This window comes from Pleurodeles waltl, chromosome 6 (assembly GCF_031143425.1).
Source record: "Pleurodeles waltl isolate 20211129_DDA chromosome 6, aPleWal1.hap1.20221129, whole genome shotgun sequence".
NCBI lineage: Eukaryota > Metazoa > Chordata > Amphibia > Caudata > Salamandridae > Pleurodeles > Pleurodeles waltl.
This window is the reverse complement of record NC_090445.1, coordinates 1,528,224,395-1,528,368,573: the sequence shown is the minus strand read 5'-3', so window position 1 is coordinate 1,528,368,573 and position 144,179 is coordinate 1,528,224,395. Positions and strand designations below refer to the sequence as shown.

The 144,179-nt window shown below is 45.4% G+C and overlaps 1 protein-coding gene across 1 annotated transcript; it reads right to left on the bottom strand.

Annotated features, from left to right (window-relative positions):
* Nucleotides 1–66,269: 66,269 nt before the first annotated feature.
* Nucleotides 66,270–123,162, bottom strand: TNFRSF4 (TNF receptor superfamily member 4). The gene is made up of 7 exons (XM_069241100.1): nt 122,890–123,162; nt 92,672–92,794; nt 83,031–83,165; nt 80,300–80,363; nt 77,861–78,117; nt 69,245–69,364; nt 66,270–67,626 (listed from the first exon to the last, which is right to left on the bottom strand). Exons 1-7 carry the CDS (start codon nt 123,041–123,043, stop codon nt 67,538–67,540), a joined length of 942 nt encoding a protein of 313 aa, XP_069097201.1. The 5' UTR covers nt 123,044–123,162; the 3' UTR covers nt 66,270–67,537.
* Nucleotides 123,163–144,179: the final 21,017 nt, after the last annotated feature.

Below are 144,179 nucleotides of genomic sequence, written 5' to 3'. Positions count from 1 at the left end.
TTCTAAAAATAGCACTCACGAGCAAAGTCCATGTTACAACAACGTTATAAACTATTACATACACACACATTTATTACAAGTAAGCTCCTAAGTACAACCACCCACCATCTAGCCTTTTCCTGGGCTTCCCATATTGAGCCTGGCAGCTCAGAAAGGACTGTAGTGATTGGAGCACAACCAATGTACATACGGCTTGTCTCAGTATAGAGTGGCGTAGTGGATGAAAAATCATAGACTGGGATACAACCCAAGTGATCACCAGTAGCTGAGTTGATTCAACATTTCCTTCCATCACCTTTTTTTGTTGTTGATTTTTTAAGAGTGCACCGGAATCGATTGCCTGATGCCCATAAGTTCCACTGTGGCTAATAGTCTAGATACACATAAATCTAAATGTGTGGCCGTTCATTTTGATTTTAATATTGTATGTAGCTGTTAGACTTCAAAAAGGAAATGAAGCAATGAACCAAAACAGTTAAGGAAAAGCCAGTGCTACTACAATAAAGCAAACTCTATTGCTGGTTCTCAACTTCTACAAGGTTCAGAGTATCATTAGATGCACAGTGTAGAAGAATGTACCGGCCAAAACATCAAAACATTGAGGCATTCATTATGAGTTTGGCGGGCGGCGCAGGCCGCCCACCAAACTCTTTGAACCGCAAAACAGACGCTTCGGTTTTCTACCTGGTGGCCCTATTATGTGTTTCCCATGGGAAACAGGCCACATCATTGAAGCCGGCTCAAAAACAAGCCATCAGCAATGTTGCGGTGCGTCAGGTGTGACAGCACCTGTCGTGCTTTTCACTGCCTGCAATTCAGACAGTGAAAAGTGCAACGGGCTGTCCATGGGGGACCCTGCACTGCCCATGCCAAGTGGGACGGTCAGACCGTGGCAGTTCTGTCCCAGTCATAATGTGGAAACCTGACCCGTTGCTTTGGCGGCAGTCTGATCGCCACCACAGGTCTTGTGGTGCCAGGACTGCCAGACTCATAAAAAGGGCCTTATTTTTTAAGAGAGTTCAAACCCATCTCATTCATAAAAAGGACCCCTGACCTTGGTTTTAGAGGCAAACAAAACAATAGGCAAACTTTGTTCTTCCAAAACGCATCTTGTGATATTCTAGACCTGCTCACAACTGTAGAAGGAGACACACAACTCTTGTACACTGGCAACTCTCTACATTTAAACCTCCTTTGGGGATTTTGTGCAAGACAGTCCCAAACCTGTTAATTTTTATAAAGCCGGTCCTCTTCCATCATCACTTCTTTCAATCTTTCCCATCGTTTCTGAAATGATGACTCAAGTCCCCTTGGATGAGCTGACCTGCATGAGAGTGAAAGGGCAGGAATATGATATATGGCACAATCCTGTCTTGGCACTGTTTCGGCAGCCTAGCACCAACGCAGGCACCCATGCTCCATGGTACAAGGGTGCCTGGGTTGCATGCAGGACTTATTTTTAGCAGGAATGGGCACCTTCCTGCACCAAAACAATCATGGGAGGCCTTTTCCCCTTTCTATTTGTGCTGCAGAACACATAGAAGGAGAAAAAAACGAGGAGAAATAAAGATATTTCTCCCTGTTGTGCCTCCCACAGGGATGCATATGGTTTTGGCGCATCCTTAGGTTTACTAGTGTTGGTAAATCTGGGGATGCATCAAATTCTATGGGTGTTGCATAGGAACACCCACCGCAATGCCCATGGAATGCCTCCCTAATGCAGAGTAAAGCAATGCAGCAATTTGTGCTGACTTGCTCAATATCTATGAAGCCGTTCAAAGCCATGCAAAGCCATGCAAAGCCATGCAAAGTGGCTTTGCATGGCCTCACAGAAATGGTTGGAATGTTTGCGCCACTGTTGCATCACTAAAAGTATTACATGAGTCAATGCATTGTTATCTCTTACCTTTAAAATCTTTGATGCCATTTCATGAAGTTCATCTCACAGCTTCTGAAAACTGAGATTCTCAATTGATAATCGGGTTGATTATGACAGGGAGATTTCCCGCCAGCTAAATGATAACGTTTGCTATAAAAGATTCAAAGAGAATCCCATGGGAGAATTGATTACATGCTTTTCCTCTAAACTTAATGACTGGAAAGGATTGGGACTTATTAGTGATCTATCATATAGGTACTTGAGAATAACTAATCCTCGTAGCCTTTTTATCTACACCTTACCCACGGTGCATGAGGGTAGTGCTTTCTCCCCTGGGAGACCTATGATTTTGGAGATAGCTAGACCTACTGAAGAGATATCTGAGTATTTATATAAGTTTTTGCAGCCGTTAGTAAATAATTTATTTGCCCTCTTACATAAATGACACCAGGGACATACTCAATAAGCTAGAGGACGTAAATTGGGAACATAACATGCTGTTTATATCCTTATATGTGGTGAGTTTATGCACCTGCATACAGCACAATTGTGGCTAAAAAGCCTCCGAATGGTTTCTCAGTTCCAGGAGTGCTAGCTATATGCAACATTCCAGGATGCTAACTGAGATGGCTGACTTCATCTCGAATAACAATTTGTTCTTGTTCAACAGGATTGCTATCAGCAATTACAAGGAACAGCAATGGGACCATATTTGCACCTTCTTCTGCAAACCTCTTTATGGGGTGGTTTGAGAGAGTGCATGTCTGGTCCTCAGAGGCAAAAGAGTGGACCCCGAATATATTTTTGGGGGGTCGCTTCATTGATGATATTTTACTGGTATGGAGAGGCTCAGTAACACTCTCGGAGGAATATTTCACACATCTGAATAACAATACACTTAGGCCCTAATTACAACCCTGGCGGTCAGTGATAAAGCGGCGGTAATACCGCCAACAGGCCGGCAGTAACCAAAATGGAATTATGACCACGGCGGAAACCGCTCAGACAGACAGCCACTTTAACCCACTAACCGCCACAGCGGTATCAACAAGCACCACTGTGGTAACCGCCAACAGGCAGGCGGAAGACAATGTACCACCCACACTATTACGACAGGCCTATCCGCCACCTTTTCCGGGGGGGTACCAACAACATCAAAAGCATGGTGGAAACACTGCACAGAAGTCAAAGGACTCACATGTGGAGACTAAGGGAACAACCACGATGCCATGGAGCCCAAGCTGCACATATTTCCGATGCTCGTCTACCTTTTGCTGCATTATGAACATCAACGCCGGCGAAGACGACCACAGTGAGTACAGCCACCTAACACACAAGGGAGGGGGGAGGAAAAAGAGTGTGACACACACACGCAACACCCCAAACCCCAATACCATACACACAACAAGATGCACAAACATTACATATTCACCCCGTACCCCTCAGGAATAATGCAAGGCTAAAATTATTTGAAGAAAGTGAGTGTAATACGATAAAATAACATGAATAAGTGCATCAAGTACAAATGTAGATACATATGTACATATGTACAAATGTACGGGCACTGCCCAGTCCTCAATGTCCGTGGGCCACAGGGCCACAACACATAGGCCAAAGCCCCACCTCACTCCTGCAACAACACGGAGAGAACACTGCAGGGGCATCAGGTCAAAAATACACAGGCTCCTCAGGGGGACAAGGAATGGGGGTGCACCTCAGCTGGAAGATGGTAGAACACCACTGGTCCTGGAGGGAGCTACATGCCCTGTGCGATGTCCTGAGGAGTGCAAGGCCACAGTCTCTCAAGTGGGTGGTTTGCCCACTGCTTGGTCCTGGGGAGTGCAAGGCCACAGTCTCTCAAGTGGGTAGTTTCCCCACTTCTTGGTCCTGGGGAGTGCAAGGTCACAGTCTCTCAAGTGAGTGGTTTGCCCACTGCTTGTTCCTGGGGAGTGCAAGGCCACAGTCTCTCTAGTGGGTGGTTTGCCCACTGCTTGGTCCTTGGGAGTGCAAGGCCACAGTCTTTCAAGTAGGTGGTTTGCCCACTGCTTGGTCCTGGGGAGTGAAAGGCCACAGTCTCGCTAGTGGGTAGTTTTTCCAATGCTTTGTCCTGAGGAGTGCAAGGCCACAGTCTCTCAAGTGGGTGGTTTGCCCACTGCTTGGTCCTCGGGAGTGCAAGGCCACAGTCTTTCAAGTAGGTGGTTTGCCCACTGCTTGGTCCTGGGGAGTGAAAGGCCACAGTCTCGCTAGTGGGTAGTTTTTCCAATGCTTTGTCCTGAGGAGTGCAAGGCCACAGTCTCTCAAGTGGATGGCTTCTCCACTGGTTCTGGAGGGGGCATTGTGCCCTGTGATGCAGATCTTGGGGAGAGCAAGGTCACAGTCTCTCACCTGGGGGCCAGGACACACAACAGCCCATGGAGGCAGGACTACACACTGTCTGCCGGCGGTGACAACAGCTCAGCGGTGGCAGTGGTGGGCTGATGGCAGTGCTGGCAGTGGTGGGGGGGAGGCTCCAGCCCATCCCCTGCAGCCTCGGACGGCTGCCCACTGGGGTTACAGCTGCTGACAGTGGTGATGGTGGTGGTGCTGGCAGTGGTGGGGGGAGGCTCCAGCCAATCCCCTGCAGCCTCAGATGGCTGCCCACTGGGGCTGCTGCTTCTTGCAGTGGTGCAAATGGTGGTGTTGGTGGTGGTGCTGGTGGCGGTGCTGCCAGTGGTGGGGGGAGGCTCCGGCCCACCATCTGCAGCCTCGGATGGCTGCCCACTGGGGCTGCTGGCAGTAGTGCTGGTGGCGGTGCTGGCAGTGGTGGGGGAGGCTCCAGCCCATCCCACGCAGCCTCAGAGGGCTGCCCACTGGGGCTGCTGCTGCTGGTGGCGGTGCTTGTGGCGGTGCTGGTGGCGGTGCTGGCGGTGGTCCTGGTGGCAGTGCTGGCAGTGGTGGGGGGAGGCTCAAGCCCTTCCCTTGCAGCCTCGGACGGCTGAACCACCATGGATGGTGGTGGGGGCTCCGAATGAGTCCCAGCGCCAGGCCTCCTGTCCTTCCTGCCTGCTGGTGCAGGCCCCTTGACCTTCCTGTCAACAGCCGGGGATTGCCCTTTCCCTCCTGCAGCTTGTGGTGCCTCCTTGCCCTTCCTAGATGCTTCTGGTGTGCCTCCTTTCCCTTCTCTGTCACAGCTGGTGGTGCCCCCTTGCCCTTCCCTGTCGCAGCTGGTGGTACCTCCTTGCCCTTCCTTGATGTACCTGGTGCAGGCACCCTTTCAGTGTTGCTGCCTGGTGACCGGGATCCTCTCCCACCTGAAGTAGCTGTCAACACTAATGTGGCCGTGGACTGGGTGGCTGAGGTTCTTGTTTGGGTTCTGACCACCCTGGCACAACGTGAAGGACGGGGGAGTAGTAGGGAAGAGGTCAAGGGTGGAGAGGAGAAGCTTCTTAGGGATATTGGGGCGGGAAGAGGGTGAAGGTTTGGGAGTGGAGGAAGAGGAAGTGAACATAGGAGGTGTCTGGCTGCTGTGTTTGGGTGCAGGTGCATGGGCTGGATGCTGTTGTGAGGTGGATGGTGTAGGAGGCTGGCCTGGCTTGTAGAGGGTAACAGAGGTACTTACACCTTGTGCCAGGTCCAGTTATCCCTTATTAGTGTAGAAGAGGTGTTTCTAGCAGCTTAAGCTGATAGAAGGTAGCTATGGCAAAGCAGCTTAGGCTGAACTAGGAGACATGTAAAGCTCCTACTATACCACTGGTGTCATATGCACAATATCATAAGAAAACACAATACACAGAATTACTAAACATAAAGGTATTTTATTTTTATGACAATATGCCATAAGTATCTCAGTGAGTACCCTCAGAATGAGGATAAGATATATACACAAGATATATGTACACAAACCAAAATTATGCAGGTTATAGCAAGAAAAGTAATGCAAGCAATGTAAAGTTACAGTAGATTGCAATAGGAGCACATAGGTATAGGGGCAACACAAACCATATACTCCAAAAGTGGAATGCGAACCACGAATGGACCCCAAACCTATGTGAGCTTGTAGAGGGTCGCTGGGACTTTAAGAAAACAGTGAGGGTTAGAAAAATAGCCCACCCGAAGACCCTGAAAGGTAGGTGTAAAGTGCACCTACTAACCCCAGAGAGCACAGAAGTCATGATAGGGGGATTCTGCAGGAAGAACAAACACCAGCAATAAAACAACAGTGGATTTCTGGACCTGAGTACCTGTAAGACAAGGGGACCAAGTCCAATAGTCCCAACAGTGTTGAGAGTGGGCATGAGCCCAGGAAATGGCAGCTGAGGGTGCAAGGAAGCTGCCACCTGTTGGAAGAAGCTTGGAGTTCTGCAAGAAAGAAGAGGACTAGGAACTTCTCCTTTTGAGGATGGATTTCCCATATTGCAATGAAGCTTGCAGAGGTGTTGCCACGCAGGAAGACCTCAAACAAGCCTTGCTAGCTGCAAGGGCTGCTGTAGAGGTTTTTGGGTGCTGCCGTGGCCCAGGAGGGACCAGGATGACGCCACTTGGAGGAGGAGACAGAGGGGGCACCCAGCAACGTAGGGAGCCCTCACAGAAGCAGGCAGCACCCGCAGAAGTACCTGAACAGATGCTTGGAAGAAGAGTGAACCGGAGTCCACACAAAGTCACAAAAGGGAGTCCCACGACGCCGGAGGACAACTCAGAAGGTTGTGCACTGCAGGAAGGAGTGTCGGGGACCCAGGCTTGGCTGTACACAAAGGAAATCCTGGAAGAGTGCACAGGAGCTGGAGCAGCTGCAAATCATGCGGTACCCAGCAATGCAGTCTAGCGTGGGGAGGCAAGGACTTACCTCCACCAAACTTGGACAGAAGAGTCACTGGACTGTGGGAGTCACTTGGACAGAGTTGCTGAGTTCCAGGGACCACGCTCATTGTGCTGAGGGGGGATCCAGAGGTCCAGTGATGCAGTCTTTTGGTGCCAGTGGTTGCAGGGGGAAGATTCCGTCGACCCACTGAAGATTTCTTCAGAGCTCCTGGTGCAGAGAGGAGGCAGGCTACCCCCAGAGCATGCACCACCTGGAAACAGTCGAGAAAGGCGGCAGGATGAAGCAATACAAGGTTGCTAGTAGTCATCTTGCTACTTTGTTGCGGTTTTGCAGGCGTCCTGAGCAGTCAGCGGTCGATCCTTTGGCAGAAGGTGAAGAGGGAGATGCAGAGGAACTCTGATGAGCTCTTGCAGTCGTTATCTGGTGAGATCCGCAAAGCAGAGACCCTTAATAGCCAGGAAAGGAGGTTTGGCTACCTAGGAAGGAGGATTGGCTACCAAGAGAGGTAAGAGCCTATCAGAAGGAGCCTCTGACATCACCTGTTGGCACTGGCCACTCAGAGCAGTCCAGTGTGCCACAGACACCTCTGTTTCCAAGATGGCAGAGGTCTGGGACACACTGGAGGAGCTCTGGGCACCTCCCCTGGGAGGTGCAGGTCAGGGGAGTGGTCACTCCCCTTTCCTTTGTCCAGTTTCGTGCCAGAGCAGGTCTGGGGGATCCCTGAACTGGTGTAGACTGGCTTATGCAGAGATGGGCACCATCTGTGCACCATCAAAACATTTCCAGAGGCTGGGCGAGGCTACTCCTCCCCAGCCCTCACACCTATTTCCAAAGGGAGAGGGTGTTACACCCTCTCTCAGAGGAAGTCCTTTGTTCTGCCTTCCTGGGCCAGGGCTGCCTGGACACCAGGAGGGCAGAAACCTGTCTGAGGGGTTGGCAGCAGCAGCAGCTGCAGTGGAGACCCAGGAAAGGCAGTTTGGCAGTACCCGGGTTCTGTGCTAGAGATCTGGGGGATCATGGAATTTTCCCCCCAATGCCAGAATGGCATTGGGGTGACAATTCCATGATCTTAGACATGTTACATGGCCATGTTCGGAGTTACCATTGTGATGCTGTACATAGCTAGTGACCTATGTACAGTGCACACGTGTAATGGTGTCCCCGCACTCACAAAGTCCGGGGAAGTTGCCCTGAATGATGTGGGGGCACCTTAGCTAGTGCCAGGGTGCCCACACACTAAGTAACTTTGCACCCAACCTTCACTAGGTGAAGGTTAGACATATAGGTGACTTATAAGTTACTTAAGTGCAGTGGTAAATGGATGTGAAATAACATGGACGTTATTCCACTCAGGCTGCACTGGCAGGCCTGTGTAAGAATTGTCAGAGCTCCCTATGGGTGACAAAATAATTGCTGCAGCCCATAGGGATCTCCTGGAACCCCAATACCCTGGGTACCTCAGTACCATATACTAGGGAATTATATGGGTGTACCACTATGCCAATGTGAATTGGTAAATGTAGTCACTAGCCTGTTAGTGACAAATTTGGAAAACAGAGAGAGCATAACCACTGAGGTTCTGGTTAGCAGAGCCTCAGTGAGACAGTTAGTCATCACACAGGGAACACATACAGGGCACATACTTATGAGCACTGGGGCCCTGCCTGGCAGGGTCCCAGTGACACATAGGGCGTGATTCTGACCGCGGCGGACGGCGGTCGCCGCCCGCCAAGCGGTTCCCGCCGAAAGACCGCGGCGGTCATTCTGGCTTTCCCACTGGGCTGGCGGGCGACCGCCGAAAGTCCGCCCGCCAGCCCAGCGGGAAACACCCTTCCCACGAGGAAGCCGGCTCAGAATGGAGCCGGCGGGGTGGGAAGGTGCGACGGGTGCAGTTGCACCCGTCGAGAATTTCAGTGTCTGCAAAGCAGACACTGAAATTCTTCGTGGGGCCCTCTTACGGGGGCCCCTGCAGTGCCCATGCCATTGGGGCCCCACGACGGGGGCCCCACGACACCCCATACCGCCATCCTGTTCCTGGCGGGTGAACCGCCAGGAACAGGATGGCGGTATGGGCTGTGAGAATCCCCATGGCGGCGCAGCAAGCTGCGCCGCCATGGCGGATTCCCATGGGCAGCGGAAAGTCGGCGGTACACCGCCGGCTTTCCGCTTCTGGCCGCGGCTGTACCGCCACGGTCAGAATGCCCGGCGGAGCACCGCAAGCCTCCGCCATGGCGGTAATTACCGCCAGGGTCAGAATGACCCCCATAGACTAAAACAACATATATACAGTGAAATATGGGGGTAACATGCCAGGCAAGATGGTACTTTCCTACAGATGGCTGTTGGGTGTCTGAGTGCTTGCGTTTGTGTACTTTGGAAGGAGGGGGCACAGACACAGCAGGAGAGGACACAAGGGTCGTGTGCATGGATGTGGGGGTGGTGACTGCCAGTGAGGGGATGTAGTGATAGGCATGATGGTGGTAGTGGATGAGGATGCAGTGTATGCAGGTGTGAGTGTAGACGCTACTGGGAGGAAGGTGGACAAGGAGGAGGAGGGGGACACAGTAGAAGAAGTGGATGTTGGTATGTCTGGATCTGGATGGTGTTTGTGTGAGTGCCTGTGGCATGATGTGTGGTGCTTGTGTTTGCCTGAACCACTCCTGTGTGTTGTCTTGTGTGCATGCTGGTCTGCCTGTGTGCTTGGGATAGGTTGGGGTTGAGGGGAATGGGATTGGGTAGAGGAAGTTGAAGGGGGGAGGCTAGAAACAGGGTCAATGGCTGCCATCAGGGAGGAGGCCAGAGCCTGGATTGATCTCTGTTGGGCCGCCATGCCAGTGTGAATGCCCTCCAGGAATGCATTTGTTTGTTGCAAATGGGCTGCCAGTCCCTGGATGGCATTCACAATGGTTGACTGCCCAACAGAGATGGATTGCAGGAGGTCTATAGCCTCCTCACTCAGGGCAGCAGGGCTAACTGGGGCAGGGCCAGAGGTGCCTGAGACGAAGGAGATACCCACCATCCTAGGTGAGCGGGCACGGGTAACACGCTGAGGGGCTGATGGGAGGGAGGTGCTGGTATGGTGGTGGTGGCTGTACCTGTAGTTGGGATGGGCACAGAGGTGTCCGCCACCACCAGGGAGCTTCCATCAGAGGAGGTACCACTGTCAGAACTGTCCCCTCCAGTCTCTGCCATAGTGCTCCCCTCGCCTTCCATCCCACTGGTGCCCTCACCATCGGTGGATTCGGCCTCCTGGGCCCTGTGGGATGCAGCTCTCCTCATCACCGGTGCATCTGCACCTCCGCCAGATGGTTCTAATGCACATAAGGACAGGGTGACAAAACAAAAAAGGGAGGGGAGAGACAAAGGATACCCTTGGTCAATGGCGGCAACAACACCACTGTTGGTATAAACGACACACACACACAGGGAACAGCCCTACGCACTAGGCAATGCACTAACAGCCACAATGCTAGTCACCAGCCCATGGACAGGGATACCTAATGGCAATTGCAGCATACCTGAGACCCACAGACCCCTGCCCAGTAGTGGATGCCTACTAGCTTGGTTGGAGGAGGTTTACATCAGACCCTACCCAACATGGGCCCCACCCTGCAATGTCTGGCCTGGCATAGGGGCACCCACAGGCCCACATCACCCACTCAGATGCCACCCCACCAGGTGCAAGTAGTATATTGGAGCACTGTACTCACCCCCTTGTGGCTGCTGTGATGCCCCCAAGCACCCATCGAGCTCCGGATAGGCCAACACCGGTATGCAGGCCATCAGGGGGGTCAGGGTTTGACGGGCACCCCTTCCTCGTTGGGAGGACATACCCAGCTAGGCCTCTGCCGTCTTCCATGCCAAGCGTCTCAGGTCCTCCCACCGTTTCTGACAGTGGGTGCTCCGCCTGCCGTAGCCCCTCAGGGTCCGCACCTCCTTGGCGATGGCACGCCATGTACCTTTTTTTTGATGGACGCTGACCTGCAGAGAAATACACATAGGAAAAGGTATCAGTCAGACCTTCCTGTTACACTCATGGCCCACCATAGCCCTCACATCCCCTTACGCACAGACACTGCCCACCACACATGCAGCACGCTGCCCAGGGCCCTTCCACCAACCCCCCCCACACGAGGCCCTCACACGCAGCACTCCATACATTCATGCCCCATGCATCGTGCTCACAGTGTACTCACCTGTTAGTCTGGAGGCCCATACAGCATTCAGTACTGGGTAGGACCCCATCCACCAGTCTCTCCAACTCTACAGCGGTGAAGGCAGGGACCCTTTTCCCAGTGACACGAACCATGGTCGGTTCCAGACACAGGTCCTCTCCTGTTGAAGGTCAGGTAGTAAGTGAGTGAACAGATAGAAAATGGTGGTCACCTCTGCGGCGGTGCGTACCGTCACTGTCGGCGTACATCGCCATTGGCCACAGTAACCCATAGGGTCCAATGGTATCCAATGAGGAGTTGCACAGCAGTTCTTGAACGCCTCCCGCAAAGGCGCACAACACCAGCAGAATTACCTCATTACAACAGGTCCCTCCATATAGGATAGGTGGACGCCTTTCGGGGGGGGGGTGGCAGGCCATGGCACCTAACTGCGTCAAAGGTACACATAGGCACCCTTTGGGCCTATCCAACAGTATGCTATTACAGTCACAACATGCAATGCAGTGTAGTGTTTGGAAATATGGAATACTGACCAGCTGCTCACTGTTTGCCCATAGATTGCAACCGCTGCGGAAGAATAGGAGATGCAGACATCCCCCCATGAACAGGCCCCTGGTGGACTTGGCAACAATGGAGAACAGGCACATTATCCTCACCTATATACTGGACAGGGCCACAATCACAGAGCTGTGCGCCCAATTGGAAACTGAGATCTGCTATCCATCAGCCAGCCAGGATCCCCCTCTTGTGCAAGTCCTATCTGTGCTCCATTTCCTGGCAACTGGCTCCTTCCAAGTGACAGTGGGCTTGGCAGCTGGAATGTCTCAGCCAATGTTCTCAATAGTGCTGACCACAGTGTTGTCTGCCCTGATTAAACACATGCACAGCTACATAGTTTTCCCCCAGGTGGAGGATTTGCCACAGTGAAAGCTGATTTCTATGCAATGGGACAAATCCCCTACATTATTGGGGCTATTGATGGTACACATTACATTTGTCCCCCCCCCGGGTAAAGGAACAGATGTTCAGAAATCGAAAGAGCTTTCACTCCATGAATGTGCAGGCAGCGTGCCTGGCGGATCAGTATATCTCCCATGTCAATGCAAAGTATCCTGGGTCTGTGCATGATGACTTTATCCTGAGGAATAGCAACATCCCATATGTGATGGCTCAACTCCAGAGGCACCGGGTGTGGCTAATAGGTGAGACCTGGTTCCCGCCCAGTAGGTGTTGGTGTATGGGTATGGTGTGGGCCCTAAGGGTTAGTGTGTGGCTAACAGTTGTCCCTCGATATTTGCAGGTGACTCTGGTTACCTCAACCTCTCATGGTTACTGACCCATATGAGGAATCCCAGGACAAGGGCAGAGGAACGTTACAATGAGGCACATGGGTGAACAACAAGAATCAAAGAAAAGACATTCGGCCTCCTGAAGGCCAGGTTTTGTTGCCTCCATCTAACAGGTGGATCCTTGTACTACTCACCCAAGAAGGTGTGCCAGATCATCGTGGCATGCTGTATGTTGCACAACCTTGCCTTACGTCACCAGGTGCCTTTTCTGCAGGAGGATGAGGCTGGAGATGGACGTGTGGCAGCAGTGGACCCTGTGGACAGTGAAGATGAGGAGGCAGAGGATGAGGATGAGGACAACAGAAGTGCAATAATATGACAATTCTTACAATGGCACACAGGTAAGACACTGTAACTTCACTTTTAATTGACAGTTTTGTGTTTGACATTGTCACTGGCAGGCTGATTTTCCCACTTCTATGGCCACTTACTGTACCCTATAGTGGGGATATTTGAGCCCCACTATAGCTCCTGTTGTGTTGACGGCAGCCAACTACAGGTCATTCTTATGTATACATTACTGTACAGTTGTACTGCAGTGTTTAAAGCTTGTAAAACAAATACATAGTTCTATCATTTGACAGACTCCATACTTGTATTTATTCAAATGGTGTTTATTTAAGTGCTAATAAGTAGAGGGGGATGTGCAATGGGCTGGGGTGATGGTGGAGAAATGTCCAGGATAGAGTCCAGGCTATGTATATCACAGGTGCATTGTCCAAGGGGGAATAGGAAGTGAAGCAACGGCAGTTCAAGGTGGACAGGGTGACAGAGTGGGACACAAGGGTGACAATCAGGAGAGTCTTATTTCCTGGCGGGGTCTAGGCAATAGGCTCTGGCTTCTACCTGGATCGCAGGGACCGTTTGCGGGGTGGTTCACCTTCTGCAGGGGCTGGGGTGCTGGTGGCCTGTTGGTCCTGTGGTGGGGCCTTCTGTCCACTAGCGGCAGCGGAGGTGGAAGGCTGTTTATCGGTTTGGCTGGCGTCAGGGGCCCACTGGTGTGCCACTGCCTCCCTCATGGTGTTGGCCATGTCTGCCAGCACCCCTGCAATGGTGACCAGGGTGGTGTTGATGTCCTTCAAGTCCTCCCTGATCCCCAGGTGCTGTCCCTCCAGCAGCCGCTGGGTCTCCCGCAACTTGTCCAGTATCTGGCCCATCGTCTCCTGGGAATGGTGGTATGCTCCCCAGATGTTGGTGAGTTCCTCCTGGAGAGTTGGTTCCCTGGGCCTGTCCTCCCCCTGTCGCACAGAAGTCCTCCCAGCTTCCCTGTTGTCCTGTGCCTCTGTCCCCAGAACCGTGTGCCCACTGCCACTGACCCCAGGTCCCTGATTGTCCTGTTCTTGTGGTGTGCCCTGGGGTCCCTGTAGTGGTGGACACGCTGCTGATTGACGTGTCCTGGGGACAGAGGTATGGGCCCGCTGGGTGGGTACTGTGCTGGTGTTTGCTGAGAGGGGATGCTCTGTGATGGTATGGGACTGTGCCTGGGTGACCGACTGTCCGGAGGTCCCTTATGGGCCAGTTTGGTCATCCAGATCTAGGTGTCCAGGGCTGGGGGGGGGGCGGATGTTGCTGACACCTTCTCTCCGGTGAAGTTGGGTGGGGGACCTGTGGGGATGTAAATGCAGTGTTATTGTTTCTGTGTGTGACATCTTGTGCATGGGTGTGTTGCCCTCTATTGTTGTTATTGCCCTGGCAGCTTTGCATTGTGTGAGTAGTTATTTGGGAGGGCTAGGTGATTCTCTCTAGTGTGCATGCTTTAGGGATGGGTTTCCATGCAGGTCTGTGATGGGGATCCGTGCATTGGTGTTACATGCAGGGTTTGGTATTGCGAGGGGTGGGTTGTGATGGTGGGGTGTGTGTGAGGTGGTGGAGTGATGGGAGTAAGGGTAAGGGTGGGGGTTTGTGATGGCATGCAGGTAGGGGGGTTGATAGTAATAGAGCTTTGACTTACCAGAGTCCAGTCCTCCTCCTACTCCTTCATGGCCCTCAGGATGCATGATTGCCAAGACTTGCTCCTCCCATGTTGTTAGTTGTGGGGGAGGAGGTGGGGGTCCACCGCCAGTCCTCTGTACAGCTATTTGGTGTCTTGCTGTTGTGGAACGCAAATTCCCCCATAGGTTGTTCCACCTCTTCCTGATGTCATCCCTTGTTCTGGGGTGCTGTCCCATGGCGTTGACCCTGTCCATGATTCTCTGCCATAGCTCCATCTTTCTAGCAATGGATGTCTGCTGCCCCTGTGATCCGGATAGCTGTGGCTCTACCTGGATGATTTCCTGCACCATGACCCTTAGCTCCTCCTCTGAGAACCTGGGTGTTCTTGTGGTGCCATGGGTGTATTGTGAGTGGTGTGAGTGAGGGTTTGTGGGGTGATGTGTTGGGCTGTGTGATGTTCTTCCTGGAGAGTTGGTTCCCTGGGCCTGTCCTCCCCCTGTCGCACAGAAGTCCTCCCAGCTTCCCTGTTGTCCTGTGCCTCTGTCCCCAGAACCGTGTGCCCACTGCCACTGACCCCAGGTCCCTGATCGTCCTGTTCTTGTGGTGTGCCCTGGGGTCCCTGTAATGGTGGACACGCTGCTGATTTACGTGTCCTGGGGACAGAGGTATGGGCCCGCTGGGTGGGTACTGTGCTGGTGTTTGCTGAGAGGGGATGCTCTGTGATGGTATGGGACTGTGCCTGGGTGACCGACTGTCCGGAGGTCCCTTATGGGCCAGGTTGGTCATCCAGATCCAGGCGTCCAGGGCTGGGGGGGGCTGGATGTTGCTTACACCTTCTCTCCGGTGACGTTGGGTGGGGGACCAGTGGGGATGTAAATGCAGTGTTATTGTTTCTGTGTGTGACATCTTGTGCATGGGTGTGTTGCCCTCTATTGTTGTTATTGCCCTGGCAGCTTTGCATTGTGCGAGTAGTTATTTTGGAGGGCTAGGTGATTCTCTCTAGTGTGCATGCTTTAGGGATGGGTTTCCATGCAGGTCTGTGATGGGGATCCGTGCATTGGTGTTACATGCAGGGTTTGGTATTGCGAGGGGTGGGTTGTGATAGTGGGGTGTGTGTGAGGTGGTGGAGTGATGGGAGTAAGTGCAAGGGTGGGGGTTCGTGATGGCATGCAGGTAGGGGGGTTGATAGTAATAGAGCTTTGACTTACCAGAGTCCAGTCCTCCTCCTACTCCTTCAAGGCCCTCAGGATGCATGATTGCCAAGACTTGCTCCTCCCATGTTGTTAGTTGTGGGGGAGGAGGTGGGGGTCCACCGCCAGTCCTCTGTACAGCTATTTGGTGTCTTGCTGTTGTGGAACGCAAATTCCCGCATAGGTTGTTCCACCTCTTCCTGATGTCATCCCTTGTTCTGGGGTGCTGTCCCATGGCGTTGACCCTGTCCATGATTCTCTGCCATAGCTCCATCTTTCTAGCAATGGATGTCTGCTGCCCCTGTGATCCGGATAGCTGTGGCTCTACCTAGATGATTTCCTGCACCATGACCCTTAGCTCCTCCTCTGAGAACCTGTGTGTTGTTGTGGTGCCATGGGTGTATTGTGAGTGGTGTGGGTGAGGGTTTGTGGGGTGTTGGGCTGTGTGATGTAATGTGCGTGAATGGTGTATAGGTGATGGTGGTGGGTCTCTGTGGTCTTCTCTGTGGTCTTGCTATCTCTCTGATGGCACTTGTTTGTAGTCGTAAAGGGTTGTGGGTAATGTGGGTGTGTGTTTTGGTGTGAGTGTGTTGGTGAGGTGTGTGTATGGGTGTCAGGTGTGTGTCATTCAAATTGTCTAATGTAGTGTTGTTTTGTATGTGTGTATTTTGAGTGCGGCTGTATGTACCGTCAATGGTTTAGGGCCATTGAATGTCCGCCACGGTGATTCGGGGGTCATAGTGCTGTGGTTGTAGTTCTGTTGGCGTAACGGTGTGGGTTTTGATACAGCTAGTTTACGGATTGCTATGTGTGTGTCATAATATGGGTGACGGTGATCCACTGCGGCAGCGGTATGTTGGCGGCAGTCAGCATGGCGGTAAGCGGTACTTAACGCCAATGTCATAATGAGGGTCTTAATGTGAAGTTCACCATAAACTTAAGTGATGAATCAATTCCGTTTTAGATGTGGAATTATTTATAAAAGGTAGCAAGATTTGTAGCAGGCAGTGACAAAAAGCATATTAAGAGCTGACAGTGCACATCCAAGCATGGCATCAGGAGCATTCCCTATGGTGAAATGATGAGGATCCGAAGAAACTGTAGAGAAAATACTGACTTTGCCAAAGGCATTCAGGGTTTGAAGAATAGATTTGAAACCAGGGGATACAATCAGTCAATTTTACATGAAGCAGAGCAAAGAATTGGGAGAGTCAGTAGGGACACCACATTACAAAAGAAACAAAGACGTCTAAGAGAAGGTAGAAGGGTGACCCTGTACAGTATACAACATAAAGACTTTCTAAAAATTCTGCAACACCACTGGGAACTACTAAGAGGGCTATCAGGTTTAACTAGTATATTGATGTAAAATCCCAGGGTAACCTATTGGAGATTCCCTACAACAGGCAATCTAGTTACTAAAAGCCATAGAGCCAAGAAAACACTCAGTGGTGATTGGCTACCACAACACCAAAGGGAAATTTCAGTTGCACATACTGCAAAGGTATGCAAATACAGCATGGACAAATTCAAGGAGTTCTCCCATAATTCCACTAGAATGTGTTAGATTAATGAATTTACAAATTGCAATACTACTCATGTAGTCTATGCCATTGTCTGCAGTTGTAATTGGTGTATGTGGGGAGTACCATCAGGAACCTAAAATTGCATATACAGTAACATCAGAGCTTTAAAAAACTGAAACATTAAAAGTTCAATTTATCAACATAGAAATGCGAAACATCCTGAAAGTTTTACGTTTTCTTTTCATGTGATACAGAAAGTGACCCTCACTGGGAAGGGGGTGACTTAGAGTTGCTTTTTAGACAGAATGAAGCTAGATGGATAGCGAAACTCAGTTGGAAGAGGTATCAGTACAGAGGAAGAGCTTCATTACTTTCTATAATGATGACAATATTATGAGCATAATGTCAATTTGTCTGCAATATTGGGCACATGCACCAAGAATAAATAGAGTAGAAAAGAATGATTGTATAATGGTGAAGTGACATATGACTGATGAACAAGGTGAAGAAGAATTGGGTGGCTCCGATTTGGGCTATATGGATATTTAATTGGCTACACTGTTGTGCCCACTTCTAGATAATCTGTGATTTCTTTTGATATTTTGCACCTGATGGACTGAAGAAGGAAATAGACACATACAGATGTCAATAGGGGTGTGTTATCTAATTCACAGACTCGCAACTATATGTAATAATCTTAGGATTTAGGTCCACATTGGGTCAGAAAATCAGTTAAATTAATTGTACCCTGAAAAAATAGTGGAACATGTAAATGGAAAAGACATTTATGTGATAAGATATTTTGAAATATATGATTAAATATTTCACCCTTGATGTCTTCAGAATTATATATATGACAGTAGTTATCGATATGGGGCTGTTAGCAATCTTTCAAGATGGCGTCCAAAATAGGACTATTGGATTTACTATTATATGAGTTTGTAACAATGTAATTGGTCGAGAGAAGTTTGAATTAATAGTTGCTATAATATCTATGGAAATTGTTTTTAATCCCCTGTGTGCACATTCATGTTAACTGGCAATATTATCTGTTAACAACATGGGACAGTTCTATGTGAAGTTTAAGATGGTAGGGCACATATGCTCAACTGATACTGGTTTTTGTGACATTACAACTGGTAGTGTTAAGTCCAAATGAATAGTTGTAGTAATAACAATTTGAATTGTTTTTACACCTCCGATATAAATAAATTGGGTTAACTAACAGAAACAGTGTAAGGCAACGCGTTATAGCCTTAGGATAGTCTAAGATGGAGCTCACAAAGCCACGATTTCTTGATGAGGCGTGGCAAGCTAAGGTAAATGCAACTGATATAGGATGACTTGTAGTATATTAAGATCAGAAACCATGGGGGAAGGCCCAAGTAACCCCACCATACCTGAGCTATCTAACAAGGCCCATATATAAATGGTATAGAGTAGGGAAAGATACACAACTATTTTACATCGCAGTGAGGACATTACTTAATCACTGGAAAAATTTTATTTTTACCAATCACATTTATGACCCAAATTGATATGTGTCTCACTCCTCCTCCTAGACAAGCCGTGCAGAAGACCACCAGCACACCACTGCGGCTGCGGAAATCCGCTACAGCTATTACGACCCACATGCCGGAACCCGCCAAAATCTAGACACCCACACAAGTCCGCCACATCAAAGGTCAGTGATAAACTGGCAATAACAAAATCTCCACCGTCACGCCAATAGGAATACGCCCACCCTATCACGACCCACAAATCCATGCAGGAGTCTTTCAACCGCGGTATTCCATTGGCAGTACACACCGCTGCGCTCAAAATACACACACATTTACAAAACACAACCACATTGGACAATTCCAAATACACACACCTGATACACATACACACACCACTCCCACACACCCAAACCAATATATAACACACACCCACATCACCCACAACCCCCTATGACAAAAAATGAGAAAGAAGCACACTGTTCAGGGGACAGAGGAACAGGAAAACGGGGGAACTGGGAGGACTGCTGTACGACAGGGGGAGGACAGGCCCAGGGAACCCACTCTCCACGCGGCCCTCTCCAACATCATGGGAGCGTACCATAATTCCCAGGAGACAATGGCAACGGTACTGGCCAAGTTTCAGGAGACCCGGCGGCTGCAGGAAGAACAGTATTTGGGGATCAGGGAGGTACTCAAGTCCATCAACACCACCCTGGTCACCATTGTATGTATGTATGTATTGAGTATTTATAAAGCGCATTCTGGCCCGAGGGCATCGAAGCACTAACTGGGGTGAGGCTGTGTTCACTAAAGGGGGGACTCCAAATCTTATCGCGGGAAGAGCCAGGTCTTAACCAGTCTCCTGAATGTCAGATAATTATGTTCTTTCCTTAGTTCCAGTGGAAGTGAGTTCCAGACTTTAGCAGCTGCAATAGTGAAAGCTCTGTCACCCCACTTCGCCTTTTTGGTACAGGGAGTTTGAATTCGATAGGCGGTGGCAGATCGCAACAACCTTTTAGGTCTGTACCATTGCAGCTTAGTGGTCAATGCCTTAGGCCCAATCCCATGGACGGCCTTGTGAGTAATGCAGAGGGCCTTGAAAGAGATCTGTTGGATCACCGGAAGCCAGTGTAAGTTTTTGAGGCACTTCTTAGCAGAGGCCACGCGAGGCAGCTTCAATAGAAGCCTAGTGGCGGTGTTCTGCATCAACTGTAGCTTATTTAGTGATTCTTTGTGAGAAACTGGGGCTGATTGCAGAGGCCCCATAACTTTTTGCCCCCATTTTCCACTTTATGCTGGTGTTTTCCTGACTCTGATGGTGCCCTGGGTACTGCTAACCAGTCCCAGGGCCTGTGCTCTGTGTAAAATGGATATGCAAATTAGGCTAATTATAATTGGCTAAGTAAACCTACCTATAAGTCCCTAGTATATGGTAGGGCATGTAGGTTTAGGGACCACAGCATAGGTGGTGCACACCTAGGTGCATTGCTGAGGTGCCCAGTGTCATTTTAAAAGCAAGCCTGCCTTGCTGGCTGCTTTTAAATTAAAGTTATATGCAAATTCGACTTTGGAATTAAAGGTACTTCCAAAGTCTTAAACTACCTTATTTTTACATATAAGTCACCCCTAAGGTGTGCCCTATGTGCCCCTAGGGCTGGGTGCCATGTAACTATAAGCAGGGACTTTATAAAAATAGATTTATAAGCCCTGGTGAGGTAAAAACAGCCAAATTCGTTTTTCCCTCATTGAAGTAAATGGCCTTCATAGGCTAGAATGGGCAGACTTTATTTAAAATTTTAAAGTCTCCTTAAATGTTACATACCAAGAATTTGGTATCAAATTGATTGTTATAATAAATCCCACAACCTCCAGTTGTTGGATTTAATATAACTAGTGCAGGTAAAAAGTTTAGACTTTACCTAAAAAGTTGCCAATTTCAGCTCTGCATTGTTTTTGCTGCTGTGCTCTGATTGGCCAGCCTGCAGCAGCTTCTGCCAGGCTACTTTAATGAGGTGTGAAGTGGCCTGACTTCACACAAAGGAATGTGCTTGGGGGAGAGAATCTCCCCTCAGCAGATGGGGAAGCAGGAAGGGGGAGGGCTGCCAAACTGGTCTTCAAAGGCAGAGAAGGACATCTGGAGCACCCAGCAACACCCCCACATCCTGCAACCCCAGACAGCTAGGTGCCCCCTTGATTAGATTAGGAGAGGGCAGGAGAGGGGTGTGTTTATGATTTTTAGCCACACCAGTGGGTGGGCTCAGCCAGATCTCTCCTCTAAAAATCAGATTCATCCATTTTGGATTTTTAGAGACTGTTGCCTTCTGGGATGGATTTTTGCCACACTTCCCAGGAAGTGGTCATCACAGGGGGACGACCCTGTCCCTGATTGGAGGACCAGGGCCCCCCTGCTTTTCACCCAGGAGCAAGGATAAAACTGGCAGACCTGCACCCACGCCTCAGATCCCCACCAAATTTCAAGAAGAAGGAACTACAAGAAGAAGAAGGACTGCCCTGCTGGACCCCTGGCCTGCACCTGGACCCTGCACTCAGAAAGACTGCACCAGCTGCACACTTGGGCTTCACCACAAGAAGGACTTTGCCTGGCTTCCACTGGTTCAAGGAGGGACTCCCTGTTTGCTACAGGTGAAAAATTGCTAACCAGAGTCCCCTGCACCAACTCCTGAAAAAGTGACCAGCTGACCACTGTCCAGTGGCCAAAAAGGAGTTTGCGCCAGGTGCATTCTGGGAGTTGAAGTCCGCACTTCCCAAGGACCATCACAGAACTTCTGGACCCTTGGGGTGAGCTGTGGACCCCAAAAGAACCTTAAAAGAACATCTGGGTGAAGCCCCAGAAGTTTGGAAAAGATTGGAGAAATTTTAGAAAAAAGCTCCATAAAGTGACCGACTCGACGCGGAAATTCTAGCCGGCTTGCCTCAACCGCGACCCGGCCTGACTTCGTGGTTCGTCCCGGTCAAGAAAAACATCCGAAAAAAAAGACTAAGTCCGAACGTAAAAAGTTGACCGGGACCTTCCAGCCATCGTATCCGAGAAGGGCTCCACGGACGTCGGATCAAGATCCAGGTTTACCCCGGTCGAAGGATTTTCATCTCGAAAAAACGACTAAGTCCGAAGGTAGAAATCACCACCGAGGAAACCGACTTCGCGTATCCGGACAAGGGCTCCAGGAGGTCGGATCCAACTGGCAGGTTCGTCCCGGTGAAGAAAAACTTCAAAATAAAGACTAAGTCAGAAGGTAACTTTTTAACCGAGGCTTCCCGCGACCTGTATCCGAGCAGGGCTCCATCGCGGTCGGCCTGAAAGTTTGACTTTGTCCCGGTCCTGGTGCAACCAGATGACCCGATTGGCGCTTTTCGTTTCTGAGCGCTAGAAAATAATAATACTTTAAAAATTCATATCTCCGGTTCCCCTGAACCGATTTTAATCGTTTTTGTGTCATTGTAAAGATAAAAATATAAGCTATTTTTATAAATTGGTTTTGGATTTTTAAACTGTTTCCTGTGTTTTATTTAATTACTGTTTTGTGATATTTGAATGCTTTACACTTTGTCTCCTAAGTTAAGCCTTGACGCTCGATGCCAAGCTACCAAGGGTAGAGCTGGGATTAATTTACTGAGACCTAACTGTACTTTTGTGGAGGTTTGTGGCTTGTTGCTAGGTGTAGGTACCTACCTGCCCTACCAATAACCCATTTTCCAACATAATTGGAAGCAGCGACGGGATCCTGTACTTGTGTTCAATATCACGTTACAGTTTTAGATAAAACAAATTAAAAATCCTTTAAATTGTCCTAGTGCAAAAATTGTTTTTAATTTTTAATTTTAATTTTTTTTAAAAATTAATTTGGATTAAGTTCAATTATTGAATTTTTGTAATTTTTCTAAATTCCTGTTACCAATTTTTGCAAAAAGTTTTTGTTGACACAAAACTAGGGAACCATGGAGCTTGATCTGGCTAGCCTACCTACACTGACAGTAGTCCAGCTTAGGGGGTTGTGTGTTGAGAGAGGGTTGCCTGCAACCACTAATCTCAGGAAGGAAATCCTAATTAAATCCCTGACAGCATGGGCTGAGGCCCAAGAGGTAGAGAGAGAGGAAGCTCCAGAGGAGGAAGAAAAAGAGGAAGATGCTAACTCTAACCACTCAGGGGAGGGAAGGCATCAGACCCCAAGTGAGGAAGAGGAGGAACGGTCCTCAGTAAATACAGTCACTAGGGGCAGACCCAAAGCTAGTGGTAGGAAGGGGGTCCTTTCAGGAGGAGAGAACCCATCCATCAGGGAGAGAGAGCTGGAAGCCCAGCTAGCCTACATAGCTTTGGAGGCAGATAAGCTTGCCCTAGAAAAAAAGAAGTGGGCAAGCAAAGAAAAAAAAGATGGAAGCAGCGATAAAGAAGCTGAGGTGTCCATGGGTGGGGGAGTTTGCCCCAGATTACCCAAGGGGGTGGTTCCTGCTTATGTAGAGGGGGATGACATAGATAAGTGGCTAGGGGCCTTTGAGAGGGCACTCCAAATGAGAAGGGTTAGGCCTCAATACTGGGGTTCCCTTTTGTGGGAGTTGGTCCCCAACTCAGGGAGGGATAGGCTTCTGACCTTAAGGGGGGAGGAGGCAGATTCATACCCTAGTATGAAGAGGTGCTTAGTCAAGAAGTTTGGTCTGACCCCAGAGCAATATAGAATGAAGTTCAGGGACACCCAGAAGGTCAGTACCCAGTCTTGGGTTGACTTTGTGGACACCTCACTAAAGGCACTAGAGGGCTGGATTATTGGCAACAAAGTAAATACTTATGAGGGGTTATACAATCTGATCATGAGAGAGCACATCTTGACCAATTGTATCCAAGAAAGGTTACGCCAGCATCTAGTGGACTCTAAGCTGACCAACCCTAGAGAGCTAGGGGAGGCAGCTGATGAGTGGTTGAGAACCAGGGTGGTTGTCAAGTCCCAGGGGGGAGACTCCAAGAAGGGGGGGACAGGTCCCCAAAAACCTAAGGAGGGAGGTGGTAAGCCCACCACAGAGACTCCCTCTGTACCCCAGAACCCTAAGAAGGAGGAGAGTAAATCCCACTCCCACTCTGACATGCAGAGACAGGGAGACCCCGGGTTAAAAAAGCTCTTGGACAGTAGGGCTTGCTTTGACTGTCAGCAGACAGGTCACTTCAGAGGAGATGCAGCCTGTCCAAAGAAGGTGGTTAGCACTGGGCTGTCCAGTGTAGCCATAGAGGAGGACTCCTCAGATGATGAAGTCCTCCTAGCATTGTGCTGGGAGACAGGACCAGATGGTAAGCTGGTGATCCCTGAGGGTGGGAGTAGGCACTTCCACCACATTCAAGTGAATGGGATCCCTACCACTGGCCTGAGAGACACCTGTGCCAGTCACACTGTAGTGAGTGACCGGTTAGTGACCCCAGACATGTATGTCCCAGGAAAGACAAAGAAAGTCAGGATAGCCACAGGGGAGGTCACCTCCAAACCTGTAGCCATAGTGCCCCTAGAGAGGGAGGGTATCCTTGACTGGATTAGGGTGGTAGTCAGTGCTGACCTTCCCCTAGATTGTATCCTGGGCAATGACCTCCCAGAGGTGAGTCTGGTCACAGATGGGGTGGTCGCCCAGGGCGCCCCCCCAACCCAAAGTCCTGGGGAGTCAGTCCCTACAGTTAGGAGACAGGGGTCCCCAAGAAAAGGAAAGAAGAAAAGGAAGGGTAGGCCACTCTTAAAGAGAGTTCCAGGGAGCCAAGGGCCCTCTGCCCCAGTAAGGGGGGAGCCCAGAGTTGGCACTGGTGAGGCCTCACCTGACCCCAAGGAAGTCCTGAGTAGTCAGGCAGCTGTCCAGATGCAAGGTGTTGCCCCTGCACTGACAGAAGGGAGAGTGGAAGGAGGGTGTCTGCCACAGGAGGTGGTAGCCCCCCACTCTAGACAGCAAGAGGGGTGCCAGGACCCCAAAGATGCCCCTAAAGCAGCTCAGCCACCTGTCAGTGGAGAGCTTAGGGTGTGGTTCTGGGTACTGACAGCTGTCAGTAGCCTCTGCTGGGTGCTAGCCTTCCTGGCAGCACTGTACTTGGCCTGGGAGGCAGACCCCAAGGCCAATAGCAAAGTAGGCCCCCTGACCCTGTTGGTCATGGTGGGGTTGCTCAAGTGTTGGGTGACCTCTTTGGGTAAGCTAGGTCTTGCCCTAGCAAAGTTTGGAGTAGGGGAGGTGGGCACCTCACTACCCAAGTTGGCAGAGAGAGAGGAGGAAGACCCCCCTAGAGGGAAGTTTCAGTTTGAGTTGGGTCCTTTTACTGTTGGGATGGCTTCACTACCCAGAGGGAGTGACCCTGACAGGGGGATGTAAGGCAGAGTAGGCCCTGCAAAGGGACAGCCAGTTTTCTTCACTGTCTTCCTCGCCTAACAAGCCAGGAAGACTCTCCCAGGGTTGGGCTGAGTCTCCTGGGCGTGTGGGCTGGGGGGGGGTTGTGTGAGAAACTGGGGCTGATTGCAGAGGCCCCATAACTTTTTGCCCCCATTTTCCACTTTATGCTGGTGTTTTCCTGACTCTGATGGTGCCCTGGGTACTGCTAACCAGTCCCAGGGCCTGTGCTCTGTGTAAAATGGATATGCAAATTAGGCTAATTATAATTGGCTAAGTAAACCTACCTATAAGTCCCTAGTATATGGTAGGGCATGTAGGTTTAGGGACCACAGCATAGGTGGTGCACACCTAGGTGCATTGCTGAGGTGCCCAGTGTCATTTTAAAAGCAAGCCTGCCTTGCTGGCTGCTTTTAAATTAAAGTTATATGCAAATTCGACTTTGGAATTAAAGGTACTTCCAAAGTCTTAAACTACCTTATTTTTACATATAAGTCACCCCTAAGGTGTGCCCTATGTGCCCCTAGGGCTGGGTGCCATGTAACTATAAGCAGGGACTTTATAAAAATAGATTTATAAGCCCTAGTGAGGTAAAAACAGCCAAATTCGTTTTTCCCTCATTGAAGTAAATGGCCTTCATAGGCTAGAATGGGCAGACTTTATTTAAAATTTTAAAGTCTCCTTAAATGTTACATACCAAGAATTTGGTATCAAATTGATTGTTATAATAAATCCCACAACCTCCAGTTGTTGGATTTAATATAACTAGTGCAGGTAAAAAGTTTAGACTTTACCTAAAAAGTTGCCAATTTCAGCTCTGCATTGTTTTTGCTGCTGTGCTCTGATTGGCCAGCCTGCAGCAGCTTCTGCCAGGCTACTTTAATGAGGTGTGAAGTGGCCTGACTTCACACAAAGGAATGTGCTTGGGGGAGAGAATCTCCCCTCAGCAGATGGGGAAGCAGGAAGGGGGAGGGCTGCCAAACTGGTCTTCAAAGGCAGAGAAGGACATCTGGAGCACCCAGCAACACCCCCACATCCTGCAACCCCAGACAGCTAGGTGCCCCCTTGATTAGATTAGGAGAGGGCAGGAGAGGGGTGTGTTTATGATTTTTAGCCACACCAGTGGGTGGGCTCAGCCAGATCTCTCCTCTAAAAATCAGATTCATCCATTTTGGATTTTTAGAGACTGTTGCCTTCTGGGATGGATTTTTGCCACACTTCCCAGGAAGTGGTCATCACAGGGGGACGACCCTGTCCCTGATTGGAGGACCAGGGCCCCCCTGCTTTTCACCCAGGAGCAAGGATAAAACTGGCAGACCTGCACCCACGCCTCAGATCCCCACCAAATTTCAAGAAGAAGGAACTACAAGAAGAAGAAGGACTGCCCTGCTGGACCCCTGGCCTGCACCTGGACCCTGCACTCAGAAAGACTGCACCAGCTGCACACTTGGGCTTCACCACAAGAAGGACTTTGCCTGGCTTCCACTGGTTCAAGGAGGGACTCCCTGTTTGCTACAGGTGAAAAATTGCTAACCAGAGTCCCCTGCACCAACTCCTGAAAAAGTGACCAGCTGACCACTGTCCAGTGGCCAAAAAGGAGTTTGCGCCAGGTGCATTCTGGGAGTTGAAGTCCGCACTTCCCAAGGACCATCACAGAACTTCTGGACCCTTGGGGTGAGCTGTGGACCCCAAAAGAACCTTAAAAGAACATCTGGGTGAAGCCCCAGAAGTTTGGAAAAGATTGGAGAAATTTTAGAAAAAAGCTCCATAAAGTGACCGACTCGACGCGGAAATTCTAGCCGGCTTGCCTCAACCGCGACCCGGCCTGACTTCGTGGTTCGTCCCGGTCAAGAAAAACATCCGAAAAAAAAGACTAAGTCCGAACGTAAAAAGTTGACCGGGACCTTCCAGCCATCGTATCCGAGAAGGGCTCCACGGACGTCGGATCAAGATCCAGGTTTACCCCGGTCGAAGGATTTTCATCTCGAAAAAACGACTAAGTCCGAAGGTAGAAATCACCACCGAGGAAACCGACTTCGCGTATCCGGACAAGGGCTCCAGGAGGTCGGATCCAACTGGCAGGTTCGTCCCGGTGAAGAAAAACTTCAAAATAAAGACTAAGTCAGAAGGTAACTTTTTAACCGAGGCTTCCCGCGACCTGTATCCGAGCAGGGCTCCATCGCGGTCGGCCTGAAAGTTTGACTTTGTCCCGGTCCTGGTGCAACCAGATGACCCGATTGGCGCTTTTCGTTTCTGAGCGCTAGAAAATAATAATACTTTAAAAATTCAAATCTCCGGTTCCCCTGAACCGATTTTAATCGTTTTTGTGTCATTTTAAAGATAAAAATATAAGCTATTTTTATAAATTGGTTTTGGATTTTTAAACTGTTTCCTGTGTTTTATTTAATTACTGTTTTGTGATATTTGAATGCTTTACACTTTGTCTCCTAAGTTAAGCCTTGACGCTCGATGCCAAGCTACCAAGGGTAGAGCTGGGATTAATTTACTGGGACCTAACTGTACTTTTGTGGAGGTTTGTGGCTTGTTGCTAGGTGTAGGTACCTACCTGCCCTACCAATAACCCATTTTCCAACATCCAGGTTGAGCAGAAGCGCATTCCCGTAGTCCAATCTGGAAATGACCAGAGCCAAAAGTAGCAGTAATTCTACAAGGTTGTGGGATAAAAGGAAAAACTTTCTTTAATTTCTTCAGAGTCCACATACAGGTTTTAATTATCTGATTAACCTGGGGTTTAAAGGACAGTTGATTGTCGAACAGTAATCCTAAATTCCTAGAGGTAGACCCTGGCACAGGGAGAGTGCCACACTCTTTGGGCCACCAAATGGAAGACCAATATTCCCTCTTGATCCCAAAGCACAGGATCTCTGTTTTTTCGCAATTCAATTTTAGCCAATTGGCCTTCATCCAGTTGTTCACCGCTATCATACAGGCGTTAAAGCGGGTCGCCACTTCCTCCATATCTTTGTTAATCGGGATGATAATCTGGGTATCATCTGCATAGGAGGTTGGGATAAAACCGAAAGAGCGGATTAGCTCTGCCAGCAGTGCCACGTACACGTTGAATAGCGTCGGGCTGAGAGATGAGCCCTGAGGGACCCCGCACGGCAGGAGGTAGGCAGGGGATCTAAAATCACCACTGCTGACTGTGGCCCATCTATCAGATAGAAAGGACTCAATCAGCTTGAGAGCTTGATCTCTAATGCCTGCCTGATGTAAACGTTCTAGCAAGATGTGCGGGGCAATGGTGTCAAATGCTGCCGACAGGTCCAATAGAAGCAAGAGGACCCCCTGACCCTCATCAACCAATCTACGTATGGTACCAGATGAGGCAAGGAGAGCTGATTCAGTACTATGGGATTTCCGAAAACCGTGTTGCGAGCTGTCTAGGCCCCCTGAGGCTAACAGGAAATCGACCAGTTCTTTATTCATATATTTTTCCAGAATTTTGGCCACATAGGGGAGCAGAGCTACTGGGCGTAGATTAGTCAGATCATCAGGTTTACCCATTTCCTTCTTTTTTAAGGGAATAATGATGGTTTCTTTCCATACCTTAGGATATAGGCCAGTCATAAGGACCTCCTGAAAAATGGGGACCGACATGAATGCCACCAACTCCGGTACTAATTGAAGGATGGCGGGGGACAAGGATCCAATGGGGAGCCACATTTGCATTCCAGAAGCAGCTTGCAAATAACCTTTTGAGATGACGTTTTAAACCTAGAAAGTAGACATGGCTTATCTGGAGCCCCATTAGGTGCCACCACAGGGAGCAATGGCATAACTGTCCAGGGGGGAGAGTTCACCTGCTCCTTGTCCGATGTGAAACTAGAGTAGATGTTTAGAATTTTACTTTCGAAGAATTTGGCTATTTTATTACAGAAATCTTGGGAGTTCTCCACTTTAGGTGTGCCTAAGGGAGTGGTGAGAACATTGATGGTTCTAAATAGCTCTCTGGAAGAGTTAGCTGCCTCCCTGATTTTAAGTGTAAAATAGGCCGATTTGGCTACCAAACAAGCTTCTTTATAAGTATTTAGGGCTAATTTAAAAATGGCTCTCTCATTGTCCCTAGGATTCAGTTTCCAGCAGCGCTCCTTCTGACGGTATTTTCTCTGTAAAATTTTGAGGTCCCGAGAGAACCATGGTTGGCTGGGTTTTTTCCCAGTGCGTGGAGCAAAGGCCCTTGCCGGCACTAATGAGTCCATTGCCAGTGCAATGCCCTGATTGAACCTGGCAAGTGGTAACAGAGTAGATGCCTTAGGATCTTTCCAACTCTGTATAAATGCTGTTTCCAAAGGTTCTGTACTTAGTAGTTTTTTCGGGGGGAATGGGTGTCGGAAGCGGCTGTCTAACCAAAAATTTGAACGTCAGGAGTCAGTGGTCAGTCCATTCTAACGGGGTTGTTGAAAGATTAAGTTCCTCCTTGGGACGGGTAAAAATCCCATCAAGGGTATGGCCTGCTCTATGAGTGGCCAACCCATCTTTTAAGACCCAGTCCAGAGCCGTCATGAGGTTAAGCAATTCAGTAACCAGCGGGTTGCTCGTATCATCAAAGTGAATATTAAAGTCTCCTAAACTGATTGCTTTAGGGGCCATGATAAGGAGTTCCAACAGGAAGGTCCACGTAGAGAGGAACTTAGGGAGGGGAGCAGGGGGGCGATAAATTAGCAAGCCTTCTGAAACCATGGAATTGCCATAGAGAAGTTTAAAGTCCATAGTTTCACAGGCCTCTGACGTGTAGCTTGCGCTACTCCAGATGCAGGTGAGATCGGACCTGCAGAAAATAGCCAGGCCTCCTCCTCTACCCGTGGTCCTGTCTACCCTATGAAAAGAGAAGCCGACGGGAGCTGCCTCAATGAAGTCAGGATCCGAGTCCGGCCTCGCCCAAGTTTCTGTTAAGAAGAGACAATCTATACTAAGGGTGGAAATGAGTTCGCAAATTTCAAATTTGTGTTTGGGGAGGGACCTGGCATTAATGAGGGCAAAGGAGCCCACAACCCTAAAGTCCCTTATGTCTCCACCAGGAGCATACTCTGAGTTGTCACCTACTTCTCCCCGGGCTCCCCGGATTCTCTGTTTTTCCACCGTAAGTGGTGTAGGCGCCGTCCATTTGCACTGTGCGCACTTCCAAGCATAGGAAATGCCAGGGATAAGTGTGTGCGTGCACCGGGGGCACGCAAAATTCTTAAGTTCAGAAAAGTTGTACCTATTCCTTCCAGAACAAGGAGTAAGTTCCTGGCCCTCCGGCCCGTTCTGGCGCGGACGGGCGCAGACGGGCTTTCCTTTGGCACGCCTGCTGCGCGCGTCCGCTGCGCGGCCGTGTTGCTGCCCTCATTTATCCCCCCTTGAATCAGAAGAAGGCAGATCATCTAGACCGTTAACCGCGGTCCCTGCCGGGGAAACAGGAAGTGGGCTCTAACAGGCCCAAACTTCCTGAAAAACGGGTCTAAAAAGCTAAAAAGGACCCCCGGCGAAATTGTGCTCTCCAACAGCCCTCAGGAGAGCGTCAGCAAGGTAAAGAGAATACCTATTAAAATATTTAGCTAAAATGTAAAGTGCACGTTAAAGTAAAAAGTATCATAAAAACCGTCCCCTCTGTATTTTAAAGGTGAGTAGAACACAGATTCAATTCAACAGTAATTACAATCGCAAAATGAAGCAAGGGGTGTTTAGGGGTGCTGAAGGACCTTGTGAACACCAGGAGGGACACTGTGGCACAACAAGGGGCCCCTGACACTTGTCTCGATGATGAACAGCCCACCACCTCCACCGGCGCTAGTGGACAGGAGGCACCACCACAGGACCACGACACCTGTACCCCACCCCCTGCAGATGGAGAACCACCCCGCAAACGGTCCCTGAGATCCAGGACAAAGACAGAGAATAATGCCAAGACCCCCGCAAAGAAATGAGACCACCCTGAATGTCATCCTTCTGTCCCACTTAGTCATCCTGTCCATCCTTAAACTGCCGTAGCTCCACTTCCCATGCCCCTTTGGACAATGCACCTGTGAGACAAATAACTGGACTCTGCCATGGACATTCCTCCACCATCACCCCTGACCATTTTCCAACCCCCTCCACTAATTTGCACTTAAATAAACACCCTTGAATCACAAAACAATCTGGAGTCAGTCTGTGCTTTCACAAATGTGATTGTGCTATAATGAAGGAAAATAGCAATGTCCATTGTATTGTCAACATACCTATGTCACACAGCTCTAGTCCATGAGGTAAAATAGCAGAGGTCACACAGTGGGACCCACATCTGTGAAATGGAAAGGTTTTTCTGTCTGTTCACTCACTTGATACCTGACCTTTGACAGGAGAGGACCTACACTGCAAGTGCTGCTGTGACCTCAGTCTGGAAGCGACAATGGCTCATGTGTCTGGGGAAAGGGCCCCTGCCTTCACTTCAGAGGAGTTGGAGAAGTTAGCGGATGGGGTCCTCCCCCAGTACATGCTACTCTACGGTCCGCCAGACAAACATGTGAGTACACTGTGAGCATGCTGTGTGGGCAATGCCTGTTTGGAGTGGTGTGGATGGAAGATACGGGGGACTGAGGACTGCATGAGCGGACGGTGAGTGTATGTGCGTCAGGGCAAGGGTGGGAACGTGGGCCCATGACTGTGACGGTCCAGATGGTTAAAGATCATCCTTTTCCCCTGTACTGTTCCTCTAGGTCAGCGCCCACCAGAAGAAGGATATTTGGCGTGCCATCGCCAAGGACGTCCTGACCCTGGGGGTCCACTACAGACGTAGCACCCACTGTCGGAAAAGATTGGAGGACATTCGCCGCTGGAGCAAGAAGACGGCGGAGGCCCAGCATGGGATGGCCTCCCAACATGGGAGGGGTGCCTGTCGCACCATGACCCCCCCTGATGTTCCGGATCCTGGCGGTGGCGTATCCGGAGTTTGATGGGCGCTTGAGGGCATCACAGCAGCCACAAGGGGGTGAGTATCGTCACATCCATCTGGCTCTGCACGCATTACAAGGTGTCTGGGTGGGAGAAGTGGGCAGTGGGTTACCCCAGGCCAGGGTGAGCTTTGTAGGCAAGGACCATTTGTGAGGCATGCTATGTGGCACCCCAACCCCACCAGTGGTAAGAGCCATCTACACCTAGTCAGGCTCCTGTGACTTCCACGTGTGCAGCAATCGGGTATAGGCCTTGTACCCCATGTCCCTGTGATTAATTAGGGAACTCTAAGTGCATGGTGTAGTGCAGAGGGCTGCTGTGTCTGTAGTGTCCGCCAATGGTAGCGGTATTGCATGCACTGAACATGTCTTTCTTCTTTCCCCCTCCCCTTTTGGTGGTCTCCCTGTTCTGGTGTGCATTAGCATCATCAAGCGGAGGAGTAGTGTCACTGGAGCAGGAGGGAGCTGCATCCCACATGGCCCTGGAGGGCGAGACAATGGAGTCTGAAGTCACCAGTGGGATGGAGTGCGAGGGGAGCTCCACGGCTGGGACAGGAGCAGAGACCAGCGACACCGACTCCTCCTCTAATGGGAGCTCCCTTGCGGTGGCGGGACCTCGTTGCCCACTGCATCTACAGGTACAGCCACCACCCCCCCTACCAGCACCGCCCTCCCAGCAGCCCCTTAGAGTGTGTCCCGTGGCCGCTCACCTGGGAGGGTGGGCATCTCCTTTGCCCCCTGGCACCTCAGGCCCTGCCCCAGTCTGCTGCCCTCAGTGAGGAGGCTATTGACCTCCTGAGATCCCTCAGTCTACCATTCTGAATGCCATCCAGGGTGTAGAGAGGCAGTTGCAACAAACAAATGCATGCCTGGAGGGCATTCATTCTGGCCAGGCAGCCCAACAGCGAGTATTTCAGGCTCTGGCCTCTGCACTGACGGCAGCCATTGTCCCTGTGTCCAGCCACCCCCCTCCAACCTCCTCCACCCAGACCCAATCCCTTGTACCTCAGCCTATCCCAAGCACACCATCAGACCAGCATGCACACACCTCAACACACAAGGGTGGCTCAGGCAAACATAAGCACCACACATCCCACAGGCACTCACACAAGCATCATACCCATGCAGACATACCAACATCCACTGACTCCACTGTGTCCCCCTCCTCCACGTCTCCCTCCTCCCTCCCTGTCTTGTCTCCACTCACACCTGCATGCACTACAACTTCAACCACTACCTCCATCACCAGCACGCCTATCACCACATACCGCTCACATGCACTACCATTCACACATCCCCTGTGTCCTCTCCAGTGTGTCAGTGAGCCCTCCTCCCAAAGTACACAAACGCAGTAACACCCACCCAACAGCCATCCACCTCACAACAGCCTCTAGCCCATGCACCTTCACCCAAAGTCAGCAAACGGTCACCTACTACAACCACTACCTCTTCCTCCACTCCCAAACCCCCTCCATCTACCCATCCCAGTGTGTCTAAAAAGCTTTTCCTATCAAATGTTGACCTCTTCCCTACACCTCCCCCCCACGTCCGTCCCCTAGGGCCCGCCTTTCCAGGTCCCAACCCAGCACCTCAGCCACCACATCACCGGGCACAGTGGTGCCAGCAATAGCGGGATTTTGGATTGCGCCAAGCAACAGGGCTGACAGTGTCCCAAGGAGCGAGAGCAAGGACATTCCCCCACCTCCAAAACTTCAAAAAGTTGCCACATCCCAGAGGGAGAAGGCGAAAACACCTGCCACCAAGGGTTCAGGCAAAACAAAAGTGGAAAGTGGCAAGACAGCTGCGCCACCGTCCAAGGTGGGGAAGGGCCAGAAAATCAAGTCCATCAGGTCCAAGTCGATGCCAACCTGCACGGCGGACAAGACCGCCACCAGCACTGCCACCTGCACCGCTGCCACAGACACCACCGCCAGCACCGCAGACACTGAGCCCGCCACCAGCACCGCAGACACTGAGCCCGCCACCAGCACCACCGAGACTGAGCCCGCCACCAACACCGTAGTCACTGAGCCCGCCACCAGCACTGCTGACACAAAGGCTGCCAACAGCACTGCAGTCAGTGAGCCCGCCACCAGCACCGCCGCCACAAAGACCGCCGCCAGCACCGTTTCCACAGAGCCCGCCGCCAGCACTGTTTCCACAGAGCCCGCCTCCAGCACCGATGCCAAAGAGTGCGGCGCAAGCACCAATGCCACAGAGTCCGCCGCAAGCACCGCCGCTACTGACACCGCCACCAGCACTGCAACATCCTGAGCCAGTGGCACCACCGCAGACATGGCTGCCATCCCCAGTGGTCAGTCATACGATGCAGGTGGTCAGTTCCAGGAGCCTGGCCAGCTTGCATGTTGCACCACCGTCAGTGGAGTGTTACATCCACTACCTCAGTCCTTGGCAGGATGAAGCACTCTGGGCACAAAGCCCCCTCCAGAACCAGTGGAGAAAGGCATCAACTACCTCAGTCCTTGGCAGGATGAAGCACTCTGGGCACAAAGCCCCCTCCAGAACCAGTGGAGAAAGTCATCCACTACCTCAGTCCTTGGCAGGATGAAGCACTCTGGGCACCAAGCCCCCTCCAGAACCAGTGGAGAAAGACATCCACTACCTCAGTCCTTGGCAGGATGAAGTACACTGGGCACAAAGCCCCTTCCAGAACCAGTGGAGAAAGGCATCCACTTGAGAGACTGTGGCTTTGCACTCCCCAGGATAAAGCAGTGGGCAACCCACCCACTGGAGAGACTTGAGAGACTGTGGCTTTGCACTCCCCAGGATACAGCAGTGGGCAAACCACCCACTGAAAAGACTTGAGAGACTGTGGCTTTGCACTCCCCAGGATAAAGCACTGGGCAACCCACCCACTGAAAAGACTTGAGAGACTGTGGCTTTGCACTCCCCAGGATAAAGCAGTGGGCAAACCACCCACTGAAAAGTCTTGAGAGACTGTGGCTTTGCACTCCCCAGGATAAAGCAGTGGGCAAACCACCCACTGAAAAGACTTGAGACTGTGGCTTTGCACTCCCCAGGATGCAGCAGTGGGCAAACCACACACTGAAAAGACTTGAGAGACTGTGGGTTTGCACTCCCCAGGATGCAACAGTGGGCAAACCACTCCCCAGGATACATCAATGGGCATGGAGCCCCCTCGTGGAGCTGGCGTCATGCACTCATCCGGCTGAGGTGCCCCTGCTTCCCTTCCCCATGAGGTGCCTGTTTCATTTCGATCTGATGCCCCAGCAGTGTTCTCTCCGTTTGGAGTCTGGAATCGAGTGTGGGCCTCGCCCATGCATTTTGGGCCCAGTGGTCCACGGACTATGAATGGTGCACTATCCGGACTTGTATAGTTGGTGTACATAATTGTTTATACTGTATATCAATTTTTGACAAATGGATTTTTATTGATTACAGTCATCATAATCATTTCCTTTTGTCATTGCGTTCTTCCAGGGGAGTTTGGGGGGTGTAAATCTAATGTTGCAGCATGTATTGGTGTGTGTGTTGTTGTGGGTGGGGGTGTTGCGTGTGTGTGTCACTCTCTTTTCCGTCCACCCTCCCCTGTGTTGTAGGTGCAGTGCTCACCGTGGTCATCGCCGCCGTCGTTCGTGTTCCTGGTAGAGGAGCAGGAAAACTATCGCAGGTAGGATTTGGAGTTCTGGCTCCATGACGTCCTGGTTCCTCGTGGGTTGTGAAGAGGTGAGTGTTTCCCCTTCCAAGTCCTGTTTCCACCGTGTTTTTGTTCGCGTTGGTTCCGCCCGGAAAAGGTGGCGGATTGGCATCTCATAATAGTGTGGGCGGTATATTGTCTTCCGCCTGTCTGTTGGCGATGACCACCATGCTGTTTGTTTGTACTGCCGTGGCGGTCGGAGTGTTAAAGTGGCTGTCTATGTTGGCGGTTTCCGCCATGGTCGTGATTCCATTTTTTTTTACCGCCGGCCTGTTGGCGGTCTTACCGCCGCTTTAACACCGACCGCCAGGGTTGTAATGAGGGCCATAATGTTGACACAATGCATGACATTCAAACATATATATATGTGTGTATATATATATATATATATATATATACTGTATATATACACACGTTATATCACAACAACAAAATATACATCACAATTTCCAGACAAAAGGTACTGATAGCGTAGGCACTCAAGACTTCCAGCGCAATTCGGAAAGGTGGGCTGGCAAACAATTTTTTAAGGGCAGTCCTCTATTCGAGGTAGTGATAAACTACACCGTCACTAATAGGAAGTTGTTCCTACTGAGTAGGTGTGGAATAATACTCTATCTGAGTCTTTCAGTTCATAAATTCGTGAACACGCCTCGGGTTGTTGGTTGGTCACGTTTTGGCCCTCAATCTATGGGCCTCATCAGGACATAGGAAGCGGTGGGTAGGGTAGTTGTTTTAACAACAACTTTGTAAGCACGAAAGCAACAATTGGCTTAATCTTATGCTAGTAAAGTAATATTTGCCCAGGGAGACTTACACAAATCGCATACAGCATGTTATATTAACTGAGGGAAGATAATTGATGGTGATATTTGCACATAAAACATACTGAGAAAGAATTTCTACTATGTTGAATCCCGTCCCTTGTGTGGGGCATTAATTGTGAGCACAGTAGTTGTTTCAACAGCAACTTTGTATAAGGAATGAAAGTGACAGTTGGCTTAATCTTGTTTTTTGAACATGTTGAAAGATACTTATCTACAGTTTAATTACGTTCTATGGGTATAACACCAAGGTTGTTTGTCAGTCATCTTTTAGTTTGATAAGGTCCTTGCATGTTGCATTGTGTAGCAATATGCTAATGGATCATGCAATCAAGAAGAAATTATTTAGTATTTGGGTAATCAGTGAGAGCATATATATTAAAATTACATATGTTTGATTTAACAGAATATTTGGTTAATTGAACAATGAAATGAAGTGAAAACCAAAAATCAAAAAGAAATGATGCTTGACATTTAAATCGTACAAAAAGATCTTACAATGCAAGGGTTTTTGTTGATGCTAATAGGATGTAAGATATGTACTAAGTAGTAAAGTGAACAAATGGGAGACAATCGCCCAGAGAACAAAGAAGGGGATGCTTGAAATTATTGCAATTACAAAAAAGTACTGGCTTTGATTGGTCAGTTATACATATTGAGCAATTAATTTAGTTTGACTGCATTTTAAACTAAAATGTTTGTAAAATCCTTAGGATACTGTGACACAATGTGTATTTCGTGTGCATTTTCTAGTATTGTGATGGATATTTATATGTGGTTTTTAAGGCCCTGGTGAAGTTCCTCTGATAGGAATGAAACATGTTGGCTGGGTCTATTCGTGATTGGAATAAATAACGTTTTTTGTGAACAAAAGACACAGAAAATAAGAAAGAAATGTTGAGAATTTTTTGATTGCATGATTTGTTTTATATCATCAATGAAATTGGAACCATATAACTTTGAATTGTGACCAGGATTGATCAAGTTGCTCTCCTGCAGTGATTTTTTTTTAATTCTCCTGCTTCATTCCACAAATTTCTACCACCCCCATTTTATCTTCTTCCACCCAACGTGACTCCTCTCATTCTCCCATCTAGAGCTCTCAATCTTGGTCTTATCTATGAATCTAACCTTTTTATCCACCTTTGATGCACGGACCCGGACCACAAGTCAACAGACTTCTAAAGATGTATTCAGGTTTATATGTATGCAAAAAACACCTGTACCTATTTTTTTCATACTGATTGTTTCTAATTTTATATTTGAGCTTCTCTCGCCTTGGCTATAATTGGGACAGATATAAAAAGGGATTTAACATTCGCAAACCCTCAGATTCGGAAAATCTGAATATTTGTGAATGCTAAAACGCTTTCATTTATGTACCAAGGGCCTGATTTATACTTTTTGCCACAAAACTGCGCAAATGCAGTTTTGTGGCAAACTGTATAGTGCCGGCTTGCGCCATTTCACAGCACCCGCCAGGCTCCATATTAAAGGAATGGCGCAAGCTGGCGCTAAACTTGGGCTAGTGTCTTGAGAGAAGATGCGAGCTTGGTGGGATTGGCGATTGGGAAGGAGGGGGTTGTGCGTCAAAAAATGACGCCAGCCTGGTTAGAGGCAAAACAAATCTGTCTAACCAGACTAGTGCCATTTCCTGGAGGCCAACCACCAAAAATGGGACTCTTGTCTTAGGAAAGACAGGAGTCATGCCCACCACCCCAGTGGCCAGCACAGGGGACAAGTGTCTCCTGGCCATGGCATTGCATCCTGTGCAATGCTGGGGGCCCCAATTTAGGGCCCCTCAATGGCAAAAAAATAAAAATAAAAAACACTTACCTATACTTACCTGGGATAGTGTCCCCCATCCTCTGGTAGGGTGGGGGTGCTCCAGGGACTTGGGGAGGGCACCTGTGGACCCATTCCATGGTATTTACCCATGGAAATGGGTCCACAGGTCCCCTAACGCCAGGACTGACCCAGACGTTAAATATTGGTACAAAGCAAGTTTTGCACCCTTATTTAGCCCCTCCTCCCACCCGTGCGTCATTTTAGCACGGGGATAAATATGGGGCTATGGGAATAGCACCATTTGTTAGATGGGAACGCCTACCTTGCATCTCATTTTCGCAAGGTAGGTGCACGCACCCAAAAAATGGTGCAAACTCCTATACTTTGACATTAGATGTGTCTAACGTCAAAATTTAAATATGGAGTTAGGTTTGTGCCAAATTTGCGTTAAAAAATTGATGCAAATTTGGCGCATACAGAGTATAAATCTGGCCCAAAATGCATTTAGCGATCTAGAAACATTTTCCAAATCTCTATATGTGTTCAGAAATGGATACCAATTCTGTATCTGAAAGGGGGGTATTGATTGTAGGCGTCACTTCCAAATGGTGAATTAGTATCATCTGTATCAATGTTTTGCAACCAAAATCTGGTCTGAAAATATTTTGTTTTACGGATTCCCAAGTTGGGGTGGTAACCGGTTTGCAAAGGATGAGGAGGTCCCCATGGGACCTCTTCCACTAGGTAGCTGTACAAACAATGTTTAAGAGGAAACGATTGTCCACGGGACCACTGTTTCCTCTTTAGCAAACAAAAAGGACAAATAAAATGTTCTGTTTGAAACCCAGTTCCGTTCCATGTAAGGAAAATGGACTGCATTTAAAAAAAGTTTGCTTTATAAACAAGCAATTACTGACACAGTGGTCTGCCTAGCCCAGCAGGTCACCATCCCTGTGATGGTTGTGAATCATAGAGGGACGCAGTTTGCGACCCACTTCATTATTATTCTTGCAGTAGGTCGAATTGCAATCCACTTCAATTCTGTATTTTGTAAACAGACCTTTTAGTACATAGTTCGGCATGCAAAGTACTGCACTGGTTATATAAATACTGGTCACACATTGCAAACAGTATTTTACGACCAGTGATTTGAACATCTGGTCCCATAATTCTCTTTATGTACACTATTTTGTCTCATTTTAACCCAATGTATTTGCTTTTTAATCTTGCCCTCTGCTTACCTCTCACCTCATAAACTTCCATGCACTGATTTACCTTCCCCTTCTTGTTCTGCTTCCATTTTCTCTCTTCGGATTTTAAATGTGTCTTGCCCTCCAAACTCCTTACTCCTTTTTATTCAGCTCATTGTACCTTCTAGCTGTCTGTGTTCTGCTTCTCATATTTGACTGCTTCAATCCTCCCCCACCAGACTCCCTTTTGCTCCCTTTTGTTTTAAATATTTTTCTTTGTTGACCCCTAAACTGTGGAATTCTCCCATCATTTCTCTCCAAAGTTGTCCACTTTCAGATCAAAGTACCACCTCGTAGTCATGCGCCGGATGCACCTAAGACTTCCAAGATGGGTGATGTTGCCGTCCCAGAGGAGAGGAGCATCATGGTTTAGGAGGCTCAGGAAGGAGTCACATGGCCTTCTGAGCGTGTCAGATCCATAAAAGAAGGACCATCATGGCTCAGAGTGGTCAGTGGTATTCTAGAAGTGGCGGACCTTGGCCAAGGTGTGGGAAGTGAGACGACGTCAGAACAGAGGCTGATGTGGCTAACAAAGTGGAGGAGTGGTCGGGACTATAATATTGCAGATGCCAAGGAGAAGAAGAAGAGATCTGATTGAGGGGAACCCAAAGAGAAAGACAAGCCCTGTATCAACACTTCCTGCAGGTCCAGCAGTCCCAGAGAGCAAGTAGACTCCTAACACCTCAACACTGGAGGGCCATGGCCTCAGATAAGTCCTGTTTTCCCGTTTTCATGCATTGCAGATGTGGTGGGCTGGTGTGCAAATGCCACTAAGAGGTCACCTGGGAAGAGGTGAACACAAGTGAGGTAATGGGCACCACCTTATTGGCGAGCATGGTGACCAGAGCAATAAGTTAAAGACCCAACCACAGTTATCATTTTTATTTACCCATTACCTTGTGATTTATTTGAGGGTCACTCTATGTCTGTTCTGTGAGGAGAACAAGGAATCAAAGAGGATGGGGAGAACACGGAAGGGGAGCCAGAATCAAACCCGGGAGCAGAGTTAGAGATTTACCACAATACCTGACTCAAGTCTGCTTTAAGAGACAACAGATAAAAGGAAGGCTGAATAATGAACTAATTGAGAAACAAAACCTACCAGTGACTGGGCGTATCTTTAAGAGGGGAAGTGGGGCTGACCACAGACCTTTTGCATGTAGCATTTCCTGGTGGTACCTCCACCATAATTTCACCATCCACTCTCCTCCCTTACAAATTTTTATGTTGGATTTGTAATCTTGGTATTTGGTTATCTGACCTATGTAAAGTGTTCACGCACAAGCACTCTACAAATAAAATAATTACACAAATTAACCATTTCAAGGTTATTGTCTGTAAATCTGAACAATCTTCCACAAGAGAAATGGAGAAAATATTTCAGAAGTAAGAGTGCTGTTTTTAGGTCCAACAGATTGATCTACCATGTTTTTTCCCCCCTGATACCACAGCTCATGAGTTTGGGAGAATTATAATGGGATCCCAAGTGCACTGAAACAACTACATTGACAGAGATTTGCAGACTGGTTGTATGTCACAATAATACTCACTCTCATGTTGGAGTTAAGGAGTCAATTTTAGAAAGTCAGCACTTACCTTGATTATCTTGGTCTAGACAATATTATAGTAACAATGTGTCTGAAGGTGACTTCTTTAATCACAATATTGTCATCTAAAAACCATTAGACGTCCTTTGAATTGGCTGCAATCTTATGCTCACCTATGACAGACTGTGTGAAGCAATGATGCTGAAACGGTTTTCACTGTGGCAGTGCTGTCATCAATATTCCGATTTCTGATGTGATCCCAATGTGGCTAACGTGGATGTTTGCATATGGAAAATTACTTTACCCTGCAGGAGAATGTATTCATTGAGCTTTGTTTGGTGGTCGAAGTTTAGACCATTGAGGGATTGTCCCAATTTGAGCATATCAACACTGTGTCCTGATGATGTCCTCTTGAACCTCTTGCCCATAAGAGACCCAAACATCAACCATTCCTCCTCTCTAATACCATTCACAGTAGTATTTTGTTTATCAGTCCCTATGACGTTTGGAGCAAAGAAGAAGAAGAAATTAAATGAGACTAAGGATTTGTGAACACGTGTTTAGGAGGATTATTTGCTTACCAGTGATCCATTGTCTAAATTTACTCTATACTTGTTAGTTTGATCATGTGGGTTGTGACGGTGTTGTTGTATTAATTTTCTCAAATTGTATCTTTGACCCTGAATATTATGTTTTATGTGTGATCAAGAGAAAAATATAATAACTAAACCAGAACAGTCCTGTCAGATCAGCACACATTAAATCAAATTTTTGGCTACAGTTTCATAGATGAATTACATTGTTGGCTAGAAAGACCAACAAATTCAAAAGTATATTGAAAATAATTTCTCCAGGAACATTTTGGACCTGATTTATGAAAAGTTTATGCTACCTTTGCGTCAATTTTTTTAACGCGAGCTAACGCCATTCCTTAATGCCATCCGCGTACCATATTTATAAAATGATGCACAATGTTGCTAAAGAATGGCTAGCGTCTCAAAAAAAGATGCTAGTCAGTGACAGGTGACGTTAGGGGAAATGGTTCTAGTAGGTCAAAAATGACGTTAGGCTAATTATCAGCAAAATATCTGCTGCTAGGCGGCTTAGAGTCATTTCTTGATGCACAAGCAGCCAAACAATTACTCCTGTGTAAGGATAGACAGGAGTCATTACCACCACCCCAATGCCCACCACAGGGGACCAGTCTCAAACCCAACGTATCCAGTGCCAGCCAGGGGGCCCCATGAAAGGGCACTCCACACACATACACATACACTTATCTGCAACTTACCTGGGATGAGCTCCCTTCTCCTGTAGAGTCCCTGTGGTGTGGGGGGTGGTGATACCGGAGGTTGGGGTGGGCATCTTTGTGCCCATTCCATGGTGTTCCCCATGGAAATGGGCCTACCTGCACCTTAACGTCTGATCTGACCAAGAGTTAAATAATGGCGCTAAGCGGGCTTGGCACCATTATTTAGGTCCGCCTCCTACTTGCGCATCATTTCAGCATCGGGAGTTAAATATGGCGCTGGGGGGCTAGCATCTTTTTTAGGAAGGGAACCCCTACCTTGCATCGCATTGATGCAAGGTGGGTTGGCGCTTCCTAGAAATGGCGCTAACTCCAATATTTTGACGCTAGACGGATCTAGCACCAAAATATAAATATGGAGTTAAGTTAGTGCCGATTTAGTGCCAAAATTAATGACGCTAAGGGAAAGCTAACCTTCCATAAATATGGGCCTTAATCTTTTAAAATTCAGATCTTTGCTTGTATATGTTGGATTTTTGTTGTTTTGGTCTTGTTTTGTTTAGATAAATATTGGCTATTCTTCTAAACTGGTGGTGTGTCCATTTGTGGAGCTTTCACTGTCTTACTGTGTATGGGTACAAATACTTAACACATTGCCTCTGAGATAAGTCTGACTGCTTGTGCTAAGATACCAAGGGGGTGGGAAGGGGTAATTTTAGGTGTGTGACTTCCTTACCCTGACTAGAATGAGTGTCCCTACTTGGACAGGGTGTAAACTGACTTCCAACTAGAGACCCCATTTATAACACTGACGATGCAGTGATCCGACTGTGTGGGAAATACTGACACATCATGCCCTCGGCGTGAAAGCCTTGCTCCATAAGGGATACTTTCTCATCTGACCCAGTATGGGTTCTGTACCCGACCTACTCTCTATCGTGGTCCGCCTGAAATTTAAATTTGTACCTGTCCCTCTCTACCACAAGTAACCTTTTGATTGCTAGTGACTTCTAAGCACTATTTCACATTTCATTTTTACAAATTCATCTCTCAACTTTTACTGATTGGATTTTTGTTGTGTTTGTCTTGTTTTATTCAGATAAATATTCGTTATTGTTCTAAAATGTGTGGAGTCGTTTTAAGGTTTTTATACTGTGTTACTGTGTGTGTGTGGTACACCTACTTTACACATTGCCTCTTAAATAAAACCTGACTAGGACTGTGGTCCCTACTTGGACAGGGTGAATACCTCTGCCATCTAGAGACCCAATTCCTAACACAATGGTTGGAAATGTTTGGAGCTGGACATACTCAAGCTCTGAGCTGAAGTAATTTACTGCTCTTTTAGGTCCGTTCCCTTTTTTGCTGCAGTAACTTTATAAGTACAGTTTTTTGAATAGTAAAGGGCTTACCCTTTTGTGGATGGGTGCATGGCTCTCCCTAAATCCCTTCTTACTCTTCCCTACACCCCTCCCATTTAGTAATATGTATGCCCCTGATATTGATCTGAGTGAATGGAAAGACCTAAACCTAATAGTAAATGTTGATAGATTGTAACAGATGATGATAGTACAGTGCCATGTAAGTTGGGCAAGTCGATAATCTGAAGCCATACAACACAAGTATTGCTAAATTGGAATGGGCTGTGTATTTGAAAGCAGGACATCCTAATGGGTGTGCTTTGAGTGGGGGTGTAAGTGACATAGAGGTTGGCATTGGTGTGGTAGTGGATTTTGACTTTTCCATAGGGTTGAAGGTTGATTGGGACAGAACTGTTTACTAATTTTTACAGTAATGAAGTGTCTTAATCACTAGGATGTTAGTCAGAGACCTCGCCACACGATGGGAGATTTGAGGGGGTTTTCCTAATGTTGAGTAGTTAGAAAGTCTAGATGTAGCAGTAAAAGATACATGTGTTTAAAGTACACACAAGTACGGTAGTGAGATTTTGACTTTTTCATGGGTATGAAGGTTTATTGGGACAGAACTGTTAACCAGCTTTTACAATAATGAAGTTTATTAATCAGTAAGCTGTTAGTCAGTTATCTTTCCACAGGATGGGAGATGTGAGGGGGTTTTCCTAATGTAGAGTAGTTAGAAACTCACAGATGTAGCAGTGGAATATATACGTGTTTAAAGTACACACAAGACTTAAATAATGTTCATAAATTTCTGGTGGAAAGAAGAACAGACAAGGTGTCCTGAAAACCAAGATAGGAGAAGTAAAAGTTACAGAGGTGGACCGGGAGAGGAGCTAGATAATGGTGATGTCATAGGATGAAGCCATATTGTTTGTCATTTATACTCTGATGGTTTGTCCCTGTACATCTTATTTAGACATGGCTAATAAAGCATTTAGGGCCAAGTGCCTCATCGGGCATCATCTGTCCTGATGCCCCATTTTTCTTGCGCCGTCCCTGCCCCACCTAACATCACTATGGTTGCGCCATATTTACAATACGGTGCACCACGGCACTCAGTTCCACAATAGCATCATAATTTATGATGCTATTGTTGCGCTTTGCTTGATTAGTGCCATAGATTATGGTGCTGGGGCAGCAAAGCACTAGGGAGGCCCATAGGCTGCTTTGGGCCTGTCACTTTAACACCTGCCGTTAAAAATTATGGAAAACAATATTGCAGTGAAACCTTGTAGCTTTCACTGTGCCACTTTTTGCGGCCTCCCTGCGTGGGAACCCCCCCTCGCATACATTTTACCTGGCACACGTATAATGTTGCGCAAGGGGTTACAAAGTGGCATAATGCTAGCATTGCGCCACTTTCTAAATATGGCAAATGAGAATTGCCTCCTTAACGCCACATTAGCGTAAAAAAATGACACTAGTTTGACACTAAGGCCTTGTAAATCTGGCCCTTAGTTTAACAGAAAAATTGGCATTTGTTTATCCCAGACACATGCTTTTTATGCGTTAAGAGAACGTCGAGTTTCGAGGATGTTGCTAGTCCTCTGAATTCGGTGTCTGTAGATGCCCATGGAAAATAACCCCGAGGATGTTACATGTGAAAATTGGAGGTCATAACGTGCATATATTGTACATGGGCTACATTTAATTTAGGGAGGCTAACAAGGCCCTTTTACATAACAGGTTCAATTAACTAAACGAAAACTCACAGTTCCCCGTCTTAAATTTAAAGGACGGACTTGAGATCTCCTGTCACTGTCGTTTTGCAAGACAGACCTTTCATGACAAATTGGTTTATGAGAAATATGTTATTTGTTTTTGAACATTCACCATCCTGAAGAAGGCCTGTTCCAGTAATATTGGAGGCCAGAACATTGACCAAATTTTACAAGCTGCCAAATCAGTCTTGCACATTGAATACAGAGCGTCCTGGTCTTGAAGAGGGGAGCCACAAAAGTGGTGAACAACGTTTAGCGTCCCACATAGGAGTAGTAAGCGTTGTATAAGTGCAGCAATACATTACAATGATATCATATACTTGATTACTGAAATTAACCATCTCTGTGCAGCTCCATGATGATGTCCTTGTTTATGCTGAATTCATACTATCTTTCAATACCTTATTTACAAATGTGAACAACTATGCTTTATGCTAAATCAAAGAACGTGTAATGTTAAATAGTTATTAAAGACCTTGAAGTTCAACGTGACTTATCAACATTCAAGTTGTCAAGTTATGCTTTCTAAGTTCTCCAAGTTTTCTATGTAGGGAGATTTATCTCACCTTCGTAGCAAAATGTAACCTAAATTCTCCCGATTGTGACATTTATATTATTCACCCTGGAGTGCAGACATGTTGGCCAATTTGTACGAATGAGCTTAATCCACTTGCTAATGAAACAAAGGTTCCAGTGTTGAGCTAAGGGCGGCTAATTACCTGTTTACATTTTATGGGAGAATCCACCACTTCTCTGCTCTTTAATGCTAAAACATTCCGGACCTAATAGTAATGCGACCTTTACATTTATACTTTGGTGCGATTTTATACACACTTGTGATAATTAGTTTGTAGTTGTTAGTTGGGTTTTATCCTACTGGATAGATGATACACATTAACACCGTAGTCATTATTTTTTTTACTGAATTACTATTCATAATTATCTTTGATCTTACAGCCGACACTTTCTTGACGGTATCTACCTATCCTTGTATATGGAACTTGAATAAAAACAGTTATAAAAAAACTAACTAAAGGCGGCTAATTTCTTCAGTTCCACGCCAGCTCTACGTCATTCCGCTGATGAGTTCTCAGAATAGCATCTGTGAGTCACATAAAACCCTCACGATTCATGTTGAGCCACAACACAGAGCGCATGTATCTTCCTCTTCCACCTTGAAACGGCCTCCCGTGCAAGTGTAAGGAAACGGAAGGTAACTGCATCGGAAACAGGGTGGTTTCGGCTGTGTGAATCATGGGACCGCCAAAGGTGGAGGCCCTGCCAGGTCCTGTCACAAGGACGAAAAGCCACAGCCAATTACACACAATCAGTGAAAGGAAAAATTTAGCCTGTAAGATCTTCACGCTATGAGGTTTGAGTACGGTTATAAAGAAGAGAGGTCTCAACACCAAGTGTTATAAAGTCCTAAAAATAGTGGTGCATTAGAAACCTCTGCATCTATAGTTCCAACTGAAAGTATAGCAGCAAGATTACTGCATGGTGAGAGGTCTCTGTGAAATATCAATATCATTGCACTCCTTCCCATTTCGATTATAAGCCATCCAATATTAACACATTTTCAGGAATAAAAATGGCATCATATAAAACAGTTGAGCTCTCCAACACTCAGTACCTATACTGACTAATGTATCCCGCGTTTGTTCAGAAGATGTACCCTTCTGGCACTTGTTAGACTTGGAATCCTTGGCGTGGTCTCCCCTAACTTTTTGCCTCCGTTTCCCAGGTTGTTGATGTGTGCTGGACTCTGTTTTTGCTGTTTTTGTTACTCTGGGCACTTTACCACTGCTATCCAGTGCTAAAGTGCAAGTGCTCCTATGTAAAATGTATGTGTAATTTGATTTCCATGATTGGCATATTTGATTTACTAATAAGTCCCTAGTAAAGTGCACTATAGGTGTCCAGCGCCTGTAAATCAAATGCTACTAGTGGACCTGGAGCACTGGTTGTGCCACCCACACAAGTAGCCCTGTAATCATGTTTCAGACCTGCCACTGCAGTTTCTGTGTGTGCAGTTTTAAACTGCCAATTTGACTTGGCAAGTGTACCCACTTGCCGGGCCTAAACCTTCCCTTTTTGTACATGTAAGACACCCCTAAGGTGAGCCCTAGGTAGCCCCATGGGCAGGGTACAGTGTATTAATGTGTTTTATATGCCCTGACAGTGAAATACTGCCAAATTCAGTTTTCACTGTTGCAAGGCCTATCCCTCTCATAGGTTAACATGGGGTCTACCTTTAAATATGATTAAAGTGTAGATTCCCTTTGGGAGTAGATGGACATGTGGAGTTTGGGGTCTCTGAACTCACAATTTAAAAACACATCTTTTAGTAAATTTTAGTTTTGAGATTGTGTGTTTGAAAATGCCACTTTTAGAAAGTAGGCATTTTCTCGCTTAAACCATTCTGTGACTCTGCCCGTTTGTGGATTCCCTGTCTGGGTTACTTTGACATTTGGGCTGTTTGCCCCTCTCGCTAGACAGTGACACAAAGGAGTTGGGGTGTAGCCTGCATATCTTGATAAGCCATCTGTGCTAGGAGGGAGGGGAGCAGTGGTCACTTACACCTGAAAGGGCTGTGCCTGCCCTCACACATTGCAGTCTCCAACCCCCTAGTGTGCGTCTGGGGCCTGGCCTGGGCAAGGCAGGATCTCACAAACAAGAGAGACTTTCCTTTGAAGTAGGCCTACTTCAAAGGCAGAACTGGGTATAAGAAGGACACCCAAACCACTAAAAATTAGATTACGTCCGGACATCAAGTGGAACCTCTGCCAAGGAGAAGAGCTGAAGAGCTGAGGAGAAGTGCTGCCCTCTCTGTGACTGTGCTTTGTGGAGCTATCCTGCAGTTGCTGCTTCTGCCTGTGCAAGGGGACAAAGACTGGATTTTGTTGTGCATTCCTGCTTGTGGAGAAATCTCCAAGAGCTTGTCCTGAGCTTCCCTCCTGTTGTTGAAGTCTCAGGGCCATCAAAGACTTCCCCTACCAGCACCTCAACTCTCTGCTGAGACTCCTGCCCTGCCAAGTGGTGCCCTATCCAGTTCCTGGGGCCTTGGAAGGTGAAGCTGGCAGACCACGATTGAAAATCCACGCACAGACCGGCGTGCAGGAAAACTTTTGATGCAACCTCCTGAGCGCGGGTGAGAAATGACTCACCGCCGGCTTCGCGACTGAAATCGACGCTCTGCCCGCAGCGCGGCTGGAAGATCGACACATGCGGCTGGAGAAATGACACACAACATCGCTGATGGAGGCTGATAACATCGCAACCCACACAGCGAGGCTCTTTGGATATCGTGCGGGCGGATTTTTGATGCAACACTGCTGGGCGTGGAAAAACAACGTACAGCTCTTCTGCGGAGAGAAGAAACAATGCACGATGATGCAACCGGAGGAGGGGAAACGACGCACAGTCTCGCTTGCGGGTGAGAAATCAATGCATCCCTAGCCTTTTTCGACGCATACACGCCCGTGCATATTATTTAGAGGCTACCCAGGTACTTTTCAACGCTAATGGCGTTTTTACTGTTTTCTCACGGATTTAAGACTCTTTTTGCTTTTTAATTAATATTTGACATGTGTATGTTGGAATTTTATTGTTTTGGTCTTGCTTTGTTTAGATAAATATTTCCTATTTTTCTAAACCTGTGTTGTGTCATTTTGTAGTGTTTTCGCTGAATTCTGAATGTGTTAGTACAAATACTTTACACCTAGACTCTGAAGTTAAGCCTGCCTGCTTGTGCCAAGCTACCAAGGGGGTGAGCGGGGGTTAACTGAGGGTGATTTCCCTTTACCCTGACTAAAGTGAGGGTCCTTGCTTGGACAGGGGGTAACCTGACTGCCAGCCAAAGACCCCATTTCGAACAGCACTCATCTCACACAATTAATTTAAATGGCATACAGACTGAAATTGTTTCAAACTACCATTGCTGCCTTTCAAATACGGGGTCCCAAATGGTTCCATCTTTACACCCAGGCTATTCAGTTGTATGTGCGACCCAATCTCTAGGCTGACAAACCGAGTTCCGAATTCCTTCAAGACCAAAATGCGAAAATCCAAATGGCTTAGTCTCTTCTAATGCACAAGATAAAATCTTCCCTCCACTCACACACCTCTAACCATGAAAATCTTCATCCTTGCTTACATTGATGGAAACAATACTCTGCTCACAAATCTGGTCAGTGCCACCCTCAAGCTTTTTAACACTTAACTGAGAAACTGCACCACATTTGCAGACTTCCACGAGACCCCTCTCCAAGCCCAAGTCGAATTCAAATCTATGACCTTCACATACATGGCACTACATACCTACAAGAAATTACATTGCTGGAAAACTCCCACCAGCAGACGTTGTTGCATTATGCACAGCACAAACATATTCCTTAAATCACCTAAACAGGGCAGGAGAAGATAGGTAGTCACGCTTTTTCATCCTTCAGTGCTGAAAGTGGTTTAGACTCCCAAATCATCTGAAACTGCCCATCCTTGCTTGAGTTCAGGAGTTCAGGAAAGCAGCTAACAAACCTCTTCTCTCCATTCCCCTTCATCCCTCGTGATCCGACTCCACACTCTGAACTAATTTTAGCCAGGTCTGAAGTGAAGCCACAGCCTTTGGTTTATCAAGGTTGATGTCTACTGTCATTTCTGTTTTTAAAGTCTGAAAAACTGCATACTGTTCTTTTAAATCCACACCTAGATATTTATATCCAGGTCTTGTTGCATCATTGCTGTCTGTAAAGTAGTCTTCTGCCCTTTAGACTTGTGTATCTCTATAAACAAATACCCTAATTCCAAATTAAAAAAAAGGAATGATGGTCGACAAATGGAGAACTGGCTCAGGAAATTCACCAAAGATAGCCAGGACCAAAATCTACTTCTAGAAGAGGATATGGATCCCCAGAATAGACTAATTGATAGAGAAGGACAGACGTTGATGTGTTCATGCCAAGTAGATGGATGGCCTATCACCATGACATCATCATATCTGTGAAGAAAATATCAAATGCCCTGGACCAAGCTGAGTGTACTAATTTCTTCAACATCTCACAAATAATATCCGGTAGACGTTTGCTAATTGTGTGGTATTCGACAGTGAAACCCTTGACTACCATCACTGCTGGGGCAGCCATACAAAATATCAGCAATAATAATCAACTCTATATTCAAGGGAGAGAACTTCATGCTTACTTGGAAATTCAGCACCACAGAAACAAACTCTGTTTGACTTAACATCAGCAGGAAGGCTGAGATGTTTGTGTGAACACTCAAGAAAACCAACAGTCAAATTGAAAAATGAATACTTATAGAAGCTACCTATATTCATTGACATTCATGGTTATTAAGCAACACCTCAGCTGCCCATTGAATATTATGTGGCCACTAAGCCATTCAAGGGAACTCTCGAACCAGAACATCTATCCTGGTAGAAAATCGTCATGCAACCTTCATTGTACTGAAGGCAGGAGAGCAGAAGAAAGTCCTCATGAGCAGAAGAGAGATATGCTCCCATCACACACCAAACATTGGGCTCAAATGCACTTTCAAGAGTTAGACCTTAGAGTAAAAATTTAGTCACCTTTTGAAACCAGATCAATACATCAAATGACACCAAGACAAGGACCACTATGAAGATCAAACATTTGCAGCACAAACATGACCCAGCCAAGATATGCTTAACAACGAGCACCTGCTGAAAGCTTAGAAACTTAGGATGGTACAGAACTGTAAAGCCACCATTGTAAGTATTGATCCCACTTGGCTCAATGACTTCATCCCCAGCCAGCAAGACAATCATACTCCATGTATGGTAGAAACCCTTTGCCATTTGCGATCCCATATCCCCACGAGGCCCAGTTTTGCACAAACCCCAAATACTTTCAGCAGCCATGTATCCAAACCTACATTTATGCAGAGAGTCTATAGACTTTATTTAGAGTTTGAAGGGAAAGGGTGTGTTCCAATTTATAGACAAAATGGTAAACCTTGTATTGGATGGGCCTCTGCTGCACTAGAGTACTCTCACAAAATGTAATCTGCAACGGTTGGCAATGGTATTTGTGCCAGAGGATTTACCACCAGCAGAGAATCTGCCTTGCTAGGATCTACCTCTTGCACCACAAATTAGAGGATTATCTGTTACCACACAACTCCAAATCAGGCCCTGCATTACATGAAACCCACCTGATAGAGGGATCCCTAGGGTGACATGTAAATCCATCTCTGCTGTTTAACGGAAGAATTGCTCCCTTCCTGCACATAAACAATCATCCTTGCAAGGCAGCCATCCTTGCATCATGGTGCAAGGGTGCCTGAGTTAGCGCTAGGCAGCAGTTATGCACCAGCGCAAAGTAAAAGTACAGGGATGCATCCTATTTCTAAAAAAGATGAAGCATCCGTGAAGGTTCAAAATGATGCTATGTGGCGCAGCAAGCTGGCTTGCTGCGCCACGCTGCGTCATTTCCTTGGAAATGAGGACCCCTTAATACCTCAGGCTTGCAATGGAATAACAGGAGACAGGACACCACCAGACTGCAAACAAAAATTGAAGGAAGAAAGTACCAGAAGGAAGTCTTTCTTTTTCTACTTTCTAGCTGATAAAAAAACAGCAACTTCATCAATTTTAGAAATGCTGCAACCCATCTGCAATTCAGAAAAAAACTGAAGACTCCCCTCTTCAAGGAAGACTACCCGCCCACCTCCCCACACATAACAGGAGCTCAGCAGGTGCCAGCCTTTATAGAAATGATCTTGAATTTTACCCTGGTGCCTCATCCACTGTTCAGCACTCTACTGCTTCCTAGCTAAGTTTGTAATGTATAAATTACTGTAAATATATACATTAATATGCTTGTGGGTCAGGTCCCTTATTTCAGGTGACAAGCTACTATCTCTGATGCAGTCTGACTACAGAATGGGCTCCAGCCACCCATCAGCCCACGTCAGGGGCAGTGTGCTGGGTAGGGGTGGGTAGTGTATTCCATTCTGCAGGCAGAATTGGTGGAATTTTGACAACTCCATGTTAGCCTTGTAACATAGAGTTCTAACCATTTCTGCCAGTCGCCACAAGGCAGACTTATTTCTCATGTGCAACCAAAATGGTAGGTTGGCAAGCAAGATTTTGCATCCTTTTCTATCACTAGGAGGGCATCTCGTGAGATTTTTCCAACACAAATAGTCATGACCATTTCTAATCAGAAGGCTACTGCTTTAGTAGAAAATCTACTGAAACAGCAGCAAAATCAACTTGAGTGGCTGCACCTTCTGGCACACCAAGTGGTGCAATTTGGACTTATTTTTTAACACAGAACATGCTCCCACCAATAACTCATAGTGCAAACAGAGCAATGGGCCTATTTCAACCCATTGACAGAACTCTGCAGAATCTCGCTGAGTTATTTGTAACTCTGTGGAATTCCACAGTGTCAAAGTCAGTGAGTTCTGCCCACTCCTAATGCTTGGTCAGGGTAGGGTTGCCGGCCAGCAATCCAGTTCAGTCAAAAAAATTACACTGGTCCCCCTTAAGCGGTGGAGTTCAAAGTGCAACAAGCAAGTCTCTGCATTCATTTTTGTTGGTCTTGTGTACAGAAAATAGTCAGCTATTGTTTACTGAATACAGACTTATTGGATTTGCCAATGCTTTTTGCTGATGCTCTTCCGCATTGTCAAATGAAAAAACAATATTTCTTGCCAGTGCTGAGCAACATCTGCAAAAAATGACGAAGAGCAATGCTGTGTGTGCACACATATATCATCATGCATGGCCATGTGTGAATCACAATGCTACAGTAATGATGTATGATGTATAGGTTTGCAGGCATCACAAGTCATACAGTTTGTAATGTAGCTACCATTTTGCTTTTATCTATTTACCATTCCCATATTCTGGATAATTCTGAAGGAGTGAATTAAAAAAATGCATATTATATGTGCACAAAAGTGTCGTGTGGGCTATCATTATCCTAATGAGGCTGCTGAATTCAGGCGGCAGTATCACCTGAATTGTGAGGAACTGAGTCTAATCCCATACCATGTGACAACCATCAGCCTAATCCATTTCTGGCCAACTAGCAGCACCTCACCTCTGTCCAAGAGCAGGGATGATCTGTGGCAACCGTGAGCATGACAAGAATGACTTCTCAGGGAAATCGTGGTGTATCCGATCTCATCCTTTTCTCTCAGTTATTTTAGTCTCACACATGCAAAGACAAACAGAGGCAGAAAATAGTTCAATAAGATTTATTCAAGCAACTGCATCTTAGATAAAATGGCATGAATTGCAATAATTAGAATGATGAAACATGCAAGAAGCAAAATGGTGACATAAAAAGTGAAACACAGGAAAAGTCCCACCATACTATTGCCATGCGTAATATATGTGGTTCCTACTTAAGCTATTTTAGAGCACAGCATGATAAGCCCTAACCCACCCATCATGATTCCCCCCTGGGAAGGCATCATTCCCACATACCTGAGCAAGGAAGCCTGTTTGTCTAAAGAAACACCATCCCCTTGTAGGCCAGGGAACCAGTGGTCTCAGCAAGCAGCTGTAGCAAAGTCAATCAGCATGCAGTTGTGGTCATATGGCTGGAATCTCCCTCTAACGTGCATGGGACAGAGAAGTGTTTTTATAATGAAACACCTGATGTTCTGAGAAAATGCCCTCATGTAAAGATGTGTATGTTTCTGTGAATGTTAGAGATTCAGTGTACTGCTTTGATGGCAACTCTATCTCGCTGCAGCCTTGAGGAAAGCACAAAGTGAAAAGCATGTCTTGCTAAGAAACGCAAAGCTTTCCTAAGTGAAAAAACAAGTAGACAAAGAAAATAAAACAGCACCACAAATGTGGCTAAATCTGAAATAATAAAGATGAAGCAGGATAAAATGTAACTGGGCTATAGGGCACAAGCGCAGCCCTAGTTGCTAAAGTAACGTGCCTAGAGGCATTACTAAAATTGCTATACAACCCACCCCGCTTTCCGGTTTCAAGGTGGTTAAAAAGCCTAAGATTAAATATATAAAAACAACTAAAATGCTATTCCCTAAAACATATATGCATAAATGTCAATGAAGACAAGTTAAAAGACACTTGAGCAGATAACATTTTAGAAGGGTCAATTTAAAATGTCCACAGTGGTGCCAAGAGATGCAAATTTAAAAGTCAATGTCATTTTTTTAAATCTCCAATTACATTCGGGACAATTGAAGCAAGGAAACAGTCTACTGCGGCAGGTGGTAATGTGACCAAATCGTTGACAAGAAAAACGAAAGAGCACTCATTTTCCAAAACCTGAGCTCCAGCTGAGGCAGCAGCATTCTGTGTTGTGCCCAATGTTAAGTCAAGAGCTGCATGATCTATGAAGGGCAACTCACAGACAGCTTCCCGTAACAAATGCACCCTCAGTACCCATGTCTGGTAATGAGCCCTCTGCGAAAACATCAACAGATCAGCGTCCAATGAAAGTAAGTGCTGCGTAGAAAGACACACTTTTAGTGCACATTCAAAAAGGCACCAGAGGCATCGAAACATGGGCGGCACACAATCCAAAACCGGTCTGAATGACAAAGGCCAGTTGCACTCCAGTTCTTCCAGGAGTTGTGCTGCGAAATACTGCATCATGCGTTCACAACACTGTTGCGCTGGTGGAAGCGCTTTCAGTCCTCCTTGTTGTGACAGGACAGCCATTGCAAAAAAAAAATAGCAACAGCAAGATGCCACCTATGATAGACAAATTAGGTGGAAATCCCCCAAAATACTTGAAAATATTGAGTGTATGGCTGAAGGTATCAAGCCAAATACAGAGGAGAAGGTGTGAACAAAACCAACAACCTAAAGAAATGTACAATCCTAGAAGTACCGGGCACGTTAAAAAATCATCCCACAAGTTCACAAAAGTGTCTCAGAAAGTTTGTATTTTAAAGGAACTGTATTTCTGCAGATGACCACACAGGTTGAAGCGCATAGGTCTCACGCGCAGATGTAAGCGCCACATGTTTTTGAAACAATAAAGCCTTTAGTCTGCTCAACGTGTCAGAATTCACATTTGAAGTAGCAATATGAGGCCATATATCTGCTTAGTCTGTTGTGTAGAAGGAAAAAGAACATTCCTGCAGCAGGTGACAATTTGGGAGACCGAAACGACTAGCTATTCTGGCTATTCTGGCTTGCATTCGGCAACAGCTATCGCTGTTAAAAAGAACATAACTTCCATTAGAGAGCACCTGAAACATAGGTCTAATTAAGGGAACTGGAACTTCCTTCAGATAGCAAGCTAAATTTGCTTCCGAAGCGTTACACACCCAGTGCAAGGACAGCTGCTTACAAACCATTGAATGGTCCACAGAAGTCTCGCATTCACTGCTCCTAAGAAAGACCTCTTTCATGCCATTGAAATGTTGAAAAGGGAGCCCCCCCACCTCATGGATGTAACTATCTCCTAGCCTTTCATATCTGCCTACTGGAATGTGTTTCAAGCAGGATGTGAATTGAAGTGTTGAAATAGGCAGATTAATAACCTTGTGCATTAATCATTCAGCAGATGGTATTTCAGCCACAGTAAAAGGCAACTTTTCTAATTTCTCGATGTTTTACATTATATAAGTTGCTTTCTGCTTAGTCATTATTTGTTACTGTTGCGTCAAATTAAATGTTGAAAATATATCCCTTGCGCTAACGTGTTGCCAGGGAACACAACCTAATATCAGTGTTTGTAGTGTCCAAACCACCTGCATCATGGAACTTAGATGTCTATTGCAGAAGAAACAATGTTACTTAAAATGTATATGCGGTCGGACAAGTTGTTAATTCCGTTATCTACTTCGGCTAATACTTTCTGTAAATTTTCCTGATCTATTTGCCTTAACCGGGCAGCAGCTTCTTGTTGGGAAAGTTTCCAAATTATATTGTATACTGCATTTAAGAAGCGCTTTCTACGTTGTCTTCTGGGGCCTAACAGGAAATCCTGCAAATCTGTGTTAGACAGGAAACTGAGGTGTTTTTTAACAGCATCTAGTGAGGAACTTTTTAACCATTGCTGGCACAATTTCCCTACACTGTGGCCTTCATTACGAGTTTGGCGGTGACAGGTCTGCCGCGCTTGCGGTGGTGATCCCACTGCCAACAGGCTGGCAGTGCAGACAGCCGTATTACGACCGCGTCGGTGAACAGGCTGAAACACACTCAGCTTACCGCCTGTAGTGCCAGTGCGGGCTGACAACCGCCTCTGGCGTTTGCCATCTTTAGGCCGGCGGATAGGACCTTACCGCCCACCGTATTATGGCTCAACACACTGCCACGACTTCTGGGGGGGGCGATCTCCACCCAAATCCTGGTGGAAAGGAACAGTATATAAGGAAACACTCACCATAGGGAAACAGAGGAGGCTGCTGAAAACATAGAGCCTGAAATGGAGATCTTCCCAATGCTAGTACTTGCAATCCACCTACAGGACTTGCAGCGCCGACCAAGACGACAACGGTGAGTACCTCACCTACCATGCAAGGGAGGGAAGGGGACAATTACACACCCACATGCGACATACACACCCGACACCGACTGCCACGCCCACACACAAACACATGCCGCCCACCCATATACACACACACACACACACACGTGCACTCACACTACACTCACAGAAAACCAGAACGCACACCACACCCAACACACATCACTCACACACCAAACAATACCACATGTAAACACTCCACAGCGCTCTTACCCAGCCGCACACAAACTGATCACAAAACCACAGCCGACACAGACATCAGGTAGAAGACAGGCATACCAGACACACATACTGCACACAACCACAAGTGCTATCCACACATACACTGATACCATACCATGACGCCATTGTCCATACCACTGACTCCACCCACACCCTGCACATCAACTGGACACAAATAACAATCAATCACATACAGCATCCACACCAACTCCCAAACCCACCACCACACATAGCCCATTTTTACACACAAATACAGACAGGGGCAAAGCTAGGAACAGAAGTGGTGTTGCCATACAATCACAGTACACATGCACAGATGAGAAAAACGAGCCACATATCTGTGTACATGAGGCAGCCATAGTAAAACGTAGGACAACTTAATCAAATTGCACCAATTGGACAGGTTGGGTAGATATATTATTTTCAAGAACAAAAGAGGAAACAACAACTAAGTACAAAGCGGGCCATTTGGCAGTTCATTGGTGCAAGTGGCACAACAGTGCTAACAAGGCCCCAACTTGACTCCTCACATGACCATGGTCTGAACAGGGTAGGGGCATCAATGGGCAGGTACTTCAGGGCACAGGGGGAGGGGTTAGTGGGGTGGACTCAGGTTAGGAAGAGGGGGCTTGGGAGGGGTGGCTTGGCATTAACTTTCGATGGAGGGGAAGTGGGTTTAGAATGGTGGGTGGGAGCGGGATCAGGCCTCTTCACGGGTGTCTTCTTGGAGGGGGAAGGGGCATGGAAACAGGAAGGAAGGTATAGGGAGGCTTATGAACTGGAAGTACTGGGTTTGGGAGGCCACAGGAACACGCAGGGACAAGATGGGGTGGGCCAGGAGGTTCAAACAAGTCAACGTGGGAAAGGAAACTTTTTTAGGAGCATGTGGAGGGGCTGTAGAACCGGCATGGAAGTGGAGGTAGAGGGAGTGGTCATACAACATGTAGGTGTGCCGGATGTGGATGCAGGTTAGTGCTGAGTCTGCTTGTGTGTGGTGGATGAATGTGGGGTGCCTGAATGGGTGCGTTTACATGTTTTGGGAGGAGGCAGGGGAGAAAGGATGGGAGAGGACAAACAGGTCGTTTGAATGGAAGTTGTGGTGGTGTCTGCATGTCGCTTTTGTGTGCTGCAGGTGTCTGTTATAGTTGTTGTGGTGAGTGCAGGTGTGGGGTCTGGGGTGCATTTCTGGGTAACTGCTGTTGTGGTGTCTGTGCCAATGGGGGCAGGATCTGTGAGTGAGAATGCAGTGCTTGTGGGTGTGTGTGGTAAGGGAGAATGAGGGGGCGACAGTGGAGGATGTGGCTGTTGTTGTGTTTGCGTCTGTCTGTTGAGTGTGTGCATGGCTGCGATGTGACTTGTGGTGCCTGTGTGTGTCCTTGGGTGGCGTGTGTGCTGTTCTGTGTAGATGCTGTTTGGCTTGTGTGCTTGGGATGGGTGAGGGGTGCTGGATGGGGCACAGGTGATTGGAGGGGGAACGAAGGTACTAGGGACACTGGCTGCCATCAAAGATGTGGACAGAGCCTGAAATGATCTCTGGATGCCAGACAAGGCAATGTGAATGCCTTCCAGGTAGGCATTGGTTTGCTGCATTTGGGATGCCAGCCCCCTGGATGGCATTCACAATGGTTGTCTGTCCCACAGAGATGATTCTCAGGAGGTAAATAGCCTCCTCAATGTGGGCAGCAGGGCTGACTGGGTCAGGGGCTGAGGTGCATGTGGCAAAGGAGACGCCCACCCTCCTGGGTGAGCGGGGATGGGCAACTCGGTGGGGAGCTACTGGGAGGGCAGTGCTGGTAGGGTGGGTGTCGGACGAAGATGTCATTGGGGTAGTCCCAGAGGGGTCCGCCACCACCAGGGAGCTGCCATCGGAGGAGGAACCAGAGTCTGATGTTACAGTGGTAGTAGGCTCACCCATGGTGCTCCCCTCGCCCTCCAACCCACTGGTTCCCTCAGCGTCGATGGATTGTGCCTCCTGGGTACCGTGGGCTGCAGCATCCCTACTCACCGGTGCCTCTGCTCCTTTGCCTAATGATGCTGATACACACAAGAACACACGAAAGCAGAGAGAGAGGGGGAGACAAAGAAAGGTATGCAGGCAGTGGGTAACTCAGCTATAATGCAGGAAGGCACATATGCAGTACACCTCAGTCTAAGACCTCACATTCCCATAGCCTTTGCACTGAAGGAATGCGCTATTGATAGGGATTACACCTGCCTCTTTGGAGTTCACTACACTGACAGTGGTGCCCTACAGATCCACTGTACATGTCCTGCAAATCAAACTGAAGAACCCATTTACTGCTCAGATGTATTGAGTACCACTACATCACTCTGCTAGACAACAGGAACACTACCTGACTGACCGGTCTACCCAATTCACACCTTACCTGGGTACACATGCCACCTACACAACATAGTAACAAAGCCGATCAAGAAGCTGAACACCTGCATACCCTGCCATCTATGAGTCACTGTAATAGCATCCTTTCTTTCCATTGCCTACCATCCCCCCAATACAGTTGGCATGAAGGACAGTGTCAGAACTCACCCCCTTGTGGCTGCTGTGGTGCCTTCATGTGCCCATCCAATGCTGGGTAGGCCACTACCAGTATGCAGGCTATTATGGGGGTCAGGGTCCGACGTGCACCCCTCCCTTGTTGGGAGGACGTCCCCATCTGGGTCTCCACGGTCTTCCGGTTCCAGTGTCTCAGGTCCTCCCACTGTGTCCTGCAGTGCGTGCTCCGCTGGCTATGGACCCCCAGGGTCTGCACGTCCTTGGTGATGGCTTGTCATAAATCCTTCTTCTGATGGGCGCAGACCTGCATGTGAGACACATAGGAAAACACATTTATGTAGACTTACCACACACATGCTGATATAGGGTACAACCTCACTGACATTAGTCCACCATACATTCCATCATCTTCATACAGGTTCACATTGATGGCCTATTCCACTACTCCTATACGCTTGGTGATCCCAAATACACACACACACACACACACACACACACAAATGCACCCACAGCAATCGGACTCACTGCAAACTTTTCCGGGAGCCAAATGTGCTAAAACTTGTGAAGACCCTACTCTCAGGTGCTATATTTTGGCAGGAACACCCATTGGAAATATCCATGGTTGCTTTGTATTTTTAGCGCACTACTTTGTTAATGAGTGCAGTGCTGTGTGCATTTTGTATGGCAAATGTGGGAGTATGTCTGTTGAAATGTCTGTAGTTTAACACTATTCTATATCAATGGTCCGGTTTGGAAACAGGGAACAATGGGTTGTTCACTGGTGAAACACAGGGTTCAACTATGCCCTGGTACTCGGTGTGAGGATTTCTCTAACAGGTGCTTTGGTTTCATGCTTTATTGGATATTGGGGTTGAGGTTGGGGTTGGGATCTGATTCGAATTATATGCTAGGGGGAATCTTTATTCCACCCTACATGGTTGCAATATAAGGCGGGTGCCTGCGCCAATGCGTAAGTTTCCTTGAGCTCTCTGGGAACAACGGGCCTGAAGGAGGGTTCAATTACCTCTTCTCCATAGGGGAAGATTATGGACAAATTCTGGTGGCCAATCCTTTTCACCAGTAAGATATCATAAATGGTAGCGATGTAATCCCAAAAGATGGCGTCTATTGTGCGCTCAGTGTCCCCTTCTAATTGTAATTTTAGTTTATACACCCTATCGGGTGTGGAGGCACACATATCCGCAGTCTCAACTTGTAAGAAGTCATCAGTTGCTTTCACCTCCAGATGCTCTTGAAGATTCCGGTGAACTATTATGACCTATGCCCGCTGTCTAGCAGTGCCAGTGCCCACTTTTTGTTCTTCAGTAAAGCTCTTATCCAAAAGTGGCATTTCGTATAGAAATCGCTGCCACTTTTTTCTTTTTAAATTGTGGTTTTTGTTGGGGAAGTTTCTCTTCTTTTTTAACAGAAACTTCTGACAAGCGTTGTGGGTCCTTTCTCAGTTTCACTTACTCTGTTTGTTGCTCTGACCGCCCACCTCTCTCATTGCGTTTATCCGGTAAGTCCTGAAAGGAATGAGATTGACGTCTATCAGTATATTGATATCTTATCTATCAGGAATGTTTATATTATCTCTATTTCTAAGATTATAGCGATTTTGAGGGGTCTCCGAATGTGGAGATTCTCCCCTTTCTTTTTTAGGTGTTTTTTTTTGGTTTATCCCAGCGGTTTTTAGAACCTTCAGGTGCTTGTTTGGTAGAATCCGTATTGGATTTACCCTGTAAATGTGATTTAGTAGATCTAGCTCCAAGACTATCTCGACCAATACTAGAATAGGTCTCTGTGATAATCTTTGGCAGTTCACTTTCTTGAACTGCAGGAACGTCTCACAGCCACATGCGCACTGCTAGTGCAACTGCTTCCCAGTTAAGCTTGCTTAATATTAATGAGGGTACAGTGGCAAAATTGCCCATTAATTGCATCCCCAAATCTAGGGCTGAGGCAACCCCGTATTCATCTTGAATTTGTTTTAAAAGGTCCGGAAGATTGGTTAGTGTTGGAGTACCCTGTGCAGTAGTATAGAGTGTGGCAAATACTGTGCCCCAAGTATTGTAGTTATCTACCGTGGGAACCATCCGAAATGGCAGGCACAAAGTGAGTATTCTATGTCTATCCGGAGGTCCTGTATGGGGAAAGACTGCTTCCCACATGTTTATTTTTTGAGCTAATCAAAATGGGATTTCCTCCTGTTTGGCGGGTACTTTACCCATGATCGAATGTACAGTCGCAGAATTAATGCCTCGTGTGACCGCATGTGGTTGCGCTGGAGCCGCACGTACTGGGTTAGTGTTTAGAGTCTGCATTATGAGCTGTATTAACAGAATATTGCTGGAAGCTCAACATACAAGTGATAAACCTCAGCTACCGCCAAGGTTGCTGCATCAGGATGCAGTGCATTTGCGGACAATAAAGACCAGGTAGGACCATCATTGCTTACCTAACATGTAATATTGTGTGTGGTAGGGTGCCATCAAGCTGGTTATTATGGTCTTGAAAAGGTATCTCTAAGTATGCATATGATCTGTATTGTGTAGGTATGTTAGAAGGTGTGTAGTGATGAAATATATTAGTGTTCACATCAACTGCTGGAAAGGTGACCCAAAAGTAGAATATTTCTGTTCTGTAGGCTGGATGAGCTTTACCTACAAATGTTACAGGACCTCCCTGGGCTGTAAGGCCATTTGTAAGTAAATGAGCAGTGAGGGGAGATTGCATGTTTACTGCAATTGCTACCTGTTGTGAGTTTGTCATGGTGGATATACCTGTTCAGAGATAAGGACACCAAAAGGGGATAAATCCTTTTAAGGGTCAAGCTTGAACAGCAAACAGCGTTGCATCGGTGCTACCTACCTAGCTGACGAGGAAATCCTCAATACCACGAAAGTCTCCGTATATAGCATTGAGGTGTCTTTAGCACGTAGTGAGATAGAGATACTCAGGAGCATCCGAAAATCAGTGCCTGACCAAAACGTTGGCAGAGCCATGTCACGTGGGCTATCATTATCCTAATGAGGCTGCTGGATTCGGGCGGCAGTATCAGCTGAATTGTGAAGAACTGAGTCCAGTCACATACCATGTGACATCCATTGGTATAATCCGTTTCTGGTCAACTAGCAACGCCACCTCTGCCCAAGAGCAGGGATGATCTGTGGCAAAAGGGCGAATGATAAGAATAACTTCTCAGGGAAATCGTGGTGTATCAGATCTCATCCTTTTTTCTCAGTTACGATAGTCTCACACATGCAAAGACAAACAAAGGCAGAAAATGGTTCAATAAGATTTATTGAAGCAACTTTGTCTTAGATAAAAATCCATGAAATGCAATATTTAGAATGATGAAACACGCTAGAAGCAAAATGCTGACAGGAAAAGTGAAACACAGGAAAAGTCCCACCATACTGGCATTATGCATAATATCTGTGGTTTCTACCTAAGTTATGTTAGAGGACAGCATGTTAAGCCCTAATCCGCCCTTCAGCTTCCCCCCCTGGGAAGACATCATTCCCCATACTTGAGCAAAGAAGCCTGTTGTCTAGAGAGACACCATCCTCATGTATGCCAGAGAACCAGTGGTCTCAGCAAGCAGCTGTAGCAAAGTCAATTAGTATGCAGTCATGGTCACCTGGCTGGAATCTCCCTTGTGCATGGGACAGAGAAGTGTTTTTATAATAAAACAGCTGATATTCTGAGAAAATGGCCCCATGTAAGGATGTGTATGTTTCTGTGAATGTTGGAGACTCAGTGCAACACTTTGCCGGAAAACCTATCTAGCTGCAGCCTTGAGGAAAGCACAAAGTGAAAAGAATGTCTTGCTTAGAAAGCAATGTTTTCCTAGGCAAAAGAACAACTAGTTAAAGACAATAAAACAGCACCACAAATGTGGCTAATACTGAAATAATAAAAATGAAGCAGAATAAAATGTAACTGGACTAAAGGGCACAAGCGGCAGGCCTAGTTGCTAAAATATTGTGGCTAAAGGCATTACTAAAATGACTATACAACAAAAGCACCTTTTAATAAAAAAGTGGCCAGGAGGTAAGCTGAAGCTGCCAGGACCTCTAAAAAAATGTAAAATTCGAACATGACAGAGCTGGTCAGGCAGAATGGCTGGGGGGAACGTCAATGTCATTTCATGGGATGGCTGAGGCAGGGAGCAACAGGAAGTGAAGGGTTGAGGGTCAGACGGAGGAGCTGGCAGCATAGGAGCTGAAACGTAACATTACAAAAATGGGCTGGAAGGATTTGGGAAAGCAACAGGCTAGCTCAGTGATAGTGGGGAACAACACAAAAAGCACAGGGTGTAGTGATTTGAAGGGGGGAGCAGCACAGGAGGTAGTGAGCAAGAATACATATGTACTTTTAGGGAATGCTAAACACTAATTGAAAAAGTTCCCTGAATGTGGGTTGTAGCAAGGAGAAACGTCACCCAATGAAAATGAGTTCTTTAGGCCAAAGACTAACACAAGAAGAGGAATGAAAGCCATCTAATAAGAAGCAAGCAAATGAGATTGACATTAAGGTCTACCAACGGTAAAAAATTGGCTGACCCAAAATCCACTAAAAGTATTAGTATTGCCCAAAATAGGTTCTCGACAACAGACAGCTAAGCAGAGCCAATGGAGTTTCATCAGAGGGAGGGGTGCTGTGATTCATATTTCTTGAGGCTCAGATGAGACGTGCTTCTGTATGCAGGATGAGCCTAAGGGGCGCCATTGTGGTGCCTGGGAGGCTGTGGAGTAGGAAATTGCCATAATCTAGATACAAGTGTACAAGAGCTTGAACAGCAGTTCTGAAGTCACTTTCTGGAAGAAAAAGTTTGACTACTTCAGAAGAGAGAAATGGTAGCAGGCCTTCTTTGTTTTCTTGGCAATATCTTACTTGAGGGTGAGGATTGTGTCCAATGTGAATCCAAGTGACTTGGCATTCAATGAAAGTATGGGTTCGATCCTATGAAAGTTCATGTGATTAAGCCAAGTTTGTACTAAAAATTATTGTTCTTGGCAATTAACAGGAATTCTGTTTGCGGTGAGCTTCAGGTAGGCACTGGACATCCAGGTATGGGTGATGAGCAAGTAGTAGTTGAGGCATTTGATGCCTGAAGCAGGAAAGACTTTCAAGTAGAGATGTGGATTATTGGCATAGTGATGAGTCTATATGCTGTTGTCTGTGAGAAGAGCAGCAAGTGGCCCCTTGTATATGTTGAAGACGACAGGAAACAGTATGGAGCCCTGGGGGACCCCACAAGTGTGGCCTGGACGTACCATGAGTCTGAAATAAATAAATCACCTCAGAATGTAAACAACAATGTACTCACTAAATTTTGTATGCATATATAATTCCATATGAGCGCTGTGATATCTTCCAGTAAACAGATGTTTAAAGTTGTTCACCTAATTAATGTCTTAGTCTCTCAGGGGCGTAGCTTTCAGGGGGGTGTTTGGAGTTTTACACTCCTGTAATAAATGTATTTTGTAGTACATATTTGGTTACAGGTGCTTTCAGTCGGGTATGGTGAGGTGTCTGTCAGATTTCACCAAGAAGTTTTATATACACACAGACAAGAATGCACATACACTCTCTGTTTTGAAAGTCCTCGAAAATGTTGGTTATTTTATGTTGGTCATTTAAGAAAATATTGTGTTTTCTCTCACTTAGTACTCCTACCAATCTACATTTCTCTCCCTTTTCGCTGCCCTTTAGGCCCCTACCATGCACTCTGACATATAATGTGTTTTAACATTAAATGCTAGCGTGATTGTTGAGAAAATCCGAAGATTCCTCTCCCCCTTTCTATTCCCCAAACCCAATCTTACCGGCCAGGCTACGCCCCTGTAGTATCCATATTCTCTCCTGATTTCTTCTTTCCAAGCCCTATTTTCAATTTACCCTGCCCGCCCACCGCATTTTGAGAGTAGTTACGGGAGGCAAAAAGTGCCTGTTAATAATCAACGTAACATACTGTTATATAACATAACCCAGTTCTATTGGATTAGTTCATTCATCCATCGACTAGCTCCAGAATTCATTAATTTCTACACAGAGTGGCACAGGCAGGGTCATTCCGGTATGCCTAGTCTTTGTTTGCACACCATATTTAGCCGTTTTTGGGATTCACCCTTTTTTGCAAGAGAGGTGCCCGTTAGAGAGTTTCCGCAGACCGCTTAGAGGCACTCTGCTGATATGCTCGGTACCTAACTCATGTTAATTTACAATCAGAATTATGGAAATTACTCTTATTGCAGCATACCCCACATTCTTCAGCAGGTAAATTTCCCAGGTTAAAGCTTCCAAAGTTTACTGGAGGAAAATGCCTGGTAAAAACAAACATTTTGAACTTTGTGGCGGGAAAGCACAAATTCCCCATGTCATTCCATAAATGTTTTTGTGAAGCTCAAAGCAGGCGGCATTGTCTGCAACCGGTAAACTCTTCACCATAGGGTAAAGGTATTTACTAAGTGCAGTAATACCACAATACATTCCAGGGCAGTCATAAAACAGGGGCCCTAGCATACAGATGTATAATGGATACGAAAGTAACCAAGGTTCCGTGGAGCTGTACACACTTCCCTGTTTTGTACGAGAGCTCAGTGGTGCGGAGATGCACATTTCAAGATTGCGCCCTTCTCTAAACTGCAGTACATGTCATGGAACTCCCTACTTAAAGAAAATAACGTTTTGTGACTTCGCACTTAATGGTTTTGGAATGATGATCTTTTTTCCTTTCAAGTGAACCTGTCATTTGAAAACATCAGAATAAAAAACAAGAAATGAATAGAAATATATTGCATTTTTTGCAGAAGCAATCTAATTTTACAAATTCCTTTATTAGATAAAGGTAATGACTTAATTTTATATGTATGATGCACATTTCACACTCCGAAATTAGGCAAAATATAGAGAATCAGTGCTTTTCAGGGCTAGATGGTACAAAACATGAGGTTATCAGGCGTCCTGTGTTATATTGGTGTTTATACAAAAGTATGAATTTGGATATGTGCCGATGAAAAAAAGAACACTATGTCTGTCTTTCAAAAACATTTTGATGTGAGCAATTTTAATAAACAATGCCTTTTTTTTTAAACAACCCAATAGTTAATTGCCAAAAGCAAATTACTCTCATATTGATTTTTAAAAAGTAACAGTTCTAGAAAAATAAAAACCTCTAGCTACAGCTGGATTGATAATTTCACTGTGGCCTGTATTAGTAGATGGGGCCTAGATAAGGAATGGACAATTTCCTGTTTTCAATTAATTGAAAGGGGTACCAGTCATGCGGGGTGTTGCTTACATGTCATTGGTTATTGTTGGATGAAGTGAAGACCAGCTATAATCACTGACTGTACCGATGGAGGAAAGTTAGGAAATGAGAAGCCAATCTTCTTTATGGGGGGGAATGACCAGCTATCCATGCTTCTGGAAAACAGACTGTCAGTAGTAGATGGCTTGGGTGTCTAACTCAATCTAGGACCTAAAAAACAAGAGATAGTTGACCCTAAATGCACAGTTAGAAGTCAAAAAGAGCACCAAAGATCACCTTGCCTCCTTCCATGAGCACAATGGGTTTATATTGCTTCCTTTGAAAAGTTTCAACTGAGGATACACAAGTAGAATTAGATATAGTGATGAACAAACCGCTGCCTTTCGTTGACCAGAGAAAGAATATGGACCCAACATGATAGTTCCACTGTCAACCCAACTTTTCAGCCTTCCTAGGTAAATAAAATAAGTGTGTCATTGAGTTGGGTAACAATCAACATTTGTTATCTGTCAATTATGCTGATAAAACTCTTGGGCTGAATGAGCACTCTAAAAATTCACATTATTTTATGAAATGTAAAACTAAACCACTTATTTGTAGTCTGTATGTACACAACAATAGTTCTTCAAATCATATTTGTCTGGAAATGTACTGCAAAAAGAACCTCAAGTATGTTGAGGTGAGTAAACAAGTGTCCCTGAGCAGAAGGCGGGCACAATGTCACTCCTCTTTCTGAGCAAAAGGAGTTTTCTGAAATCAGTTTCAAAGAGGTGAATTCTGTCATTCCTCTGACACAGGGCCCACTGGATGCCAGCAGACAGAAGTGGAAGTGGTCGACTTTGTTCCATGCCCGCAGTATAGAACATCCCCTGATATTTTAGGGCTCTTCGCCTTCCTGGGTCTTGGTGAGACTTGATGCCGAATCAGTCTGCTCCTCTTGGATAGGGATGCGACAAGAATTGTTTCCTACAAAGTCAAAAAAGAGAAAATCAATTTCGGGTGTGGGGTCAGACCATAGGAAAGTCAAAGAACAAGGACAACGTCAGTCCCTTTTTCATCATAGCATTTCATACAGGGCTGATCCTGTACAACGGACGTTTCATAGAGAAGAAAGTATGTCAACTTCCTGTTGTCATTCAGGGCTAGGGTGTGCCCGGCATATGAAGGGAATGTGCTGGGTGAGTTGCGGGTAAATATAGTGGCAAATGTTTCGTTATTATGACACCTATGTAAATAATATTGATTACAATACGATAGAATTCCGATATCACTTATCAGTGGGGATTGGTGGTTCTGGGCAAAGCATTATCTTGGAAAATATAATGACAAATGGAGCATTACTCTGTATCATTACTGCATCTGAATACCTTATTTTAAAAAGATGGTTATGACATAATTGGGAAATGTAGTATGACAATTACAGGCTGTGGCCCAGCTTAGTTTTTTTTTATGATGGTTAGTTGGCAGTAATCAATTGCATTCCGAATACAGACGTGCTCGTTCCACTAATATCCTTACAGTTTTGAAATACTGAACAATTTAATCAATAAGAATTGTTTGCTTCTCACTTTGTTTGGTAGGAAGTATTAAAAAAAAACATTTTAATATTGAAAACTGGTGTCTATGATGAAAGCTTTCTGCAATCAATTTAATGTACTAATGCAATATTTCAGTATGTGTAAGATCTGTACATATGATATTTTCACGTGCCAAGCATGGTTGTGGGGCAGTTACTTAGTCATTAAGAGCCTTCTCCATGCAGAAAACTGCTGATATTGTTCCATTTATGGTATGGTGGCGTAATATTTCAGTATGTGTAAGATCTGTACATATGATATTTTCACGTGCCAAGCATGGTTGTGGGGCAGTTACTTAGTCATTAAGAACCTTCTCCATGCAGAAAACTGCTGATATTGTTCCATTTATGGTATGGTGGTCCTGCAGAGAAGTGTTAGGTCCGTCCCACAACTTGTACAATAGCTCTCCTGGGCCCTGCTTGTACTGTCGGAATAATAGTACATCTGCAACTATAGCAGATTGCAGGAAAGTGCTGGTGCTGATACCAACCACTTCTAGTATGACAGGTCGTGAATGAACTGCTGGTGTTGTCCAACTACAAGGATAACTGTCCTTATGGTAAGCCACCATACTGTCCGAATAAAATATGGTGATTCTTCTAAGTTTTGCTGTTACTGTCTGTTACTAATAGAGAAACCTTTCTGAGAAATGTTGGTAAGGTAACTTTAAATATGGTAGCATCGTTGACATGTGCCAGTACTAATGTAGTAGTGGCATGTTAGGCTGCAGAATTACCTTTCACTGGGCATCCTATTCTGCTCCATGATCAATTAGTCAAACTCTAGTTCACCCCTTAAACACTTTCTCCATCCTCTGCACGACATTGTGTTCCTAGAGTAAATGTTTTAATTTCCACTGCTGATTAGAATGCCTCATTAGTGGAGGTGGACTCAAAGGGACAGGGAGAGCTCCAAAGGCAAAATATGTGATGTCTAAGGCAGAGAAAACTCTTGAATCCCTCATAGCCTACATCCAGAGAAGCATGGAGTGCTCAAGCAAAACTTACCGTTAGTCCTTAACACAACTGGACCATGCTTCTTTGAGAATCGTTGGTGGACGCACACTAAAATGGAGGCTCCTGAGATAACGAGAATAGTGAGGATGAGGATCATCACAAACCAAAATCCTAGGTGTTGGGAAGTAGAAAAAGCAGAGACTTCATTTTCAGAAATTGAACAGTAGATTAAATAAATGCTTAAAAGCAACCCAATGGCAAAGCTCAGAGACGGCCATGCTGATGCATTGGTCATATACTAAGGTTGGTAAATTTCTCTAAATATCTACACCTTCTCCTACGGATCTAGCAGTGACATATTCATCTAAGGAGCTGTGAGGTATGCAGTTAGGTGCCATAAGTGATACTCTTCCTTCAGGGATATTAGTGTTTTCAGTGCTTCTGGCTTGCCTGATGGGACCCGGTGAGGAGAATTAATTTATTATTTAGGGGCTCAGACCTTTCACATTGAACATTGTACATCCTGCCACTGATCAGGCTGGGCATGAGGAAGCATGTGTGCACGTCTATAACTCAGAGGAGTGGGGTAAGCAGCAGGTGTTCACCATAGGAGAGCACCAGTCCGATAAATTACCAAGTCCTGGATTTCTGAATGTCCTGGCGTTAGGCTGAGTGATCAGTGTGTCGAAGGCTGCTTGTGCGACTCACAGGCACACAAGAGGCTGTATTGCAAGCCATTTCTCACTTTTATCGCTGTCTTACTGCAAGAAAAGCTGTCCTTTCAAATGTACCAACTATGCTTACCACCCTCTGCTTTTGTTTTAAACTTTTGCAATATTGGGTCATTTATAATGTCAACTGCCTCTTAACATGTGTAGCAGGTGCATTTTATTTACAATATGTAAAGTAACTTTATTTTAACATTTCCTTTTGTGTTTACATTTAGTTTATTGTTTTTGTATGGCTCGTACATAGTTATCAGCCTGCTTTAAAGCACTAATAAAAACATAACTCGGTTCCTGCAAACTGCACTTTTTTCTCAAAGCACACTTTCTATAATGAATTATAAATAATTGCATTTGACATGAAGGGTTAGAACTGATATCACCTTTATGAGTAACAAATAGAACAAGCATTTGCAATGCAATATGTCTCACATTTGCTTGAGTTAGATCTATTGGTGTTGTAAATGCATAACTGGACTTTTCTTGCTACATAAATTGATCTGCCCTGCCATATAATTTGGTCTTTTCTGCCACATAATTCCAATGACCCTGCATATAACTAGAGGACTTCCATTTACCTTTTTCCTCTATCTACAGCAAAAAGTAAAAATATTGCCATTATATATTATATTTTTTATATTATTATTTTGGTCCCCTCTCCCTCCCACCTAGTGTGCGGACCCAGAGATGACCTAGACCAAAAGAGCACATTGTGTGATGAATTGTGGGATGACATTTGTTGTAAAAGGAATGTCCCCAAAGCATTATGGGGAGAGTTTTTGAGTGCAGAGAATATTGTAGTATCTTAACTGTAATGCTCAGAATAGCCCCTAGAGGCCACCACTATAAAAATAACATTTGTAAGAAGCATGGTAATGTAACTATATAGTCAGCCCCTAGAGGGCATAACCACATTAAAACAGAATGGCAGAAAGTAATGCAGTGTAACAAAATTTGTACCCCTAGAGGGCGTAGTGCCGTACACATTTTCAGGCCTAGAAGGCCTACTGCAATACTATTACAAACGAGGCCCTTAAAACACAAACTACTCCCAGCTGTAAAACACAAGTTCCAGCCATACAAAGTGTTGGAAATTGGGTCTCTAGTTGGCAGAGGTCTACACCTTTGTCCAAGTAGGGACCACAATCCTAGTCAGGGTAAGTCACAACACAATCCAAATTATCCTGTGCCCACCCTCTGGTAGCTTGGCACTGAGCAGTCAGGCTCAACTTAGAAGGAAATGTGTAAAGTATTTGTGCAATAAATCATACAGTAACATAGTGAAAACACCACAAAAATACACCACACGTTTAGAAAAATAGATAATATTTATCAGAATAAAATAAGGTCAAAATGACAAGGATCCAATAAACACAAGTTGAAATATCACTTTTCAAAAGGTTTAAGAGTCTCAATCCTTATAAATTAACAGTTGTCTCTTTGTTACACACAGTACCTGGTATGCGTCAAAATATATTGATGCAAAAAGACCGCAGATGAGGAGATGCATGGAAAAATAAGGTGTTGGGTCGGATTTTCTGACGTGGCATAGACAATGCATTGTTTCTTTTCACGCTGCAAGGGGTGTGCGTTGTTTTTCGGCACACAGTCTAGGTTCCTCACTGCGATGCAGGGATATTTTGATGCCCAGGGATGATGCATTGAAAATCCTTGATGCACTGGAAGAAGGCACATGTGTTGCATCGATCCAGTAGGCAGTGCATCTAGTTTTCCGTCGCAAGGTAGGCACTGCGTCAAATTTCCTGTCGGGAAGTCGGGGCTGCTTTGTTCCAGGTGGCTTTGTGGCTATTTTTCGGTCCCAATGCAGGCTTCGCGTCCATTTTGGCAGGCGCTGCATCAATTTTTCGACGCACAGGGAATTTCTTTAAGAGGTGAAGTCTTTGTTGGCACTGAGACTTCAGAAACAGGAGGCAAGCTCAATCCAAGCCTTGGACAGCATTTTTCGGGGAAGGCAGAGTCCTTCCAGCAAAGTCAGAGGCCAGCAGAGCAACAGCAGGGCAGCAGTGCTTCTCAGCAAAGTAGTCCAGATGAGTCCTTTGGGCAGCCAGGTAGCTCCTCTGACAGAGTTCAAGTGTAGATCCAGAGGTGTCTGAGTTGGTGGGGTCAGAGACCCAGTTATATACCCAAAAATGCTTTTGAAGTGGAGGAGACTTCAAAGAGTGGTTTTGAAGTGCACAAGTTCCCCTTTCAGCCCAGTCCTGTCTGCCAAGGTCCCAGTGGGGGTTATCAGTCCATTGTGTGAGGGCAGGCCACTGGCCTTTGAAATGTAATTGTCAGGCCCTCCCTTCCAGCCTAGGAAGATCCATTCAGTATGCAGATGACTGCAGATATGACTGAGTTTCCTGTGTTTGTGGTTGTCTGGGTGAAATGCATAAGGGTGCTGTCAACCAGCACAGACGAGACATTGATTGGAGACAGGCTGTAAGGCACAGATGGTTTTAAGTGCAGAGAAATGCTCACTTTCTAAAAGTGGCATTTCTAAAATAGTAATATTAAATCCAACCTCACCAATAAGCAGGATTTTCGATTATCATTATGGCTATACTAAATAGAACCTGGTTACCCCCTTTCAGATCAGAATCTACCACTCAAAAAGTATATGAGGGTGGTCCTAATGTTAGTCTGTGAAAGGAGCAAGTCTCACAGTCGTAGAAAGTAAATTTAGGGTTTTTTCACTACCAGAACATTTAAAACACATATGTACATGTCCTGCCTTTTACCTACATAGTACCCGGCCCTATGGGTTACCTACGGCCTACCTTAGAGGTGACTTGTATGTAGAAAAAGGGGAGTTTAAGGCTTGGCAGGTACTTTTAAACACCACGTAGAAGTGACATTGAAACTGCACACACAGGCCCTGCAATGGCAGGCCTGAGACATGGTTAAGGGGCTATTTATTTGGGTGGCACAGTCAGTGCTGCAGGCCCACGAGCACCATTTAATTTACAGGCCCTTGTAAACATGTAGTGTACTTTACTAAGGTCTTATAAGTAAATCAAATATGCCAATTGAGGATAAACCAATGTTACCATGTTTAAGGGAGAAAGCATATGCACTTTAGCACAGGTTATCAGTGGTAAAGTATTCAGAGTCCTAAAACCAGCAAAACCAGTGTCAGAAAAGTGGAGGGAGGCAGGCAACAAAAGTTCAGGGATGATCACACTAAAGCTGTCAGATCTAACAAAAAGACATTGAATGGTGGAAGAGGTTACTATTTTGGGGTCCCTCCAACCGAGTGTGAGGACCTTCTCATTTCAGTGAATACTGTAGTATCTTGATTGCAATGCTCAGAATATCCCTACCTGTAGATCACCATAATACAAGTTTCATTTGTAAGAAACATGGTCATGTAACCATTTAGTCAGTCCTTAGAGTGCATACCTACATGAAAATAAATGTCAGAAACTAATGCAGTGTAACCGTATATGAAACCCCTAGAGGGCGCAGTGCCATACACATTTTCATGCCTAGCAGGCACACTGCAATACTATTACAATTAAGGCCCTTAAAAGACAAACTACTCCCAGTTATAAAACAAAAGTTCCAGCCACAAGAGAGCTTAAAAAGACACTGAATGGTGGGAGAGATTACTATTTTGGGTTCCCGCTAACCTAGCGTGGGGACCCAGAGATGACCTAGACAGAAAAAGCGAGCCATGCTGAATGGTTTGCTGGTGGTCCCATTCTCATAGGACCACTACAGGCTGAGTTATGGGCAAAAGTTTAAAAAAAGAAATGCTCTGCAAAGCAATATGGGACAAGTTTCCAAAGTGCTATGAATATTGTAGAATCGTCTCTCCCCCTGTGGCGGGAGAGCCGCTTTGAGGAGTTCTGTGTTTTTTCTGTGTTAAATGCTCCAGTTTGTATATTTTTCAATGGCTTAATTTGTTAAGTGGTACTCATGTAAAGCGCTCCTCAGACTGAGGTTGCGCAATATGAAACTTCATGTAGTCATGTAAAGCACTCCTCCGATTGAGTTTGCGCTATATGAAACTTAACGTCCTCATGTAAAGCGCTCCTGCGATCGAGTTTGCGCTATATGAACTTTTTTTTTTTAAATGAAATCCCCACCAGCTTGCAGCCTTTGTGCGCAGATGCCACAAAGAAAGAGTGGCATGCCCAAAACAAGGAAGAGGAAGAAACAACATACGGCCACAGAGGGAAGAGGCCAGGCAAAAGAAAAAAGTAGTGTGCCACACTAAGGTATATGGCCAATTGTGCAATAATCCAGGTAACACAGTCAATCTCTAAGGCGGTAACAAAGCAGTCTCAAGACAGGGAAAAGTAAAGCATTTACCTAAGAAATCAAGGGAAATTTAAAAGGCAGGCCAAGGAACAAATGAGAGTGATGGGCACAAGATGGATGTGCTGCAAGCCCACATATGTAGATTACAGCATGAGCAACAGCGCTTGTGCACTGCCTAGGCTCAACCTAAAAAGGACAACACAAGAGCATGCTTCTTAAAGCAATATTTACATTCCTTCAGAATTTATTGCATTAGAGGTGTAACTGAATGTTCACAGATGTATGCTTTATGAATGTGTGGTTCGTATTAAAACAAGCATGGTATGTCAGAAATGTACATGCATATCTATTGTACACTGAACACAGCTATGACTGCAAAGGATGGGTGAATAGGATGCGGCAGTGCTTTCTATGATGAAGTGTCATCCTTGCCTACACAAATCAGTCACAAATTTCCTTAATTGTGAGCGGAATGGGTTTAGCATGCAGTAATGTCCCACCTATCATTGCAGATATTGGTGCAGTGGATATTCAGAGATGAAAAATTACGAGGATGTCAAGGGTTGGGCCAAGAGAAATGGGTAATAACCAGGTGGTACTTCACCAATTGGTGTTGTTTATTTTCCTATGTATGACCATATTCCCACCTGAGATTTCAGCTGAGTTTTGTAGCTGGAAAGTAAAATCTGAAGAGGGGGCTGAAAGGGCAGTCTAGGTGGGAAATGGGCAATTGTAATTGTATTTATATAGCTCTTACTACCCCTGACAAGGCATCAAAGTGCTTTTCGGGGAGTAGCAAGCTACTCCGGAACTCAAGAGGAATTAGTGGTGAATTAGTATAGCGAAATATGAGTACTGTATTAGTATTAGTTAATTTGAGTGGAGGATTTGTGCGTTTGTTAGTTGGATTGATCATGTAATGTTTGCACATCACTTGTTGTCCCGATACAGCGGGAGCTCCTGTTACCAGACCCATTGGGATTACTAAACTACTCGTAATTGGTCATAACTAATATCCTGGGTCCTTAATGAGTGTGTATTGTGTATACACTGAATGACCGGGGGTGAGCGGGAGTGAGGGCACATGGATCCATCAAGTGGGCCACATTCATGATTTTCAAAGATCAGCAAGCGTCAAGGAAGCTTCTACTGCTTCGACATGCAGTTCAGAAATCATGCCTGAGCTGCTAGTGGTGTTTGCATAAGATAGTGCCATCTGCAGAGCTGTACTCGCTGTAAAAGCTGCACAGCTTTCAAGTGACTCTGCATTGTGTGCCCAGTGATAGTATTTGTCACAGTAAACACAGATTAAGTGTCATCATGGCATTTTTGGCAAAATAAGCCAATTTTAATATTTTGACACATATCACAAACCTTTCTGTGGCATGTAAAAATGTCGCTGTAACCTTGTAAAATGGGTTACAAAGTCTTTGCATGCAACCTGGAATGAAAACTTTGTTTCTATGTGAGATCTGACTCAGCATTTCCACTTCCAGTGCTCAGTGTACAGAAACAGAATAAATATTTCAGACACTCAAGCAGGTAATGCAATTAACTTGTCAACTCGTGATTTTACGTAAGCACTTACTAGAAATCTACAATATGTGCGTCCTTGGTAGTACTCTTTCCACCTATTTTATTAATTCTACATTTATTTTGGAAATGTTTACCTACTGTGATATCATTACATGTCCAATGACATATTATAGCGATCATATGAAGTAGTGGTAAATTGTATCTTCACAGATGGTGAAACAATCCCTTGGATTCTATGTTACAGCCTTAGTCAGCAAATGCATATCTGAGGTATTACACGGTACAACATATACTGTAGAGCTGGCCCTTAGACACAAAGGTTTCAGTCTTAGAAAGAAGAGCTACTTCTCAGGCACAACGGTTACAATCTTACTAAAGTTATCTCGCAGACACGAAGATTATAGCATTAAGAAAGAAGAGCTACCTAGCAGAGAGGAAGGTTACAGCCATGGTCAGTAAATCTATCACTCAGATGTAATAGATTCAGGGGCTCATTCAGATTTTAGCACATATTAAATATCTGCCAAAAAGAGCAGCTATTGGGCCTTAGGCCTCAGACTTTAAGGCAGGGGTCTTCAAACTGGGGGATGGCCCCCCTAGGGGGATCTCAAGTGATAGGGGGGTGGCCAGGCTCTTGCTAACAAAAGCATTATACTTATAACATGGCTTTGTTCCAAGTTGAAACAAGCATTTGCAATGCAATGGGTCTCGCGTTTGCTCGAGTTAAAGCTATTAGCGTTATAAACTCCTAATCTGACTTTTCTTTCCACATAAACTGAAAAGTAAAACAGTTTCACAGAAGCAAGCCAACGGCCACCATGAGCACAAAGCAAACACACAACAGGAAACAGAAGTTTGCTCGCTGTGAAACCTATCTGCAAAAGTGCAATTATCCATGTAACAGGGTCGATATCATGCAAAGCGCTCTACTACTGCCCAGCAAGATCATGCTGCCTATGAAATAAAGAGATAAAGTAGTGCAGAAACCATATGGAAAACATGGAGCCTCGTATGTTTTCAGTAGTTGGCTGGTGCACTCGAGGAGGGCTAAATGCCGGCAAAAGCATGGCGTATGCATGCCTTTTACTAATGAAATCAAGCAAATTTTAAAAGGCAAGCCCATGAACCAACCAAACTGATGGGCGTGGTTAAAAGCCCACAGAGAGATTACATCAGGAACAGAGCACTTTGCGCTTGACCCTAAAAATAAGCAGCAGTAAAACGCTCTGTATTTGGCCATCACTAACATGTTTTGTCATTTGTGTCCAAGCTTGTAGTATGTGTCAAAATGGAAAGGACTATAAATACTCTTCAAAACCCCCACCCCCATTTCTAATAGTCACACTATGGATACTTTTACACATTAGTAAGGCCTGCCTGACAAAAATAGTATGTTTGGCATCATGTATTTGATTGCATGTTTAAAACAGTAACATATCTTAACTTAAATTTTTAAATAAGTCTAGACATATTTCAACATTGCCAATTTAATAGAATAATTGTGAAAAATTGAGAATGGAGCCCAATGATGTATTTGTTTCCACAGGTAGGGCAAAAGGTTTGAAGACCACTGCCTTAGGACCTCAGGCCCTTTGTACCTCAGGCCGCCCACCCTATCTAGGGCATTTAGGACAGACATTATGGCATAGATTTTTCCTGGTTTAGACTGGTAGAGAAAATCTGGCAGTTCTGAACGTGAAACCAAACAAATGCCCAATCCCACCCCCACCATTTGCTAGCAGACAGTTTTCAACATATCAGAGCCCTTTGTATTTTGTTTTTCAAAATCAAATTCCTGCTGGGGAGTTTGTTTTGAAAGACAAATAACCTTGCTGAGGGGGTGCAATAAAATAGCCTCCTCTCATAACATTGTCTTATTCAAATGCCAATAAAAATGTGTACTAAAAAGAATAATATAGCCTCCTCTCTGCGGAAGGCAAAGATATTCCCGCCCATGTGGCAAAGATCTCTACGTATAGCAGCAGTCTTCTGCAGGGGGTCCGGAGGACATCCCTTCAAAGACCTGGCTGGCTAACAGGCATACCATCAAATGTTAAAAAAGCCCTTGAGACAACAATAGTATATCTCAGATATTATGTTTTCCAGCCTTAGATATCACAGCTAAACTTAACATACTCACCTGGGGGATACATCGAGTCTGGGTCTTGCTTGGGTGTGTTGAGGACATCCTTGGGCCTGGCTGTTAAAGTCAACGTGCCATGTAGAATGGTAGTGAGACCCGATGTCAGGCTCCGATTCACTACACGTGCCAAGGTGGGGGACACTATGGCAGGTAACACAGAGGAGGACACTGAGGGGGGGTTGTGCTTCATGCTGCATTTTACATCTTTTTCTGGAGATCCAGGTTCCTCAGTCACTTCTCCTTTACTTGTACAACTGAAATTTCAGAGATGGGAAGGAAGGAAAGGCAGAATGGAGAAGAGACAAATAAGTAAAGAGAAAAAAACGAGAAAATAGAAAAGAGTGAATGGGGATAAAAAAATAAAATGAGGGGATTAGAGGAAAGGGAGGGAAGAAAAAGAATGAAGAACTATATTAACATCAACAGATACAGACACAACAGAACACACAATTTCCTGAATCATAACTTTATAGTACCATCTTGTGGCTAGAGACAGAAAAGAAGAAAAATACTTTTTTCAGAGGCAAACACTTAAACTTCTACTTAATCAGAACAAATATGCTTTAGGTAATCATGCATTCAGGTTTGTATATAACATTTTTGTAAATTTCGTTCATAGAAATAGTAATTCCTTTTGGGATCCATAACCTTTTCAATTAAGGTAGCTCACTACACCTAAATGTAAGGTGTTTTTCTCTAAAGCTACCCCACCTCTGCTAAACTCTTCATCGTTCACCAATCCCAACTAAACATGACCCATATTTTTCGCAAGCAAATGCCCAAACCGGAGCAGCATACATTTTGTTTTTATTTCATAGTCTTGCAAATCAGTTATTAAGCTGGAAGCTTCTGTAATAATGAAAATGAACTTTAGATAATATTGGAACATAATCAGAATTATCTTTCTTTCTAGTCTTTAATTCTTATCTCAAAGCCTTAGGGAATCAATACATAAAATCGAATGCTCTACGTTTTTCAAAACTTGTAAATAACACATGCACCTTATAAACATCTCTAAACAGTAACATCGAGAGAAAAAATCGGTAGAAACATAAGTTGAAGAACAATAATTGTTAGGAACAGTCTGTGCAATTCGAAACAAGAGATGCAGTCTGTACCAATCAGAAAAAGACACAAAACGTGTTGCTTTTTTATTGGTGATAGACACAGTCAAAGAAACCAGCAACAAAGCTTGCTACAGTCTAAACATGACACATTCACCCTACACAAATTCCGACTAAGTGACAACCAGCAATAAATCTGGGCAAGAGAAACACTCCAAAAACTTTTCACAAGAGGCATAGCATGAATACATATCTAATCAAAAGACAATGCCTGCAAATAATCTTTACAATGAATAGACCTAACCAATAAAAATATGTTTAACAGTCCCAATGTGCAATACAGCCAGACATATGATGCAGACTTCAAACATTCTGAGCAAAAGTCCGAGTCTACATTTATTCTGAACAAAACGACACTGCAGAAATCCTACATGAGAGATAAAATCTTGGGAGATTGTGAATAGGAGACCTCCTACAATAAATTCACAGCATAAACACATTCTGAGACAGAGATCTAGCTTGGATTTTTTTTTACACAAAACACATCCAGTAGGTTTCTGAATCCTTCAAATAAAAAAATTAATAAGATGCTCTTAGGGGAAAATACAGCACAGATAAAAAGATCAGAAAATCTGCACAAAACACAACCTGGAAAATTTCTAAGCAAGAGACTCGCTAAAATAGCAGGAAAAAAGATGAACGCCATTCAAATACTAGACGATAGACAAAGGATTTTTTCTATGCCAGTTCTGAAGCCGATACATCCTGCAATAAGTCTGAATACGAAGCAAACGGGAATAATTTAGAACATCAGAATTCTGAAACGTAGACACAAATTGCGGAAGTTATGAACACCAGACACAAAGTCCAAAACATTTACATGAGAGGGATTCTCCAAATGTTCTTTAGAAAAAGCAGCATAGCCTAAAAAAATGAAAAGAGACATAGCATTTAAACTTTCCACACCCTTGAAATATTCTGTAAGATTCTTAAAAAGATACATCTAGCAAACATTATGAATAAGTGACACTTCCTGAACAAACGCTGACCAAAAGAGCCTCATGCTAAGTAGCTACACAGTTAACAGTCTATAACAATTATATACACCAGCCCTTCTGCAAAAAATTCCGACCAAGAGGCACCTTGAAAAAATCTCAAAAGACATAGAACCTGCTAAATCAATCAGAATAGAAGACACAGGGCACAAACATTCTGAAAAAAACACGCCCTACAATAACTCCTGAAAGAGGCACAGCTGAACATATTCTATACAAGAGGCACAACCTATAAATAGGCGACAGGCTGATTACACATAAGATAATAATGTTCCAAGTGGCTAGGAGGACAGAAAAGACATTGCTAACTTACTTACTTGGTCCACTGTCGACATGGCTGGTTGTCGCTGGAAAAGTATCCTTTCTGACAGGGTACACATCCTGCAAACAAAATACTTCTTATTAATAAACGAATTCTGCAGCTAAGCCCAGGTGGTAGACATATTCGGACAAAGATCGCACCACAGGAGGATGTAGGAGTTGCTACACAGGACTGCGGATCTGAAAGGCAACTAGTGCTAAGAGACTTTGGAGTAATTCCTCCCCAGCCAAACAGCACCAAGCTTTGGATAAAGCCAAAGCCACAGGAATTACGCGACAGGGAAGGGTCAAGCATTGCAGCAGCTTTGAGTGAATTATGAGGCAAGAAAAGGCAGATTATTTGGTATAATATGGCACATTTTGTGCCAGTATTATTGAATTGTTTTGTCTTTTTTTTTTTACGCATATCAACTCTTTCTAGACAAAGGGTCTGCCTCATTCTTAACAGTTTACCACTCAAATACAGCAATGGGTGATTAAAAGTGACTAGTCAACTTTTGATAAGGACTTTAACGACGCAACAACAGGTGTCACTGTGTTATTAGTAAATTTTGAACCATTTGAGCTCGGAACAATTTTTAGGTGTAAAATCTGAAAATTATGTTGCAGATTATGGATTATGTGGCAAATGAGGCAAATCCATAATTATATGGAAAATGACACGGGCGTAGAATCACATAATTAGAGCGGCTCTGGTTAATGCTCTCCCCCAAAAAACTTCCTGTGCTGTCTGAGGGGAGATAAGAGGAAGAAAGGCGATTAGTTGCTCTGCTGCTAATTAACAGGGCTGGTGAAAGGAGTTTTGCTGACGTAGGTAACGTTACATTGTGCTTCTCAAGACAAACCCAATCTACATCTTCTCTAAACCCATTAACTCCCTAGACACTTGAAAAACATTCTTGGCACATTACGCACATCTCACTTCAATGTTTGGAGAATTATAATTGTGAATTCGCTGTGTAACAAATAGGTGCTTAGAAGAAACCATCATCCCACGCACTAATTTCTGACATACAATTTGAGCATTCACTGTAGACACTAGGCTGATCTGGCTTGTGGAGCTGCATCATTAGTGGTGGATTTTTGGTTCTTAGCCGGTTTTCAATAACTGTGACATAATTACAGATGGGTCTACTGTTGGTGGTTCAATAAATTGAGGATGGTTAATGTGAGTGATCGAAGCAGGATTTTACAGTTTATTTGCCTGGCACTCTGTAACTAATCAGAGCGAGCTAAACACCTATTCACAAAACACACATATGATGGTCAGAATGCTTACAAATGTGCCAGCCAATGGCAATTGTTCAAGCCAAATTCTAGTCAATTGTTCCTTTGTCTATTATACCTCTCCAGATATGGACCAGCCATATGCAAATGATATTTGGTCCTAGACTAATGTAGACAATCCATCCTAATCTCTGAACTATTGAACTCCCTTGACAGGAACATAACCAAGACTGGTTCAATCTTGTTGCAAGCATAAATATGATGCAGCAGGAGTCCTGTGATAGAGATAGTGTGGGACCCATCTTTAGACATAATCTTCATGCTTGGAGCATCACATTGGATTACAAAGATGGTGTGTGGAATGCTTGAAAAAGTCTCAGCCTCTGGCAATCGCTTGGGTTGCATTTCAGTCTTTTTCCCCATTATGAAACTCCTCACAGGAACTAGCCATTCAAGCATTACATCCATCACGTTTTTGTTTCCCTAGTTCGATTGTGGAATCCCAACGAGGATGAAACTGCCTATTTTGCTTGGGTTCTGGTCCAGAGTGGACATGTCTGGCATGTTTGAGCTGGACTGTTCCTAATGGGATAGGGCAAAGGTTGTCATATGATAGCCCCATGTCTGGAGAGAGTGACCAAAAAAACTGATGAACTGCGATGCAGTTGTGTGTAACTTCCGGTAGCTGAGGTTAATTCAAGCATTAGACACATCACTTATTTGCTTCTCAGTCCAACAATGAAGTATGCTAGGTGCTTGAGTCTCGTGATCTCACAAACTACACACTTTCACGCCTGGAACATTGTTACTCTAGACCAGTGGCTAATTTGCCTTAGCTTTGCATTGGCCATGCTAATTAGATAGCCCTACCATAGCATACCATTAGGTAATATGTATTTGATCCTTTTCAGAGCTCCTATGTTGGAAGATTAATGATGCACAGATTACTGACCGACAACCTAAATCTCTTGGTTCTCCTTTCCTTATCCCAGCACTTACATAAATGAAGAGGTGCATACACCCTCGAAAAGAGTCACCCTAATGATAACACCATATAACTGAAAGAATTTGTCTTACTCATCATCATGATTCATCCGCTCCCTTGTGAGGGCCCATATCATTTAACGGCTCACCTACAGACAGCTTCATTTTTTCCTACTTGAGAGCACATGATCAGTGGCCCGGTAAAGAACCAGAAATTCCCCATAATACAGACCTGGCAATCCCAGAGGGATGGTTATTACTACTGGTTACAAGATAACTCCTTTTACCTGGCCCATCAGCTTATGAGGACCTTCATAATGGACAACTTGGACCTGACTGACTCCAGTGGCGGAAAATGAAATGAGGGGGCACTCTGCCCATTGTTATGACAGGGCGTGGCGAGTGGGAGGTTATTAGTGGTAACAGAAGAAGGGGATTGGAAGAAGTCTGGTGCAATCGGTTTTATTATTCCCTCCCCCAACAGGCACAATGCTGGTGACCGAGACGGTGGCTTACCTTCTGACAGAAGTTGGTGGCCAGCAGGGCACAGGCAGGTAGTGTTCATTGAGTTGCCTGGCTTTGTACCCCGGGGACACGAGCAGATAGAATTCTCTTCCTTGGTGCACTTCCTTACTTCAATGCTTCCCCGATCTGATGGAACACATACCAATAATGACGTAAATTCTGTTTCTTAAAAAATGATACACATAATAATGATAATAATGCAAGTAACAAGGACAATAATGCATTGCGTCAAAAGGGCTCTTTGTTAGAATACATCTTCCCTATTTTGCAGACCCCCTTCTGCAGAACCCTGAGAGACCCTGAAGGAATATTTTTCACAAAATAAATGAGCTTCAGGCTCTAATAAGCGCAATCATTATTTCTACCTCTCAAGGAAAGGCTATCATTAGTTCATCAGCCGAAGTGGTACGCAGCCAGGACCTCTTCTGCACACTTTTTAGGTCGAGCATAGCAGTGCGCTAGCACTGCTTTTCGACAAGTTGTAATCTATTCTGTGGGCCTACCACACACATTTTATTAGTTCCTGGGACTCCTTTTTAAAAATCCCTTCATTTCATTGATAAATACTTTAGATTTGTCCCGCCTTGAGGATGTTTTGTATCGCCTTGCAGACTGACCCTATTAAATGGATCAGTTCCCTTCTGTCCATTTAATTAGTTTCAGGTGCACTACTATTTTCTTTTGACTCAGCTCGCACTGCCGTCCTCCAGCAACTCCTACCCATCCCTGAGTTTCATGTTTGTGTCTGCCCATCACCACTACCCCTCCCACAACGTCCTCTGAGGGTGGAATGACTGTCAGGAGAAACAGGAAGGAGACGGAGTGCAGCTCCAAGGTAAGGCACCTCATCTTCAGCTCCGGGGCAGTGCTGGGACCTCAGGGGACCACATGAGAAGTTAATATGTGAGCACCGTCCAACCAACTTGCTCGCCTCCCAGTAGCTGCTGCGGCCAGTTTGGGTTCTCATTAACTGAAAATATAGACCCAGCAGTCAGTTTTGTACTGAAACTGTAAGGTTTTTACATTGTAGGTGCATTTGTTCGGCACTCGGGCAGTTTTCCGTTCTGTGTGCGTACGTGTTTTCCTGGTAAGAGCTGTATGGACTGTACTCACACAATTGCTGGGTAATGCGGCCTACCAGACCTATGTGCTGCACCCATATAGTTTTACTTCTCAGATAGTTTTACATTAGTATGATCATTTTTGGCCTGTGCATTTTCCTACTAAGCGTAGAATCTTATTCCCCACATAGTTTGACGGTGGGTTGCGCATCTTTCCTTGTATGTGCCATGTCTACTGTGCTCAGGTAATTTTACACTAACACTCAAATCTTTATTTGTACATGTTTTCCGTACTGCTCCATGAATGCAAAGGTATGCAAATCTTTCTTTGTATGTGCTGCATGCACCTTCCGTGCCAGGTAGTTTTGCGTTGGCACGCATATTTTTCCTTGCATGCACCTTGCCAGGTAGTTTTCTGTTGGCGCGCACATCTTTCCTTGCATGTGCTGTATGCACCATGCCAGGTAGTGTTGCGTTGGCACCTACAGCCAGGTAGCCAGCTCGGAGGAAAGCCCAAGGAAGAGCCTGCTGGAGAAGCAGCGAGCGGTGAAGGAGGGAAGGAAGGTGGCCTCTTTGCCGGCAGCAGCAAACATGGAGTCTCAGCAGCTCAGCCTCTGCCTCGAGCTCTCAGCTCCGGCAAGGGACCAGTCCCGCCCCTCCTTGCTGCTGCTAGGGAACCAGCACGGGCAGAGCTGGCAATCACTGCTGACTTCACCGCTGGTGCCAGTCTCTGAGGGGGAAGGCGGGGGAGCAGTGGCTGTCCATCAGCAGAAGATAGTGATAGTCATGTTCAAACAATGTAGCATTTCAGGTGTATTTGTATAGCGCATGTTAATTCCAAATGGTTTCGCAGCAGTGAAAACTTGTGTTTATTGTTCCCAGCAATGCAGATTTTATCAACCTCAGGAGGATGAAAAGCTCAGGGGATGCTTAATTCTGACAGTGATACCAGGGAAAGATTCCTGCAGAGGACGCATTGGTCACTCATGGCCCGATTTGGGACACCATACCATGTGCCTTATTGCAAGTGCGCTCTATCCAAATGCATTATATCCTACTAAAATGCACTTGTGATAAAGTGTTTATGACAGAGCACTCGTCTGCCAATTTGTAAATCCAGTTAAGTTACCAACTCCAGCTGGTTAATATGTAACTCTTGAACTTGGGTATGTGATCATAAATCAACCATATAGAGATAAACACATTCATTGATTGTTAAATGAATATGATATATTGGAAGGGAATATGAAGAAAAGAAAAAAAAATGTCTTGGCCTGAGGTTTTTTCATAGAGTTTCCTTAAAGGCTCAGGTTTACTAATGCATAACTCTGGGCCTTCTTGTAGAAAGCCATTTTGCAATTGCAAACTCGATGTGATGCATTTTTTTTCTATTTACTTACCCTGTCAGAAAGGCCTTCCTTAATCGCAAAATGGGTTTTGTGAACCATTTCAAATAGCAATTAAGAAGGAGTGTGAAGAGGCATACCATTCTAATTTCGAGTTGCAATAGAATGCATGAAAATGGAAGTCACTACTCATTGATCAGTTACCGACACCTCAAAGGAAGTGGTATCTGATTTGCAAAATGGAAGGTGTGACCTTTGGGTCACATCCCCTTTTTAGGTCGAGCATAGCATCGCACAGGCGCTGTTTTTTGATGTTTTGTAATCTATTCTGTTGGCCTTAACCACGTCCATCACTTTCATTCGTTCTTGGGCCTGCCTCTCGAAAATCCCTTCATTACATTGGTAAATGCTTTACGTTTGTCCCACCTTGAGGCTATTTTTTTACGCCTTGCAGTCGGACCCTGTTACATGGATCAGTTCACTTCTCTCCATTAAATTAGTTTCAGGCACACTACTTTTTTCTTTTGACTCAGCTCGCACTGCCATCCCCTAGCACCTTCCACTCGTCCCAGAGTTTCCTGTTCATGTGTGCCCGTTCCCACCATCCCTCCCACGTTGTTGCTTATTTTACATAGAACTTATTACCAACATTTTTTAGCACCGCTGATCGGGGAAGAGCGATGAAATCAAGTGATTTAACAAGGATCACAGCGTTTGGCCATTTAATGAAGGCACCAGTTATGTCACATTGTTACCGAGTCGGAGTAACCCCAGGAGGACACTGAATAATGCAGTTCAAGTGACCAGCTTCATGGCTGCGTCCAGCTACAAAGTTTTGCAATAGAAACCCTTATCTTCCTGTTGTATTGCACGAGGAATCCTCGCACTGCTCTCCAAGCAGTAACTTTGGAAAGGGGCTCAATCGTGAGCTCCTTCTCTGGTGGTCACTGCTTTGGCTGTGCAGCCCTATGGTTATGGTGTGCGGACTGGCTGGTCACCAGTCAGAGTCGGGGGCAGGCTCCTTCTTCACTCAGTTCTTCTTTTGCTATTTTTTTCCTCCTGTTTCATTTTTTGTTGCAGATAGAGGAATAAGGTAAATGCAAGTGCTTTACTTATATGCAGACCCACTGGAATTATGTGGCAGGAAAGGACCAAGGGTGACCAATTTATGTGACAAGAGAAGTCCAATTATGCATTTACAACAGCAATAGCTCTAACTCTCGCTCGCAAATGCAACACCTATTGCATTGCAAATGCTTGCTGTGGTTGTTACTGCCCAAACCAAGCATGGGGAAGGAACATTTCAATTTTCTTTGCTCGAAATGAGCCCTGTAGCACCATCAGGAGATGACTGCCATTCCCAAATCTGCCTAGTTTTTCAGGTCCCTATGTGATGTGGTGTGCCATCCCTTTTTAGGGTCGAGCCTGCGTCACATGCGCTTGCGTTTCGCTTGCGAGATGCTTTAATATTTAGAAAAGGGCTTGAAGCCCTGTCCATGTCACGTCAGTGTCTTTCATTGGTTCGTGGGCTTGCCTGTTAAAATCTGCTTGCTTTCATTAGTGGAAGGCATGCATACGTCATGCCTTTTCCGGTGGTTAGCCGTCCTCGGGCGTGGCGACCTAGTACTGAAAACATGTGAGGCTCGCTGTTTTCCGTCCGGTTTGTGGACTACTTTTTATCTTTTTTTGCAGCATGATCTCGCATTGGCAGAAGTCGAGCGCTTTCCATGACATCAACCCTGTTACATAGTTAATTGCACTTTCGCAGGTTATGTAGATAATTGCACTTTTGCTGATAGGTTTCACTACGAGTAAACTGTAGCAGCGTAATTGCACTTTTTTTCTATTTAATGTGGCAAGAAAAGACCAGTTGGAAGTTTACAACTGCTAATAACTCTAACTCGGAGAAATGTGAGACCTGTTGCATTGCAAATGCTTGTTTTAATTATCTCTGGGACTTGTAGTCTTGCTTAATCTATTATAAAACAGGACTACTAGTCCTAGAATTCAAATAAAAAACGTGGGCTGGACGAGCACCTCATGCATGGACCTAGGGACATTGCATTCTGGATTCAAATTAGATAGTTAATTTAATAAAAAATGTTTTGAAGTTTTATTCTATTTCATCAGCAGCTGAACATTAAAAGAGATTCTTTGCAATGCATTAGGCATGATATTACACCGCCGTGAGCATTAGGTTTACATGCAGCAGACCAGGATGAAGAGTTCTGGTGTCAGAATTTGTTGCAAATTATTCCTCATTCTGCTGGGAAAATTATTCCTCATTCCACAGTATCCAAGTGGGGACACTGGTGCCACGTTACAATGCCAAATTCAAGAGTGACTTCACTGCTGAAGATTTGGCTGGAGATTGGGGCTAAAGGAAGCTCATCGATGTCCACCTAAGTGGTAGTAGAATGGGGAAATATTTGGTAGTATTGGACTGGTGGAATGATGGGCATTGCCAGGGCTTTAAGTGGGCTGGGTCTCTCCGGGTCTCAGACCCGGTCGCATTTTAGAACAGACATTGAAACAGGTTCTTATAGAGCCTATACTAGTCCTTGACGTTACTGAGAAAAACACTGCCAATTTCTGAACAATTAATGTAATATATGTTCAGATAATCCACGTAAGTGATTTAGTTCACAGTTATATTTCACATGTTTTACTGAATTTTGCACTCCATTAGAGTGTTAGCTATTTCCAGGATGTGTTTCTGTATTTATTTTTCACATATCATATTATTCTTGTACAGCTCATACTTTGAATTTAGTCACCTCCAGGTGTTTATAACAGCCACAATTTAAATTCTCTGGAGTTGAGGCTGAAGGCAGTACGAGTTTCTTAAAGTACCCGTCAGTAGGACTGAAAGGTGTTCACAACAGATGGTCATCCAATCCTTCACTTCTCTCCTGAGTGCACAGGACAACCACTGACAAAGCCAATACTCCCAGCAGGTTTTAGTTGTATGTCAATTGTTGTGCTATTATATCTGAATACTATAAAATAAAGCTCAGAGAGACATACAAATACTGGTCAGGTGGCACGCTATGGGAATCACAGAAATTGAGTTCACATATTTAAGCCACACCTATAACTACATAGGCAGTGCTCCTTTGAGAGCCCCCCACTTTTTTCATCCCACTTAAAGTCCTGGGCATTGCACTTACCTGATCACATTGCTAGCAAGGGTAGTAAGGACGGAGTTACCATATTTAAAACCAGATCCATGTTGCTGTGAGTGAAGCAAGCTAATCCCATCCCCTTTATAGAATTTAGCCCAGCCTGCAGGAGCATTATTTCTCTGTAGTTGCACACCCCGTAGGTGCTTGCAAGAAAATGTGATGCTTACTCAGGCCTGATTCAAGATGGATCAACTGAGGATCTCTCAGCACAACCAGAGATGCATGAAGGCCACAGCTCAGCTCTGCAGCTCTCGAGGATTTTTCTCTTTGTCTGGTATGGTTAGTCCAGTGCATAGGGTTCTTACTACATCCCCATGTTTATTACAGATAGGATGTCATTCTATTCTGCCTGCTGAATTGGCTAAATTGTGGCCACTCTGTTACTCTTCACCACAGAGTTGTGGCCAAATTCCACCAATCGCTGCGTTGTGGAATTTTTCTCCCATAAGGCTCAAGAATATGTATGTAAGCTGGCAAGCGAGATTTGGCATCACAATTTTCTTACGTGGGCTGTCACCAGCGTTTGCACGCAGTCTAGGTCGGAGGACTCCTGTTTGAGTAGATTTGCTGCCACTCAAGTAGATTTTCTCTTTGAGCGGCGGCAAAATCAACTCAAATGGGTGCACACTCTCGTGCAATGCATGGTGACATTTGCACTGACTTTAGAGTTGCTAGCACTAATAGCGCTAAAGAATTTTTATTATGCTGGCACCAGCAGGCAGAGCGCGCCGCTTTTGGATCGCTTTGCTTTAATGTGTAATGTGCATCTGCAGCACCTGGCATGAGGGGATTGGTGACATCCAAAAACTATATGCAGTGGTGGAACAAGGGACACAAGTCTCCTGCGTGGTATTAAACTTGAAGACAATTATAGCCTGGATTGGTATTGACTTCAATTTTGCCTAGTGTTTCCCTGCATTAGAATTAATACCGGGAACAGTCTCACAGTTTATGGTGGGTATGTGTCCCTGGTAAAGATTTCCTTCATGCCGATGTGACCCTGGATGTGGGAAGGGTTTGTGGACCAAGGAGCAATCATGTCTGACAATGTAGCAATTGTGGTCTGCCTGATTAGTGACACTGGCATTTTAAGAAAAATTCTGATTGTGATAAAAGTGACAGCCATAAAAGACAGTAATCAGACGTGAACTGTGTGTTTAAAATAATAATACAACTCACTTTTATTTTCAGTTGAAACACCGTGATACTGTAAGTACCAGCATTCCTATCGGGGATACAAGGAAGAGCAATCAACAGTGCAATTGTTAACAGACTTGACACCGTGAACAAGGCCGTAATGGCTGAAACGCGTAGGTGATGGAATAACAATTTTTAATAAATCATCTTGAATCTAAGCTCCACAAGAGTACAGCGTTTTTACTCTTTAGTGAATTATGTCTGAGGACTTTGGTCACATCCTAACGCTGGCACCAGCAGACAGAGCGTGCCGCTATTGGACCGCTTTGCTTTAACAAATATATATATTTATGAAAAAAGTACCACTGGGAGGTTGTCATCCCCAGGGCTTTCATAAGCCCTAGGGGTGGCACACCATGTGCTCTCGTACTTACTTACTATGCTGCCCATGCCCCTGGGACCGGGCCCACCCGGGGGGCAATTAATAAGAAGCGCAAGAGCCTGCACTTTAAAAAAAGAATTTGGCAAAATCTGCAGATTTTCGTGAAAATGTTTAGAAAAATACCATTTTTGCCCTGGCGGAGTTGTAGGGGGACACCTGGACCAAGGCTAGGGGTTAGGGTATTCGTACCCTGCCCCCTTTTCTTTAATTTGTGTTTTTGTTTGGGACTTGGTTGAAGCCGAGTTCCAAAATGGCTGCCAGCATTTCTTGGTTGAAGTGCTGGCACCCAATCAGTTATCACCACAGGGACTGTTGGATCTGCAGAGGGTCTGCTTCCCTAGATATGTATATTTTTTCAGTTATTACCTCCAAAACTACTAAATGGATTTACACCATATCACAAAAAGTATGATCTGTGCACCATGATCTAGCTTCATGTCAAATATCGTTCAATTCCTTCCAGCAGTTCAGGCTGTAGGCGTGTCCAAAGACCCTGTGAGAATTAACATGGGAAACACGCTTTTTTTTACCCACACCTTTTTCTCGGCCCCCGTTTGACGGATTGCCACGAAACTTTCAATGTACAATAAGACCCTATAGGACACTTTTTCATTCGAAACTTTAATGAAGAGTCGGCAAACGGTGCCAAAGATATATATATTCAAGCCCAAAAACATTTTTTCTATGGAAACTAGATCCTAACTATAACTACCTACTGGTAATCGCCAGCAAGTAATACATTTCTTAGTTTATTAATGCTAATTACAGCATTGGGGATTAAAGCTTATTATAACATGGCCAGTGGAGTTGCTGATGTATGAACTGCCTAGAAAAAGTGAGACTCATGGCAGGCTGGGACCGCTAAAGCATGTATTGAATGGGATTATTTTTAACTGAGCCAGCACTGTTATATTTTAGAACCTGGAGCTATTGGTATAGCTTAGGAGTATTGAGAAATATTGGGGCCTGAGTTGTTTATTACATTGTACTTTCTGGGGCGATTGATGATAGCTCCAGTGTGTGACAACTGCTGCATACTACTAACTGGGGTCATTGGTGCTTGTTCCTGTGATGAACCGTTGATGTATGGGTCTTTTTACTGCATGTAGGTTTTTATGATTGCTACCTCCCAGGCTACTGATACTTTTGACAGCTTCAGGCTTCTGATGCTTGTTAAAGTCAGAGAACATTGGTTCACATTATTTTCTGGGGAGACCAACATTCATTACTATATGGGGCCATTGAGGCACGAACTGTAAGGGCCCACTGATCTGTGTTACAGCCTGAGAACCTTAAACCTGGATACTTGGAACATTGAGGTTCTTATGCCTTTTGTCACTGTTGTATAATACTACATGAGGTTGTTGATGCACATTTACTCGTCGAGGCCACTGATGCACGCTTACTGGCTCAGGCCATTGATGTATATTTACTTATTCCATTGATGTACAGTTACTGACTCGGCATATTGATTCACATTGCTGTTGCGTCAATGCTTACACGGAGGAATGAATATGAAGTTAGTGATTGCTGGAATATTGATTAAAAACAGAAAGAGAAAGGGGTAATAAGTGAATGACAGCCGTATGCTTTCTTTAACCAGGCAGGTGGGTTATAACTATTCTTCTCCCTGAGGAAAATATGGTTTGCAGGATAACAATTATCTAAGAGACACTATTGGCTCGTGAAGAAAAATAAGGCAGCCTTGAAATGCACAGAGGTTCAGGATACCGAGTATGAAACTACAATTAGAACATAAAACATAAGCAGGAACTATTGTAAAATTTAGATGCGTTCTGAAGTCTGAGATTTTCAAATACGAGATATAGAACAGTAAAATAAATTATCAGTTCACAATAATGCAGTTATGTGCTAATTGAGAGGTCCCAACTGACAAATAAAAAATTACAGGCTCATGTTCTTCCATAATGATAATCTCAGTCTTGGCTCCCTTCATGAAGAGGAATCTCTACTTCATCGAATACAGAAAGAGCAAGGTCCAAACATGAGGTAATATCAGTGGGAATGTTTGGTCTTTTATTTAGGCAGAAGTGGATTTGCCTTTTATCTGTATACACTTGGAAGTCTACCTGGTACTGCCCTAGTAATTGTGCCTGTGGACAAACGTTTGGATGACATAGCTGATAGAAGCCTATGTGTTGGCTATAGTCCAAAATAAAAGAGTGGATCGATGAAAGAGCCAGACAGCCAAGTAAGGTGCAGTTGGAGGGCCCAGGCCAAAACAATCATGTAGGGCCCACATACCAAGAGCACATGTTTTCTAATTTAACAACATTTTCTGCTGGGAAAGAGAAAATAAGGCTGTTCCAGCATCTGATGGCACCTGGTAGTACAGCCAAATTACCATCCTGGTAATCAATAAAGAAGATTGGCTTGCAGGGCCTGAAGAAGCATGTTTGTTATTTGCATTGATGTGATATGTCTCATATTTAATTCATACCTTTATTACATATGGTGCATCTCTTACAGGTCAACATGTTGTTGCCGCTCTTGTACAGACCATCCGGGCAACTCCAGCATGTTGTGTCTTTTCTTTCGCCACATCTTTCTCGCATTTCTTTGCCTGGAAAAACAAAGTAGTGTGATTTTCATTGGTGCAGCTCACACATACTTTGACCTGATTTACATATTGACAGTAGGGTATGTTGTAGTCAGACATGCTTCCCAAAAGGTTTTGTTATGCCCCTGTAGGATCAAGTTAACATCTTTCTGTGCTTTTTCTAGTACCTGATGAAGCCGTGGACATCTAACTAGACAGGTCTGCTGTCGCTCTCCCGACTGGCTATCACCCTAATTTAAGTGTGATGGTCAGGAAAAATAATAAAAGAAATGGGTGAATTACACTCTGGGCCAGATTTAGAGTTTGGCAGACAGGTTAGTCCGTCACAAACATGACGGATATCCGGTCCGCTGTACTACGGTCTCCATAGGCTTTTATGGGATCTTTATATGGCAGAGAGGTTATCCACTGCGATTGTGACAGACTAACCCTCTCCGCCAAACTCTACATAAGGCCCTCCATCTTTTTGTGTTGTATTTTCATTCTACTCATTATTGTACCATAAATGTCATTCCCTAACGGCCTTTAGCGCTCTTAGGGTATCCTAACGTGTAGTGCTCAAGGCGCATCACACACCTCCTCTACACAGGACAAAAACTGACCTACCTTACTGGCATTTGGACCTTCCTCTCATTCCAGGTTGTATTGATAAATTAGTGCGTTTACAACTATATACAGAGAAGCCAAATTAATTTCCTCCTTTGCCCCTGTCAAATGTTCACTTAAGCATCACACTGATCCCACACCATGCACAGAGTGCATAAACACCCTTATAACTCACAAAGATGGAAGTGAAAACCCCTGGTTAAGAGAGGCTTGCAGAACCATTTACACATTCGAGGCCAGTAGGCATCCCCGCTGAAGGAAACAGGTAAAAAGGGGTGGTAAGTGAGTAAAAAAAAAGAGAGTAGGGTAAAAGGAAGAGAAGAAACCAAAATGAAATGTGCAAGCAGATAAAACTGAGGCGCATGAAACACGAGTCAAGTGCCATGTTATCCTGCCCTTTATATGCTGCATTCTCTGTCACTGGTATGGCATTGGGGTGCATTTTTTGTTGGTCCAAGCGTACTTTAGCAAATGGCTCTGAGGTTTCCATGGCAGTCTGATGTCTAATGCCACTTCCGAGGACGTGTTTTTCCTAGCGGGAATGTGTCAAGGAGTTTTGGGTCAATTGTCTTGGAGCTGTTAATGGGAGGAAAGTGCAAGCGATGATGGAAAAGGTAAAAAAAAAAAAAAGATTACTGGTTGCATACACAATAAACACGTGTTGGCAAAGCAAATAGTTCTGGCCTTAGCAAGTGTTTTTTTTTTTTTAAATAGTTCTGGCCTTAGCAAGTGTGTATATGTTTTTTTTAAGGTAAGGGAAAAATGTGTAATCGAATTCATGCCCCAGCTTGCAAGGACCCCCAGCCCTGGCACTGAAGTGCACTCCTTTTCAGGCAGCTGTGCACACAAGTGAAGCAAAATGCCTTAACTCACAGTCCAAGATCACAAATAGAAAAAGTGGGCTGACCTATCACCCCCTTGCTGTAAGCTGTCATGGGCAAAAGTAAAGTTTAAATGGCTATTGAACAGACCGAAGAATGAAGAGTACTGACCAAATGCCACTGTATGCTAAAATCTATGTGTTTTTGATATCAATCTTTGGAAACCCAGGCAGGCGTGACAGGTAATGATGTCTGTTTTCCAGACCTAAAACTATACCAATGCAGGAATCTAGCCTGAGCAGCATACAAGTGGCAGACCAGGTGGTGCTTGCCCAACATCCCTATTTTGGTGAAGTAGAAATGTACTGAAAGTAGGAAGTATGGATCTATTTTTAGAAATTGTATACTTTTTAGGGACCTACACATATAGCAAGCGGCAAAAGCTTGTCCCACCCTGACAATCAATGGTTGCCCATCCTGTGGTATCCATGGAGACTACTGTTCTGGTGCCTCTCCTCTCACCCACTTCACTCCTTGTGCAATCATGCTCATTCTGTCAGGCTGCACTCTCCTCTTGGTGCCACCATGCCCTACAGAAAGAAGACCATTTGGTGTTCTATGCAGGCCACCTCCAGCATCTCAGGCACATTGGTGACACCTTCCATTGGAATGGGATCTTGGGCTGGGAAACCAATTCCTGCACCGTTAATGCAATCTGATCCATGCTGCTGATGCCCAGCTGCCCACATCAGCAGTATCTTTCAGGAGCCACTGCAAGTGGATAAATGAAAGGATGGCCATGGGGCTCCAGGAGCTTCCTTGCCACTGTCTCTGCTACAGCTTGCATGTTTGGTAGCTCTGAGCGCTTGTCGTGATTCCCAGGGTCAGCAGCCTAGGTGCGTATTCAGCAGTGCACCACAGATCCTATGCACACAAGCGTCAGACCCCAGCAAGAGCTTTAGCTGCAATCATGTGTGCTTTCAGCCACTGAGCATGCAGGCTGCAGCAATTGGAAGAGAATAGTGATTCGATGGTGACAAGAGCTTCTGGGGCCATCGGACCCACCCCTTAATTGTTCCACTCAGAATATTAGGTCTCCATTCACATTCCAAATGAGGGAGGAAAGGTTAAGAAGAGGGAAGATGTAACTGAGGAGAGGGGCAGAGAGGCAGGGATAGAACCAAGTGAGGAATGGTGAAGAAGGTGGAAAGAACGAAATTGTGAGAAGGAGAGAGTACAAGATGTGAACAAACAGGTGGAGAAGAGGAAAGTAATTAAAGGAGGATGATGGGGAACAATTGCGACGGGAGAAAGTTAAAGAAGAGGAAAAGAATGTGAGGAAACAGAGAGATGGGTTGAGACAAGGCAGAAAAGTGGAAAAAGCTTACTGGAGGAAGGAATCAAAGAAGAGAGAGGGATGGGGAAAGTGTGAGTGAGCAAAGGTAGTGACAAGAAAAAAAACACAAAAGAGATGGGGAGTCAGTACGAGAAAAAAAGTGACGAAAAGCTAAAAATATAAAACATAATTAGAGAGTGCGACACGTGAGCAGAAAGGTGGAAAAGTGGAAATGAATGTGGAAGAGGTTAACTGATAGAATACAAGAAAGGAGAGCTAAAATGTGAATAAAACCAAACAATAGATGGCATGAGAAGAGTAAATGAGTGAAAAAGCAGCGAGTGTGCAAAAGTGGAGTGCAATAAGGAGCAAGAGAAGGAAGAGAAAATGGTGGGGAAATGAAGAGAAAAGAAAGGGAGGAAATATTGAAGGGGAATGAAAAGTAAAACCAATAAAAAAGACAAAACAACGAAAGAATAGTGGAGAGAAAGAGGAGAGTTAACGAGAGTTTTAAAAAGATAAAGGTAAACACATGATACAAAAAGAGACGAGTGACAAGAGGAGTGAATGAAGGCAATGAGATGGCATTGGCGACCAAAAACATAGAAGTTAAATACAAGTGAGAGAAAGTTACCGAGGAGGAAGAGATTAATGTCGGCTGAGGGTATGTGAGGTTGATAGAGATAGAGGGAAGTACGAGAATAAATATTTCATGTGATAAGGAGGCCTGGGCGTATTCACGTCACTCTCATCCGGTGAGTAACCTCGCCCACTCCCTTGAGCTATGATTACGTTTTTCCTCAAAAGAACGCTTAGAATCCTTTCTTCGTGAATGGATGACGTTGGCAAGCACTTTCCTCTCTTTGCAACACTCAGCGCTGTTCGGAAATCCACAGCACTCGTTTACACAAATGGTAAAAAATAGTAAAGCCCTGTATTTACTATTCGTCGCGGGCTGATGGCGGCATCTGCCTCTCTCGTGTAAATAATCCATGTTGCAGCAACGCTAAGAGGTGCACAACTGTGAGATAAACCGCAAGCAGGCGGCGTGAGTTTTGCAATTAAAGAAAACCGTCGAGCGAACGTTTCTATGCACATAGTGTTCAGTCAATAATTCGCATAAATCCGTGGAAGCTACATATCGAAAATTTACACAACTTCAATTTGCCCCAACACAAGTTTCATTTGGAGCTAGGATTCATCGTAAAGCCAAGAAGCGCTAAGGTCGCTGATCTGACTTTATGAGGAACCCTACTAGTGCCTGTCTTGTTGGGGCCACCTCGCATGGATTATCTAAACCTTGGCGCTAAGTGACATAAAACTATTTGTCGCAGCCATTGTGTAAGTGTTCAGCATTCAACGCCACGCATCAGATCCTAAGGGGTTTTAGGGGGCGGCGGGGAGGTGCCGGATGGGGAGTTGGGGTGTTAGAATAAAAACAAAATATTGATAAATAAACTTACCTCGGTCGGGCGTCTCCTGCTGCCTTGCTCTTGGTCCCTCGATGTGGTGTCCCAGCAATCACTGAGACTCAAGCACAGGCTCTCCAGCAATACTGGTGCTGCTTTTATGCGAAAGAAGGCAGTGCCAGGATTGGTCTGAGCGGCTTGGACTGCCGCTCAGACACAACCCTGTGGTAGGCGCAATTTCTTCAGCCCAGCTGTTCAAAACAGCCGGGCTGGAGAAACCTAAGGGCGCAAGTGTGTCTGACTGGCCTGAGATGGCTGGTCAGACACACATGTGCACTTAGGTGGACTCCTTTCCTCCATTCCTCCCCCCTCTTTCACCTCCTGTGGCCCAGCTCCTCCCCAGCCAGCAGCAGAAAAATAAAACAATAGTGCTGGCTTAGCCAGGGAGGCGATGCTCCTTCGCCATAGCGAAGGAGCCACCCATAACCGGTTAGATGTGTAACTCAGTTCTCACACCCGCAGTTCGCTTGGGCAGAAAGCATTACAACCTCACATCAATCAATCAGTCAATCAATAAATCAATAAGTGCCTGTAAAGTGGAACTACTCACCCGTTAGGGTCTCAAGGTGCTGGGCGGGAGCGGAGTGTAGCGTTTACCGGTGAGGTGGTTCTTAAAAAAGCCATGTCTTCAGTTCCTTCATGAAGGTGAGGAAGGAGGTGGTTTGCCTGATGTGGAGAGGAAGGGCGTTCTAGGCATAGCTGTAAGATAGGAGAAGGAGCATCCTCCTGTTCAGGTTTTTCTGATGCGGGTACTTCTGCGAGAGAGTGCCGGACTGAGCGTAGGGCCCTGTGGGGTATATGGAAGTTGAGTTGCTGGTTCAGGTAGGCTGGTCCGGTGTTGTGGAGGGCTTTGGCTGGGTGAGGATCTTGAAAGGGATTTTTTACTCTATGGGGAGCCAGTGCAGTGTACGCAGGTGTTGCGAGATGTGGCAGTGTTGAGGTAGGTCGAGGACCAGTCTGGCGGTGGCGTCCTGGATGTTTTGTAGTTTGCAGGTGAGTTTCTTGTTGATTCCGGTGCATTGCCGTAGTCAAGTCTGCTGGTGATGAGGGTGTGTGACGGTCTTTCTAAGTTCGAGGGAGATCTACTTGAAGGACTTGCGTAGGAGACAGAGGGTTCGGAAGCAGGTGGAGGTGACTGAGTTGATTTGATGGTCATGCTAAGGTCGTAGTCCAGGATGATTCCGAGGTTGCGGGCTTGGCTGGAGGGGGTGTGCGTGTTTCTGAGGGTGGGTGGCCACCAGAAGTCGTTCCACGCATTGGTTTGAGGGTCCATGATGAGTACTTCTGTCTTGTTTGCGTTGAGTTGATGGCAGCTGTTTCTCATCCAGTTGGCGACTGCATCAGATTCCTCTGCACTCGTTGTAGTTCTTTGTCCATTCACAGGCTATTCTCTGCCTTACCTCCTCGATGGTTGTTCAGCACCGATTCCTCCCTAAGGTTGGAGGAGTGCCAGAACACTGCCCCCACAACACACCTTCCCACCCCCTGACAGTGCAGCAAGAATAAGAATTAAAATGCCACTGAAGAAATGTAATTACTGTTTTATTTTTCAGTTCAGCCAAGCCGAGTGGCAGTAATGGGTGGGGCCATATCTGATGATTGTCAGCAGGGCACAGTGTTGCCGACTGCTCCAGTTTAAACTGTGCATGTCACTTTGGCCGACTGTCTTGGTACAGCAGGCCTGACATGCACATTTTAAATCTCTCCACGCAGCTGTTTTAGACAGCTGGGTGGAGAGCAGGCACAGGCTCCCAGTACCTGATGGTTAGTCAAGGCAGCCTGCTTCAACCAATCCTTGCGCTTCTCTCATGCCACTAACATTATCAGCAGCATGAAAACAGTGTCAGGATTTGTAGAGGGGAGGCTCCCTGAGGCTCCAGGATGACTCGGGCTGACGGGATTCCAGAAGAAAACACGGGACGGAGGACGAGGAAGTGTGGGTGAGTACATTTTTGTCCCACTGATAGGCACTGTTTGAAACTCACATTGCCTTCAGCCTCAACTCCAAAGCTCTCAGTCATGGCCTGTTGTAAACAAACCTCTGTTAACAAGCCATGAATGAGAGCTTTGGCATTGAGCCTAACGGCATTGTGATTTATTACAGTGCCTATCACTGGTGTTTGTGAATAATATTCCCTACGCTATCGGAAGTCAACAGAGTCAGCATCCCTCCACTGTTGAGGGTCACCGCCCATCACTGTGGTTGTTGTAGCTCGGGCAGTGCAATGGGTAAGGCTAACATCCCAGCTCTTCACAGAGGTTGTTTTTCTCTGAGTGGGCCTCTGCGGCAACCTCTCTTCAAGACAGGAAGTGCTAGACACAGTGAGGTCCACAGGTCCAGTGCAGAGACGTGGCATCTTCTGCAGTTGTGGTCCTCCAGCCCAAGTAAAGACGGGTACCCAGGTGACACAATTGCAGCCTCTGGGACAGTTGGTCAGTGGTAGTATTTATTTGGCCTTTGCAACTTCCAATGCCAACTGAGCTCCTGCTTCGGTAGCAACACATCCTCACTTTTCCTAAATTAGCTGCAGCACCACTACCTGTTCTCAGACCATCAGTGGCTTACAGATGACACAGTGGCCCTGTTAGTTGCAAAGCCTTGGTGCAGTTCACACAGGTACTTCATAGAGAGGCCGGGGGACACTGTGGGTTGTCTAGGCTTTGTCCACTAGTGTGGGCTTTATCTGGGTATTCTTCACCCTGGGAACACACTGGGCTTCTCCTTCAAAGCAGTCTCTTTTGCTGGGCCATGCACCATCCTTTTCTCTCTCTCTCCCTGCAGGCAGGCTGACAAGCGTGTAGGCACAAGGCAGGCTGTCATTATATCGAGCAGAAAGTGCATATTTCAGGAAATGTTCCCTCACTTTCTGAGAGACTGGCTGCAGTGCAACGATTAACCCTTGTCATACAGTACCCTTAGCTAGAAAACATCCTCACCTTCAACAACATAATCTTCAGTCCCAACCCTCACCTCTGTAATCTACACAATGGCAGTGCTCAGGAACATGCTATCAAAGCCCTCAATAAATTTCTAAAGGTAGAGCAGTCTTCATCCTCCTCACTTTAGTGCCTGGGTCTTCACCCTCCAAACACAGGAATTCATGAAAAACACTTCCACTGTCTGAGGAAGCTATGCCAGTCCTCCATTCTATGGCATGTTAAACAAGGGTCATTTAAAATGGATCTCACAGGTCCAAGTACTCCGACTCTCACAACACATGGAGTTCAACTATCATTAACATGCTACATACTCAGCGCACATACAAGCACTTGACAAGCATATGTAATGTCAGTGCAAGGTTCTGAGTTCCACTGACAGAAGAATGTAACACAAGAGGAGCAGTAGGCATAATTTTATGACAAGACGGGAGGCTCCTATTACGCATTTCTTTTCTTACTTTAATGAATAGCAGCAGTCAAGAAACAAACTACAGTTCCCATGAGGCAAAGAAAAAGAGCCAATTGGAACAAAAACGTGTACACAACGTATGAACCAATAAGCATACATATAGGGCATTATGACATCACTTGACTGCAAACAGCCGTCTTTTCTTGCTGCTCGCAGTCAAGTTAAGTACATTTAATATACTCTCTGTTTTTCTGCGGAGTTATTGTGTTTATATTTTTAATGTATAATTGTCTAAATGGTTATATTTCATGCGCATTTCAGTGTTTTTCTGTTTTGCTAATTTGTTCTCAGTCGGAATGTTGCCGCACGTCCCTTCTCAGAGCGCTATGCCTCGCGCTCGTCAAGCCCGCTTAACCACCTGTTAGAAAGCTTTCCTCGGACGACATTTAAGCCGCATCTGAGGAAACGTTTATCTCCCGTCTTCAGCTCTGCATTCAAACGTTATTTTTGGCGTTTTACAGCTTATAACACTAATTTCCGCTTGCTTGGGTCAGCGTTTTCAGCAAATTACACGCGACCCAACAAGCGTTGTTTTCCCCTCGCTCCTACCTGATTACACGTCGTGCTTGCCCTCTGCCTCAGCTTCCTGGTGACTCATTCGGCAATGCCCACAGGAGGAGTTTTGTTCCCCTGCCACTTTTAACCCTTTGTTTCCTGGTTTTGCTCCTATTTCTCACTACAGTCAACAACCCTATTCATTTTTTAACAATGGAAGGCTCTACTTCAGAGCAGAATATCCCGGAGGAGATTAATTCTATCAGGCAGGAAATTAATGCCTCTATCAAATCCTCTGTGCAGCAAGCTGTATCTTGCTCCATTCAAAAGCTCTCAAAAAATTTGGAGTCATCATTTGCTACTACGATTTCAAAATCTATTTCGGCCCAGTCTGCGGGGGAATGCAGCCTCTCTCCTACTAAGCAATCTAAAAAACCACACAAACTGGCGCTAAGGACAAGTGAGGTTTCCTCACACATGGCAGAGGACGCGGTTCCTCATGAGGCTCCCTCCAAGGAGTATAAAAATTTGGATAATGGGCATTCAACGCTAAAACATAAATAGAAGTAAAAAAATACCTTAAATCCTATGATTATTTCGTCCATCCCGGATACTGATGATGACATGCCTGATTTAGATTCCGACGTCAAAATATCTGACAAGGATGACTCTTCTTCTCTACCCCTGCCTCCTCCAAAGAAATCCAGGCTTTCTTCCATTGATAATACCAAACCCCTTGTTCTCATGGACTCTGAAGGTTTTCCTATGTTTGACCCTTGTCATATTCTCCATCCCAATACTACAGAGTGGGTCCCTGCAGACCATGTGGCAGATTATGTCTCCGCCAAACTTTCCTGTCCTCTGGATAAACAAACCAGGGCCAAACTTAAGTTCGAATGCCCTCGTCCTTCACTCCCTCACAAATCCTCCATTACTCCCTCTATAGATCAACCTCTCTTAACATATTTTACCAAACTCGGTAAAGACCCACGGAAAGGAGTAGACAAGGCATGGTCTTCTTGTAAAGACAAGTTGCTTGATGTTCTTGGCCCTCTTACACGCATTTTTGATATAGCCGAAGTGGGCAGAATTGATGGCACTTTCATTGACCCGGAGGAGCTTACCTTATGGGTTCAGCACACTTTTTGTCTCCTCGGCAATGCAACTCGGCACTCATACATGAAAGAAGAAACGATCTCTTATTAAAATTGGATCCTAAATTGGTCAATTTAGCAACTGTTCAACCACATATAAAGACTGACGGTTTACTTTTTGGGGAATCATTTACAAAAGAACTGAGCAAATATGTGGCAACATTCACTTCTCTGGATAAAGAACAGCAATCCTCGAAGAAAATGTTTCTGCAACATGTTTTTGGCAGGGCTGGCAGAGGAAGGAACCGCTTTGCCAGCCAGACCTATGCCAACCAAGGTACCAGAGGTTACCACAATGCATCCCAACAAGAATACAGGCCTAAATTCTACCCTCAGCGGGCCAGAGGTTTCTGTTCCGGAGGGTACAGAAATCCCAGAGTTTCGCATCAATCAGGTAAGCCTTTCCTCTGGTTCTATTCCTATAGGAGTGCACCTTTGTTATTTTCTTCCAAAATGGTAAGAAATCACGACGGACCCTTGGGTTTTAAATACTGCCCAAGGTTATATTATCGATCTTTATTCAATTCCTGTCCAAACACAATTACCTCCTTGTAGCAGGGCGGCGCAATGAGAACAAGTAGCCAGCGGCAGATGGGATGTTGACTTTTATTAGATTCAAGGATTTTTCCACGTTGTTTTGTTTTTCCCTTATGTGTGTTGACTGTTCCTGTGATTCTTCTCTTCGTCTTCTTGTTACAGGGTTCCCAGGAGGCACATGTGGGAACAAGAACAAAACAAATACAGGTAAGTGAATTGGCCTTTACTGGGTTTTTACTTTTTCTCTTTTCCCTCCCCTTTCTTCCTTTCTTAGTCTCGGTCTGACTCTCTTTCCCTTCTTCTGTGGCTGGTAGTTGCTGCCTTCTCTTTTTTCTTTCTCTCCTTTCGTTTTCCCTTCTTCAGTGTCAATGAGGTTTCTTTAAACAGGTTTTTTGGGTCCTAATTACTTGTTCTTCCGTAGTTACACGCTTCTCTTCTTTAAGGTGTCTGTCTGTTGCCTCTAGTCCTCTCTTAGTTTCTTTTACATATGGGCTGTTTTTCTCTTCTCCTCTACTGATCTGGTCAAAAAGTGCTTAAGTAATCAGTGCTTTCTCAGGATTTCTTTCCGCTGTCCTGGTTCCTTCCCCTGGTCTCTGGGTCAGATAATTTATCCTACATGTACCCTCCGTGCCTTCTCATAACAAATTCCTATCCAAAACTGTGACCCTCCTTCCCAAATTGTGCCTTCAGCCCACGCTCACTCAAGACAATACACACCTTCCCTTCCCTCCTCCTGTACTCCCTTGCTCCCCTGTCCTTCTTCCCTCTTTCCGCCCCCCAGATTCAGGCTAGCCACGCACCTGATGGGGCCACGCTTTTCTCTAAGCGTGGCCGGATCTTGCGCTGGGTGCCTCCTGCGCCACCGGTTCGGGTCGTCCTCTCTTCGGTAGGGACTTCGGTTGGGCAGTCTGCGTTGGTGTTTTCTCTGCTTCCCTGGTTGTCTTCTTTGTCCTCTCCTGGTCTCCCGCTCCACGTCCAGCTCTCCTCTACCTTCGTCCTTCCTTTTCACTCTGGGGAATGGCGCAAACTGGCTTCCTCTGCCCTTCGGCACCTGGATGTGAAAAGGGATTGGGCAGCACGCACTGCGCTTCCGGGTCGGAAGTGGCAGAGCAGTTCACATCCGGCAGGCATGGCGGGTCCGTTTGTGGAAGCAACGGCCCGTCACACTCCTCTTCCACGGTTCTCCACAGAAATGTCAGATCTTATTCCTGCAGAAGTACAATCCCTTATTCAGAAACAGGCCATCTCTCCTACCCTCCCCGACCCGTCAGGTTTTACCAGCTCCATCTTCTTAGTTCAAAAGAAAAACAAGAAGATGCGACCTGTCATAAATCTAAAGTTCTTCAATCATTTTGTGGTTTACCAACACTTCAAAATGGAAACCATTCTTCACCTCAGAGATACTCTCCACCAAAATGATTGGATGGTTCGATTAGATCTTCAAGATGCATATTTATTAGTTCCAATTCATCCAGATTTCAGAACGTTTCTCCAGTTTCAGTGGTTAAACCAACACTTTCATTTTATCTCTCTACCCTTCGGTCTATCTTCCGCCCCTTATTGCTTTACCAAGCTCATGAGACCTGTGGTAGCCAGGATGACATTCTCATAATGAGCCAATCTTCTCAGCCTCTTTTGTCCCACTTATCTCTCACATGTTCCCTTCTGTCAGATCTAGGGTTTATCATCATCAGAGAAAAGTTGTTTCTCTCCCCAACCCAAATTATAGAATTCTTAGGCTTTCAAATAAATTCTGTTTCGGACATGCTCCTCCTGCCTTCCGCAAAAATCGAATCCATAAAATAAGAGATTCTACAGATTTTACGCAGTTCTCTAATTTTCCTAAGATCCCCAGCTCGAATAGTAGGTCTTTTTTCCTCCTCTATTCAAGCCATTTTTCTAGGTCCCCTTCACTATAGCGCTCTCCAGAGACTCAAAATTCGTCACTTAAGAAAAGGCCTTTCATATTCAGACGTCATTCCTCTAGATCTAGATTCTTGCATAGAACTTCAATGGTGGATAGACCATTTAGACGCTTGGAACGGAAGAACTATCTTTGCATCAGCCCCAGATCTTGTGTTAGAATCAGATGCAAGCCGTTCAGGCTAGGGGGCTCGATGTGGGCCAATCTCCACTGGAAGTTCATGGTCTTTAGAGGAGTCAAATTGCATATCAACTGTTTAGAGATGCTTGCCGGGTCCTTTGCAATCAAAAGCCTTACAAAAAACAAAGTATGTTGTGCTATTCTTCTCAGAATGGACAATGTTTCGGCAGTTCGATATATAAATCACCTCGGGGGCATGAAATCCAAACCTTTAGCAGAACTGGCCAAGGGCTTTTGGGAATTCTGCCTTTCAAACCATATTTCAGTTAATGCAGAGTACCTTCCAGGAAATCTCAATTCGGTAGCGGATTGGCATTCACGCACCTTCAAGATTCGAGCGACTGGAAACTCCATCCCTCAATTTTTCAAAGAAATCAGAACAAATGGGGTCCTTTACTTATCGATTTGTTTGCCTCCCGTCTCAACACCCAGCTCCCTCAATCCCTCAGTTCTTCAGCTGGCATCCGGATCCGTTAGCCTTGGCATCCAATGCCTTCTTACAGGACTGGTCTGGTTCCCTGAACTATGCCTTCCCTCCTTTTCTCATGATCAGCAGGGTGCTCGCTCAGCTCAGACCACAACAAGCCTCCTTGGTACTTATAGCTCCATTTTGGCAATCCCAAATTTGGTTTCCAACTCTCTTGGAACTCTCAATAGACTGTCCTTTCCTTCTTCCCTCATTTCAGAATCTTTTGTTGGATCCACTGCATTGTCCTCATCCTCTCATTTTTGACAATCTTCTCACCCTCTCAGCATGGAAAATCTCAGGAACACCCAATCTCTCCCTTTCATTTCGGCAGAAGCTTCCCAGTACTTATCAAAATCTTGGGCTCCAGGCACCAAGAAAGCTTACAAATCAGCATGGTCTTTATGGCACAGCTGGTGTCTGGGAAAACACATTGATTCCTTTTCAGCGGATGTGATCTTTATCGCTAATTTTTTAGCTGCCGAAGCTAGCAAAGGGAAAGCTTTTCGTACCATCAATTTATATAGATCAGCGTTTTCCTCCTATCGTACCTACATGAATGGAAAACCAGTTGGAGAACTCCCACTTGTTCGTCGTCTTTTAAAAGGAGTAAAATGTTCTAATCCCCCGATGCCCAAATAAGACAACTATGGGACGTCATTATTGTTCTAAAATTTCTTCTGTCATGGCCTGATAATAACATGCCTACCTTAAAATTTTTATCTGCTAAGTTAACAATGCTTTTATGTCTTGTTTCTATCAAACGAATTTCGGATGTCAAAGATTTAGATATTTCTAATTGTCAATTTACTCATACTGGTGTTTTTTTTTACGATTGTTCGTCGAACCAAAACCAATTTATCTTCAGTTATTTATCCTTATTTTCCAGATCATCCAAAGCTATGTGTTGCACAATGCTTAAAAGTTTACGAACAAAAGACTGCAGATTTAAGAACGCCCTCTGTTTCACAACTTCTAATTTCATTCAGAAAACCCTTTAATCCTGTATCAGCCGCTACCTTAGCACGTTGGGTCAAATGACTATGTCTTTGGCGGGCATCGATACTTCCATGTTCTGGGCTCATTCTTCCAGAGGAGCCAAGGCTTCCAAAGCCTTTTGGGGCAGGTTCTCGTTTAGAGGGTATTCTTAAATCTGCAGATTGGTCAAATGATAATGTATTTAAAGCTTTTTTATTGTAAGCCTGTTGATAATGTTTCATTCAATGTTATTAATATGCTTTGAACTCGCATAATAGGAGCCTCCGGTCTTGTCATAAAATGTAGATTTTCCTAGTCCCTTGACGGAAAGTCTTAATTTTATTAAAGACAGGGAGGCGAGTATTATCCCTCCACATTGTTTAACTTTTGTATATTCCCTCCCTTTTTTTTATTAGCTTCAACGTCAACCATTCAACCTTCATCTAAGCCATCATCTCTGTCCTGGTGGTCCAGTCTCCAATCTTCTTTTTCACCTGCCTGCATTCGTCTTCCTGCGGATCCTCCATGCTGCGGTCATTCTCCGTTTTCCGGAATGTTGAACCTTTGTTCTGACTTATTACCCTTTATCATGGCTATCCTTATTATATTTGCCATATTTCCTTTATTTAATTCTGACTGACCTCTCGCAAGAAAAGAGGGCTGTTCGCAGTCAAGTGATGTCATAATGCACTATATGCATGCTTATTGGTTCATATGTTGTGTACACGTTTTTGTTCCCATTGGCTCTTTTTCTTTGCCTCAGGGGAACTGTAGTTTGTTTCTTGACTGCTGCTAGTCATTAAAGTAAGAAAAGAAATGCGTAATACTCGCCTCTGTGTCTTTAATAAAATTAAGACTTTCCGTCAAGGGACAAGGAAAATCCACATTTTCCTTGACAAAGAGAAAAACATCAGGTCACAATACTAATTCACAAAGCACAGAAAGCTACCACCACTGCATTAGTTGTGCACCAAGGGCATAGACAGTAACCAGTGCCCACTCTAGGGAAATACTTTGTAAGCCCCTCAAGTTAACAGAATAGGTTCTGGACCTCAAATTACCAGGAATGGAACGAGTCCTCTATACACATGCTAGATAAGTGAGATGACTGTACCAAACAAAAGGTCAGCATACCACTTTCAGGTGCAGTGGGGCATATACCTGTTTACCACACAGGGAACCTTCATACCCCAATAAAATAAAATTATTAAATTGTGTTATCTGAATGAATAACAAATGAACCTCCTCTTGATAGGGACACCAAAACACTTAACTATTTAAATCCAAGGCTAAACATGCATTGTAATCAAATATGTTAAAATCGCCTGCAATACTCCTACCACAAAGCATCCAACAGAGAAAAATAGACAGATTCCTCACATACATCCAATACAGCACAGTCTTTATACTTGGATCTTATTGTGCTCACAAGAGCATTAAACGGAACACAAAAACACCAAACGAAACACAGAGATAATATCACACATACCTGCACACATTCACATCTATATCTTTTAGGAGGATATGATTTTGCTCACAACAGCACTAATCTTCTCAAATAAACACACCAATTTCAGCACAATACATTGCACAGCTCTCCTAACATATATCAACACATTGCAGATTGTTTAATAGATGTCCATCATAATTTCCTCAAAGCAACTATTACCCACAATTAACTGACTTACACAATACATGTCAGGTAATGCGCGTTGGAAATAACCTGAACTGAATCCAATAGATCTGTTAAAACCTTCAGCTACACACATCAAACATCATACCTCACAGACAATTACATGATTACGACACTTCCACTGTAAACTTGATAACAAAACAACACAAGTAGACAACTAAAGATGCAGCTCCACAAGGCAAATCAGGCTTTTATATGCACCAGGATCCTCAAAAATAATTTGAAAGGTATCCAGAGTCAAGTGTTTAATTTGTGAAAAAAACATAAGTGCCAGGTCCCTCGTCAGGAAGCCGCTGAACACTGCACCACCCTTTGCCTGTGCCAGCGTTGCCAATGCCAGTACCAACACAACTACTAACCATTACACTCCTAGAAGCATGACAATTCAGACTATCCAGGCCCTTAAAGCAGTAACAATGGGTTGGGCGGTGGGTATTAGTCATTTGTTTATGTATATTGAATTAATAAACAACTGTTGTACTCATCTCTAAATTAAATAGAGAGTGTCATCATGTGGCAGACTGTCATAAGTGCCAATGTTGATAATTAAGTGCCAGTGCTGGACAACAGAAACTCCTGGCTCAAATTAGGCACTGCTGGAGTCCTTCAGTGATCCATATTAATTGCAGAGTGTGTGCTATACAGTTGACTCTAGCAAATGACATACAGCATACCACAATAGACAGAACACCTCAGGCATGTATCACTAACATACACAACATCCTAGATAGGACATCACATGTGAAGGGGACGTTAAGTTACCATCTTACTTATTCAGTGCTTTATCTTAACTTGATGACTTGTGTTGTGACCTATGTGTGCATGCACTGTTTGAATTTCTCTTGAAGCCCTCTGTCAGCAGAATATGTTGACTACAACATCTCACATGCATGCAATGCTGCACAGATATTCCTTACAGTTAGCTATTGTAATTCTACCAACAGCATTCAGTGGCAAGAACAAATCACATTCACCCATCAGTGCACACTAGCCAGACCTTATCAAATACATCTAACAGTTGTAACATGCCATATGAATATCATCAAACTCCCATCAACCATTATCTCAAAATAATGAACGTTATTCAGTTGAGTTCAAATATACTTAGAATTGGCTACTAATGAAAGTCGAAAGTACAATCTGTTTAGGGCTGTACAATGGAAAACTGATCACCCCGGTGCAATGAAATAAACAGTAAACTCATTGGGCACATGTACCACAGCACACTACAATGAATCACTGACAGGATCAGATAGGTTTATCATATTGACTAATACAAACGTTTGTTATGTAGTACATTGGACAAACCAATATTCACTGACTTGTTACAGCCAAGAACAACTGGTCAGTAAAAATACCAGAGCACTTTGAAAAGGGTGCCCTGACTGTGAAAGTGCTTCATACATTACATCTGGTAAGGTCTGCTACACAGATGCTCATAACATAACACAAGTAAATGAACTGAGTGCAACATGGTATTTATTACCATTGCTGAGCTTGGGAGAGGGTCATGAATCACTTTGTATTTGGATGCATGGTCTGCAAAGCCCATCCCAGAGTACCTGGTCCAATTGGAGCAGTACCAAGACTGATTTATATTGTGTGGGTCTCTCTGTGGAGTGGTGCAGTGGGCTAAAGAACCATGGACTAGAATTTGGTACCAAGTAACTACCAATGGCAGGAATCAAAACAAGCATTCCACATATCACGTTTTTAGGTCGAGCATTGCAGCGCGCATGCGCTGCTTTTCCGACGTGTTGGTGTGTATCTGGGTTTTTAACAAAGCTCACATCACGCCCATCACTACCACTCGTTCTCGGGCTTGCCCTTCAAAAATCCTTTGATTACATTGGTAAATGGTTTACCTTTGTCCCTCCTTGGGGAGGTTTTGTTACCGCCTTGGCCATCGCCCCTGTTACATGGCTAATTGCACTTTTGCCGATAAGTTTAACTGCGAGCGAACTTCTTTTCCTTTTTTGTATCTCTTCACGCTGATGCTCATGGCAGCCGTGGCGCTGTGAATCGGCTCCCTTATGTGAAAGTGTTTAACTTTAAATTTTCAATTTATGTGGCAAGAAAAGTCGGGTTAGGAGTTTATAACGCTAATAGCTCTAACAGGAGCAGATGCGAGACCCATTGCATTGCAAATGCTTGTTGTTTTTGTTACTGAGATGCTGTAGGTGTGATGGGTATGCCCAAACGTGGATCCTGTGCTCATTGTGCCATTTGGACCAAAGCTGCACCTCACTGACGATGCTGAAAAGACTGAAACTATTCTGGGGCGAGGGGCAGAATATCACTACACTGGCCAAGTGTGCTTTATTTTTTAACATTTTCAGGACAGGGGCAAAGGCCGAATGTGTACTTTTTGGTGCAAAACTGCGGTTATACACCAAAAAGTATAGCGCCGGCTTGCATCATTATACAACATCAGCTGGGTGCCATATTAATAGAATGGTGCAAGCCGGAGCTAAACTTGGGCTAGCATCTTAAAAAAGACGCTAGGCTGGTGGGGGTGGCGGTAGGGAAGGAGGGAGCTGTGCATCCAAAAATTACGCTAGCCTGGTTAGAGGCAAAAAAAATGCCTCTAACCAGACTAGTGCCATTTCCTGTTGCAAACCAAAAACATGACTCCTGTCTTAGAAAAGACAGGAGTCATGCCCACCACCCCAATGGCCAGCACAGGGGACAAGTGTCCCCTGGTGATCACCTTTGCACCCTGTGCCATGCAGGGGGCCCCAATGACAAAAAAATATATTTTAAAAATACTTACCTGGACTTATCTGGAATGGGGTTCCCCATCCTCCAGTGTCCCTCTGGTGGGGGTGTTTCTGGGGCCTTGGGAGGGCACCTGTGAACCCATTCCATGGTGTTTAACCATGGAAATGGCTCCACAGGTCCCCTAACAACTGGTCTGATCCAGGCGTTTAATAATGGTGCTAAGCAAGCTTAGCACCATTATTTAACCCCTCCTGCCACCCATGCGTTATTTTAGCCAGAGGGATAATTATGGGGCTGTGGGGATAGCACTCTTTTTTAGATGGGAATGCCTACCTTGCATCTCATTGACGCAAGATAGGTTCACTCAACCAAAAAATGGTGCAAACTCCTATATTTTGGCGTTAGACGTGTCAAATGTCAAAATATAAATATGGAGTTAAGTTTGCTCCAATTCAGCACAAAAGGAGTATAAATATGGGCCTAAGTCCCAAAGTCCTGTAATGGCTGTCGCAAAACTTTTGTTCATGTTGTGGCCAGCCAATCAGAGCACTTTTATCTGTAGACGCATTACTACCGTTGGAACGGAGAAGCCCTAAAGGGGAAAAAAAGTCCCCTTGGCCAATCAGAACAGTCAATTTTTTTTTAAGTTGAGTTTGCAGGACTCCGATGAGAGTCCATCGAACCCAAATGTCCAGATAAACAAATATCTTTCTACCTTAATTTCTCATAAACTGCTGAACAAATTTACACCAAATCACAAAAAAGCTTGCTTTCTGGACCAAGATCTAGCTTCCTGCCAAATTTTGTGTAAATCCCATTTAGTCTATTTAGATGTAGTCCTTTTAAAACAAATCAATGTAAAATGCTTGGTAAATTTGGTTTTGGGATGCCCTTTTTTCTCTGCCCCAACCGCCCCCCCCCCCCGCTGAAGGATTACCCCAACTTTTTCCTGGAAGGAGCTAAATGGAATAACATTTTTATCATTTTTTGGAGAAAGATTCGGCAAAAGGTAGCAAAGTTACTAGCAAACAAAAAAATGCTCATCCTATGGAAACGCAGACCTAACTATAGTTATCCACTGGTGGCTGGCAATGGTAAATGTAATTTATATATATATATACATACACATGTAGTTATAGCTCGGACCTAGTTTCTATAGAAAAAGCATTTTTTACTTGGCTATATCTTTGGCATTGGTTGACGAATCTTCACAATATTTCCAAAAAACACGATGCTCATGTCAGCTGCTGTCTAGAAAGTTTCGGAGTGATCCATCAAGTGGGGACTGAGCAAAAGGGTGGGTCACAAAATGTGTTTTCTCCTTATTAATTTCCCTAGGGATTTTGAACAGAAATAGTGGTAAAACCACAGGTGGATTTAAACCAAATTGGACAGAAAGGTAGCCCTTGGTCCAGAACGCGATCTTTTTGTGATTTGGTGTAAATCCGTTCAGTAGTTTTTGAAATATTACAGAAAAATCAAATCTGTCTATATAGGGATGCAAAGGCTCCACAAACTCTTCCCGATCTCATGCTGAGATCTGATTGGCTGCCAACACTTTAACCAGGAAGTATTGGCAGCCATCTTGGGACTTGGCTTCAGCTGAGTCCCAGAAAAAAAGATTAAAAAAATAAGAAAAGGGGCCAGGGTAGGGACACTCTGACCCCTAAGCTCTGGTGCTGGATTCCCAGTGGTACCCCTCACCCAGGGCAAAAACAATTTTTTTTTATTTTTGCTTCAATTTCGCAATGGGGTCATGAATCTGTGGCAAAATCTTTACTTTAAAAAAAATGCGGTCTCTGCGCTTATTTTACGAAAGCCCCACCAGTGGGCCAGGGCATGTAAAGAATTAAAGATGGGGTGCACAGGGCACACCTCATGGACTTATTTATGCCCCAGGGACTCATATTTAAGTATATGTGGGGGCACCTGATGAAATAAATACGGAGAGCCACGCAGCCACAATACCCCCCACCCCGCAGCCCTGGGTAAAGCCATCTCCCATTGGCACATGATGAATGCTTTCCCAGGGCTCTCAGCCCCGTTGTGTGAGTGCCTGCTTGTCCCTTTTTCTCCCTGCTTTTCCCGGGCTCTTAGAGCCCTGACATGTGCGACCCCTCATTCTTGCCGCGTTCCCCAGCTCTCAGCCCCATTGTGTGCATGCCTGCTGCCTGCCCCTCCTTCTCACTACTTTGACCTTGCTCTCAGCCCTTTTTGTGCATGTTTGCCATCAGCTTCTCCTTCCTCGTGACTGCTTTCTTCGAGCTCTCAGCCTCGTTGCGTGCATGGCCTGCCTGCCCCTCCTTCTCACTGCTTTCCCCAAGCTCTCAGCCATGTTGTGTGTTTGCCTGCTGCCTGCCAGTCCTTACTTTCTGGCCATGATGCTCATTTCACAGAAATTGAACATCAACACGAGCACTTACAAATATGAACATAGCAGGTGCCCCATTTGAAGCTCCACTTCTGGAAAGGACAAATGATCCTAGCTCCTAAACTTGTCGAAGGCAAAGCAAGTGTGTTTACTCTGCGATTCCATAGTGAAAAACAATCTGTAGTCCTTTGTCGAGGTAAATGCATCTTTCATGTAGCACAATCAGACACTCTCACACCCACTCTCACACCTAGGCAGACACTCTCACAGCTACTCATACCCAGAGACACCCTCTCACACCTATTCTCATGCTCAGAGATACAGGCCCTGAGGCCATCTCCCGCTGCGCATGGCCAAAGGCGAGACATGGTAAAATTACATGGGTTCTTTGAGTAGTTTTTGTGATACATAAAGTATTTCTCAGAGACATAAAGCTGCAGATTGTGGGTAGACCAGAAATTATTAATTACCCACCGGCCACATGAAATGTCAATTATTGAAAGGCTTAATGTAGGATGGTTTGTTTATTTTCCGCAGTAGATGTAGTTGTCACAGTACCATTTTCAATAGCTTTCACATGTGAGACTGCCATATGAATGCAGATTATAGGTGCTTTGTACCTGGTCTCTGATGTAGTGAGCATTAGTGGTTAGTATGAACTTTTTATGATATTTCCTTAGTGTTCTCGGTTCAGTTAGTGTTACTGAGCTCTCTGGTGCGTTCCATTTTTTTTTTTGGGTTGTTGTCACCCTCCACTTGTTTCTGTTCAACTCATTTGAGTACTGTGGTTTTGATATTTTTGAGTTTTGTGTCCTTTGTTTTAATAATTCTGGGATTTGATGATTTGAATGGAATCCAATATGACAAGATTAGCAAAGTTAGAAACCAACTTTACCATTCTGGATTACTTTTCGTGTTTCCAAATGGCATACTTTTAGTATTTAATGGTTATATAGGGGTTTTAGATTCCAGCTAGTTGAAGAAACACAGTTGTGAGTGTATTTCAGGGTGACCTTCATGAACAAGCGCTTCAGGTCCTCGCACGTAAGGACCAATGGGCAACAGAAAAATGCTCACCTCCATGTGGCCACTCATATAACATAAGGTCAAAAATCCACTTTTGTAATTCTCAGCTCTATCAACGGTCATGATATTCGTTTGTTTCTTGACTAATAAAATGTGATTATTCATTTACATTTTGTTATCCAGTTTGTCATTGAACCAGGTCTCTGAGTAGCTGGCAATGTGGCAGTTGGCTCTCTGGCAAGGAGGCTGTGGGTGTTCCTGGCATGCGTCTGCGCTGAGTGGGTACTCACAAACCCTACCGTTTTGAGAAAGCTACAGACAACTTGAGAGACATGTTAGGTCTCTGTACTAGGCGATGATGGTAGGATTACAGCTAATGCGAATGGCTCAACAATGGCATCTTGGTAATTAAAAGTAATGTGAGGAGGGATCCCAATCAAAGGGTGCCAGAGGCACTGCTTGGCTGTAGGCAGTTGGTAGATGATGGGCATGTTAGAGTGGGAGCCCTAGTATTCTCAACCACAGGTACTGAGGTTTGAAATATAGCCAATAGGGTAATAGAGGGTGCGCTGGTTGCGCTCCGGTTTTAATGAGGTTGAGTTGGGGGAGATTTGAGAGCAGTGGTGATGGAGATGCTGTTTATCATTTATTTAAAGGTTGAAATGTCACTTAGAAGATAGTCATTTTTTTATTGTTAGTTGTTATTTTATTGTCAGTCTGAACCATGACAGTTCTTTGTAGTACATTTTGCTGTTAACTTCCTTGGAATTTTATGGTTAAGTGCCAAGCCCAATCTGGGACCCCCATGGATTTCTGAACTGTGTGTATCAGTAAGCACTTTCCCCCAACAAAAAAAAATTTGCCATGTGTTTGGACTCTCCGTAAAGAAAATGAGGTAGTTTTTCATGTTTAAAATGTTTATGCTCATGAACACACCTGTCTATGTGTGTAATTTCCATCTTGACCAACGTGCACCAAACCTCAAAAATTAAACATGTGATTCACTCACTGGTCAAAGTTATAGGTGGATTCCAAAAGAACCCTTTTCCCTGGGAGCCCATGTTGAGTGTTATTTGTGAAAAGCAAACTGCAGAATGAAATTGCACCAAACGTAGTGGACACTTATTTTCCGGCTCCTTCTGGTTGTTTTATTTTGTTGCATTTTATTTCAGCCATTCAAGAAATGTTATGGAAAAAGTCATGTTCCAATATACATGTTACATATATCCTTTTGATGAGCCTGGTCATGAGAAAAACAAAAATAATGGGTATCTGCTTTCCGATTTCTTGTTCGTGATTAGTGGGATATGCCAATGAAACACAACATGGATGCTTGTGATTGGCTAAGTGGTTCATAAAATTATCTAAAATCCAACATTGGTAAGCTGTTCCAAATAGTCTTGATTTTCAACATCAGCATAAATGTGCCTTGCTAGTTTCGTACTGGACAAAACAAATAAGCTAATTACTGATCCAGTTTATTACATTTGACTGCCTGGAACTAGATGAAATGATACCTCTACTAAAACAAACCGGAAGCTGGTTCTGAAGATGCAAACAACTTTCAAACAGTAACATCTCTACCATAAATAACTAAAACCATAGACAATTGGCTAGCCTCTCAACTGCATCAACATTTTTGAGAGAATGATCTACTAGACAACCTTCAATCAGGGTTTAGAGGGTGCTGCAGCCCGGAGATAATAATTCTGCAAATAAATGATGATATACTATGCATCCTAGACGGTGGAGACTTATGCTATCTCTTCTTACTAGACCACTCCTCAGCATTTGAAACTATATTCATGTCACAACCATAATAACTCTTTCATCTGAAAAAGCAAAACACCGGGGATTTCGGTGTTTTGGGGAAGTGTGGTGGTGCGACCATGCACTAAATGGATAAAATACAGTCTGCTATACATTTTAAGTATATTGTAAGTCACCTAAGTGTTTCATAACCTTATAAAGAGACTCTGCCTTTGGCTTCCTTTCTTTATGTGGTCACAGAAACCCCTATGGCATGCAATACCTTTAAAATGTACAAAAGAGGGTATTTTATTCCATATATATTAGATTAGATTAAATTAGATTAGATATAATTCCAGTACATAAAAACACCACTCTAGATGGATTCGTAGGTACATTCTACAAGTTATTAGGAAAATAAGTTACCACTTAATGCATACAACTACTATATAAAAAAATCATCAATTTCCAAAAGAAATGAAAGGATTCCTTATAACACCCATTTAAAAAGATGTACAAAATCCTCAGTTATTTGGGAAGAACAGGGCAATTTCCTTAATGAATCTTGTAACGAAACTATTAACAAAGTGCTTGGCAGTAAGACGAGAAGATATGGTCAAGAGTTTAATACACAAAGATCAAGTTAGTTTCATAAAGAAAATGAAGGAGCACAACACAAGACTATTTGTGGGTGGAAAAAAGCAGGAAAGAAGCCATTGTAATATCTACTGATATAAAAAAAAAACTTTTGAAAATCTAAACTGGATCTTCTTTCTGGCAGTCCTCAAGAATAAAATTTGGACAACAATTTACCATTGGCTTTGTTTCCATATACTCAGGCTTGGTGGTATAAGTTAAATTAAATGGTTGAACAGCAAACACATTTGAAGTACAGAAAGGCACCAAACAAAGATGCCCTCTATCCCCCATTGCTTTTTGAAATAGTTTTAAAAACATTATTTTTTTTAAGAAATGCCCCTCAAATTAGAGGAATTTAGTATGAAGATACTGAAATAAAGACTTTTGTTTGACATAGCTGACATTCTGTTGTGGTCCTTGAACACACTCATCTAAGGTAAAAAAACAACTAATTTAAGTATGAAAATTGAAAATGCCGATCAAGAGTGTGTTATGTGGCTTGCCTATTTTAGGTACTGTTATAGATGCTTAATTCTAGGTCAGAACAGTAGCATGTTCAACAAATAGCTATGAGAAACAAGTGTCTACCCGTTGCGAAGAATTCTAATAGAAAAACTTCCTATTATGAAAAACAACAATGCATTATGTTTAGTGATAACTAAAAAAATATATAGGATATAAACTATAGACATGGAAATGTGCTGATAAAATTAGAGCCATCTACGCTTCGGAATAATCATGAAATACCAATTAATCACAAATTAATGCACTGGGAAATTTTAGTATAAAGATGATAAATGGACAGTCGCATGACAAATCATGGCCCTTACAGAAGTAGGAGAGGAATACAAAGTAGACGAATCTGAGAGTCTAAACTATCAAGAAGGGAAAAATTACATTGAGAATCCTATCGATAGACTTACGAGCAAATTGCTATATCATAATTCTAACCACAATATTGCTGGGGAAAATGTTTGCACACCATCAGCTCTGTTCAATGAAAATGGACAAAACAATATAGAAACTGCTGCTTACAAATTCTCTTGACTGACTGATTTAATATACATCACCCCAAAGAATAGAACCTATTTATGTTTGTAAATTCCTTAAAGCAACAATGGGCATTTACAGTTTAATTCTACATTTCACAGATATATCTGTATAATTCTGATTTGTTTCAATTATTGACCTTGTAAAATGTTAATAAGTGTAATAAAAATAAAAAATAAATGTATTTATGTACTTTGTCTTCAATTGGCACAATTGTGTGGTAGTTCTTCTCAAATGCCTCCAAAGAACCATTATCCTCGCACACACATACTCATATACTTAGGAATTGTGGTCATGCTGGTTCTCTAAGAAACATCCAACAAGAGGTGCTGTTCACACTCTAATCGCTTACACAGATCAGCACCCAACTGTTTTGGCCCAGCAAAAGCAACAGATACAGAGTTGTGCGCAATTAAGCCACTGCTCCCCCTGTTGGCAGTACATGGACATTAAATCGAAATAGAGGGGATGGTGAATAGGGCTAGCTTATACAAATAATGTCCACAGAAGCTTATAATATGCATGAAAGTCTCTGACAGAAATAGCCATCTCTCAATATGATTCTAAGGTCAAGGTGCTAAGAGGGGCTGTACCTCCAAGATTCAGACCTGGCAGTAATAAAAACTGACTTTGAAAGAGGGCAGTACTGGGCCCTTTACTGATGTCCTTTAAGGCCTAAACACTAATCATTACTCAACAAATATATTTCAACGATGATTGTAAAAACCATTTAAGTAATCCATATCACTTAGGTAGCCCTGTTTACATTTGACATGTTTTACTTAATTTACTTCCCTAAAAGTATTTGCTTTTTCCAGGAAGTTGTTTTTTTCTGGTCAAAGACTTCAGATTTCCAAAAAGTGCATGTTTTGTAGCGGGGAGAGGTTTAATTTAGTACATTAGATTGTAACACTGCACTTAGTGCCATTTATTAGACGTGATAATTTCTTAACATAACCTTGAAAACGTTCATGAACTGACCCACCCTTTCCCATGATGATGCCATTATTAATCAAGTGGAGTGCCAGGTGTCATGCCCGTCTATGTGGGTGGGGATGTTAATATGTTTAGAGCATAATTGTAATCTTAAACCATAAACAAGACACGTTTTTATAGAATACGTATCCTGAGCCGATGTATTTCAAGGTGATTCCATGTGTGTCAATGGAGGAAAAGGTGCCAAAGTGAAATAAAGCAATTGCTGAGGATCACATAAGTTGATCACTGGTTTCCCGGTTTCTTACTGTACAGTTAAAGCCACAAGATATCTCATTCTTGTTTTACTTCAAAGGTTAATACTTTGGTGTTAATTCATTGAGGAGCTAACTCTTCTAAATAAATATATGTACTACATGTTAAATGAAGTTCACACTAGAAGCCTTCCTGAATAAAGTGACAAAGTTAAGTGAAGTCTCTACTGTGCAAGGCTTTTGACTTCTGAATTCCGTCAGGGCGGGAGGCCACATACAGATTGGCGATAGGCAAAGCCACTGGAATTCTATGATTCTGCCACTGTGGCGTTCTCCACATACTTATTTATTTGTTGCCTTTGACACATAGTTCATCACCTGCCTCATAATTTACAAATATTACCAAAACAATTATTTCGAGCTCAAGCGGATGAAAAGTCACTAAAAACATGACGACATGTATTGCTGTGCAATAGAATGCATTTTACAAAGGTTGATAAGTTTCCTACAGTTGCTTATTGTTGTCTTTAGGTGTTTAATGACAATATGCATTCCTGCTTAACCTGTATTACTTCCTGCTCTGATTTAATATCATAAATAATCACTGACCCAACAGTATCAATAATACATGTATTACAATCTTTGTAATTGTTTTATCCCTTATTCACAATTTTCAAAGTATAAAGCATCATTGTCTGAATTATTTACATAAAGATTATAGTTACTTGATATCAATAGAACACATTATTCAGTCAATTCAAAGCCCACTCAGCTCTACAATCATTCAATCAATAATCTTTATTTCGGCTTATTGCCATAAAAACAGATCAAAACAGTGACAGCAAGCAAAAAACAAGGAAAAACACATAGTAAAATACAATCCTTACATAAAAACCCTACAATCATACCAATCACACAGATTCATACAAACTCAGAACAAACAGCCATATGTCCCCCGGATTTTCTTAACAACTCAAGATAGAAATCACTCTTTTTAGCCTTCCACAGTTGTTGTATCTTAGCCGGAGGGATCAAAAGTTAGTCAATACTTGTTCCGGTGAAACAAATGATTGCTGACCACCTGCTTCAGGATCTAAACCGATATATCTTTTTTCTCAAAACATACATATGAGGTGTGTTATATTGTCCCTATATTTCTTGACCACCACACAACTGTACATTTTACTGGTCACTTTCTTTTCATTCAAGTTAAAGTGTTGGTCCATTAATACCAAACATTAAATACTGGTTAGTAAGATAGGGGGTGTGAGCTTCAGATTTAATGAGAATCAGGATAGCGTATTATGTTTAAATACATTATACAACAAGCCGAGTACATGAGATGGGCCTAAGGGGCAGTGGAAAGGGAGAGGAATGCGGTTTGGCAGGAGTAGCAAGTGAGAAGAAAGACAACATTTTGTAAAATAACCAATATTTTTTAGGACTTTCAAAAGAGAGAGAGAGAGACAGTGTATGTGTGTTTTTGTCTGTGTGTGTAAAAATTCCTGGTGAAATCCGACTGACAGCTCACAGTACTCAACTGACAGCACCTATAACCAAGTATTTTTCGGAAAATAAATGTAATAGAGGGTTGTAACACCCCAAACATCCCCTAAAGCTACGCCCCTGGAAATACGGTGACGTTTATCAGGAGAATCCTATCTAGATACGAATCCACAGACCATTTATTTTACTCCTTAAATATACCACGATCAACTGGTGGACAATTTCAGTATCTTCCCCTCAGTGTGGTATAACCTTTTTCACTGCCCTCTCTACTCCTAGTAGTCATCCGCACATAACAGTTTAAGGGGGTAGGAGAGTCTTTGGGTGTTGAACTCGTAGCAATGAAGTGACAACCCTTTTCTCCACACACTGTTAACAAGTGTAAGAGAAATGCCAAAATAATTAAATAATACGCCGACCAAATGTGCTGCAATTGCCTTTTATTTCTGCACAACTTAGTATTTCTTCCACATAATTTGGTCTTCTTCTGTCACACAATCCCGGTTGACCTGGCCACAGGGCTCATCACAGTGTCTCCATCTTAATAAAGACTACTATGACGTCGCAGCGCTGCACAACACCTCTCTGCCTCTATCAAAACACGCACAGGAGGTAAGGTTGTCCAATCGTGGACAGACACCAGAAGTCACCACCAGCTCATCTCATTGACACTATGTATTTTAGTGTCTCAGGGTATTATCTCTGTAATCGGGGCGATGGCCTAGTTAGATCACTTAAGAAAATGTAACCTAAACTAGCCCAATCGAATAATGGCACCGAACATTCTAGTCATTGTCTGGTGGCGCTACTGTGGGCGCTTGGAAAGAAAAGAAAGGGTCTGCGACCGACAGGCCCAGCACAAAAGACGTGCCTCCTAATTCCAGGCGCTCAGTAAGTAATGCCGGCCGCCCTGTGAATTTAATTACTTTCTGCCCACCCCTTTCCTCGCCCATCGCCGCGAGCATCTCGGGGAAGTGCCAGGGTGCTGCTTCATCCAAACAGACGTTGTCCGGATCTGGAGAAAACAAAACGGTGCTTTCCTTCAAACGGCCTTTTCCCAGAAAGTGCAGGCGGTGAACGCATCCTTTCCATATATGTGTAAGACGTCAGGGTCTGTGAAACTTCACTAAACTCAAGGGGCTGTACGAATGAGGGGACGGGCTGCGCCAGGGAAGATGGTTTGCGAACCCATCTTTCTGACGGCTTCACTGCTCCCTGGGAATAGACTTTCATCAACAGAAATTCACTTTTTTCCACCGCTCTCGACTGTCTTCGCCTCGTCCTCGCATTGGAGGCCCAGGCTTCCGGACAGGCAGATAAGGAGCGCAGGGCTGCTGCAAAATTAAGAGGGTATAAACAGTGCTTTAAATGGGCCGGTACTGTCCGGTACTGAGTACCGGCACTTTTTTATTGTGAGAGGGAGAGTGCCGGCACATCTAAAAAAAAACGTAATACCTTTAATTGGAGAGTACCGGCACTTCTCAGAAACAAGCAGGTACTCTGGCACAGAGTACCTGCACTTTAATTTTTCCATTTCAAGCACTTGGTATAAACCTGCAGAAGTCGCAGAGCGGTTCAGCTCGAGGGTCCGACAGGACCTTGAGATTCCCTCGAGCATTCATGGAGCACCCTCCCCCCCCCCAACTGTATTCTAAAGGTACCAACCGGACACATGCGAAGGGCTTTGTACTCAAACGACCGATGCACAAGGGACAGGGGCTGCCCTTGTTTAGGATGGTCACTCATACCATCCAACAAACCCCTACTGGGATTAAGTAGGTGGAAGTAGAACCTCAACCCCAGTATTAGGACCGTGCCCCAATGCTCGACACTCCAAAATGTTTCAAAATTCCATCATTTCCCTCAGGTGGTTTCACTCTGGGTTGATATTGGGTAAAAGAACATCCTACACATCAGTTTAGCAGAATATCAAAGGTAAATAATTGGAATCATTCAAAAACTGATTTCTAGATCATGGAAAAGGTAAAGGGTTTTGTTACAGAAAGTTCAAAAATCAAGCGGTACGTAAATAATGCAACAAAGCTCTAATGCAAAGTAAATACAGAATAGTCATAAAATCAGAAGTAATTGTGAGTCGCAAATTAGCAGAAAAAGTCGAGCAGTTCGAACAGCAGCCTTATTAGTAAATAGGAAAACTCAAAACTATAAGGAGCATTCATGGCGAGCTAGCGATACCAAGAGACCATCATCTGGGCATGACAGACATTTTTTACCTGCCAGATGAAGCATGCTGCATGAGCGGAGAATGAAAACCCTGATTTTGCTTCTATTTACCCAGTGGCGTAACGAAACGTGAGGGGGGTACAGCCGCAAGATATGCTGAAGGGACCCCCACAACCACATCAGTAGGGGCATGGGGTTTGTGGGTGGAAGCTTACCTTCCAGTGTGGGTAAGCCTGGGGACATCCTCCTCCTGCCTGACTCGCGAGGACCTCTGTTACGCAGGGGTGAAATAGTAAGTGTTCTGTTTCCTATAGTGCTAAATAGTTGATTATAACGGACTCCAAAGCGCTGGCGGCCCCACCTAGGCTGAGACACACTTGGCCCCACCAATCAGAGAAAGCACTGCATTCAACCTAATATCTCACATACTCAAACCATACCTGGAAAGATAGCGCTCTGAAGTAAATACAAAGCATCAGTTAGCTATCTGCAAAACGCTGAAAATAAGTATAGAAATCCATACATGCATCATGCCTACTTCTGCCTCAGGGCAGCACCGTGAAGCCGGGGGAGGGGGTAGTGGGTAGCGCTCACCTGGAGGGCAGTTGTTGCAACATCTGCCCTCATATTCGTGCTGTGTAGGCGTACACTGCAAGCAAAGGCCCGCAGGGGAAAGGAACAGCAGGAGACACGACAGCCGCAGGGGGGACGCTGGGTGGGCGGAACTCTTAACTGCTAGGGTCAGCATCGTCCCAGTGAACGGCGGACTCTTCACCGGTGACGGCGTCTAGAGAAGGCTGGAGACGAGGCGCCCTGCAGGCCCGTCATTCATTCAAGCTCTGGCCGGCGTCCCTCGCAACCTCTGGGAGTCAGCCGTCCCGTGGGCAGATCTCTTTATAGGTAGCAGGGGAAGTCCCACAACGAGACGGCGCTGGCAGTCACTAAAAGTGCGCACTAGGCGCTTTCCTTTTTTTTAGACCCAGAAAAACGGAAGCACGTGTGGAAATAAACGGAAAGATAGCATTTCTTGTGTTAAAAAACTAATATGCTCATCGGCACTGAGTGAGTCTGTTCAGGCTCTTCATATGCCCCCCCCCCCCCCTCCTCCCCCCCCAGTGCTCTAGCAGCGAGATTTATCAGGGTTTGACAACACAACAAAGCAGGAGAACGTGCTTGCTGCAGTGCGTTTGAGGAGCGGACAGCCGTGCGCCTTATGCATGAATATACGGGGCTTTCCTGCTCTCTGCTTGTGCTGGCACACAATATGTTGCCTAGTCCCCCCTTGCGCCATGGTGTAATTGGTACCTGCGTTACAGGCAGGATTGTTTGTATGTGGGGGGGGAGCACCTTCCTTCACAAAAATAATCCTCTGAGGCTCTTCTTTCTTGTGAAGTATGGTACAGAATACAGCGTACTTAAAAAGAGGCTCTATTGAGGAGAAAAAAATATATTTCTCCTTGTTGACCTGCCTCCACCCCACCTCCGGGAAGGGATAGCATTTTGAAGCAGAATAATCCAAGACTGCCTTGCGTTACTCAAGATTTCCCAAGCAAAGCAGGGCACTCAATGAGGCTTTGTGTTGCTTGATAAATCTCACTTGGGGATTGCTTTGCCCTTGCCCTGTGTGACACAAGAGCAACATAATCCTATGATAAATCCGACCCCTGGTATTTTGAAAGGATAGATCTGTTAGACACATCTTTCGATTTTGAGATGCGACCCCTCCACTCCCACACAGCACCACTTACTCTGGTTACAGTACTAAGCTCTGAGAAGGTACCTTAGTCCTGGCATGGTCCATACACACCTTCTCCGTGTTTGCCAATGATCTCAATTTTGACTTATTCAGCCCTCACTTATTTATTAGTGAACCACATACCCAACTCAGTCAGTTTACCTAAATGTGGATATGCTCCATCGGATGCATTCTAGCACGCGACTACAAACATAGCTCTCATATGCCAGTGTACCTCAATTTTGAATAGCTGTACCCTGAAATAATTCAATATCGCTCCACACACACTTAACTTTGCTATTGTCTCTCCATTCTAAACTGCAGAAACTACTGTTTTTCCAGTACTACAAACCAGTGGTGTATCTACCACTGGTGCAGCAGGTGCACTGGCACTGGTGCAGAGCTCAGAGGGTCCAATGAACCCCGCTAATTTCTCCCTTTTCACCTAGTATCAGTCAAAGGGGCTGTTTTCCTCACTTGCACCAGGGCACATAGCATCCTTGCTATGCTACTACTAGGATCCACACCAGAGTGTGCCCATTCACACAACTGTGACATGTTCTACCTTCATTCATTATAATATTCATTGGCATCCCTTGCCGTACAGCACCAGCAACCCACACTGCACCTATTTTATTCATGCCAGATGGCCCAAGTGACACAAGTAAATTTGTACATGGAGATCCACACCTACACCTCGGCAGAGATCACCTCATTGATGAAATTCAACATTTCCAGGCAAGGAACTCAATCTACATTTAAACTTATGAGTCCCATGAGTTGCTATTAGTAATTTCTGAGCTGTGTGTGCAGCTCTCTGCCATTCTTGTGGATATTTTTGTTTAGAAAGTAATAGGGAAAATTAATAAAGCTAAACAAAAATCCCTAAAAATTATCTATTTATTTGAATTAAAAAACCTTCACTTACTCTTCTTCACGCGTGACTAACAAGTCACAACACATTCAGAAATTCAGCATACCATTTTATTATAATTAAAATTAATGTTATACATTTAAATTCCTTTTTAAATAAATTAAAATTAATTACAATTTTAATCCTGCCTTACCGTGTCTGTTGTATTCTATGTATTACGGGGCTTGATTGCAAGTTATGTTACCATAATTTTGACATTAATTATTATTTACGTTAGCATTTAAAATAAAATGTAATGGGGGCGTGGCCTGGCGGTCGCCAAGATGGCTGCTCACTAAGTGGGCTCCAGCGAGCTCGCAACATAAACCCCACCATCCAACATTAATCCATGCACATCCAGCAATAGGCATTCCCCTGAAGACTTGGGGCCCTGCTGTGCCCGTGAAGGATCGAATTGAGAGGTGGCCAGCTCCCCCTGAGATGGTGGCAGAGGGCGGGAGATGCCCGGAGCCATGGTGTCATAGGACCGGAGTGGCTGGAAGGGGAGCGAACTTCCCTGGACCCAGTGGCACCAGAACGGGACTGAAGCTGGAGGCAGTGGCCCCACTGGAGGCAGCAACAATGAGTGAGTGGGTCACCAGTGCGAAAAGCCGACAGACACTGGAAGGCAAGGCTGGGGCAGGTTGCAGCCCTCGGGCGCCATGAGGTGCAGTGACGATCATGCGGCCTGCCCGCTCGTAGGGCCCAGGCGTTCTTGAAACAAGCATCTGGCACGGAGTGGAACGGGTGACCCAGGTGAGGTGGAGGTGACTGGGACTCGCATGGGGGGCTTGAGTTGGTGGAGGGCCCCGGTCTGGACACTTGGCAGGACAGTGGGGAGCAGGGAGGTTGTGGTGTGGTGGCTCGGAATGTGGCCCCTCCTTCTACATAGGCTGTTACTGTCTGCCCCACCATTTGGTTCCTCTGGGACTACATTGACTATACCCTAATGTGCCGCGGGCATTTTGGATGGCGCTACCCAGGAAAACTTGAGCTGGGACTGTGTTGCATGGATGCTCCTCGGTGCTCACTTGATTGCAGGCTGTGCTGTAACTTCGGGGAGGGGGGGCAGGGGGTGGTTGGCGTGACATCACTGCCCTGGCCTCCCAACTCTTGGGTGGTACTGTGCCCAGGACACTTGATGAGGCATTGGGAGACTTCCTCCCTATCAATGGATATCGCTGGATCAGCGAGAACTAAGTGAAACAATTAAACCTAAAGGGACAGGGCCGATCCAAATCAATAAAATGGACAAATATGCCACAACCATGCAGTCATTGGAGATGGTGGCTGATGTGAAGGAACAGCCCGCGGGATCGAAGCCATTGCTGGGAGCCACCATGGCAGCGATTAAGGACCTGAAAACCTCACTGGAGCCCAAACTAGACGCGATAACCATTGATGTTAACCTACTGCAGGCCGATCTAAAGAAGATGGCTTAGAAAGTCACATTAGCGGCATTGCATATCAACCTGATGCAGTCTAAGTCCAAGAAGTTAGATGAGCAGGTCCAGTGCTTCACTCGTCAGCAGGAGCTTATGGCCACAAGACTCAAGGACCAGGAGGGTTGGGCGAGAAGGAATAATCTCCGAGTGGTTTGGGTCCCAGATGGGGTGGAGGGGCCTAGTGCATACCTTTTTCTGGAGGGCTTGATAGTTAACCCCCTCCACCCAAGCGTCTGTCGAAGGTTTTTTTTCCCATAGAATGGGCGCATAGGGCACCTGTATCGCTGCCGAAGCCAGGGGCCTTGCCGAGGACAGTTATTGCCAGGGTGCTCTACTAGTTTAGTTTCAAGGATTTGCAGAGCGCATTTCTACCCGAAGGCCTCCCAGAGCTGAGGAAGATCACTAGGTAAGAGGAACAGACCTAAACAGGGAACAATACAGTTTTCAATTTTCTACGAAAAGAAGATTCTGACATGTCATGATGAAGTTCTAAGGGGAGGGAGTTCCAGATCTTAGCTGCTCTACAGGTGAAGGATCTACCCCCCCACCTAACTTTCTTAGCATGAAAGGAGTTAATTAAAAAAGCTGAAGAAGATCTGAGTATTCTCCGGAGGTATAGGGAGTGATCATCCGTCTGAGGAAGACTGGACCCTTGTTTCGAAGGGCTCGGTGAATAAAACACATAGCTTTACAAATAATGCGTTGTTCAATCGGAAGCCAATGGAGGGAAGCCAAGGCTGGAGTGGAAGATGAATGTCTGGGGGTGTCTGTGAGTAGGCGAGCAGCAGCGTTCTGCATCACCTCAAGTCGCTTTAGAACATGCGGAGAGCTCAGGAGCATACATTCCCATAATCGAGACGTGAAAGTATCAGAGCCTGAGTAAGAAGTCTTTTGGCTGAAAATGGAAGTAATTTAAAGATTTTCCTAAGGGTTCTTAGAAAACCAAAACAGGTAGCTGCCAGTTTCTTAGAATAGCATTCCATTGTAAGGTGCGGGTCTAGCCAAAAGCCCAAGCTTTTTATGGAATAGGCAGAGGTAGATCATTAGGCAAGTTCACTGCTAAGGATGGGGACCTAAGTAAGGAAGGATTCCCGACGATCATAACTTCTGTTTTCCCATTGTTGAGCTTAAGCTTGCTCTCTATCACCCATCTGGTGATATCTGAGAGACAGGAAGATAAGGTAGCCTGTTCTTGGGTATTCTTTGCAAAGAAGGAGTAGACCAACTGAGTAACATCCGCATAAGATAATAGAGATAGTCCATGTGGCTCAATAATTCTTGCCAGGGGGGACATACAAATGTTAAAAAGAGTAGGAATCAGAGAGGAGCCCTGCGGCACCCCACAACTGAGTGGCAGAGGTTTAGAAAAAAAAGATCGATCAAGGACTTGAAAGGTCCTGTCCTTCAGGAAGTCAGAGAGCCACTGAAATGGGGTCCCTGAAAAACCCATCCGAGAGATTCTCTGAAGGAGAAAATTATTATCTACAGTATCAAATGCAACACTCCGATCCAAAAGGATAACTGCTGCATAACCACCTGAATAAACGCATTGATGGGTGTCCTCGGTAACCGCCAACAGGGCGGATTCCGTGCTATGCAAAGGTCTAAAACCCATCTGAGTGTGATGTAGAAGATTGTAATCCTCGAGAAAACCTGAAATTTGTTTGTTAACATGTTTTTCGTTAATTTTAGTTTTTATCGGCAGAAGGGCAATTCTACTAGCGTGATCTATTGCGATCGAGACGCCATCCTACAGGCAGCCGGCTTGCACAAGGACATTGCATACATAAATGCCACAATCCATTTTTTCCCCAGATTTTACACTCCAGGTGCAGCAAAAACATTGCAACTTCGATGAGGTCAAGAAGATGGTGCCCTCCAAAGACATTAAGTACAAGATGCTCTTCCTCGCTCGAATTCGGGTACTGGCAGAGGGTAAGTCCTGGTACTTCAATGCACCTTTGGAGGCCTGAGACTGGGCTGTGGGCTGGCATACCCCTGGTAAATGGACATCAAGAGACCAAAAGAGGAGCTGCGCTGTGGGAACTCTGGAAAGCATGCTGGAAGAGCTGCCGCCGAAGTCAGTAACTGATCTGTGCAAGACAGTAAATTGACTCTGGTTGTCGAATTGAGTGCTGGCTCTAAATCGGGCCAGTGCGATTGGTCAGGCAGTGTGAAGTTGATGTGCCTTGGGCGAGACGAGATTCTGCTCAACACTGTTTTGCATGACTGGGCACTGTTGACTGATGTATTGAAAAAGGGAGAACAGCTGAAACCGATTGTGGGTTGGGACAGAAAACGACCAACCTGGATGTGTAAGTTTCTACATGCATAAAGGGGTATTGCGTACTTTGGAAGGCAAGTCAACTTATCTGGTGACGCCAGCCAATCCTTAACTAGTTGAATGGTTCAGCTGTAGCAACAGGCACTCTGCAAGTTTAGGGGTGGACTATCTTACGCCTACTGCGCAGGGTAGCAGGGTGTGGGGGGAGTTTGGAGGGAATTGTTTTTTGAAGTTGTTCAAATGTTGATCAAATGTTTAAAATGTAAATGCTCAGCAATGTCATGTCCTCCTGGTCAGAGATTCACAGGGGTTGGATGGGACCGGGAGCCAGGTTGTTGTCTATGGCCGAGATTAGGTGATACAATCGCGATTATTGCAATAGAATGTCCCGACACAACTACAAGGTGAAGGTCATGACTTAGAATGTCAATTGCCTTGGTAACAAGACCAAATGCATCATAGCCTTCAGTACATCCATAGACACTCGCTAGACTTTGTCTTACTTAAGGTAACCCATCTAAAGGGTAACAGATACAGGGCATTAAACCAAATGGGATACTCCCTCCTAGCACACTCCGGCTTTACAGCCAACTCCAGGGGCATGGGAATTTTGGTTAGGTCAGCAGTCCCCTACACACCGGGTATGACATGAACAGACCCACTCAGCAGAGTTGTGGTGCAGACAAGCACTTTAGAGGGCCGGACGATCAATCTCTGCACCATATATGTGCCTCCAAAGCTCCACGTGGACACCTTTAAGGTGTTTGCTGAGGTCTTACTCGCGTTTCCTACGGGAACACTTGTTTTGGGTGGGGATATGAATGACCCATTGGACCCTGAGAAGTAAAGGCTTTCCGGAACCAGCGGGGGAAATGAGGTGGGCCCAGTCAAAATATTTGTGGATGCTCTGGGGCTAGTAGATTTGTGGCGTGAACATCACCTGACAGATAAACAATATACCTATTTTTCACATGCACACAATAGTTATTCCCACCTGGACTACATATTTACTCAGTCTGCACAGGGCATATCGGATCAGTCCCCAGCGTTGGTCATACTGATGGGCTCTGAAGTGGGGTAGATGCTGCCGCACAGAACAGACCCCTGGTACTTTAAAGGTAGATCCTTCTAAGACAAGATGCAGGAACGAACGCCCCAATACTTTCGAGAAGACAAAGGAACAGTTGCTTCACAGTGCATTCTGTGGGAAGCCTTCAAGATGGTCCTGCGTGGCCATGCACAGGCCTCGATCGGTGGCATAAGGAAAGAGCGCATTCTGCAATGCATTGCGCTAGAAATGGAAATTGCCACTTTTGAGGCTGAAGTACTGAGTGTTGGGCAGCCTAGCCCAGAACAGAGCCATAGGCTCCAACTGCGACAACAGGAACTTTGAGACTTGGCCGAAAAAGAAGGCCAAAGCGTATGAACTGACATCTCAGCGCCACCTCTCTGATGTGGGAGACAAGGTGAATAAACTCATAGCCTGTCTGGAAAGAAGGGATAGGGGGAGGAACTGGGTTGTGACACTAAGATGCAGAGGGGGGAATGCACACTACCAGGGAAGCCATAGCAGATGATTTTGCCACGAAATATGAACAGCTATTCAAGCCCCTGTCCACTCACACTGAGGAGGAATGTGTGGATCATTTGAAAGATATCTCCATTCAGGTTCTCTCTGGGGATGACAGGTCTGACCTAGAACAGGACTGGACTGAGGACGAGGTTGGGAATGCAATCAGGGAGCTCCAGAGCAGAAAGGCGGCCGGCCCCAATGGATTGCCATAGAATTATTTAAATGAGTGGCTAAGGGTGTGGCAGGGCACATGCTAAATTGGTTCAGGGAAGCTGGGGATTCTCCCAGTGGACCAAAGAACAGCCACAATTGTGGTGATACCAAAAAAGGACAAGAGTTCAGATGCTTGTAATTTATACCGGCCCAATTCCTTCCTAAACGTAGAGGCCAAGGTATTGGTGAAGATCTTGACCTATAGACTTAACAAAGTTATTACGATCGTGATCAACCCACACCAATCTGGAGTCATGCCTCACAGAAGTATGAAGCTTAACCTGAGAAGGTTGTATGGGGTCATGCATATGACAGATGCCACTGGCCATGAGGATGCAGTTCTGATGTCACTGGATGCACAAATAGCATTTGACAGTAATGAATGGTCGTACCAATTCGCTGTTCTCGCCCGGATGGGGTTGGGCCCCTCCTTTTGTAACTGGATTAAGCTCTTATACCAGGCTCCGAGGGTGAGAGAGCGGGTAAATGGGATGACTTCCCATCCCTTTGCCATGCAGAAGGGAACAAGGCAGGGCTGCCCCCTCTCCCCAATGCTTTTTGCCCTTGCATTGGAGCCGCTAGCAGCCTGGATACAATATGACCCTCTAGTGACCGGGATTACGGAGGGAGGGGCTGGGAGGAGCTTTGGCGAGCGGAGGATTTAAATATTTGGGTCTACACACCACACATACTGTGTTTTATGGGGCAGACTCTTGGAGCACCTCCAGAGGGATGTGGCACACTGGCAGGGACTGCTGGTCTCCTTAATGGAGCGGGCAGTTCTTTTTAATATGATGACCCTTCCATACCTAGTGTACGTCCTACAGAGTACTCCATATTGGGTGCCAAATGAACTGTTCAGGGAAATTAATGGTGAGCTGCACCGCCTCTTGTGGGATCAGGGAAGTTCCTGTATTTCTTTATCCAAGCTCCAACACAGAGTAGTCGAAGGTGGCTGGCGATACTCGATCTACGCCTCTGTTACTGGGCAGCACAATTATGCACAATAAATGACTCTGTTTTCACGGACTGGGAGGACCCGGTATTTCTGGTACACAGAGTGGTAATGGAAAAACAGGGCTATCTGTCACTTCTCTATGGTGATTGGGATCAGTAGTATGGGCGTGGAGGGAGGTAAGCAAATTTCTTGTTTGGGCGCACAGACTAACGTTCCGGACACATATCTGGAGCAGTAGACTACTGCGTAAGGTTGGGAAACTACAAGGATTCAGGCAATGGGGGCTGATCAGTATAGATCATTTGGGGGACATTTGGAAAGAGGGTGCTCCTACCTTTTGCAGACTTGGCAAAAGAGTAGGGTATGGGAAAATCAGAGTGTTTTCAGTACTTGCAACTTCCTGAGTCTGCACCATTAGAGGATAGTCTCTTATCCGAACCCAGGACAACTAAGGCCATCTCCCTCATCTATAAGAAGATACTCAATAACTCTTCTGACCTGGTGCAGAACCTCCTGGTAGCCTGTGAAGGTAACATTGGGATGATCGAGGATGACAACTGGATGGAGGCGATTCAAAGCCCTAGGGAGATCACCATAAGGGCCAGTTTCAGGTTAAAACAATTCAGAATCCTACACAGGGCATACTACTCCAGATCACTGCTGCACCGACTGGGAAGCTCTGCATCTGCCCGATGCACCAGGGGATGCGACATGGTGAGATTCGGTTTTCACATCCTTTGGGAATGTCCAATGGTGCAGAAATACTGGAGGGAGATAACACAAATTATGTCCAAAGTTACGGGTCTCCAGATACCGCTGGAGCCCCAGTGGCTACTAATACACATTACATGAGAGGAAACATGGCCCAAAAATCTGAAAATCTAGCTGCGTGTGGCGAGAGTGTTGTCAAGCGGAATATTGCAAGACTGTTGGGGCAAATGGGTCACCGGGGATCCCTGACTGGGACAGAGATCTAGACTGGTGCCAGCAGGCAGAGCAGGTTGTCTACCAGAGTCAGGGCTGCCCAAAGAGATATGAGAAAATATGGTCACCGTGGTCAACATATAGAGACTCAGAATGTTAACTAGGGGCATGCAGGGGTCCCTTGAGGGGTGGGGAGAAAGTGGGGGTGGTGGGCTATCACATTGACTAAGCCACAACTTGGTGCACTCCATGTGACTCTGAAATTTCACACACTTATATTTTTGAGGTTGTTAGGTTGCTTGGCTGTAACGACTATACTTTGCACTAGCTGAATCAAAGGTTGTATGCTGAGCATTGCTTTAATAAAAAGATTTACAAAAAAAATAATAAAATATAGTTTAATGGTTAAAAAAAAATTATGTTATGATTAAAAAAAGCATTTTACTTAAAGGAAATTCTTTCATTTCAATTATTAAAAATAAATGTAATTTGCATTTATTTTGTATTATTTCCTATATGGGATTAGTGTTATTCTCTGCCTACAATGTTTTCTTTGGGAGTGTTTTGCAGGACCAGTGGTTGGTCTTAAGTAGTGATTGACTTACTGCAAGGCTTAGCAATTTAGCGGGAGTAAGTCTGGTTTGTCTTCAGTACTACAAAAGTAGATGTATATTTTGTGAAAGTGGATTGCCTCACCCACTTGTGGTTGTTTTTTTTTGTTTTGGCGTATCCTCCCGAAACCTCACCTATTTTATAGTAATACATTTGTATTTACCCACCACTTCCCCTTGTACCTCACATTTACCACTAAAATCTATAGAACTCTAGCAGGGCACCAGCAGTTATTTTTCTGCCTCAAGCATTTTACTGCGAGCAAAATACACATGAAAAAGACGGAGGAAGAGAAATTCGAAAGAGCTTCACACAGGGAGAAAGCAGAAAGCTGCAAAAGTGAGCTGAAGGGGCATGGATTAAAGAGGCCGGAGATGGCTTCAATATTACGCTGTCTCAGTATTCTGTGCTCGCACATTGAAGTGCAGCAGCCCCGTGTTTCAGATGAGAGCACTGATCTCCGGTCCGAGGTTTGAGAATTACATTTGGAGTACACAAAGTTTGCAATATCTTATACTCAAAGATGGCTTTTCTGAAAGCGAGCAGTCGCTGTGAAATCACCACAAAGATTGGGCTCGGTAAGGCGCAGTATAGCCATTGCTCCTGTCTCCTCATGCTGCGAGCATTATATCATAGCGGGGTAAAGCTGCAGCAGTTTGACCACTTTCCTCTACGTCACCACAGACTGGTCTGAAACATTTAGTTAAAACATATTTGATTGTTTTTACAGTGGTACAGAACATAAACAATATTGACAGCACAGGGTATGTCTCAAGTTTCATCGGTACTTCCTAGGTCTAGACTGGCTGCATCAACACCCCACCACTCACCCCCTTTCGGGGGTCCTACACTTACACCCAGCAGTCTTCGACAGTCCAATGCACAGCAGCTATTCAGGTATTGAGTCCTTTACAGAAATGACACACTTACATCACCCTTATTTACGTGGCAAGTCATACAGATTGTAATCATGTAGGCGGTGCTTAATTTGAAAAAGAAAAAGAGCCACGGTCCTCATCAGCAGGCTTGCACCACCCATTGCCCCTGCCAGCACAGCCAACTACATTACCAACACATTTACTGACCATCACACTCTTACAAGTGTGACAACTCAGACTATTCCAAATCCCGAAATCAGTAAGAATGGCTTGTGTGGAAGTGTCATTTTTAAAGTAAACTGAATTACTAAACAACTGTGTGTGTGCTCATCTCTAAATCAGACAAACAGCGCTACCAGTGGGCAGGCCGTCAGAAGTGCCCCCGCCCATTCTGACATAGTGGGAATATGACTTGACTTCCGTTTTGGGGCAATAAGCTGTTTCGCTGCCAGAGACATGTTTGTAATCAATTGCCACTCCCTCTTTTTTTACATATTTAATCTCTGGTGATCTCATATTTAAGATCAGCATTGCTGGGTCAGGTTGCAGTGGGAAGCCCACCACCCTCCTGATGTGGCTGAGGATATCCTTCCACAAAGTTGGGAGTCTCGGACATGCCCACCACATATGTAACACTTCTCCCACCTGTCCGCACCATCGCAGCATAACCCATCCACTGTACTATGCATGTGCTGCATTTTTTCAGGTGTCACACACGATCTCATCATTATCTTGTACATAACGTCTCTGTTCTAGACACTTTCATAAAAAGATAGGACATCCCTCCCACAATTTCCCCCACTGAGATGTTGAATACTGCTTCCCCAAGGCCTTCTGCCAACGCACAATGTAGCTCCAAGCACGGAGGTACAGGCACCCGACAATATGGCGTAGATTTTGGAGGTAAGACCTTTTGGACCACTGTACATGACAAAGTTTTTCTCATGCCATCAGGGGCTGAGAGCTCCCACTGTCTGACTGAAGGGCCCAATGGTGCAATTGGAAGTAGTGAATATGGTCTACTTCCCAGAGGTGGTACTCGATTACAGTGAAGAAAAGGCTTACTGCCCACTCCTTGAAACAAATCTCAAAGTATTCTACAGCCTTCCTTCCACCCAACAGTCAAAGTCTCCTTTAATTAAACCTGGTGTGAAGTCTCGATTACCCAGCAAGGGCGTACGGGGAGAGAGGAATGGAATTAGGTTCGATAGCCTAATAAGGAGTCCCATACTTTCATAGCTGGCCTTGGGCCTATGGCGTAATAACAAACCTGAGGCCTTGGATGTTTGGGAAGCCACTGCACAGCCCATGGCATGCGATTCATCACCACTGCAAAACATGTGGATCCATTGTTAGTTGGTTTCTTATAGGGAACATTTGAAGAAGAGATGGACTTCAGCAGATTGGTAATACTTTTACCATCCCATAGACCCAACCCTCAGAGTAACGACTGGCCTCCAGGACTCCCCTGGAGTCCCTTGCCTTTCCAGATTATCTTAGACGATGAGGGTTTAGAGGATTCTACATGGGGAGACTGACCAGACCGCTGGCCATCTGACCGACAAGGTTGGTAGGTCCAGTGTCGTCGGCCATACAGAGGCTGGGCAGCATGCTTGGAACAATGGCTGGATGGGAGTTGGTAGCCTCTTCTGTTGCCACAAAAGGAGTGAAAAGCAGACTGCGGGGGAGGGGGCTGCCATGAGGCCCAAGGACCTGGCCGTAGCACAAGAATACTTTAGGCCTCAAGCACCAAATCTGCCTTGTCTTTGAAGAGACAAGTGCATCAAAGGGCATGTCCATCAAGAAAGCCTGGACATCTCCCGAAAAGCCAGACATCCTCAGCCAGTCATGGCACCTCAGGGCCACTGTCGTTTGGAACCAATCTGCCTAGGAAGTGGGTCGTGTCCAGTCTGCAACGGATTGTAAACTTTGCTGCACCTCTCCTATTGGCAGCAGCCAGAAAGAGTTCAGCCAGGGCCTCCTCCAGGACCTGTGGTAGCACTTGCACAACTTTGTCCAGCAGTATGTGGGAATAACGGCCCAACGGGTATGTTGTGTTCACAGACCGCAATGCAATGCTGGAGGGAAAAACATCTTCAAAAACGAATCCAGCCTCTTGAATTCCCTATCTGGGGGAGCAGTAGGGTATGTGCCATGGGAAGTAGAAGCTTGGCCACAAAGCTCTCAGGGGTGGGGTGTTGCATCAGGAAACCTGGGTCCACAGGTGCGAGGTGATGGAAGCGGGCAATTGTCCTATTCACAGGAATTCCTGTGCTGGGTTTGGATAGGGTACCCAGAAGGACGTCCATGAGGGCATCATTGAACGGAAGCAGGGTTTCAAAGGTGGAAGCTCCCAGTTGTAGCACCTCTGTCAACAGATTAGTCATGACTGTCACCAGGGTAACTGAAGGTCCAGGACCTTAGTCACCCTCCTCACTATCATTGCATAAGAGGTTTCCTCCTCTGTAGCCATGGTAGGGGGGAGAAAGCATACCAGTATCTGGCGATGTGTCCAGTCTACTTGCTGCACCCAAGTCCTCATGCCAGTCCAATTCTTCGCATGGCTGGTATTCTAAAGGGTCCAGCAACCCCTCCCATTATTCCCCCAGACCTAACCTCAGAGTCGGGATGACAATGGGGATGGCACAGCTCGTGGGAGCTTGTGCTGCCAGGAGAATCTGCCATGGGACGGGTGAGGGTGAAGGTCGAGGTGGTGCAACTGGTATCAGTCTGGAACCAGGACCGGATTCCTGAGAGCTCCTAGGCACTGAGGCCGAAGCTGCTGGTCCAGAACCTGATGATGCCCCTACTGACCCTGCGGGGCCTGAAGGCACTCTAGTAGAGTCTGACCACTGAAAAAATGAGATGCATGCCCTCAAAAAATTATTTACTTTAGGCAGAGGTTGCTCTAGCTACTAGAAACTCAGGAAGGAACGGAGTCAGCCGAGGCACAGGTTCCAAAGAATGTGGCCTAGAACGATGATGCTCCCTCATTGCGTTGGCTGACGGATGAGGGGATTTCGAAGAGGACTTCGACTTCTTACTCTTTTTCTTGTGCCTCGACTTACCCGATCACCCGGAGGACTTTGAGTGGGATGATGACAACTTCCGACCCTGCGAACGGTCCTGGGACTTTCCTCTCCACTGAGACCTCAACCTGCCTAGAGTTGTGTGCTGGGCCACCTTCTCCTTTAGAGACCGCTCCCTCAAAGCCTTTGGATGCATGACCCGGCACTCAGGGCACAATTTCAGGTCAAGATGAGGTGTGGATCTGTCACAGACATTGTCCGATGGCAGGATACGCAGGGCTTAAAACCCATCCTCTTCCATGACAACATCTTTGACACACCAGGAGTAATCTCAAAATGAATTTGACATAAGTCAAAAAAGACCATTCAAAAAGTGACGGAGTGATCAGTGCTAGCTGAAGTGGAAAGAAAAGTACTGACTTCAGCGTGCCTGGTAGTGTCTATATAGGAACCGTAACAGTTTCCCATGCGGACAATGTTGACGACGGACTCAGAGCTGATCAACGCCACCTACCAGTGCACAGGAGTACTGCTCATGAAAAATCTTCCAGGTCCCGTCTGATGCCTTGAGAGAATTCAAAGGAAAGGAATCTGCAGCTATAAGTCTCTATCAGATACATTAATCACTGGTGATCGAGTGTATTAGTCAAGGGTAATTTGTCACATATAGGCAATACAATATAAATGCTCAGATAATCCATTTTCTTCTCTGCGCAGGGGAAGGGAGTAGCCCAGAGTATTTCCGTTTTGGGTTCCGCTGGGATTCCTATGCTGAACATTTTGGATTTACTGAGATTGACCTTGAAGCTGTAGATCTTTCCATGTGATTTCATGGCCCCAATCATGTGAGGGATGGAAAACTTGGGTTCCGTTAGCATCAGTAAGACATCGTCTGCAAACAGGTGGATCTTATGATGATCACTCCTGAAAGCCATACCCTTGATATACTGGCGTCGCCCCACACCGTGGCTGCCAGAGGCTCGATAAAAAGGACAAATGGGAGGGGTGACAAAGGGCAGCTTTTTGGGTCCCTCTCCTCAGCGAGATAGATCGTGTTTCAGCACAATCCGTTTGCTGAACTCTCAAAGTGGGGTCCTCATAGCAGGCGGCTATCCAGGTTTGAGTATTCGTTCCCAGGCGTAATCGCATTTGACCCCATCAAATGTCTTTTTACACCATCAAGCCACAGGTTTGACTAGAGGGTTTTCCTAACCCTGGCCTTCTCAATCAAATGCAGAACCCAACGTATATTATCAGTGGTCTGTCACTGGGGGAATGAAACCTGACTGGTCTGAGTCATCCAGATAGGGAAGGTGTGGTGGGAGTCTATTTGCCAATACTCTCATAACTTTTTTTTAGTGCAGAATTCAGGAGCGCTATGGGCCTATAACACTCGTATTTATGCACAGGTTTGTCCCCCTTATGGATGAGAGTGTGAAGGTCTGATGCAATATAATTATTGAAGCAGTTGGTGAGGCCACCCGTCCGGGGGCATTATCAGGAATCATATTTTTATTGTTCTCAAGACTATGGCCCTCATTTTGACTTTGACCGCGAAAGCCACGGGCGCCAGAAGACCACCAGTGCTGGCAGTCTTCCGGGCACCATATTACGAGTACTGCTGGATTCCTGCCACATTTTGGGCAGAAGGACTCCAGCCGCATTATGAGCAGTAATATGGCCTGGCAGCGTCCTGATGGCAGGGCTGGTGGAGTACTGCCGGCGGTGGTATTGTGCTTGCTGGTCGTGTTGGGTGTGGGGGGGGAGGGGGAAATGTCTGCCAGTGACAGGGAAGAAATACCCTGTAACTGGTAGCCTTTCCGCCAGGGTTTCATGGCGGTGCTACTGCAGCGGAAACCCCGGTGGAAAGCCAGTTCAAAATACCCCCGACGGACTTCTGGGGACCACTGAGTCAGAGATGCTCATCTCGGGCCCGGCGGGGCGAACTGCCCTGGTGGTATGAGTGGGGATGTGGAGGGTTGGCAGAGGCCAACCCGCCACACCCATAATGTGGCGGTCTTAACCACCAGCCTGATGGCGGTGAAACCACCACCGTGGCCCTGGAGGTCAATCAATCAATCAGGAATTTGTAAAGCACACTACTCACCCGTGAGGGTCTCAAGGCACTGAGAAGGGGAATGGGGAGAAGGAGGGGGTGCTGCTACTGCTCGAGCAGCCAGGTCTTCAGAAGTTTCCTGAAGGTAAGGAGGTCTTTGGTCTGGCGCAGGTGGGTGGGAAGAGTGTTCCACGTTTTGGCAGCAAGGTGCGAGAATGATCTACCACCAGTTGTAATTCTGTGGACGCGTGGGACGGTTGCGAGGTCGGCGGAGCAGAGATGCCGGGTCGGGGTGTAGAAGGAGAGTCATCCATTGAGGTATTCTGGTCCGCAGTGCTTTGTGAGCGTGGGTGAGGAATTTGAAGGTGACTCTCTTATTGACTGGGAGCCAGTGCAGGTTTTTCCAGTTGTTCTGTGATGTGGCGGTGGGGAGGGATGTCCAGGATGAGGCGTGCGGAGGCATTCTGGGATGCGTTGCAGCCTCTTCTGGAGTTTGGCTGTGGTTCCTGCGTATAGAGCATTGCCGTAGTCCAGCTTGCTGCTTACGAGGGCTTGGGTGACTGCTCTTCTGGTTTGGGTGAGTCTCCATTTGTAGATCTTTTGGAGCATGCAGAGGGTGTTGAAGCAGGAGGAGGAGATGGCGTTGACTTGCTGGGTCATGGATAGTGAGGGGTCCAAGATGAATCCAAGGTTGCGTGCGTGGCCGGTGGGAGTCGGAGTGGCTCTGAGAGTGGTAGGCCACCAGGAGTCATCCCGTGGGGAGGGGGTGGAGCCCAAAGATGAGGACTTCTGTCTTGTCGGAATTGAGTTTGAGGCAGCTGCTCTTCTTCCATTCGGCGAGGGCTTTTATTCCTTCGTGAAGGTAGGTGTTGGCGGAGTCCTTGGTAAGGAAGAGGATAAGCTGGGTGTTGTCAGCATATGAGATGATGTTAAGGTTGTGGGATCAGGCGATGTTAGCGAGCGGGACCATGTAGAAGTTGAAGAGGGTCAGGCTGAGGGATGAACCCTGGGGTATGCTGCAGATGATTTCGGTGGCCTCTAAGCAGAATGGGGGGCAGCTGACTCTCTGGGTTTTGCCAGTGAGAAAGGAAATGACCCAGTCCAAGGCTCTGTCACAGATTCCAGCATTGCTGAGGCATGAGCGTACAGTGTGGTGGCAGACTGTGTTGAACATGGCCGAGAGGTCCAGGAGGATGAGGGCCGCGGTTTCGCCGCTGTCCAGTATGGTTCTAATGTCGTCGGTAGCGCGATGAGGGTGGTTTCGGTGCTGTGGTTGCTGCGGAATCCAGATAGGGAAGAGTCCAAGGTGCGGTTCTCCTCGAGGAAGCAGGTTAGTTGTCTGTTAACAGCCTTCTCAATGACTTTTGCCGGGAAGGGGAGCAGGGAGATAGGCCGGAAGTTCTTGAGGTCCTTTGGGTCTGCCTTGGCAGACTCGAAGGAGCTGTTGATGATCTTCCATAGTTGGGGTGCGATTACGGAACTTGCTTTGTTGAGTACGTGGTGAGGGCAGGTGTCAAATGGAGAGCCGGAGTGGATAGTGTTCATGATTTCGATGGTGTCGTTGTCATTGATGGGGGTCCAAGAGAGCAGGAGGATGGTCAGAGGTGAATCTGTGGTGTTGGTGGTTGCTGGGGGGGGTCTGGGTGCTGAAGCTATCCTGGATGTCTGCAATCTTGCGGTGGAAGTAGGAGGCTAGGGAGTCACAGAGGTCTTGGGATGGCAGGATGTCATTGGCATTGGAGCTGGGGTTGGAGAGTTCCTTCACGGCGTTGAAGAGGTCTTTGTGGCTGTGTGCGTTGTTGATTCAGTCTTTGAAGGCGGTTCTCTTGGTTGCTCGGATGAGTTGGTGGTGTCTGCTGATGGCATTTTTGAAGGCTGTGAGGTTGTCCAGAGTCTGATCTTGGTGCCACTTTCTCTCGAGTCTTCCGCAGCTTTGCTTAGATTCGTAGAGGTCCGCGGTAAACCAGAAGGCCTTTCTGTCGGTGCATCTGTTGGAAGGATTCTTGATTGGGGCGAGAGTATTGGCACAGGTGTTGACCCATTGCCTGAAGATGCGGGCAGCTACATCAGTGTCGGTGTTGTCGAAGGGTGGGTTCTGGGAGAGGGTTGCGATAAATTGGTCTTTGGTGACCCTGTTCCAACCACGGTGGGGGATCCGTTGTGGGTGGTGGTGTGATGTGGGTTTCTATAAGGAGAAGTGGATGCAGCAGTGGTCTGTCCAGTGGAGTTCGTGGTGTGGCTGAAAGAGACGTGATTGCTGGCGGAGAAAATAGGGTTGAGTATGTGTCTTGTGGAGTGGGTCGGTGTTGTGACGAGCTGTTTGAGGCAGAGGTTGGCGGTGTTGTTGTCGTTGGTGTTCTCGAGGTGAAAATTTAAGTCTCTGAGGAGTATGTAGTCAGTGGATGCGAGAGCGTGTGTGCTGATGATGTCGGTAATGGGGTCGCTGAACTGCTGTCGTGGGCCGGGGGGCCTGTAGACGAGGGTCCCTCGGAGGGTGGTGTTTGGGTCAGTGTGGATTTGGAAGTGCAGGTGTTCAGAGGTGCTGAGGGTGTCTTCAGTGTTGGTCGTGATCCTGAGGGTGTTCTTGTGGATGATGGCGATGCCTCCTCCTGGTTTGTTGGAGCGGTCACTGCGGGTGATCTTGTAGCCGTCCGGGATGGCTATGGCGATGTCAGGCGCTGAGGAAGGGTTCATCCAGGTCTCGGTCAGGAGGGCAACGTCTGGGGAGGTCAGGAGTCATAATGAGGGCCATGTCTTTTGTGACCACTTCTTCCAGGCTATCTGCATTGCCCCCATTAAGTGGAGGGCAGAGGCCTCTCTAAGATAGACCTGCACATCCTCCATGGACACCATCTCTCAACAGAGTATAGGGCCCAATAGAAATTGCTGTAGGCACCACACTTCTCAGCGTTGTCACTCAAGAGTCAGCCCCCTCTTCCCACTACAGGTGGAACGAGGTGCCAGGTTAAAATCCCCCACCCAGAGAAGATTCTCTGATGCCCATGTCCTAGCCTGGTCTGCTAGATTTTGAATGTTCTGCGCCTGGCCCTGATTTGAGACATACGCATTAGGGGTCCTGTACCTTCCCCTCTAAGTATACATAGCGCCCCCCCTCTAGGGGGTCTCTCTAAATCTTCACAAGGATGAAGGAAAAACTCTTATTTATGCCAATCATCACCCCATCCTTCTTAGTTGATGGGGCCATGAACTATCAGGTGGAATAGAGACATCTCATATAGTGTGTATCCCAGATTCTCCGGTGTGTCTCTTGAAGGCATACTACATACGGTAGCAACCCCTGATTTCCCTCCAGATTTTATGTCTCTAACAGGGGAGTTCAATCCCCTCACATACCACATAATTATCCTAACCATTGGGTATGGGTGTATGGGATAACGCATGCCTCCTGTATCCTAATCTCACCTTTAATACATACATGAATTCTGAGCCATCTGTTCTAGCTGATGCTGGTCCGACAAAAAAATAATCTTTTGTTGTCCTTTTCCAGAGACCCATAAACCCTACCCCTCCTCCCTTTCCCCCACAAACCTACTTCATCCTTTTCCCAACTCCAATGGTGAAGGACCCAAGACATTCCTATATATATATATATATATATATATATATATATATGAATCCCGTCCAATCCAGCTGCTCAGTCCAACCTGTATTGCCCTTTCAGCCTCTCCCCTACAGGGGAGTGCATTGTAATCCATCAGAGTATCCATCGCCTGTAACATGGATCCACACTGAGGCTCCCTTTTCCATGCTGGTGCTTCAAAGTGTCCTAAAGGACCAAGCAAGATGAGTTCCTTCACCACAGGACAGAGAAGTTAATAGCTTCCCATCCCCACACAGTGTACCACAAGGCTAACTCCCCTTGCCTTCCATCTTCTGTGTTGTCCGGCATCTAGTTCCAACCGTCTCACGGGGGTTCCTGGTGTACTGAGGCTTGTCGTCACTCTCCCTTGCCCCTGTGGTCGGGCTTGCTCCATGGAACAAGGTTTGGCTGTCATCAGCTTGTATTGGAGCATGTTGGAATTCCGTCGAGGGTCCCAGCACTTACGGTATCTCCTCCACCGTGCAAATAACATGGGTCCTGGCCCTTGTCTGGTACCACAGTGCAAAGGGCAACATCTAGCTCTACCGTATTTGCCTTCTATCCATCTATACCGTATTTGCCTTCTATCCATCTATACCGTATTTGCCTTCAACAGAGTTCTGCTGTCACTAGAATGCCAGATGTCATTTGCTGGGGGTTGCTTGTCTTTCTGTAGTAGATCCTATTTAGTCTTATTGGGAATCAGGAATTCGCTTAGCCTTCTGGCTTGCAGATCTGTGCCCAGTCACCTAGTGACCTTTACCTTACTTAGCCTGCTCTGCTATAGCGCATTTATTTAATTATTTTTCCAAGATGGCTGCTATGTTTATAGTTAGGAAGATGTTTTGATTTCATATTATCAGTGCCACTCTGTAATGGTGACACTATCAGCGTCAAAGAAAAGTGACATACGCAGGTATTCACATCCTGTCCCTTTCCCACTCACGTGACAGGAATATAAAGTACTTTTGGAAGGAATTGTTTATATAATTGCCGCCCCAAGCACGCCTCCTTATCTATTGTTTGGGAATATACTTGAGTCAGGGGTCCTACAAGGTCTGTATAAATACATCTCACGCAGACAAGGTTATTAGCAGATTCCTACCAGATGCCATCAACGCTATCTATGCTACACGTCGCCTTGATACAGACCCAGCCTTCGTGTCCCCACAGAGTTTGATCTAGAGACCTCATTTTAAGGTAACGAGGGTTGGGGGGCTCTTCTCTTGGACATGGTACTGGCTGATTAGGTTTATCACACCTAGCTCTCCTTAGGTTAGAGATTAGGTTCTCCATGCTAGAGAGTTAGGGTCTAATTCACATCTCATGTTATTGCAAGATGGTGGGGTCTGTGTATTAGCAACTCTCATTTTCACAATTCCCTTTCTTGCGTTGTTCATTATCCTAATTGTTGCAGCTCATGCATTTTACAATAGATTGCAGTCTTGTTAATAAAACATACAGAAAACTTCGATGCATCTCCTTCATTGCATATATGTGACGGAGACGTATTGCTCATGTGAGAAAAGGGTACTCTCCGTTTAACCACAACTTCCCAAGATGTCGCACTCTTGAGTCCATGCGTAAAGACTGCCAGAAATCACCTTTTACTGTTTGGGTTTTCGGTTAGGTACTGCTTGTGAGCAGGGAGGGTTGGGCTGAC

Excerpts from the sequence above, each read along its gene's own strand:
- TNFRSF4 (XM_069241100.1), bottom strand. The coding sequence starts at position 123,043 with ATGCTGACCCTAGCAGTTAAGAGTTCCGCCCACCCAGCGTCCCCCCTG. Across the intron at positions 92,795-122,889 it reads TTGCAACAACTGCCCTCCAG|GCAAAGAAATGCGAGAAAGA; the intron begins GTGAGCGCTACC and ends TTGTTTTTCCAG. Across the intron at positions 78,118-80,299 it reads CCATGTCGACAGTGGACCAA|TTGTACAAGTAAAGGAGAAG; the intron begins GTAAGTAAGTTA and ends CTGAAATTTCAG.